Source organism: Oncorhynchus keta, chromosome 6 (genome assembly GCF_023373465.1).
Source record: "Oncorhynchus keta strain PuntledgeMale-10-30-2019 chromosome 6, Oket_V2, whole genome shotgun sequence".
In the NCBI taxonomy this organism is placed as follows: Eukaryota; Metazoa; Chordata; class Actinopteri; order Salmoniformes; family Salmonidae; genus Oncorhynchus; species Oncorhynchus keta.
Window position 1 is genome coordinate 38,869,813 of NC_068426.1, and position 126,777 is coordinate 38,996,589.

General features: G+C 42.9%; 2 protein-coding genes across 4 annotated transcripts; one reads left to right on the forward strand and one right to left on the reverse strand.

Moving 5' to 3' along the window:
- The first annotated feature begins 48,581 nt into the window (after positions 1–48,581).
- On the forward strand, positions 48,582–54,263 carry LOC118385499 (uncharacterized). The gene is made up of 6 exons (XM_035772686.2): positions 48,582–48,818; positions 50,550–50,697; positions 50,877–50,929; positions 51,185–51,282; positions 51,502–51,670; positions 52,001–54,263. Exons 2-6 carry the CDS (start codon positions 50,559–50,561, stop codon positions 53,432–53,434), a joined length of 1,893 nt encoding a protein of 630 aa, XP_035628579.1. The 5' UTR covers positions 48,582–48,818; positions 50,550–50,558; the 3' UTR covers positions 53,435–54,263.
- Positions 54,264–56,229: 1,966 nt separating this feature from the next.
- Positions 56,230–116,132, reverse strand: LOC118385501 (rhotekin-like). 3 transcript variants are annotated; one of them, XM_035772688.2, is made up of 13 exons: positions 115,841–116,132; positions 108,585–108,784; positions 108,442–108,503; positions 104,264–104,317; positions 103,371–103,488; positions 102,883–103,134; positions 102,614–102,708; positions 102,429–102,529; positions 100,747–100,875; positions 95,819–95,987; positions 86,179–86,283; positions 85,094–85,186; positions 56,230–57,494 (listed from the first exon to the last, which is right to left on the reverse strand). In XM_035772688.2, the coding sequence occupies exons 1-12, from the start codon at positions 115,946–115,948 to the stop codon at positions 85,116–85,118; spliced, it is 1,464 nt and encodes a 487-aa protein (XP_035628581.1). In that variant the 5' UTR covers positions 115,949–116,132; the 3' UTR covers positions 56,230–57,494; positions 85,094–85,115. The 3 variants fall into 3 exon arrangements, with proteins under 3 accessions (XP_035628581.1, XP_035628580.1, XP_052377437.1); XM_035772687.2 differs by lacking the exon at positions 56,230–57,494 and adding an exon at positions 76,511–79,439 and having other exon boundaries at positions 115,841–116,131; XM_052521477.1 differs by lacking the exons at positions 56,230–57,494; positions 115,841–116,132 and adding exons at positions 76,511–79,439; positions 113,295–113,423.
- Between the last annotated feature and the right edge of the window lie 10,645 nt (positions 116,133–126,777).

Below are 126,777 nucleotides of genomic sequence, written 5' to 3' on the forward strand. Positions count from 1 at the left end.
GTATGTGTGTGGACCATTTTAAATTCTTAGTGATTTGGAGACCGAGGAACTTGAAGCTCTCGACCTGCTCCACTGCATAGCCGTCGATGTGGATGGTGGTGTGCTCCCCCCACACACACAATCAGCTCCTTGGTCTTACTGACGTTGAGGGAGAGGTTGCTGTTCCGGCCCAACAATCATAGCCGTGGGAAGTACAGGTGCTTAAAAAAAAATAATAATAAAAGTGAATATATAATTTTTTCACAAAAGTAGTGCACTGGGTCTTTAGTAGTCATGTGTTAGCCGTCTGAAGTGCCAGCACAGGCAAAAAGATTTATCCTTATTCCTATATAGTCCTTTTGCTCGTTTGATGACTTTGTGGAAGTCGTAGCAGCACTTATTTTACTTGTTCCTCTCCTCAGCCGTAGCCTCAGGGTTGTCTGCGATAGCCCTGTGGGTGGTAGCCCTATCCTTAAGTTTACCAACCTCTGTGTTAATCTATGAACAAGGCAAAGCTGAAAACAGGTGATCAGTAACAATCATGTAGCAATGTAACTACAGTAACAGTCAAAAGTTTGGACACATACTCATTCAATCATGGAATCATGTAGTAACCAAAACAGTGTTAAACAATTCTAAATATATTTTATATATGAGATTCTTCAAAGTAGCCACTCTTTGCCTTGATGACAGCTTTGCACACTCTTGGCATTCTCTCAACCAGCTTCACCTGAAAATATTTTCCAACAGTCTTGAAGGAGTTCCCACATATACTGAGCACTTGTTTTCTGCTTTTCCTTCACTCTGCTGTCCAAATCATCCCAAACCATCTCAATTGAGTTGAGGTTGGGTGATTGTGGAGCCCAGGTCATCTCATGCAGCATTCTATCATGCTCATTATTGATCAAATAGCCCTTACACAGCCTGGAGGTGGGTTGGGTCATTGTCCTGTTGAAAAACAAATGATAGTCCCACTAAGCACAAACCACATGGGATGGCGTATCACTGCAGAATGCTGTGCCACAGACAGTGTAACCAGCAAAGCACCCACACACAATCACACCTCCTCCATGCTTCACGATGGGAACCACACATGCTGAGATCGTCCGTTCACCTACTCTGCATCTCACAAAGAACCAAATGTGGAACCGGCGTGTGGAACCAAATGCTGAGGCTGGTAACTCTAATGAACTTATACTCTTATCCCTTTTTTTTTCTTTTTTTTCTACTGTGTTATTGACTTGTTGATTGTTTACTCCATGTGTAACTCTGTGTTGTCTGTTCACACTGCTATGCTTTATCTTGGCCAGGTCGCAGTTGCAAATGAGAACTTGTTCTCAACTAGCCTACCTGGTTAAATAAAGGTGAAATTAAAAAAAAAATAAAAAAAAAATCAAAAAGGGTGAGAAGGAGAGTTGTGCTAGTTGTGAGTCATGCCGTTGTGCATGCTAGTTGTGAATCATGCCGTTGTGCATGCTAGTTGTGAATCATGCCGTTGTGCATGCTAGTTGTGAGTCATGCCGTTGTGCATGCTAGTTGTGAGTCATGCCGTTGTGCATGCTAGTTGTGAGTCATGCCGTTGTGCATGCTAGTTGTGAATCATGCCGTTGTGCATGCTAGTTGTGAGTCATGCCGTTGTGCATGCTAGTTGTGAGTCATGCCGTTGTGCATGCTAGTTGTGAGTAATGCCGTTGTGCAACTTTGCCGTTGTACCAACTTTGGGACAAAAGGAATAATTTATTACTGGATACCTAGTCATTTTCCCCTACACACTGTGCAGTTGTATGATTATGAGATCATTATTGTGTGAAATAGTGAACTAGAGCCAATTCGCTTTCGTCCCATCTATTTTGCAGGGCATTGTTTGCATATGATGGCATCACAAACAACCTCAAGCTGTCAGATTCTGGGGGGTAAGCATGAATGACCGAAAACCTATGATCTGCCCTCTTATGGCCACTAGGAAATCAACACAAGTCATATCTCTCGGACTTGACCTGCCGCACATAGGCCTGCATGAGCTCATGCATTTGATTTATTTATATTCTCCTCTTAAAAACCACAGGTACAAACTTAGTGCAGGTACAAATGTGTAAATAAAAAATACCCTCTCCCTCTCTTTCTGCAGCAGGTGATGTGTCTGACCAGGCAGGAAGGTTCCACCCCAGCCGTCCCCTCTGCGGGTTCTGCAGGGTAGGCACAGACGGCACAGGACACTGCATTGTTCTCATTGCCTGAGTGAGCTACGGATGACAATCAAATAATTTCTAGCTCATTACTTAATCAGTCACGCACGCACACACACACACACACACACACACACACACACACACACACACACACACACACACACACACACACACACACACACACACACACACACACACACACACACACACACACACACACACACACGTGAAGTTCAAACGCTCTTCGAGTAAATCCAAGGCTTGGCCTTTATGAGAAAACCTATAAAAAAAGGCAAGCAAGGTAACAAGAATATTTATTGATGATGAGGAAAATACATTTCCCTGTCTGGTCTTTGTAGGTGGGGGACGAGGTGGATGAGTTTCGACAGGGGGAGTGTGCCAGCCATGTTCCTGCCATCAAGACATTCTTCAGGGGTAAAACACAGAACATTAGAGACCCACAACGACACAGTAAAAACTGAGACTGGAGTCGTTCAACAGCTCCATTGGCATTTACTGTAATAAGCTTATTATTATACATTATGTAAATGAAAGGGATCAGTAGCCCAGTTGATATTTACATTTTATTACCATATGAAACATCACTCAATTGACGATAAGAGAATCTTGAAAACACATGACAAACTTTTTTACGTATAACCTTTTGATATGTTGATTTACTCATAATCATATTTATTTGACATTTAAGTCAGAAATGTAATCTCTTTTACTTTGTCTATCTCTCACCCTCTCAAATCGAATCAAATGTTATTGGTCACATACACAAGGTTAGCAGATGTTAATGCGAGTGTAGTGAAATGCTTCTGCTTCTAGTTCCGACGATGCAGTAATATCTAACAAGTAATCAAATAAATTCACAACAACTACCTTATACACACAAATACACACAAATGTAAAGGGATGAATAGAATATGTACATATAAATACATGGATGAGTGATGGTACAGAACGGCATAGGCAAGATTCAGTAGACGGTATAGAATACAGTATATACATATGAGATGAGTAATGTAGGATATGCAAACCTTATTAAAGTGGCGTCATTTAAAGTGACTAGTGATACCTTTATTAAGTCCATTTATTTGAGTTTGTATGTTGGCAGCAGCCTCTCTATGTTAGTGATGGCTGTATAACAGTCTGATGGCCTTGAGATAGAAGCTGTTTTTCAGTCTCTCGGTCCATGCTTTGATGCACCTGTACTGACCTCGCCTTCTGGATGATAGCGGAGTGAACAGGCAGTGGCTTGGGCGGTTGTTGTCCTTGATGATCTTTTTGGCCTTCCTGTGACATCGGGTGCTGAAGGTGTCCTGGAGGGCAGATAGTTTGCAACCGGTGATGCGTTGTGCAGACCGTACTACCCTCTGGAGAGCCCTGCAGTTGAGGGTGGTGCAATTACCGTACCAGGCAGTGATACAGCCCGACAGGATGCTCTCGATTGTTCATCTGTAAAAGTTTGAGTGTTTTAAATGACAAGACAAATTTCTTCAGCCTCCTGAGGTTGAAGAGGTGCTGTTGAGCCTTCTTCACCACGCTGTCTGTGTGGGTGGACCATATCAGTTTGTCTGTGATGTGTATGCAGAGGAACTTAAAACGTTCCATCTTCTCCAATACTGCCCCGTCGTGTGGATGGGGGTGCTCCCTCTGCTGTTTCCTGTAGTCCACGATCATCTCCTTTGTTTGTTTTGTTTACGTTGAGTGAGAGGTTATTTTCCTGACACCACACTCCGAGGGCCCTCACCTCCTCCCTGTAGGCTGTCTCGTCGTTGTTGGTTAGCCTACCACTGTAGTGTCGTCTGCAATGTGGGGCCCCAGTGTTGAGGATCAGCGGGCTGGAGGTGTTGTTTCCTACCTTCACCACCTGGGTGGCAGCCCGTCAGAAAGTCCAGGACCCAGTCGCACAGGGCGGGGTCTCAAGCTTATTTACGAGTTTGGAGGGTAGTGTGATGCGTGATGGCGATTGCATCATCAGTGGACCTATTGGGGCGGTAAGCAAATTGGAGTGGGTCTAGGGTGGCCGGTAAGGTGGAGGTGATATGATCCTTGACTAGTCTCTCAAAGCACTTCATGATGACAGAAGTGAGTGCAATGGGACGATGGTCATTCAGTTCAGTTACCTTAGATTTCTTGGGAACAGGAACAATGGTGGCCATCTTGAAGCATGTGGGGGCAACGGACTGGGATAGGGATTGGTTGAAAATGTCCATAAACACACCAGCCAGCTGGTCTGCGCATGCTCTGAGAACGCGGCTAGGGATGCCATCTGGACGTGCAGCCTTGCGAGGGTTAAAACGTTTAAATGTTTTACTCACGTTGGCCACGGAGAAGGGGAGCCCACAGGCTTTGGTAGCGGGCAGTGTCAGTGGCACTGTATTGTCCTAAAAAAGTTGTTTAATTTGTCTGGAAGCAAGACGTCGATGTCCGCGATGGGGCTGGTTTTCTTTTTGTAATCCGTGATTGACAGTAGACCCTCGTGTTTGAGCCATTGAATTGCGATCCCAGTCCACATGATCGAAGCTATCTTGGAGCGTGGAATCCGATTGGTCAGACCAGCGTTGTATTGACCTGAGCACGGGCGTTTCCTGTTTTAGTTTCTGCCTATAGGCTGGGAGCAACAAAATGGATTCACAAACAGATTTTCCGAAGGCAGAGCATGGGAGGGCTTTGTATGCATTGCGGAAGTTCGAGTAGCAATGATACAGAATTCTGCCAGCTCGTGTCGTGGCATTCGATATGCTGATAGAATTTAGGGAATATTGATCTTAGGTTAGCTTTGTTAAAATCCCCAGCTACAATAAATGCAGCCTCAGGATGTATGGTTTCCAGTTTACATAGAGTCCATTGAAGTTCTTTCAGGGCAGACGAGGGATCTGCTTGGGGGGATATACACGGCTGTGACTATAATCGAAGAGAATTCTCTTGGAAGACAATGCGGTCGGCATTTGATTATAAGGAATTCTAGGTCATGTGAACAAAAGGACTTGAGTTCCTGTATGTTGTTGTGATCACACCATGAGTCGTTAATCATAAGGCATACACCCCGCCCTTCTTCTTACCAGAGATGTTTGTTTCTGTCGGCGCGATGGGCGAAGAAACCGGGTGGCTGTACCAACTCTGACAACGTATCCCGAGTGAGCCATGTTTCCGTGAAACAGAGAATGTTACAATCTCTGATGTCTCTCTGGAAGGCAACTCGTGCCCTAATTTCGTCCATTTTGTTATCTAATGATTGGATATTGGCGAGTAATATGCTAGGAAGCGGTGGATGGTGTGCTCGCCTTCTGAGCCTGACCAGTAGGGCGCTCCGTCTGCCTCTCCTGTGGCGACCACGTTGTTTTGGGTCGGCCTCTGGGATAAGGTCACATGTCCAGGGTGGAGGTCCGAACAAAGGATTTGCTTTGGGAAAGACGTATTCCTGGTCATAATGATGGTAAGTTTTATATGCAATAGTTCTTCCCGGCTGTATGTAATAACACTTGAGATTTTCTGGGGTAACAATGTAATAAATAGTACATAAAAAACAAATAACTGCATAGTTTTCTTAGGACCAGAAGCTTGGCGACCATCTCTGTCGACTCCATCTCAGTCTCTCTCTCTCTCTCTCTTCCTCAGGAGGCCCATGTGTTCCTCAGTGCAGGTTCTTACAGAGGAGGTAACAGAGGAGAGGGTCCTGGCAGTTGTCAGTGAAGCCAACCAGCAGACTGACACACCCAGAAGACCATCTAGAGATGAAGAGATAGAGGAGACTGTGATGAGACTGAGCGGTGGTGCAGTATTTAACTCAACCACTGGAGGGCCACATCGACCACCTAAAATAACGTTACATTCCTCTGACCATGTAAACTCCTTAAAGAAGTAATAACTGGGGCCCTGTCTAAAATTAACCTCTACCTCTGAAAGGATTTGATAAGTATAAGCAATATAAGCCTATCATAGGTTTACTAGCATAAAATTGCAGTATCTATCCTATCCATTCTCAACTAAGGGAGTAGGGTATTTTGTACGGAAGCCCAACTCTGACCATTTTCCTCAATCCATCTCTCACCCACAGATAGAGGAGGAGAGGAGAGAGGAGGAACGCAGAATGGCAGCAGAGGAGAGGAAGCGCAGGGAGAGAGATGGGATACAGCAAGAGAGGAGGGATGCGGAAGAGAGGGAGATGAGGATGAACGAGAAAGAGGACAGGATACAGGAGCAGAGGTCAGTCATGCAATATACACGCACACATTCACAAATGTGTACTAAGTCAGAAATATAAAAATGTTTTAAATTAAATAGCTTCTATTTTTTTGTCAGTGAAAATGAATTAAATGTTTTGACAATTGAATTGTAATTTTAGTTTACTGCTTGAATTGACTGCCTTCAACCCTGTTATAAAAATGTATTTTACAAATTGATATAATCCTTTTCTCTCTCTCTTTATCTCATTCTCTCAGGAAGTTACAAGCCCAGATTGAAACAGAGACTCACAAACAAGAAAGACTAAAATGTGTGTGTGTGAGCTTATCTGCATGTCTTCCATACAGTACACATCTCCACCAGGCACAGGAGCAGCAGCAGAGGGAGTGTGAGCAAGAGACAAGAGGTGGTCTGGCTCGCACTGATTCTGTACAGAGAGTAGCTATAAGTATTGGCTCCCTATTTTGTCATTTCAACTACAAGAAAAAGTATGTGAACCCTTTGGAATGACCTGGATTTCTGCATAAGTCTGATATTCATCTAAGTCACAGCAATAGACAAACACAGTGCGCTTAAACTAATAACACACAAATTGTTGCATTTTTCTTGTCTATATTGAATACATCATTTAAACATTCACAGTGTATTTGCAGATCAGGTTGGGAAAAGTATGTGAACCCCTAGGCTAATGACTCCAAAAGCTAATTGGAGTCAGGAGTCAGCTAACCTGGAGACCAATCAATGAGACGAGATTGGAGATGTTAGTTAGAGCTGCCTAGCCCTATAGAAAACACATACAAAATGTGTGTTTTCTATTCACAAGAAAAATTGCCTGATGTGAACCATGCCTCGACACAAATGAGATCTCAGAAGACTTAAGAATTGTTGACTTGCATAAAGCTGGAAAGGGTTATAAAAGTATCTCTAAAAGCCTTGATGTTCATCAGCCATTGGTATGACAAATTGTCTATAAATTGAGAAAGTTCAGCACTGTTGCTACTCTCCCTAGGACTGGCCGTCCTGCAAAGATGACTAAAAGAGCACAGCGCAGAATGCTCAATGAGGTTAAGAAGAATCCGAGAGTGTCAGCTAAAGACTTAAAGAAATCTCTGGAACATGCTAACATCTCTGTTGGTGAGTCTACGATACGTAAAACACTAAACAAGAAAAGTGTTCATGGGAGGACACCACGGAAGAAGACACTGCTGTCCAAAAAAAACATTGCTGCACGTCTGAAGTTTACAAACGTGCACCTGGATGTTCCACAGTGCTACTGGCAAAATATTCTGTGGACAGATGAAACTACAGTTGAATTGTTCGGAAGGAACACACACAACACTATGTTTGGAGAAAAAAAGGCTCAGCACACCAACATCAAAAACCTCATCCCAACTGTATAGTATGGTGGAGGGAGCATCATGGTTTGGGGCTGCTTTGCTGCCTCAGGGCCTGGACAGCTTGCTGTCATCAACGGAAAAATGAATTCCCAAGTTTATCAAGACATTTTGCAGGAGAATGCTAGGCGATCTGTCCGCCAATTGAAGCTCAACAGAAGTTGGGTGATGCAAGAAGACAGAAGTAAATCAACAACAGAATGGCTTCAACAGAAGAAATACGCCTTCTGGAGTGGCGCAGTCAGAGTCCTGACCTCAAACCCCACCCTGTGCAACTGGGTACTGGACTTCCTGACGGGCCGCCCCCAGGTGGTGAGGGTAGGCAACAACATCTCCACCCCGCTGATCCTCAACACTGGGGCCCCACAAGGGTGCGTTCTACTCCCTGTTCACCCACGACTGCGTGGCCACGCACGCCTCCAACTCAATCATCAAGTTTGCGGACGACACAACAGTGGTAGGCTTGATTACCAACAACGACGAGAAGGCATACAGGGAGGAGGTGAGGGCCCTCGGAGTGTGGTGTCAGGAAAATAACCTCACACTCAACGTCAACAAAACTAAGGAGATGATTGTGGACTTCAGGAAACAGCAAAGGGAACACCCCCCTATTCACATCGATGGAACAGTTAGTGGAGAGGGTAGTAAGTTTTAAGTTCCTCGGCATACACATCACAGACAAACTGAATTGGTCCACTCACACAGACAGCATCGTGAAGAAGGCGCAGCAGCGCCTCTTCAACCTCAGGAGGCTGAAGAAATTTGGCTTGTCACCAAAAGCACTCACAATCTTCTACAGATGCACAATCGAGAGCATCCTGGCGGGCTGTATCACCGCCTGGTACGGCAACTGCTCCGCCCACAACCGTAAGGCTCTCCAGAGACTAGTGAGGTCTGCACAACGCATCACCGGGGGCAAACTACCTGCCCTCCAGGACACCTACACCACCCAATGTTACAGGAAGGCCATAAAGATCATCAAGGACAACAACCACCCGAGCCACTGCCTGTTCACCCCGTTATCATCCAGAAGGCGAGGTCAGTACAGGTGCATCAAAGCTGGGACCGAGAGACTGAAAAACAGCTTCTATCTCAAGGCCATCAGACTGATAAACAGCCACCACTAACATTGAGTGGCTGCTGCCAACACACTGACACTGACTCAACTCCAGCCACTTTAATAATGGGAATTGATAGGAAATTATGTCAAATATATCACTAGCCACTTTAAACAATGCTACCTAATATAATGTTTACATACCCTACATGATTCATCTCATCTGTATACGTATATACTGTACTCTATATCATCTACTGCATCCTTATGTAATACATGTATCACTAGCCACTTTAACTATGCCACTTTGTTTACATACTCATCTCATATCACTTTGTTTACATACTCATCTCATATGTATATACTGCACTCAATACCATCTACTGTATCTTGCCTATGCCACCCTGTACCATCACTCATTCATATATATTTATGTACATATTCTTTATCCCCTTACACTTGTGTCTATAAGGTAGTAGTTTTGGAATTGTTACCTAGATTACTTGTTGGTTATTACTGCATTGTCGGAACTAGAAGTACAAGCATTTCGCTACACTCGCACTAACATCTGCTAACCATGTGTATGTGACAAATACAATTTGATTTGATTTGAGGTGAAAACCGAGGAAAATCCATCCGGAAAATTTCTTTTTGAGGTCACAGGCCATTTCAATGCTAGCCTAATAGATAGGACCCAGATTGCAGTTCCTATGGCTTCCACTAGATGTCAACAGTCTTTAGAAAGGGTTTCAGGCTTGTTTTTTGAAAAACAAAGAAGTAGTTGTAGTTTTTCCAAGGTGTCCCTCATCAGAAATGTAGTCTTGTTGCACGCGTGAATGAGGTGCGCGCTCTTTGTTATTTATCTTCCCTATCGAACATACTGTTCTCCGTCTTAAATTTTATCATTTAGATATTAGAGTACCTGAGGATTAATTAGACCCATCATTTGACTTGTTTGGACGAACTTTACAGCAACATTTTTGGATTTGTTTGTATGCATGTGTCAGATTCTCCCTCTGAGAGGTGGGTGTGGAGTCAGGCGCAGGAGAGCAAGAATATCCAAGAAGGCATTTCATTACTGTCCACCGACAGAACAGGCACAGGACCACAAACGTAGCCACAAGAACACAGGAATGCAGTTTAGTAAACAAAACGGAGGAAACACTCCTCTGCTAAACTAACATGCAAAACGTTCCCGTGAAAAAATACACCAGCTTAACAGTTTAAAAAACGCAACCCAAACCAACGACAGTAAACAAACAATCCCATATAAAACCTGGTGGGTAGGGCGAGATTAAATACCCCACTGGTTAACTAAACCAGACAATGGTGAACACAAGACAAACAAAACCAAACGAAAAAGGGATCGGTGGCAGCTAGTAGGCCGGCGACGACGACCAACGAGCGCCGCCCGAACAGGGTGGAAGTCGTGACAGCATGTTGAACGAGTGGATTACTGAAATCAATGGCGCCAACTAAACTGACTTTTTTGGGATATAAAGAGGTACTTTATCAAACAAAACGACCATTCATTGTGTAGCTGAGATTGCAAACAGAGGAAGATCTTAAAATGTAAGTGATTTATTTTATTGCTATGTGTGATTTTGTGACGCCTGTGCTGGTTTTAAAAAGTATTTTGATGTGGGGAGCTGTCCTCAGATAATCTCATGGTATGCTTTCGCCGTAAAGCCTTTCTGAAATCTGACAACGCGGTTGGATTAACAAGAAGTTAAGCTTTTAAACGATCTATGACACTTGTATTTTCATGAATGTTTAATATTAAGATTTTTGTATTTTGAATTTCGCGCTCTGCAATTTCACCGGATGTTGTCGTAGTGGCATGCTAGCGGGACTCCGATCCCAAAGAGGTTTTTAAGGAAAAAAATAAGAGGTTCATAAGTGCAATTCCTCAAAATGTTCTTAGGAATTTATAGTTCTCTTAGGAACTTCGAAAATAAGAACTTTGTAAACATCTTCTTATGTGGCATTGACATCATTGACGTGCTTGAAACCAATAAATATGCCTATGTGAAAGAGATGACAGCATTTGGCTCACTATAATAAAGTGTTGATATTCCCATTTTATTCAATTTATTTTTTTTCCTTTTGTCTCGAGAATAAAAAAATTTTTTAGTTGGTTCGTTAACCCTTTATACACACACAAAAATAGATGTGTCACACATCAGACAACAATGGATAATCACGGAAAGTGCAATAAAAACTTCAGCGAACAAGAACCTGAAGTGATGGTGAAGGAAATAGAAGCCTGGAAAAGGTTGCTGTTGGAGAGACTCGATAACTGTGGGGTCACTGCAGAGACCAAAAAGAGAGGATGGGCGAGAGTGGCCGAGTCTATCTCTGCCGTTCGGGGATATGGCAATGACGCCGTAAAATAGAAGAGGAACGACATCAAGTCAGCTGCTAAGAAGAAGGGAGCTGAGAGAAGTAGGGAGTTGAACAAGACTCGACCATTCATGTGACTGGAGGAGAAGGTGTTGTCGATGATAGGAGAGACGTGGTAGAGGAACTGCGGTCTGGCATAGACTCGGGCTGCGCAACCCGTAAGTTAGCTATCTAGCTAACGTGTAACAACATTAGCTAATTAGCCAACATAGCTAACAACGTTAACGTTAGCTAAGTTCGCCAAGTTCTTCTTTCCAAATTGACATACTAACTCTAGCTATATAACATTTATAGAATATTGAAATATATTGTTAATTACTAGCTAGCTAGATAATGCACGTTTAATTTGTTTTCTTGCAGTAATTAGATTTCTGGTAGCTAACTGTGTCTGTGGTAGTGGCGCAAGTAAACGTTCATGGTTGCAAAAGTATCCAGTAGTGCATCTAAACTTACACTTGTTTCCTTCTCTCCTCATATCGAGTCTACTGCTCTTGAAAAGTTGTCATGCTGACACGATGTGTTTTACTTTCCAGAAATATCTAGAAGAAAAAGAAACGCACACCTATTAAGACGAGGTGCTGGCTAGCGTAGTAGAAAACTTGAAAATAAAAGAGAGCCGCACACTCTCGGAGCTCAGATGCAAAAATTCAATTACCAACGTTTCGACAGCCAAGCTGTCTTCATCAGGGTATAATCACAAACACTGCGGGGTGACTTGTTTATATAGTGTCAAAAGACACAGGTGTCTGTAATCATGGCCAAGAGTGGCCTAATATCATTGGTTGATAATAAAATATTAAAATGTCATACAAAGAACAGCATACAAACAAATGGACAACATACAATAATAGATGAATTTGACTACACAAGCTTACAAACAACTACAATGGCAAAGTCACAATAATCACAAGAATGGCTTCAGATCAAAGTCTACGTTGAGACCGAAGGGCGCAAGGGTCTTTAAATGAAACTTTCCAGAAATAACACTGGACCTCATCCATATTCCCGAACCTGGATGTGGGAGCCATGGATCGTTATGATCATATGACAGAAGAACAAGCAGAGGTGTTTGTTTGATTTCTCACTTAATATGTTTATTATTATTCTGCAATAGGCAGGCCTACAACACATATCATTCCCACAACAGATTCATTGTATTTTCTCAACAGGTCATCACCGAAGACACGGAGGAGATGCGCCTGTTTCAGATCCTTATTCATCATGACACCCCAATGTACGAGCCAGTGCCACCCCGGGCAAGGAAGCTTGCTGGTGTGGAGGAGATGGTGGCTGTCCAGAGGACGCTCCTGGGGGAGCTCATGTCCCTGCGCAGGGTGCAGGAGCTGAAGGTGGAAGGTGATTAGCCCTGGAGAAGCGAAGAAGTCTTGAAGATTATTATTCTAAATATAAATCTGTTTCGATATCATACAAACCTTTTTTTGTCACGTGAATCTCCTCTTAATTACATCACTTCTTGCTTCAGCATTGCATCTACCAACAGCATTGTGGTCAGCGACAACATCCTGGTCAGGTACAGCTGGTGGAATGTCAGGTATATTGGGATGTGGCATCCTGTATTGTATGCAGTTGTTATGCAAGATACATGCTGAGGTTATGATATTGCATGTTTTTTCTGGGCTGTATAAAATAACTCCCCCAGAGTGGTCAATCTAGATTTAAGGACTCCGATAGATCCCTCGACTAAACTCCTTTTCATCAGAGAATGGTTGTAGTTCTCTTCTGCATCGTTGTTAGTGTTTAGGATTGGTGTCATGAGCCATGTTTTTTTGTCCATAGCCACTATCACCTTAAACCCCAAACATACCAAAGTAGTAAATTGATATCATAATAAGCAACACTATTTTATTATTAATTAAACAGGTATCAGGTAAAGACAATAAAGCATTTCATAAAGGATGTCTCAGCATCCAGTACTTATGCTGCAGTATTTTATGTGTCGGGGGGCTAGGGTCAGTCTGTTATATCTGGAGTATTTCTCCTCTCTTGTCCTGTGTGAATTTAAGTATGCTCACTCTAATTCTCTCTTTCTTTCTTACTCTCTCGGAGGGCCTGAGCCCTAGGACCATGCCTCAGGACTACCTGGCATGATGACTCTTTGTTGTCCCCAGTCCACCTGGCCGTGCTGCTACTCCAGTTTCAACTGTTCTGCCTGCGGCTATGGAACCCTGACCTGTTCACTGTAATTACTATTATTTGACCATGCTGGTCATTTATGAACATTTGAACATCTTGGCCATGTTCTGTTATAATCTCCACCCGGTACAGCCAGAAGAGGACTGGCCACCCCTCATAGCCTGGTTCCGCTCTAGGTTTCTTCCTAGCTTTTGGCCTTTCTAGGGAGATGTTCCTAGCCACCGTGCTGTTTGGGGTGTTAGGCTGGGTTTCTGTATAGCACTTTGATATATCAGCTGATGTAAGAAGGGCTATATAAATAAATTGGATTTCTTTACCTAATAGCTATTATCAGGAATGTGACCTTCCTCAAACTTGATTCCCAGGGCCTAATTTGATACAATGAAAGAGTCATGTATGCTCCCAGGCCATTTGGCAACAACATTTGTAGAGTCTAGTATGACATTGCAGACTACTTGTGCATTAATAGAGTGGCATTTCTGAATGCAAATCTCTCATAAAAGCTAAATCTGGTCAGCATTGCTGTGTGCTGCTGGTTATAACATGGCAATAAAGTAGAGAGAGAAAAGCGGGACCAGTTTAATGTTTTAAGTGGGATGCTGCAGTTTGCACATTGTTATTTGTTTTTCTTTGATATGGTTCAATATTCTATTATTATGTTGTTCAGATTGTATTTGTTTAGAATTGTTACATTTATATGCACTTTGCTTATATAAGGGCATCCTTATGTAAGGGCATCCTTATGTAAGGGCATCCTTATATAAGGGCATCCTTATGTAAGTGTCACGCCCTGGTCGTAGTATTTTGTGTTTATCTTCATTTATTTGGTCAGGCCAGGGTGTGACATGGGTTTTTGTATGTGGTGTGTATGTCGTGGGATTGTAGCTTAGTGGGGTGTTCTCGGTAAGTCTATGGCTGTCTGAAGTGGTTCTCAATCAGAGGCAGGTGTTTATCGTTGTCTCTGATTGGGAACCATATTTAGGCAGCCATATTCTTTGGTTGTGTTGTGGGTGATTGTCCTTAGTGTCCTGATGTCCTTGTTCTGTGTTAGTAGACACAAGTATAGGCTGTTTTCGTTACGTTTATTGTTTTTGTAGTGTTTTGTATTGATTCGTGTTTATGTGTGTTTTTCCATTAAACATGGATCGCAATCTACACGCTGCAGTTTGGTCCGACTCTCCTTCACCACTAGAAAACCATAACAGTAAGGGCATCCTTTTTTACATTTATTTCAATTAGTGGGATGCTGCAGTTAAGCAAATTGTTATTTATTTTTCTTTATGGTGCAATATTCTATTATTCTGTTCAGATTGTATTCATTTTGAATGGTTAGATTTAAATGCACTTTGTTTATGTGCATTAAAAGTTATACTTTAAATGCAAATGTTTAATGATTTGATTTTATTAGGATCTCTTTTAGTCCCCATTTGGACTAATCTTCCAAGAGTACTTAACATTAAAAAATGTATAATGTATAATACAAACACACTTTCACATATAACACACTATTACAAACATACATAATACACTAGCATAATGACCCAATAAATACTCAATCTAAAAGAATATTGATTCTTCATCTACATATAGTCCCACAACATTTCTATATACTATTTAAATTGTTTTTAAATAATGTTTAAACTTATATATTGAAAGGTTTCTAGTTTGCTCAGTTAATTTATTCCATTTCTTTATTGCTCTAAATTGAAATGTTCTTTTGCCCATTTCTTTCCTTGCTGCTTTATTCTGAGGATTCTGCAGCCTCCTAACTTCACTAGATGATGCATTTCCCCAGATCACCGAACAATAGTTCACTTGACTCTCAACCAATGCCTGTGTTATTTGCTGAAGGATTTTCCCTGGTAAATATTTAGCTGTTCTTCTGATTATGCATGCTGTTTTATTTTTTTATTTTTTACATAGATTAGTTATTTGAGACGACCAGGATAAGCAGTTGTCTAGCTGCAAATTCAAATTCAAATGTATTTATTTATATAGCCCTTCGTACATCAGCTGATATCTCAAAATGCTGTACAGAAACCCAGCCTAAAACCCCAAACAGCAAGCAATGCAGGTGTAGAAGCACGGTGGCTAGGAAAAACTCCCTAGAAAGGCCAAAACCTAGGAAGAAACCTAGAGAGGAACCAGGCTATGTGGGGTGGCCAGTCCTCTTCTGGCTGTGCCGGGTGGAGATTATAACAGAACATGGCCAAGATGTTCAAATGTTCATAAATGACCAGCATGGTCAAATAATAGTAAGGCAGAACAGTTGAAACTGGAGCAGCAGCACAGTCAGGTGGACTGGGGACAGCAAGGAGTCATCATGTCAGGTCGTCCTGGGGCACGGTCCTTGGGCTCAGGTCCTCCGAGAGAGAGAGAGAAAGAAAGAGAGAATTAGAGAGAGCATATGTGGGATGGCCAGTCCTCTTCTGGCTGTGCCGGGTGGAGATTATAACAGAACATGGCCAAGATGTTCAAATGTTCATAAATGACCAGCATGGTCAAATAATAGTAAGGCAGAACAGTTGAAACTGGAGCAGCAGCATGGCCAGGTGGACTGGGGACAGCGAGGAGCCATCATGTCAGGTAGTCCTGGGGCATGGTCTTAGGGCTCAGGTCCTCCGAGAGAGAGAAAGAAAGAAGGAGAGAATTAGAGAACGCACACTTAGATTCACACAGGACACCGAATAGGACAGGAGAAGTACTCCAGATATAACAAACTGACCCTAGCCCCCCGACACAAACTACTGCAGCATAAATACTGGAGGCTGAGACGGGAGGGTTCAGGAGACACTGTGGCCCCATCCGAGGACACCCCCGGACAGGGCTGCACTCCCAGTAGTTTGGTTTCTGCCACTTCTTCAATTTGTACTCCTCCCATACTTAATTGTATGTATCCCATGCTGGTTTGGCCTTTTCCTAGTTGAACAGACCAACATAACTTTGGTTTTCTTGGTGTTTAAAGCAAGTTTGTTTTGGCAAACCCATTACCTGATCATCTCCAAATCTCATTGCAAAGCTTGCTGTACCTGTTGAACCGATTGTCTTGCTGCATAAATTGTAGTACCATCTGCAAATATAGTAGCTTGAGTTTCAACCAAGGCATAGGGAATGTCGTTGGTGTATATTAAGTAGAGAAGTGGCCCAAGGCAGCTTCCCTGCGGTATTCCACAGTTTAACACATTAGGGGAAGAAAATCAACCATTGATATAGGTGGACTGTTTCCTGTCAGTTAGATTTGACTGTACCCAATTCAATGCTACCTCCTTAAAACCATAATGCATTAATTTTGTCAAAATAATTTAATGATCCACTAAATCAAATGCTGCACTGAAATCTAAAAATAGTACACCTACAAACCTGCCATTATCCATAGCATTGAGCCACTGGTCAGTCATGTCAACCAATGCAGTGGTAGTGGAATGGTTTTTGCGATAAGCATGCTGATTAGCTGTAATCAGATCATTCTTTTCCATATACTCCCACATTTGTCTACTCACAATACCCTCCAATATCTTTCTGAGTGTAGGGAGTAGACTAATTGGACGACTATTGGCAGGAGTAATGGGTTCTTTGCAGTCTTTCGGAATAGGACACAGTTTCGCATGCTTCCATACATTTGCAAACATCCCCTTTTCCAGTGACCAATTAAATATGTATCTCAGTGGAACTGCAATCTGGGGAGCAGCACAGCGAAGCAAAAAATTGTCCATAAGACAATAACCTGTAGATTTACCATCAGGTAATGACTTCAATAGGTTTAACACCTCCTCCACTGACACCGTTTGTAGACCAAAAGAGCAGATCTTATTGCTCATATGATCATCAATCCATTGGACAATAGCTTGTTTGGAAGAATTTATGTCTACATTGTTGCATAGTAATTTAATTTTCTGTGTAAAAAAATCTGAAAAATGATTGGCCAACTGGTTTTGTTATTATTCTCACGTCAACCTCCACACTAGATGGGCATGATGAGATAGATGTACAAAGTAAGCCCTTAACTGTGTTCCATACCTTTTTACAATCAGTAAAAGCATTGTTGTAAAATAACTTTTTTTCCTTTCGATTCAATTTAACTGCATAATTACGTAATGTTCTATAATTCATTTTGACTTGGCTGCTAAGGCTTTTGTCATATTTCTTTGAGAAAAAGCTTCACCCAGTTCATCATCAATCCATGGAGATGGACGGGCACCAACTGTTCTCTTTCTTATAGGGGCATGATAGTCCATTACCTCAGTGAGCAAAGCAATAAAACATTCTGTAGCGTGATTTAAATCATCCTCTAGATAAATCAGCTCCCAGGGTATAGCAGCTAAATCATTTAGAAATAACTCATGATTAAATGTTTTGAAATTTCTCTTGACCACAATCCTAGGGGGTTTCTTTGGAACCTTGGTGTTCGTGGTTATGGTCACAATATTATGGTCTGTCCAGCCCACTGGCATTGATCTGGCTTTTAAGCATTGCAATGGTATATTACAGAAAATCAGATCAATGCATGTGTCTGAACGGTCACCCGACACGCTGGCGTCCCACCTAGCCAACAGAAAATGCAAATGCGCCACGCCAAATGCTAATAGCACTCGTTAAAACTCAAACTTTCATTAAAACACACATGCAAGGTACTCAATTAAAGCTACACTCGTTGTGAATCCAGCCACCGAGTCAGATTTTTAAAATGCTTTTCGGCGAAAGCATGAGAAGCTGTTATCTGATAGCATGCAACACCCCGAAATACCTCAAGGGGAGGTACATTTACATTTACATTTAAGTCATTTAGCAGACGCTCTTATCCAGAGCGACTTACAAATTGGTGCATACACCTTATGACATCCAGTGGAACAGCCACTTTACAATAGTGCATCTAAATCTTTTTAGGGGGCGTGAGAAGGATTACTTACCCTATCCTAGGTATTCCTTGAAGAGGTGGGGTTTCAGGTGTCTCCGGAAGGTGGTGATTGACTCCGCTGTCCTGGCGTCGTGAGGGAGTTTGTTCCACCATTGGGGGGCCAGAGCAGCGAACAGTTTTGACTGGGCTGAGCGGGAACTGTACTTCCTCAGTGGTAGGGAGGCGAGCAGGCCAGAGGTGGATGAACGCAGTGCCCTTGTTTGGGTGTAGGGCCTGATCAGAGCCTGGAGGTACTGAGGTGCCGTTCCCCTCACAGCTCCGTAGGCAAGCACCATGGTCTTGTAGCGGATGCGAGCTTCAACTGGAAGCCAGTGGAGAGAGCGGAGGAGCGGGGTGACGTGAGAGAACTTGGGAAGGTTGAACACCAGACGGGCTGCGGCGTTCTGGATGAGTTGTAGGGGTTTAATGGCACAGGCAGGGAGCCCAGCCAACAGCGAGTTGCAGTAATCAAGACGGGAGATGACAAGTGCCTGGATTAGGACCTGCGCCGCTTCCTGTGTGAGGCAGGGTCGTACTCTGCGGATGTTGTAGAGCATGAACCTACAGGAACGGGACACCGCCTTGATGTTAGTTGAGAACGACAGGGTGTTGTCCAGGATCACGCCAAGGTTCTTAGCGCTCTGGGAGGAGGACACAATGGAGTTGTCAACCGTGATGGCGAGATCATGGAACGGGCAGTCCTTCCCCGGGAGGAAGAGGAGCTCCGTCTTGCTGAGGTTCAGCTTGAGGTGGTGATCCGTCATCCACACTGATATGTCTGCCAGACATGCAGAGATGCGATTCGCCACCTGGTCATCAGAAGGAGGAAAGGAGAAGATTAATTGTGTGTCGTCTGCATAGCAATGATAGGAGAGACCATGTGAGGTTATGACAGAGCCAAGTGACTTGGTGTATAGCGAGAATAAGAGAGGGCCTAGAACAGAGCCCTGGGGGACACCAGTGGTGAGAGCGCGTGGTGAGGAGACAGATTCTCGCCACGCCACCTGGTAGGAGCGACCTGTCAGGTAGGACGCAATCCAAGCGTGGGCCGCGCCGGAGATGCCCAACTCGGAGAGGGTGGAGAGGAGGATCTGATGGTTCACAGTATCGAAGGCAGCCGATAGGTCTAGAAGGATGAGAGCAGAGGAGAGAGAGTTAGCTTTAGCAGTGCGGAGCGCCTCCGTGATACAGAGAAGAGCAGTCTCAGTTGAATGACTAGTCTTGAAACCTGACTGATTTGGATCAAGAAGGTCATTCTGAGAGAGATAGCGGTAGAGCTGGCCAAGGACGGCACGCTCAAGAGTTTTGGAGAGAAAAGAGAGAAGGGATACTGGTCTGTAGTTGTTGACATCGGAGGGATCGAGTGTAGGTTTTTTCAGAAGGGGTGCAACTCTCGCTCTCTTGAAGACGGAAGGGACGTAGCCAGCGGTCAGGGATGAGTTGATGAGTGAGGTGAGGTAAGGGAGAAGGTCTCCGGAAATGGTCTGGAGAAGAGAGGAGGGGATAGGGTCAAGCGGGCAGGTTGTTGGGCGGCCGGCTGTCACAAGACGTGAGATTTCATCTGGAGAGAGAGGGGAGAAAGAGGTCAGAGCATAGGGTAGGGCAGTGTGAGCAGAACCAGCGGTGTCGTTTGACTTAGCAAACGAGGATCGGATGTCGTCGACCTTCTTTTCAAAATGGTTGACGAAGTCATCTGCAGAGAGGGAGGAGGGGGGAGGATTCAGGAGGAAGGAGAAGGTGGCAAAGAGCTTCCTAGGGTTAGAGGCAGATGCTTGGAATTTAGAATGGTAGAAAGTGGCTTTAGCAGCAGAGACAGAGGAGGAAAATGTAGAGAGGAGGGAGTGAAAGGATGCCAGGTCCGCAGGGAGGCGAGTTTTCCTCCATTTCCGCTCGGCTGCCCGGAGCCCTGTTCTGTGAGCTCGCAATTAGTCGTCGAGCCACGGAGCGGGAGGGGAGGACCGAGCCGGCCTGGAGGATAGGGGACATAGAGAGTCAAAGGATGCAGAAAGGGAGGAGAGGAGGGTTGAGGAGGCAGAATCAGGAGATAGGTTGGAGAAGGTTTGAGCAGAGGGAAGAGATGATAGGATGGAAGAGGAGAGAGTAGCGGGGGAGAAAGCGAAGGTTGGGACGGCGCGATACCATCCAAGTAGGGGCAGTGTGGGAAGTGTTGGATGAGAGCGAGAGGGAAAAGGATACAAGGTAGTGGTCGGAGACTTGGAGGGGAGTTGCAATGAGGTTAGTGGAAGAACAGCATCTAGTAAAGATGAGGTCAAGCGTATTGCCTGCCTTGTGAGTAGGGGGGGAAGGTGAGAGGGTGAGGTCAAAAGAGGAGAGGAGTGGAAAGAAGGAGGCAGAGAGGAATGAGTCAAAGGTAGACGTGGGGAGGTTAAAGTCGCCCAGAACTGTGAGAGGTGAGCCGTCCTCAGTTAAGGAGCTTATCAAGGCATCAAGCTCATTGATGAACTCTCCGAGGGAACCTGGAGGGCGATAAATGATAAGGATGTTAAGCTTGAAAGGGCTGGTAACTGTGACAGCATGGAATTCAAAGGAGGCGATAGACAGATGGGTAAGGGGAGAAAGAGAGAAAGACCACTTGGGAGAGATGAGGATCCCGGTGCCACCACCCCGCTGACCAGAAGCTCTCGGGGTGTGCGAGAACACGTGGGCGGACGAGGAGAGAGCAGTAGGAGTAGCAGTGTTATCTGTGGTGATCCATGTTTCCGTCAGTGCCAAGAAGTCGAGGGACTGGAGGGAGGCATAGGCTGAGATGAACTCTGCCTTGTTGGCCGCAGATCGGCAGTTCCAGAGGCTACCGGAGACCTGGAACTCCACGTGGGTCGTACGCGCTGGGACCACCAGATTAGGGTGGCCGCGGCCACGCGGTGTGGAGCGTTTGTATGGTCTGTGCAGAGAGGAGAGAACAGGGATAGACAGACACATAGTTGACAGGCTACAGAAGAGGCTACGCTAATGCAAGGAGATTGGAATGACAAGTGGACTACACGTCTCGAATGTTCAGAAAGTTAAGCTTACGTAGCAAGAATCTTATTGACTAAAATGATTAAAATGATACAGTACTGCTGAAGTAGGCTAGCTGGCAGTAGCTGCGTTGTTGACACTACACTAATCAAGTCGTTCCGTTGAGTGTAATAGTTTCTACAGTGCTACTATTCGGGGGCTAGCTGGCTAGCTAGCAGTGTTGTTTACGTTACGTTAAAAGAACGACAATAGCTGGCTAGCTAACCTAGAAAATCGCTCTAGACTACACAATTATCTTTGAAACAAAGACGGCTATGTAGCTAGCTATGTAGCTAGCTACGATCAAACAAATCAAACCGTTGTACTGTAATGAAATGAAATGAAAATGTGATACTACCTGTGACTGCGACCGGGTTGTTGAATTCGATTCAGTAGACGTTGGCTAGCTGTTAGCTGTTAGCTGTTGGCTAGCTAGCAGAGTCTCCTACGTTAAGGACGACAAATAGCTGGCTAGCGAACCTCGGTAAATTAAGATAATCACTCCAAGACTACACACTCTAAACTACACAATTATCTTGGAAACAAAGACAGCTATGTAGCTAGCTAACACTAAACTAATCAAGTCGTTCAGTTGAGTGAATAGCACTACAGTGATGCTAATCTGTGGGCGTTTGCTAGCTGCTGGGCGAATAGCAGTGAAGGCTACGTTAGGGCGACGAAATACGATAATTATGCAATTATCTCTGATACAAGGACGGCTATGTAGCTAGCTAAGAAGAAATTGCTAAGATTAGACAAATCAACCGTTGTACTATAATGAAATGTAATGAAAAAGTTATACTAAGAAAAAGTTATACTACCAGCGGAGCGAAGTGCGATGCGACCGCTCGCTCCAACCCGGAAGTAAACAAAAGAATTAGCGTAGCCGGTGCTACACAACGCAGAAATAAAATCTAAAACATTCATTACCTTTGACGAGCTTCTTTGTTGGCACTCCTATATGTCCCATAAACATCACTATTGGGTCTTTTTTTCGATTAAATCGGTCCATCTGTAGCTCAGTTGGTAGAGCATGGCGCTTGTAACGCCAGGGTAGTGGGTTCGATTCCCGGGACCACCCATACGTAGAATGTATGCACACATGACTGTAAGTCGCTTTGGATAAAAGCGTCTGCTAAATGGCATATATTATTATATTATTATATTATTATATATACCCAAAATGTCCATTTATGAAGACTGTGTGATCCAGGAAAAAACACTGTTTCAAAACGCAACGTAATTTTTTTAATTAAAAAAGTTGCCTATAAACTTTGACAAAACACTTCAAACTACTTTTGTAATCCAACTTTTGGTATTAGTAAACATTAATAATCTATCAAATTGATCACGGGGCGATGTGTATTCAATAGCTCCACGTCTTCAAATCTCTTCCAAAACATCCTGTCGTATACCGGATGACATGGGGTGTCTATTCTTCATTTGACCAAGGAACAACCTCCAGGCAATTGCCAAGACTGGCGACATCGTGTGGAAGCTGTCGGACTTGTAAACTGGGAGCCATCTATTTTGCTGTGCCATAGACAATACAGGCAACTGGCGCATTGATTTTTTTTTTCCCTTTTTGGTGATCAATTTTCCTTGGGATTTTTCACGAAACACACGTTCTGTTATCGTCACAGCCGTGATTTAACCACTTTTAGAAACGTCAGAGTGTTTTCTATCCACACATACTAATCATATGCATGTACTATATTCCTGGCATGAGTAGCAGGACATTGAATTGTTGCGCGAGTTTTAACAGAATTTTCGAAAAAGTAGGCCTAATGCTTAAGTTAATTGAAGATCTAGTGGTATCATTAACCATTTGTTTCAAACCACAGTTCTTAGCATATCTCATCAATGTTGTTCTATTCGAATTATTGTGATCCTTCCAATTTATATTAAAATCCCCCAAGATAAATACATCTCTGTTGGTATCTGTGGCCAGGAGCGTAATTATAGCCTCAAGCTCATTACCATAACGCAACGTTAACTATTCATGAAAATTGCAAATGAAATGAAATAAATATATTGGCTCACAAGCTTAGCCTTTTGTTAACAACACTGTCATCTCAGATTTTCAAAAAATGCTTTTCAACCATAGCTACACAAGCATTTGTGAGAGCCCGCTTTGAGGACAATACAGTGCCACTGACACGTGCCACTGACACGGCCTGCAACGAAAACATGCGGACTCTCCTTCACTGCAGCCAAGGTGAGTAAACGGCATCCCCAGCCGCGCCCTCAGAGCATGCGCAGACCAGCTGGCCGGTGTGTTTACGGACATATTCAATCAATCCCTATACCAGTCTGCTGTTCCCACATGCTTCAAGAGGGCCACCATTGTTCCTGTTCCCAAGAAAGCTAAGGTAACTGAGCTAAACGACTACCGCCCCGTAGCGCTCACTTCCGTCATCATGAAGTGCTTTGAGAGACTAGTCAAGGACCATATCACCTCCACCCTACCTGACACCCTAGACCCACTCCAATTTGCTTACCGCCCAAATAGGTCCACAGACGATGCAATCTCAACCACACTGCACACTGCCCTAACCCATCTGGACAAGAGGAATACCTATGTGAGAATGCTGTTCATCGACTACAGCTCAACATTCAACACCATAGTACTCTCCAAGCTCGTCATCAAGCTCGAGACCCTGGGTCTCGACCCCGCCCTGTGCAACTGGGTACTGGACTTCCTGACGGTCCGCCTCCAGGTGGTGAGGGTCGGCAACAACATCTCCACCCCGCTGATCCTCAACACTGGGGCTCCACAAGGGTGCGTTCTGAGCCCTCTCCTGTACTCCCTGTTCACCCACGACTGCGTGGCCACGCACGCCTCCAACTCAATCATCAAGTTTGCGCACGACACAACAGTGGTAGGCTTGATTACCAACAACGATGAGATGGCCTACAGGGAGGAGGTGAGGGCCCTCGGAGTGTGGTGTCAGGAAAATAACCTCACACTCAACGTCAACAAAACCAAGGAGATGATTGTGGACTTCAGGAAACAGCAGAGGGAACACCCCCCTATCCACATCGATGGAACAGTAGTGGAGAGGGTAGTAAGTTTTAAGTTCCTCGGCATACACATCACAGACAAACTGAATTGGTCCACTCACACAGACAGCATCGTGAAGAAGGCGCAGCAGCACCTCTTCAACCTCAGGAGACTGAAGAAATTCGGCTTGTCACCAAAAGCACTCACAAACTTCTACAGATGCACAATCGAGAGCATCCTGACGGGCTGTATCACCGCCTGGTACGGCAACTGCCCCGCCCACAACCGTAAGGCTCTCCAGAGGTTAGTGAGGTCTGCACAACGTATCACCGGGGGCAAACTACCTGCCCTCCAGGACACCTACACCACCCGATGTTACAGGAAGGCCATAAAGATCATCAAGGACAACAACCACCCGAGCCACTGCCTGTTCACCCCGCTATCATCCAGAAGGCGAGGTCAGTACAGGTGCATCAAAGCTGGGACCGAGAGACTGAAAAACAGCTTCTATCTCAAGGCCATCAGACTGTTAAACAGCCACCACTAACATTGAGTGGCTGCTGCCAACACACTGACTCAACTCCAGCCACTTTAATAATGGGAATTGATGTAAAATATATCACTAGCCACTTTAAACAATGCAACCTAATAATGTTTACATACCCTACATTATTCATCTCATATGTATACGTATATACTGTACTCTATCATCTATTGCATCCTTATGTAATACATATATCACTAGCCACTTTAACTATGCCACTTTGTTTACATACTCATCTCATATGTATATACTGTACTCGATACCATCTACTGTATCTTGCCTATGCTGCTCTGTACCATCACTCATTCATATATCTTTATGTACATATTCTTTATCCCCTTACACTGTGTATAAGACAGTAGTTTTGGAATTGTTAGTTAGATTACTTGTTGGTTATTACTGCATTGTCAGAACTGGAAGCACAAGCATTTCGCTACACTCGCATTAACATCTGCTAACCATGTGTATGTGACAAAGAAAATTTGATTTGATTTGAGTATTGATAGCTAGCATAGCATTAAGCCTAGCATTCAGCAGGCAACATTTTCACAAAAACAAGAAAAGCATTCAAATAAAATAATTTACCTTTGAAGAACTTTGGATGTTTTCAATGAGGAGACTCTCAGTTAGATAGCAAATGTTCAGTTTTTCCAAAAATATTATTTGTGAAGGAGAAATCGCTCCGTTTTGTTCATCACGTTTGGCTAAGAAAAAAAAAAGAAAATTCAGTCATTACAACGCGAACTTTTTTCCAAATTAACTCCATAATATCGACAGAAACATGGCAAACGTTGTTTAAAATCAATCCTCAAGGTGTTTTTCACATATCTATTCGATGATAAGTCACTCGTGGCAGTTTGGTTTCTCCTCTGTTCAAAATGGAAACATGCACGCACCTGGAGATTACACAATAGTTTCGACGGAGGACACCGAGCGGACACCTGGTAAATGTAGTCTCTTATGGTAAATTTTCCAATGATATGCCTACAAATACGTCACAATGCTGCAAACACCTTGGGGAAACGACAGAAAGTGTAGGCTCATTCCTTGTGCAATCACAGCCATATAAGGAGACATTGGAACACAGCGCCTCAAATCTGGCTCACTTCCTGTATGAAATTTCATCTTGGTTTCGCCTGTAGCATTAGTTCTGTGGCACTCACAGACAATATATTTGCAGTTTTGGAAACGTCAGAGTTTTCTTTCCAAAGCTGTCAATTATATACATAGTCGAGCATCTTTTCGTGACAAAATATCTTGTTTAAAACGGGAACGTTTTTCATCCAAAAATGAAATACTGCCCCCAGAGGTTCAAGAGGTTAAAATAACCAGGGAGTTACTTAAGAGTCCTGATACAGTTTCCCGTTGATATAAAGTTTATCCATCACCATGGAGACTCGTTGAGTCAGGCAACGCTTTTCCTTCATGATGGGATATAGTTTTTTCTCCTTTCATTGATCTCGGTGGGGAAGTGATCATTCATTCCAAAATCGGTGTTTCTGAGTTCTCTCCCCATGTTCTTCGTCATTTCCTTTTGCTTAAATTTATCAAAACAACAATAATGAAATAGCGCCCCCCTAGCTTCAACTGGTTAAATTGATCAAAACATGCAATAATAGTCCGTGGCCTATTCCCAGAGCCCTTACCTATTCTATGGACTCTGGAGAAAGTGGTCTATTCCCAGAGGTCTTACCTATTCTATGGACTCTGGAGAAAGTGGCCTATTCCCAGAGGCCTTACCTATTCTATGGACTCTGGAGAAATTGGTCTATTTACAGAGGCCTTACCTATTCTATGGACTCTGGAGAAAGTGGTCTATTTCCAGAGCCCTTACCTATTCTATGGACTCTGGAGAAAGTGGTCTATTTCCAGAGGTCTTACCTATTCTATGGACTCTGGAGAAAGTGGCCTATTCCCAGAGGCCTTGCCTATTCTATGGACTCTGGAGAAAGTGGTCTATTTCCAGAGGCCTTACCTATTCTATGGACTCTGGAGAAAGTGGTCTATTTCCAGAGCCCTTACCTATTCTATGGACTCTGGAGAAAGTGGTCTATTTCCAGAGGTCTTACCTATTCTATGGACTCTGGAGAAAGTGGCCTATTCCCAGAGGCCTTGCCTATTCTATGGACTCTGGAGAAAGTGGCCTATTCCCAGAGGCCTTACCTATTCTATGGACTCTGGAGAAATTGGTCTATTTACAGAGGCCTTACCTATTCTATGGACTCTAGAGAAAGTGGTCTATTCCCAGAGGCCTTACCTATTCTATGGACTCTGGAGAAATTGGTCTATTCCCAGAGGCCTTACCTATTCTATGGACTCTAGAGAAAGTGGTCTATTCCCAGAGGCCTTACCTATTCTATGGACTCTGGAGAAAGTGGTCTATTCCCAGAGGCCTTACCTATTCTATGGACTCTAGAGAAAGTGGTCTATTTCCAGAGGCCTTACCTATTCTATGGACTCTAGAGAAAGTGGCCTATTTCCAGAGGCCTTACCTATTCTATGGACTCTAGAGAAAGTGGTCTATTTCCAGAGGCCTTACCTATTCTATGGACTCTAGAGAAAGTGGTCTATTTCCAGAGGTCTTACCTATTCTATGGACTCTGGAGAAAGTGGCCTATTTCCAGAGGCCTTACCTATTCTATGGACTCTGGAGAAATTGGTCTATTTACAGAGGCCTTACCTATTCTATGGACTCTGGAGAAAGTGGTCTATTTACAGAGGCCTTACCTATTCTATGGACTCTGGAGAAAGTGGTCTATTTACAGAGGCCTTACCTATTCTATGGACTCTGGAGAAAGTGGTCTATTTACAGAGGCCTTACCTATTCTATGGACTCTGGAGAAAGTGGTCTATTTACAGAGGCCTTACCTATTCTATGGACTCTGGAGAAAGTGGCATTACACACAACATCAGTGGGCAGTTTTAGTTTAGTTGACATAAAGTCTCGGACTGTGTCCTCACAGCCTCTGCTGTTGTCATTCTCCGGTATCCCTGAGAATATTGTTCCGCATTGATCGACACTGTACATCAAGCAAGGTTTCTTTAAGTTGTTTGTTCTCCCTTTGCACCACCTCCACCTTGCTATGAATAGAGTCTACAGTACCTTTCAGCGCAGTGTTCTCTTTCCTTAGATCATCAATCTGACATTGGCTGAATTTGAGACTAGCACATAATGCATTGATGTCCTCTTGTAATATATCCAAGATATCAAGTTTGCAAGCCTTTCATTAATGGATTTTAACAAGTCAACATCCATATCGGTAAACCTCTCCCTACTCGCCACACGCACCCTCTTACTAGGGGATGGTTTTGTTCCATCGTTGATACCTATTGGCCAACCTGGTTTTGTTTTGTTTTGTAGATTTGGTTGGTTATCCTTGACAATGCTTGAATCCTCCGAAACCAGCGACATGTTTCTTTGAGTTCGTAAGTATCTCGCGTCGTAAATGAATCGTTCAAGCTCTTCAATGGATTCTAAATCATCCAGTGTGTTTACAGAGTTAAGCACACAAACAAACTGTTCAGCTAAATTCTTCGCTCTTCAGCTCGTTCAGTCCTTAGCTTATTGATTAGCTTCCCCGGCTGCAGAGCGGAAATAGCATTCTTTTTCATAACAGCCCAATGCATTTTAAAATACATTGTGGTTAAGGTAGAGTATGATTTCATTTTATAATTTAATTTAGAATTGTTTTAACACCAATCATAGTCAAACTATACAAACTGTTTTACTTGAAAAAATACAAAACATTTTTTTTTTTGAAGAGCCGTTTGGAAGCCAAAAGAGCCGGTTCTTTTTGTTGAGCTGAGCCGAACGAGCCGGCTCACTGAAAAGATCCGGAATTCCCATCACTACGAGGCCTCAGCAACAACAGAAAACCGCGTAGCCCTCTGCACGCACGCCACCCACGGTCCATCTTGATTGGCCCAAACAATCACACACCCTTCACGTGACAGAAACTGTCACAACATTTTTAATGTAACAGTACATACTAATTTAACCAACATAGGCACAACAACAAAAGCTGTAGTAAAACCTAGAGTTTATGAAAATAAAACAAATCTGATTAAATTAATATAAGGTATACAACACATACATCCACATATTATTATTACCACTAAACAAACCGTAGTTCTAAATACATGTTTTAATATGGTATTGCATATGCGTACTTCCTTTTATTCTCCTCATTAACCGTGATTACACGTTGCATTAATTAACATGTGGTTGTCGTCATGTGATCAAGATGATTCGATCACTATATATGATCGAGACTTGTTGCATCTACACATGGTAATAAAATGTGTCTCTCGCTGGCCACTGCATCTATTTTGTGACCGAATTCCAGGTGCCCTCCATTTATATAAATGAATCCAACCTGCCTTGAACCTACCCTTGTCAAATCAAATCATATTTGTCACATGCGCCAAATACAACAGGTACACCTTACAGTGAAATGCTTACTTACAAGCCCTTATTAACCAACAATCCAGTTTTAAGAAAATAAAAAACATTTAAGCAAGAGATAAAAATATAAAACAATTAAAGAGCAGCAGTAAAATAACAATAGCGGTGAAATATACAAGTGGTACCGGTGTCGGGGTAAATGAGGTAATATGTCCATGTAGGTAGAGTTATTAAAGAGACACGCTGTATACATCGATAGAAAACAGCACATTTTTATAGGCAATAGTTTATACTCTCATCATTAGAGCCTACCTTTGTTATCCAGCTATTTAAGACAGGGCGAAATAGGCTCCTGTCCGGATAACCGCGTCCTGTCCACCACCGTTCAAATACATGTTCAGAGAATCTCTCCCGTCCCTAAAAAAGTAATCACACAAATGAGTGGAGTGTCTGGATGTGTGCACAAAATATAATTGATGCATGGTATAAATAAAAACGAGACTTTGGGCCCTTATGCAAACAGTAGAAATAGAAACCGGTTAAAATACAGAGTAGGCTAAGCACATATCCGAATGGCGCAACGCATTAATTCAAACAGGTCTGTACGGGTTGATCTTTACGCATGGATGTTTACATACGATGTCTTCATAATTATGTACATGATTGAAAAGGGAAATCTGTTAAACTCTCTAAAGAAACTGACATATATAGTCCTACAATGGACCACGCATGTAAAGCAAATACTATGTAGGGATAAAGTGTACATCTAAAAGTAGCCTAGTCCATCCTGTTGTAGGCTACACATTATACTGGAGCGCGTCATACATAAAGATAAAGTTGAGCGCCTTTACGCATCAGTTTGGACACCATCTATGACCGTCTGGTACAGCAACTGCACCGCCCTCAACCGCAAGGCTCTCCAGAGGGTAGTGAGATCTGCCCATCGCATTCCCCTGGACAAACTACCCACCCTGCAGGACACCTACACCACCCGATGTCACAGTAAGGCCAAAAAGAATCATCAACGACAACAACCACCTGAGCCACTGCCTGTTCACACCGCTATCACCCAGAAGGCGAGGTCAGTACAGGTGCATCAAAGCAGGGACCGAGAGACTGAAAAACAGCTTCTATCTCAAGGCCATCAGACTGTTAAACAGCCATCACTAGCACATTAGAGGCTGCTGCCTATAGGCATAGACTCGAATACACTGGCCACTTTAAGGAATGGAACACCAGTCACTTTAATAATGTTTACATTTCTGGCATTACTCATCTCATATGTATATACTGTTTTCTATACTATTCTACGGTATCTCATTCACTTAATAATGTTTACATATCTATCATTACTCATCTCATATGTATATACTGTATTCTATACTATTCTACTGTATCTTTCGCTCTGACATCGCTCGTCCATATGTATTTAGTCTGAATTAATTTCTACTTAGATTTGTGTGTATTGGGTGTACAACAAATTACAACGGATGTCATAAGGTGAATGCACCAATTTGTAAGTCGCTCTGGATAAGAGTGTCTGCTAAATGACTTAAATGTAAATGTAAATGTGTAATTTGTTAGATATTATTTGTTAGATATTACTGTCGGAGCTAGAAGCACAAGCATTTCGCTACACCCGCAATAAGAGCTGCTTATCACGTGTATGTGACAAATAACATTTGATTTGATTTAAAGTAGAAAGGAAAGGAGGAACGCAGTGGACGTTGCACGTGCACATACCTCTTATTCAGATCACTCAACAACATCATTCAAAATACAATGATATCGTATTATGCCAAATGTTTTATCTTCACATTCAATCTATCTTGCAGGTTGTCACTAGTTTACAGCTATATAGTGCCTTCGGGAAAAAATATCTACACCCCTTGTCTTTTTCCTGATGTTGTTGTTTTACAGCCTGATTTAGGATTTTTTAATGTTATTATTACAATATCATCCACCCTCTTCAGAGGACACATATATATTTTTAGTTTTCACAGCTTTTCTGCTACATATACATACATTGTACTTTTAAAAACAGCAGTCACATAACAATAATACATTACTAAACATAAACTCTATAATCCCACCCCTCAGCCACTCTCAGCCCATCCCATCTATCACCATAGACCACCCCTCAGCCACTCTCAGCCCATCCCACCTATCACCATAGACCACCCCTCGGCCACTCTCGGCCCATCCCACCTATCACCATAGACCGCCCCTCGCTTGGTTTCCATGTGTCATATATTTGTCAATTGTGCTGTGATGTTTTACATTAATTTTGAACCTTTCTAATCGCATATTATCCACAGATTGTAAACTAAAGATGAAAACCTTTTTTATGAGTATTATTATGTTATTGATTGACAATATAAGGTTAATTTTAAGTGAATGTTGTGATGTTTTAACCATACCTCAACCTGTGACCAGATATATAGCATTATGTTAGTGATAAGGATTTTGTATAATAATTTAAATGGAAAAACTCAGTGTTGAATCAAGTGTTGTTTTTTTGTATCAGTTCATATACCATGTGCCATGGAGAGGTACATCGAAAATCTCTTCCAATTTATTTTGCAACCTGTATGGAGCAGCAGCCAACATTCTTTTCCTCAAATGAAACTGGTATATTTTTCCATTTATGCCAATCCTTTTCAGCCAATTTGTATCTTTAATATACATAACCAGTCAAAAGTTTGCACACATCTTATCATTCCAGGGTTTTTCTGTATTTTTACTATTTTCTACCATGTAGAATAATAGTGAAGACAGCAAATCCATGAAATAACACATACTGTATGGAATCATGTAGTAACCAAACAAGAGTTAAACAACTCATAATATATTTTATATTTGAGATTCTTAATGGGAGCCAGCCTTTGCCTTGATGACAGCTTTGCACACTCTTGGCATTCTCTCAACCAATAATAAAAATACCTTATTTATAAACAAACCACCAAGACTCTTCCTAGAGCTGGTCGCCTGGCCAAACTGAGCAATCAGGGGAGAAGGGTCTTGGTCAAGGAGGTGACCAAGAACCAGATGGTTACTCTGACAGAGCTCCCGAGTTCCTCTGTGGAGATGGGATAACCTTCCAGAAGAACAAGCACTTCACAATTAGGCCTTTATGGTAGAGTGGCCAGACGGAAGCCAATCCTCAGTAAAAGGCACATGACAACCCGCTTGGATAATTGCCAAAAGCCACCTAAAGGACCCAGACCATGGGGATGTTTTTCAGTGGCAGAGACTAGTCAGGATTGAGGGAAAGACAAATGGAGCAAAGTACAGAGAGATCTTTGATGAAAACCTGCCACAGAGCGCTCTGAACTTCAGACTGGGGTGAAGGTTTATCTTCAAACAGGACAACGACCCAAGCACACAGCCAAGACAATGCAGGAGTGGCTTGGGGACAAGTCTCTGAATGTCCTTGAGTGGCCCAGCTAGAGCCCGGACTTGAACATGATCGAACATCTCAGGAGAGACCTAAAAATAGCTGTTCGGCAGCGCTCTCCGTCCAACATGACAGAGCTTGAGAGGGTCTGCAGAGAAGAATGTAGTGTCATTCCCAAGAAGACCCGAGGCTGTAATCGCTGCCAAAGGTGCTTTAACAAAGCAAAACAAAATGGTCTGAATACTTATGTAAATGTGATATTTCCGTTTAAAAAAAAATATATATATAAATGTTCAACCATTTCTGAAAACCTGTTTTTGCTTTGTCATTATGGGGTATTGCGTGTAGATTGATGAGGATGAAAACATTTTTAAAACATTTTAGAATAAGGCTGTAACATAACAACATGTGGAAAAAGTCAAGGGGTATAAATACTTTCTGAATGCACTGTAGGCAGTCTCTCCCTTTACTGAACACAGACAGAGGAATTCCAATGCAAACTCACAATTACTACCAAACAGGTTTTTATGTCTCATTTAAAACCTTACAACTACTTGTATTCGTTTGACAACGTTGATCTAGACATAGATATATTCCTTTGTCTCTCTGTCTTCATCACATTCCACTAAAAACAAACTATTTTATTTGCATATGACGGCAAAATCCTATTGTCCTATCCAGTCACGCTCTGAATGTGTCTTTGTTTGCCATTTGCTGTTCTGTATCCCACCCACACATACACGTGAAAATACACCAATGTACACCAATGTACACCAATGTACACCAATGTACACCAATGTACACCAATGTATTATTGTACCTTCATAGATTACAGATAATGACATAGTTAGAATTACCACGCCATGGAGATCATTTTTGTTGTTGTTGGGTAAAGGTTGAGAGAAAGACCACACCTCACATAGTTATGGCTGATATGAGGTTCTTCGGTAAACCCGTAGACACAGTCCACGTAGACTTAGTATAGTCCAACCGGATTGTCCACCCATACTGTACAGTTCACCCATAAACTGTAAAGGACGGAATGCAGGTAAATTGACAGTTGTGTTGTGACAAGTATTAGTATCTCAGGTGTCTATCAGGTTCTGTTCCGATCCCTGATTTGCTTGTGTCCTCTCTACCTCCAGCTCAGTCTCTACTGTGAGCCTAGTGTACTGTATGTCAAATTCTCCAAACATGTACTGGCAGAAACATTATGACACACTCGTATGATATGGGAATTCTATTTTCTGGTTCAACAAACCGGTAAATGAACACATTCTTTAAACACATTGACTGGAAGATACACTACATGACCAAAAGTATGTGGACACCTGCACGTCAAACATCTCATTGCAAAATCATGGGCATTAATATGAAGTTGGTCCCCCCCTTTGCTGCAATAACAGCCTCCACTCTTCTGGGAAGGCTTTCTACTGGATGTTAGAACATTGCTGCATGGACGTTGGGCAATTAGGCCTGGCTTGCAATCTGCATTTCAATTCATCCCAAAGGTGTTTGATGGGGTTGAGGTCATGGATCTGTGCAGGCCAGTCAAGTTCTTCCACATCGATCTTGACAAACCATTTCTGTAAGGACCTCACTTTGTGCACGGGGGCATTGTTATGCTGAACCAGGAAAGGGCCTTCTCCAAACTGTTGCCACAAAGTTGGAAGAACAGAATTGTCTAGAATGTCATTGTATTCTGAAGCATTACGATTTCCCTTCACTGGAACTAAGGGGCCTAGCCCGAAACATGAAAAACAGCCCCAGACCATTATTCCTCCACCACCAAACTTTAGACTATGCCAGAGTGCCAGAGTCCAATGGCGATGAGCTTTACATCCCTCCAGCCGACGCTTGGCATTGCGCATGGTGATCCTAGGCTTGTGTGCGTGCGGCTGCTCGGCCATGGAAACCCATTTGATGAATCTCCCAGCGAACAGTTATTGTGCTGACGTTGCTTCCAGAGGCAGTTTGGAACTCGGTAGTGAGTGTTGCAACCGAGGCCAGACAATTGTTATGCGCTACGCGCTTCAGCATTCCCTTTCTGTGAGCTTGTGTGGCCTACCACTTCACTGCTGAGCCGTTGTTGCTCCTAGACGTTTCCACTTCACGATAACTTTTTTCAATCTTTACTAATGACATGCCACAGGCTTTGAAAAGCCAGTGTGTCTATGTATGTCAACACTATACACGTCTGCTACTACAGCGAGTGAAATTACTGCAACACTTAACAAAGCGCTGCAGTTAGTTTCAGAATGGGTGGCAAGGAATACATTTATCCTAAATATGTCAAAAACTAAAAGCATTGTATTTGGGACTAATCATTCCCTAAAACCTAAACCTCAACTAAATATTGTAATAAATCATGTGGAAATTGAGCAAGTTGAGGTGACTAAACTGCCTGGAGTAACCCTGGATTGTAAACTGTCATGGTCAAAACATGTTGATACAACAGTAACTAAAATGGGGAGAAGTCTGTCCATAATAAAGCGCTGCTCTGCCTTTTTAACAACACTATCAACAAGGCAGGTCCTATAGGCACTAGTTTTGTTGCACCTGGACCACTGTTCAGTCATGTTGTCAGGTGCCACAAAGAGGGACCTCGGATAATGACCATTGGCTCAGAACAGGGCATCATGGCCGGCCCTTAAATGTACACAGAGAGATAACATTAATAATATGCATGTAAATCTCTCATGGCTTAAAGTGGAGTGGAGGAGAGATTGACTTCATCACTACTTGTGTTGACATGATGAATGCATCAAGATGTCTGTTTAAACTACTAGCACACAGCTCGGACACGCATGCATACCCCACAAGACATGTTACCAAAGGTCTCTTCACAATCCCCAAGTCAAGAACAGACTATAAGAGGTGCTCAGTACTACCCCGAGCCATGATTACATGGAACTCTATTCCACATCAGGTAACTGATGCAAGCAGTAAAATCTGATTTTAAAAAAAAAAACAGATAAAAATACACCTTATGGAACTCTACACACACGTACACATGGATGTTGTGTTGTAGATACAGTATGTAATAGTAGAGTAGTGGCCTGAGGGAACACACTTAGTGTTTTGTGAAAAGTGTTATGAAATGTAATGTAATGTCATGTAATATTTTAAATTGTATATAACTGCCTAAATGTTGCTGGACCCCAGGAAGAGTAATGGCGATCCTCAATGAATACAAATACAAACAGCACTTACAGTTGACTGAGTTGACCAGTTGTGAGCTTGTGTGGCCTACCACTTTGCGGCTGAGCCGTTGTTGCTCCTAGACGTTTCGACTTCACAATAACAGCACTTTAGGACAGACATTTTACGAACTGACTTGTTGGAATGGTGGCATCCTATGAAGGTGCCACATTGAAAGTCACTGAGCTCTTCAGTAAAGCCATTCTACTGGCAATGTTTGTCTATGGAGACTGCATGGCGGTGTGCTCAATTTTATACACCTGCCAGCAATGGGTGCGGCTGAAAATAGCCGAATCCACTAATTTGAAGACATGTCCACATACTTTTGTATATAGAGTGTATGTCGCTCGACTGTGAAGTCTGCAACCTCGAGCCATGCCGTTCCCTTCCCTTCAAATGACTTTGCCCAATCAATTCCATAAAGAGATGTGCAGGTCAGGTGAGTACAGGAGTGATATCTGGTGGGAGAGGAAACCAGAAAGAATGTTTCTCTGTCACATACTCTCTAAAATGTATCCGACCGATTCATCTTACAGTTAGAATATTTGCTATGTTTTACAAGGCGGCATTGTTAGCCTGCCAGGGGTATCATTGCACTGCCTTGCAGGATGCAACACAAAGTGAAATGGAGAGGCACTGCTTGAACTGAGTATGGATGCAGCCAAACTAATTTAAGTGCCAAAAGTAGGCCTGGTGGCATGACTTGTTCGTCGATGAGAAGCCAAGTGAACGTTTAACTGAAGAGTGACTTTCTGTACATGGGTGCAACACAAGCAACACAAGCCCAGCATCATCTCCAGTGCTGTGCTCTTAGCCCAGTTTAGGATAGAATTATGAGATGTCTACCCCCGAGTTTAATCCATTTCAAAGCTGCTTCTGATCGTATAATAATATGTTATTGGTTCTACTACTGGTGGTGGTGCTAGTGTTGGCATCAGCTACAATGTTCTTGGTTCTAGTTTGAGTATTATCTAGTATCTAGTTCGGTGTTCTAGTTGTAGTAGAGTGAATCTGGTGGTTCTAGAGTGTCATTGGCATCAGAATCTTGTTGATTCTAGTTTGATTCTACTTTTCAGAGGTTCTAATTCTAGTAGAATATGGTTATAGTGCCAGTATCATCCTGTAGAGCTGTAGACCACTTGGACAAGGGTGGTGAAGAAGATGGATTCTGACATCTCCATCATTCCAGCTGGGCATATGGCAACCTGGAACCTGGAAGACGTAGCTAAGTAGAGTTAATAGGTAATAGATTTCCACCGTGCACTGTCTAATCTCGTCACCCAATCACTATTAATGTGTATAGTTTTTAACCACACCACATTATAGAGATCATTTACATTTCACACATCAGTCTTGTTATTGTCTTCTGCTAATATGAAGACATACCGTGCATTCGGGAAAGTATTCAGACTTTTTCCACATTGTGTCACGTTGCAACCTTGTTCTAAAATGAATTAAATCATTTCTTCCCTCATCAATCTACACACAATAGCCCATAATGACAAAGCGAAAACAGATGTAAAAAATGTTGAGCAAATGTATAAAAAAACAAAACAGAAATACCTTATTTACACAAATATTCACACACTCTTTGCTATGAGCCTCGAAATTGAGCTCAGGTGCATCCTGTTTCCATTGATCATCCTTGAGCTGTTTCTACAACTTGACTGGAGTCCACCTGTGGTAAATGAAATTGTTTGGGCATGATTTGGACAGAGCATAAACCAAGCCATGAGGTTGAAGAAAGTGTCCGTAGAGCTCCGAGACAGGATTGTGTCGAGGCACAGATCTTGAGAAGGGTACCAAAACATTTCTGCAGCATTGAAGGTCCCCAAGAATAACAGTGGCCTCCATCATTCTTAAATGGAAGAAGTTTGGAACCACCAAGACACTTCCTAGAGCTGGCCTCCGTGCCAAACTGAGCATTCAGGGGAGAGAGATCTTGGTCAAGGAGTTGACCAAGATCCCGATGGTAACTCTCACAGAGTTCTAAAGTTCTTCTGTGGATATGGGAGAATTCTCCAGAAGGACAACCATCTCTGCAGCACCATCAATCAGGCCTTTATGGAAGAGTAACCAGAAGGAAGCCACTGCTCAGTAAGAGGCACATGGCAGCCCGCTTGGAGTTTGCCAAAAGGCACCTAAAGGCTATCAGACGATGAGAAACAAGATTCTCTGGCCTGATGACAACTCTTTGGCCTGAATGCCAAGTGTCACGTCTGGAGGAAACCTGGCACCATCCCTACGGTGAAGCACGGTGGTGGCAGCATCATGCTCTGGGGATATTTTTCAGCAGCAGGGACTGGGAGATTAGTCAGGATCGAGGCAAAGATACAGAGAGATCCTTGAAGTAAACCTGCTCCAGATCGCTCAGGACCTTAGACTGAGGCGAAGGTTCACCTTCCAACGGGACAACGACCCTAAGCACACAGCCAAGACAACACAGGAGTGGCTTCGGGACAAGTCTCTGAATGTCCTTGAGTGGCCCAGCCAGAGCTCAGACTTGAACGAACATCTCTGGAGAGACCTGAAAATAGCTGTTCATCGACGCTCCCCATCCAACCTGAAAGAGCTTGAGAGGATCTGCAGAGAAGAATGGGAGAAAGTCCCCAAATACAGATGTGCCAAGCTTGTAGCGCCATACCCAAGAAGACGTGAGGCTGTAATATCTGCCAAAGGTGTTTCAACAAAGTACTGAGTAAAGGTTCTGAATACATATTGTGGCAGCCCAGGGGAGTCAGAGGTGTACCTCACAATAAAATATGACAGCAGGAGACCGTTTTGCAGTGCTCAAACAAAAGTTGTTCACTAATAAAGGTTAATAAAGGGGGAACGTGGAGGGGAGAAATACAAATGTCAAGCCTCAGGTAATGACGTGGCGGCTCCTCGGACCGCCTGTGTTAATGAACAAAACAGAGAGAGATCGCGATGAGACCAGGGTTTCAATACATGCTCTCAACTTGAGCCGTGTGGTGTGCTGCCCGGGAATGGGTCCTCTTTCTTCGGGCAAAGAAAAGCAAATGAGAGAGACAAGTGAGTCAAACTTTTCCTAGTATCTTCTTCGGCGTCTGATCGAAGTGCTTATCATACTCACTCCAGTTCTTCTGAGGTCTAGGCGTACCCTTTGCCTGTCTGCCCAAGCGCTCGAGTGACTGCACCTCTACTTATACACATTTGGGGTAACAATAAGCAAACAATAAAATGCTCATCCAGAAGTGGCACACCTAGTGAACTCAAGACCACCTTTATTCCACACACAGAGGAACATACATAGCACTCCCTCACCCTCCATTTGGCAAATCTGACCATAATTCTATCCTCCTGATTCCTGATTACAAGCAAAAACTAAAGGAGGAAGTACCAGTGACTCGCTCAATACGAAAGTGGTCAGATGAGGCAGTTGCTACGCTACAGGTCTGTTTTGCTAGCAAAGACTGGAATATGTTCTTGGATTCATCCAATGGCATTGAGGTGGTATGGTATACCAACCAGAATCCATGGATTACAGGCAACATCCACATCAAGTTTAAGGCTAGAGCTGCCACTTTCAAGGATCGGGACACTAATCCAGATGCTTATAAGAAATCCCGCTACGCCCTCAGACTAACCATCAAACAGGCAAAGCGTCATTACAGGATTGAATCCTACTACACCAGCTCTTACGCTCATCGGATGTGGCAGGGCCTGAAAACTATTATGGATTACAAAGGCAAACACAGCTGCGAGCTGCCCAGTGATGCGAGTCTACCAGGCAATCTAAATGCCTTTTATGCTCGCATTGAGGCAAGCAACACTGACGCATGCATGAGAGCACCCGCTGTTCCTGACGACTGCGTGATAGCGCTCTCGGTAGCCGATGTGAGCAAGACCTTTAAACAGGTCAACACTCACAAAGCCGCTGGGCCAGTCGGATTACCAGGACGTGTAAAGTACTCAAAGCATGCACGGACCAACTGTCAAGTGTCTTCACTGACATTTTCAACCTCTCCCTGACCGATTCTGTAATACCTACATGTTTCAAGCAGACCACCATAGTCCCTGTGCCCAAGGAAGCGAAGGTACCCTGCCTAAATGATTACCGCCCCATAGCACTCACATCGGTACCCATGAAGTGTTTTGAAAGGCTGGTCATGTCTCACATCAACAGCATCATCCCGGATACCCTAGACCCATTCTAATTTCGCATACCGCCCCAACAGATCCACAGATGATGCAATCTCAATTGCACTCCACACTGCCCTTTCCCACCTGGATAAAAAGGAACACCTATGTGAGAATGCTGTTCATTGACGACTGCTCAGGGTTCAACACCATAGTGCCCATAAAGCTCATCTCTAAGCTATCGACCCTGGGACTAAACACCTGGATCCTGGACTTCCTGACTGGCCTCCCAAGGGCAAGTCAGTTTGTGCTTAGTCCCTTCCTGTACTCCCTGTTCACCAACAACTGCGTGGCTAAACACGACTCCAACACCATCAATACATTTGCTGACGACACAACAGTGGTAGGCCTGATCACCGACAACGATGAGACAGAGACCTGGAAGTGTAGTACCAGGACAACAACCTCTCCCTCAATGTGAGAAAGACAAAGGAGCTGCTCGTGGACTACAGGAAAAGTCAGGCCGAACAAGCCCCCATTAATTAACATCGACATTGGCTGTAGTGGAGTGGGTCGCCAACGAACAATCACAGTCCAAACACACCAAGACAGTTGTGAGGAGGGCACGACAACACCTTTTCTCCCTCAGGAGACAGATCATCACCGCATCACCGCCTGGTGTAGCAACTGCTCATGTCACCGATGTGAAATGGCGAGCTAGTTAGCGGTGGTGCACGCAAAAGCGTTTCTCTGCAGTGGCTTTTGTGGTGCGAGGGTTTGAGGGTGGCTGTTGTTGATGTGTGCATAGGGTCACGGCCCAAAAGCCACGGCCCTTGCAGGGCTAGGGGAACAACTACTTCAAGGTCTCAGAGCGAGTGACATCACCGATTGAAACGCTATTAGCGCACCACCGCTAACTAGCTAGCCATTTCACATCGGTTGCACTCAAGCCCAGGTAGGGGCGAGGAGAGAGACGGAAGCTATACTGTTACACTCAGCATCTGACCGTAAGGCGCTACAGAGTCATCCAGTCATCCAAGTCATAGACTGTTCTCGCTGATACCACATGGCAAGCGGACCTAAACGCTCCTTAACAGCTTCTACCCCAAGCCATAAGACTGCTGAGCAATTAATGAAATGGCCACCCAGACTATTTACAATGACACCCTCCACTCCATGTGTTTTTTACACCAACCATTGGTTGCAGCACCTGGAAGGGGAAGTATTGGTGTTGAATCACCATCCCTAGTTGGTGCCTGTAGAGCTGTCCATAGTGTTGACTCACTTTGGCCTCTCGAGCCCTCTGGAGCTGACCACGGTCTTGCTCTTTCCTTTGTAGCTCCCTGCTGGCCCCCATGTTGCCAGATTATGTAAATGTGATATTTCATTTTTTTAATTGAAATACATTTGCTTTGTCATTATGTGTAGATTGAGGAGGGAAAAAAACTATTTAATCCATTTTAGAATACGGCTGTAACGTAACAAAATGTGGAAAAAGCCAAGGGGTCTGAATACTTTTTCACTGTAATTTGCTTGCAGAATGGTATGTTATTGTTTTCTTCTGAGCTCTTCTGCAAGTCTGTCCTTCAACAAGTTCAAACTGAAAGTGTTGAAATTTAAAGATGTCTCTTTTTTCAACAAAACATCTGATTGTTTAATCATATTTGTTTAATATTTGTCTCTCGTCTATCAACACCCAACAGTGAAAGCCAAATCCAGACAGTCAACAGAGTTTCGGCTTTCATTCTCTCCGTCAACACTCACACAAATAAATTCCTCTATGAACAGACATTCCTGAGCGATGATACCAGACATGCCATCTGTCTGTCGTCACTCCCAGTCTGGATACTATCATAGTTGGCGAAGAAAATGGAGGAGAAATGCTTGTGTTCAGTCTGATGACAACTGTCTGATGACTTGAGTGGGTTATATATCACTCATACTGTATAAAACTAGCAGAAACAACAAGCTAAATTAAGAACAAAAAGCTTAATTTAGAAATCAGTTTGACATGGAGTTTGAATGCTTAGGTATTAAATAAATACCTGACAATATAGGAACAAGGAAGTATTGGACCAGGAAAGCAAAAATGGGGAAATAGTTTTGTATTTCTTCAAACTGTCACCCAACCCAACTCTCACGCAACATACCAGATGCTGTCTGCAGATTACATGATTACAGTTACCAGAGGCCATTAATTTGAAATTATTTCCAACAGAATAGATGATAGAATATGTAATCTTATCAAATCAAATGAATGCTACCCATGAGAATGTTTAAGATGGATGTGGACAACAGCCAGGTTTAGCATGCAGTGGTGATGTAAGCTGTCAGAAATACAAGAGGACAGGTCAGATACAAATCATTACTGAAAGTCAAAGATATTGCGAGTCAACCACCAGAGGCTTAAAACAATAATAGGATACTCTGACATAGTGAGATAATTGCTACATCTCCTCAGAGTCACTGACAAGGGTGTGACTGAATGTTTTTGTCCTGGTCCAACTGACTTCAGCTAAAAACAGCAGTACGTAATGTGGTATCATCCAGGAATCTTATTGTCTTGATTCTATTCTAACTTAACATTCACTGATCACGTTTAGACCTATATCTGAAGAAAACCACTAATCAATAAGATCTAGACTTTACACCATGAATACTGATATATATGAGGAGTCATTTTCAATTTTGTCATCCCTTATTGCACTTTGTTCTTAAGTTTCTTTCATGGTCTCATCCTATCCGTAGCCCAATAACAGTGCATGTATTACCAATGTTCACAAATTTGATTGTGGTGTGAAATATTATACATTTCCCAATAAAAAATTTATAATAATCCCAATCTGAGCAAAAGCAGAAGTAGCGAACCTTAAAGGTCAAACTGCGTATACTACATTCATTTTAGTAATTTAACAGACACTCTTGTCCGGAGCGAGTTAGAAGAGGAATTATAGGGAAGTGCTTTGCTCAATGTCACGCCCTGACCTTAGAGATCCCTGTTTATTCCCTATATGTTGGTTAGGTCAGGGTGTGAATAGGGTGGGTACTCTAGGTTTTGTAGTTCTATATCTTCTTTTTCTCTGTTGGCCTAGTATGGTTCCCAATCAGAGGCAGCTGTCTATCGTTGTCTCTGATTGGGGATCATACTTAGGCAGCCCTTTTCCCCACCTTCTGTTGTGGGATCTTGTCTTTGTTTGTTGCATGGATTGCACTCCTAAACTGTTCGTTGAGGTGTTTATTGGTGGTACATTTTAATAAAGAAAATTGTCACCAACCTTCACTGATCCATTTTTCATTTTCCATTGGTTTTGTCTCGTCTTCCTTCACACCTGGTTCCAATCCCATCAATTACATGTGTATTTAACCCTCTGTTTCCCCCTCATGTCCTTGTCGGAGATTGTTTTGTTTTTATGTGATGTGCATTTTAGTGTTGGTGTGCGACGGGTTTTGTACCCACTTTGTTATTTTGTACAGTTTGGTTGTTTTGGAGTTTTGTCAGCATTTATTAAACAACTCCGTTTATACCAAGTTTGTTCTCCTGCGCCTGACTTCCCTGTCACCAACACGCACCTCTTACAGAATCGAACCCATGAGTCTTGGTGGTGTTGGCACCACGCTCTTCTGACTGAGATTGCTTGCTCAACTACATGTAGATATTGCACTGCTGCACTCGCTTGGTCTCATAGTTGGAAATGAGGCTGTCAACACCTCTGTACAGCCTTGCAATGTGACACCTCAATCTATGGCAAGAAAAGGTGTCGAAATGGAATCAAACGTATACAATACACAAACAAAAACAATCTTGACACATCTGATCTAACTATAGATTTCCTTCATAGGAATATGTCAATGAGGGTAAACAGCTTTCAGAATGTGATACTTCCTGTATTCCTGGTGTTAATGACTGGGTTGAGAAGCATAAGACAGCAGGTTATAGTATCTCACATTAGGTCAACAGGCAGTCACACAATGAACTTTTATTGCATTGAAATTCAAGAGTTGCCACTCTTGAGGAAGACGTCAGCTTGACATCAGAACCTTTAGTCACCTGTTTGCATCCTGTACAATGGCTTAAAGTGAGCTGCAATAAATCCATCTCTGCTTTTTGTTGTCGTTGAGTGCTTCGACTTTCTGCCTCGAGTCCCTTTGGAAGTTTTTCTTGGTAAATCTCTCGCTCCTGATTTGTCATCGTTGTTGGGCACCCCTCCCTTCCTGTGTTTGCCTTTATTGGTGAAGTCAAGACGTGCGGCATCAAAACAGTTTCATTGAGAGAGATTCTTTAAGGACATTTTTGTTTTCACTGACAATATATTATCTTGGTAAAACGTCACGAATATGAATTCTGTATCGGACTGTAACTATAAACTGTGATTGTGTTAGATGTTGCAATATACGCACTGTGGCCTATGTACCAATATCTTGTCATCACATATGGGCTGGGCTCCTGTGAAACGTATTGGGACCGTAGAACAAATCAATTCCTCAATCATTTGACATATGGTTAGTTTTATGATGGAGGTTTGTGTTTTAACAATCAAAATATAAAGAAACTAAACGACTTTCAGACAACATTATGCAATGGTTTGTTTATTTGTATCCCCATTAGGTTGTGCAGAGGCATCAGCTATTCTTCCTGGGGTCCACAAAACACCGCTAGACAAGGACAGTCACACATTTAAAATACAATTATATACTATACAAACAATTTTAAAAAATCTATAATACAAGCAATACAACAATGTATGCGTGGTAGTGTTTGTGTCCCTCACAGTTCCATGAGATGTGTAATATATTTCTGTTTTTTTGAGTAATTGGACATGGAAGGGAGTTCCATGCGAACATGGCACTGTATAATACTGTGCGTTGCCGTGAATTCGTTTTGGACTTGGACTGTGAAGAGACCCCTGGTGGTATGTCTTGTGGGGTATGGGTGTCTGAGCTGTCAGTTATTTGATTATGCTGACAATCTGGAATTTTCACTACAGTAATGCTTCTCATAACTACAAAAGAAGCAATCTCTCGTTACCCCTCAACCAGGAAAGACTGGCATGCATGTTGTTGCCTCAACCTAATCAAGATTAAGGAGATGATTGTGGACTACAGGAGAAGGAGGACCGAGAACACCCCCTATTCTCATCGACAGGGCTGTAGTGGAGCAGGTTGAGAGCTTCAAGTTCCTTGGTGTCCACATCACAAACAAACTAGAATGGTCCAAACACACCTAGACAGTTGTAAAGAGGGCACGACAAAGCCTATTCCCCCTCAGGAAACTAAAACGATTTGGCATGGGTCCACAGCTCCTCAAAAGTTTCTACAGTTGCAACATCCAGAGCATACTGACTGGTTGTATCACTACCTGGTACAGCAACTGCTCGGCCTCCGACCACGAGGCACTACAAAGGGTAGTGCGTACAGCCCAGTACATCACTGGGGCTAAGCTGCCTGCCATCCAGGACCTCTATACTAGGCGGTGTTAGAGGAAGGCCCTAAAAATTGACAAAGACCCCACCCTCCACCCCAGTCATAGACTGTTCTCTCTCTCGCATGACAAGCGGTACCTGAGAGCCAAGTCTAGGACCAAAAGGCTTCTCAACAGCTTTTACCCCCAAGCCATAAGACTCCTGAACAGATAATCAAATGGCTACCCGGACTTTTTGCATTGTGTGTGTGTCCCAACCCCTGCTGCTGCTACTCTGTTTATCATATATGCATAGTCACTTTAGCTATACATTCATGTACATACTACCTCAATTAGCCTGACTAACCGGTGCCTCACTCCTGTATATAGCCTCACTACTGTTATTATTACGTATCGTCTGAGATTCCAAAGATTGGAAAGCTTCTGCGGTCATCCCCCTCTTCAAAGGGGGAGACACTCTTGACCCAAACTGTTATCGACCTATATCCATCCTGCCCTTCTAAATTTTCAAAGGCCACTTTTTTCTCAATTTCCTGTCCTGAATGACGTGCCCAAAGTAAACTGCCTGTTACTCAGGCCCTGAAGCCAGGATATGCATATAATTATTACCATTGGAAAGAAAACACTTTGATGTTTGTAGAAATGTTTAAAATAATGTAGGAGAGTATAACACAATAGATATGGTAGGAGAAAAATCCAAAGAAACAACCAGAATCTTTTTTGTTGAGAGACCATGCTCTTCCAAGGGCCAGTATAAGGGCATACTCAATTCCACCTCCCATGATGCAATTCCTATGGCTTCCACTGGGTGTCAGCAGTCTATGTTCAAGGTTTCTGGCTTGTAACTTGAATAACGAATGAAAAATTTTGTCCAGGGACACAGTCTTGGAAATCCGTGTTCGTGCAGACCAAGAAGACAAGATGCACCTGCTAAATTCGGTTTCCTATTGAACATACTACTTTCCGTAAGAAATATTATAGTTTGATTACATTTTAGGGAATCTGAGGAGTAAGTAGAAACGTATTTTGACTTGTTGAAACAAAGTTTAGGGGTAGATTTTCTGACTCCTTTCTTTGCATGTTGAACGAGTGGATTACTCAAATCGAGGGCGCCAACTAAAAATACTTTTTGGGATGTAAAGAAGGATTTTATCTAACAAAATGACACTACATGTAAAAGCTGGGACCCTTTGGATGACAAATCAGAGGAAGTGAATATTTAATCGTTATTTGTGAATTGAAACCTGTGCCGGTGGAGAAATATTTTACGCCGTCCTCAAACCATCGCATGACATGCTTTTGCTGTAATAGCTACTGTAAATCGGACCGTGCAGTTGGATTAACAATGATGTAAGGTTTCAATCAATATAAGACACTTGTATGTACCTAAATGTTTAATATCCATAATTTGTATGATTATTTATTTGAATTGCGCGCCCTCCAGTTTCACCGGAAGTTGTCCCGCTGGCTTAAGAAGTTTTAACAAAGAGATTAACAGCCATTTCGAATCCCACTGTACCTTCTCTACTATGCAATCTGGTTTCAAAGCTGGTCATGGGTGCACCTCAGCAACGCTCAAGGTCCTAAACGATATCATAACAACCATCAATAAAAGACAGTACTGTGCAGCCGTCTTCAACCTGGCCAAGGCTTTTCATTTTATCAGTCATCGCATTCTTATCAGCAGACTCAATAGCCTCGGCTTCTCAAATTACTGCCTCGCCTGGTTCACCAACTACTTCTCAGAGTTCAGTGTGTCAAATCGGAGAGGGCCTGTTGTCCAGACCTCTGGCAGTCTCTATGGGGGTGCCACAGGGTTCAATTCTCGGGCTGATTCTTTTTCTCTGTATATTTCAATGATGTTGCTCTTGCTGCTGGTGATTCTCTGCTCCACCTCTACGCAGACGACACCATTCTGTATACACCTGTATACACCTTCTTTGGACCCTGTGCTAACAAACCTCCAAACGAGCTTCAATGCCATAAACTCTTTGAGGCCTCCAACTGCCTTTAAATGCAAGTAATGCTCTTCAACCAATCGCTGCCCGAACCCTCCCGCCTGTATGCTCTCGTTGGCTGGCCCTCACTACATATTCGTCGCCAAACCCACTGACGCCAGGTCATCTGTAAGTCCATGCTAGGTAAAGCCCCGCCTTATCTCAGCTCACTGGTCACCATAGCAACACCCACCCGTAACACGCGCTCCAGCAGGTATATTTCACTGGTCACCCCCAAAGCCAACACTTCCTTTGGCCACCTTTTCTTCCAGTTCTCTGCTGCCAATGACTGGAATAAATGACAAAAATCACTGAAGCTGGAGACTTATCTCCCTCTCTAACTAGAACACATCAGCTGTCAGAGCGGCTTACCGATCACTGCACCTGTACACAGCCCATCTAAGTAGAACACCCAACTACTTCATCCCCATATTGTTACTTATCATCTTGCCCTTTTGCACCCCAGTATCTCTACTTGCACATCATCATCTGCACATTATCACTCCAGTGTTAATGCTACATTTTTATTTCACCTCCATTGCCTATTTATTGCCTTTACCTCCCTACTCTTCTACATTTGCACACACTGTACATAGATTTATTGACTGTACGTTTGTTTATGTGCAACTCTGTTGTTTTTGTCGCACTGCTTTGCTTTATCTTGGCCAGGTCGCAGTTGTAAATGAGAACTTGTTCTCAACTGGTCTACCTGGTTAAATAAAAAATATGTAAAAACAATTATTCACTGTCTTTTTACTGTATTTTATTTCCTTATTTATCTATTGTTCACCTAATGCCTATTTTCTTACTTAAAAATTGCACTGTTGGTTAGGGCCTGTAAGTAAGCATTTCACTGTAAGGTTGTATTCAGAGCACGTGACAAATAAACGTTCATTTGATGCTAGTTCTGGTTTCTACTGGGCAAAGGGCCACATACTTGCCTAAAATCTGTTTACATCTCACCATCTACTAACGTAAGCATCATCAACACAGGAAAAAGGCATTAACAAATAAACAAATAATAATTAATAATTATGCATGACTGAATTGCTGTCATCACCACCAATGGTGAACAAAAGATCTTTCTCTCAGCAATTTTTTTTGTTGTTAAATGTCCTACCTAATTCTGTGGACTATTCTGATGCGAACCCTTTGACATTTTACCATGAACAGGTTGGACTGGTCTGACTTCCAACACATAGCAGGAAGAAGTCTGGGAATTCACCTCCCCAAGAGCGTTGGACCTTGGTGTCATTCAGAAGGCACAGGACAGGTGTGTGTTAGTATGTGTGTGTGACAGGGAGAGGTGACAATACTGTGGAAAACAGGAGTGGAGACTGCATTGAAGCTACCAATCTGCAGATATAAAACACTGATCTTATAGAGCCTGTTGGATGCGCTGCAGCCTGGTGTGGAGGCCTGAGACTGAGACCTAGCCACCTCTATTCTGTCTCTGAAATCACAGGTGAGCACCACTGTTAAATTCTTGAGTGTTACTCTAATACAGCTTGGTTGCTGGTTCTGATATCATCTTGGTTTCTTCCCAATTCCTAAGTCTTCATAGCTGAGAGGAGACACTGATGTGGTCAAATGTTGGAGCTACTGATAATACTCTTGGTACTAACGGTAGCTCCATATTCTTGTGTGATTTAGGGTCATATTTCCATTAAATGTCATACAATCATTTAATACAAAAAGGGGATATGGAATTTAATTTGGAAAAAATGTCCAAAGTGGAAGAAACTATTTTCCCTATTTTAGTTCTGTAATATGTCATTATGTAATAAATGTATATTATTTAATTGGATTCGCAATCCATAGCGCAACCAGCCATTGGTATGCCAACACACATGGAGTGATGGTGTCGCTCTAGATTGCTCTCAAACTGTCTGGTGTCTCAGAAACAAATTGCTGTTTGCCGGTACAGAGTCAATGTGCGCGGGCACCGGTTAGTCGAGGTAATTGAGGTAATATGTACATGTAGGTTGAGTTATTAAACTGACTACGCATAGACAATAACAAACTGTAATGAAATAATAAGACAAGCACAATATTTGTACTTTTAATTCACAGAGGAAGTCGCCAAATGAAGGACCATATAGAAATATACAAGACAGATCTCTCAGAGATTTATAGTAGATTCATCAACGCCTGAAACAGCATATTAAAAAACATGACAGAAACATGAGACACATATTTAAAATATATATTCTATAATATAGTGGATCTTAATGACATGTTGAGCAATAACAAGACCAAGTGTGAGACTGGGCCATATTCCGTCTCTGACTCTTCTCCTATTTCTAAAAGTCTATGATTGGTCTGTTTTCTCCAATAGAAAACAATACACAACAGTTAAGTAAAAGTATAGGAAACAGTGACTGCGTTGATCAAGCCTCTGATCTATGCCGTGAGCACGGTCAGCTCAGTGGCAGTGTTTGCTGATTGTGACAGCCTGGCTGTTGACACTGGTACCACTGTGCCAGGGACAAACATGGTTGAGTGATCAGTCAAACAACGGATTTAACCTTGATCAGTCAAACAACCTTAGTCCTCATCATCAATGAGTTATATTTGGGAACACCGATTGGCAGTCAATCAAGAGACTGTGGGCCCGTTAAAGACCTGTTGAAATGCATACAGTAGTCAAACATGTCGTTTTATTTGTCCGTTCATCAGTCAAACTCATTGTTTGATTTGCAGCCAAGCCACGGTCGAATATGTTTTATGTGCATTGTAGATATGTTGTGCACAGCTGTATCCGGGCATAAGCGACATGAGCGGTCGCTCCCCGACCCAAAGGAACTCAGTCATGGATTCAACTTACTGTTGCGAGTCAGAATATTAGAATTTGGTTGTCCGTCAGCAGTTCGTCTCTTGTTTTGTTAGGCACTAACTATCACTTGAATAGCCATGTCAGCTAACAATTTTTAGATTGATAAGTTAGTCGAGCCAGTTATCTAAACTTGTAAACCCCGTGGCAAAATGTGTGGAACTGCAGAAAACGTGCTTTAGGGGACGCACCTGTGTATGTGGTGATAAATGATTGTAAAATACTGTTTGGCTATTATGACAAATGTTAACTATGAACGTCAATGATGCATGAACAACATGATGCTGTTGTCTTCGTCGGGATATTGTGTAAACGTTGTGGTAATGGTGTGGTTGCGTCGTGTGTGTGTGTGTGTGTTCACAGGCAGACATCATGGCCCAGGCGCAAGAGGAGAGACCCTCAGAACAGGAGAAAGAGATGGGAGAGGAGACCTTCCTCAAAGACCTCTATCAGTACATGAAGAAGAGAGATACACCCATAGAGAGAATACCACACCTGGGCTTCAAACAAAGTGAGTGTACTGCACGCAGAGAAACATAGGCGCACACACACACTGCATGCACTCACACACACACACACACTCACACACACACACACACACACACAGTGCATGCACTCACACACAGCAATTGTTGACATCTCTCAGACAATGTATAGCTGACATTCTGTATATTTGTTCTGTGTTTCTAGTCGATCTGTTCATGATGTACAAGACTGTGAAAAGCATGGGCGGCTACCTCCAGGTAAAATAATGTCAATAATTTCCAACGCGTATTAGGTTTCAGCTTTTCGATTTAAAATAGGTCTGAGCAATTCATGTTGCAAGTCAAACCCCCAGAGTTCACCGAACATCCTGGAATGTTGTACTTGAAAGGAAACATTCCTCATCAACCCTCTCACCAGTTTCAGAACTATTGTAATGGGGCCACATTCCATGTGTGTTTTTGTTACAATGTACACAACGACACCATGTTAAAATGAAGCTGAATTTCTACCAGGTCACGACCCAGCAGCAGTGGAAGCAAGTGTACAACACCCTGGGAGGAAACCCCAGAAGCACCAGTGCAGCCACCTGCACCCGTAGACACTATGAGAAGTATGTCAAAGGAAACGTATCAAACATCTTATATGTATGTGTGCGTAGACGTGTGTGGTTGTGCACGTGGCTGTGTGCTCGTATGTCTTTGACACAGATATTTTTGAATACTACCAGGTAGAGACCCTCAATACAGTATACGTGTGCAAGTCAGTGATGTGTGTGCGTGGCCTGTTTTCATTGGTGCAGTTTGAAACAATTGCCTTTGTGTTGTCGTAGGCTGCTTCTGGCATATGAGTGTCATGTAAGAGGAGAAGACTACATGGAGGTCCTGCCACGGCACCAGCAGAAGCGTTTACATTACAGTAGTCTCAGTGAGGAGGAAGAGTGCCCCAGGACAGCCAAACGTAGCATGGCATATGGCGCTCTCCAGACTTCCCAGCAACAGGTACACTAACAAGCAAACATACACACACCCATAAGCGTGTGTACGCACACACACTGACAAGTGCCCGCACACAGATGAAGACAGACACAAAGGCTGCGTTTACAGATTAAGCCCAATTCAGATTTTTTTGACCCACTAATTGTTCTTTTGACTAATCACATTAGATTTTTTTCAGAGCTGATTTGATTAATCAAAAGACCAATTAGTGGAAAAAAAAGGAATTGGGCTGCCTCTGTAAACACAGCCATACACACTAAGACACATATGCACGCACACACACACACATTTAAATGAATTGACTGACTCATTATTGGTACTTTCTCCTCTCAGAACCCCCATCATTTCCTGACAGACTCCAGAGTGAGGATCATCCCTATGCCTGCACACTACCATCCAAACTATCACCACCCTAGCCACCCCGCTCTGCCCCCCTATGTCCACCCACCTCTGAGCCCCAGCAGCCACCCCAGCAGTTACCTCAGACCCCAACCCCCATATCTCCCCTCCCCTCAAGGGCAGACAGAAAGGGCCAAGCAGCCTCTGGAGCGCTTGCGCCTCCTGGCCAACCGGTACAAGTGCTCCTCAGACTGGAATGAGCCACTCAACCTCAGTTGCAAGAAATCTTGCCTAGAGTCAGGCGGTCAGCCTGCTTCGTCCTTTGCCCCTCCTCCCTCCAACAAATCCCCAAAGTTTTTGAATACGCCCTCGCCGCTTTACTCCACCAAGGAGATGGCTAAAGACGAGGGCTGTGAGACACCGGAGGGGAAGTCACCCCCCGAGAGATCCTACCTCTACCCCTTGGCAACCAGAGATGGCTATGTCATCGACCTCACTTCCTCCTCTGGCGGTTCCTCCCGCAGCCCGACTCCAGCCTCCAGCCCAGGCATGAAGACAGAGTCCCCCGTTTCCTGTCCACTGCAGAGTCGCAAGGTCAGCGCCCCCTCCATGGTCCACGTCCCTAGACCCCTGAAGAGAGAATACCCAGATTGGCCCAGGGGGGAGAGGGGAGAAAGCCCCAAGCACAGTCAGGGGCCTCTCAATCTCAGCTGCGCTCTGCCCAACCCCCCCAGAGAGACAGGGGGAAGGATGGAGATCCAAATCCCGCTGGCGCTTCTCCAAGACTGGATAAAAGGAGGCCTGCTGTGTGGGCCTGCTGGTTCACGGCCTGGGGCTCCATCCCTGCAGGGTCCAACACCACCAGAGCCAAGGGAAAGGACACAGACCAGAACCGACATCTCCCTCACCATGGCGAACCATGCTGACCAGGTCTTCCACAGCCCTCACAGAGACCAGGATAGGAGCTCTGGGTACCTGAGGGAGAGGAGTCTGGAGAGGTACAGGAACCTGCCTAGCCCCACCACCACCTGCCCTACTTCCAGTCACCGCCACCCCATGGCGCCATACCAGATCTCCAGCTACAAGGCTCAGCTATTAGGGAGCACCCTACGTCACCCGGCCAGCAGGGACTTGTACCCCTGGGAGAAACAGGAGAACACCAGGGGGCCCTACCACCCAAGTCCCATGCAACTCCATGATCTACGGGACAGAGCCCAGCCAATCCCCTTGAAGATCCACCCCAGCAGTCAGTCTCTGGAACGGGATGATGTAGGCCCCACATCCCTAGCCTGTAGTACAGACACATCCCAGGGAATGGTGGAAAACTCTAGGAAGGCTTTGATGGTGGACCCCTCATCTTCCTCTCTAGTACCACTGACAACTGAGGAGTTCATGAAGTTAAAGAGGCTCATCTCAAGCTCCTCGTGAACAGAATGCAACAAGCCAACACTCCCGCTAATTTACAGAAAACAAGATGCACTCTGGGTAAAAGATGTAACATGTCAATGTTGACATTGGACGCTTGGAAAAGCATTACTGTACATACAATATTGCATAGAGAAATGCCCTGACACAACAAATATACATGTATATAGAGTACTGTTTCAGTTATGACACACAGTTCAAAGGGCATTGTAGCACTTTTGAAATACTACAGAATATGAATTGTCTTTTAATATTCTGTGTTTTTATCCTTTGAAGCTTGCTAACAATTTATTATGCACTGGAGTGAAGTTATTATCCAAAATGAATTATTTTTGTGACTTCATCTCTGGGATTTGTTTTGAACATGAAGTAGCATTGAAATAAATAGTTTTTGAAGTTTAATAACAGTCACGAAACTACAGGTTTACCACGTAGACAGCAAAGGTACAATTTGTGGGTGTTGAAAATTGTGAGCCATACTGTTTTTAGAAGGAACAATTACAGTATATACAAATAAAATATAAAAGAAAAGTTTTATTATGAAAATGTGAATGTTTTTATATACACTGAGTGTACAAAACAAAGTACTTGACCAGGTGAATTCAGGTGAAAGCTATGGTCCCTTTTTGATGTCACTTGTTAAATCAGTGTAGATGAAGAGGAGACAGTTAAAGGAATTTTAAGCCTTGAGACATGGATTGTGTGCCATTCAGAGGGTGAATGGGCATGACTATATATATATTTGTAAAACAATTTTTTCCTATTCTTATTTTACGACAAGTAATGTTGGCAAATATTTCACACAATAAAAATTCTGATCCTTTTTTCCTTATTTTCTTCGAATCTTGTCACTTCTAATCTTGTCAAACCCCTAACCAAGGTGGAACTTTGAAACAGTCACAACAGCGAGAATGTGTTATTTGTGGCTGTAACATGAGATGCCAGGCAGTGTCAGTGTGAAACCACACGCTAACTACAGTATATTCCTCAGAAACATGTCTGTACAGCAGCACCTGTTTGTTGACTTTGGACCGGAGCTTGTTTTGCCAGATGCGTAATTCCACAGGGTTTATTTGACATGAAATGTATAATTGCGTGTTTAACAGGACATAGCCTAAACACAGGTTCCCCTGAATGAAAAGGGAGAGAATAAATCATTATATTCCTAAGAATAAACACTAAAAACACGTCACCTGACACATAACTGCACCAATTTAAAAGGTTTTGCCGAGTTACAGTTAAGGAAATGAGTCAATTGAAATAAATTCATTACGCCCTAGACTATGAATGTCACATGACTGGGCAGGGGCGCAGCCATGGGTCCACCCACCTGGCAGCCAGGCCCAGACAATCAGAATTAGTTTTTCCCAACAAGAGCTTTAGAGACAGAAATTACCCTCAGAAAAAATATTTTTGTACAGATGTAACATTTGAGATCTTTTATTTCAGCTCATGAAACATGGTACCGACACTTTACATGTTGCGTTTATATTTTTGTTCAATATATTAACCCTCATACTACAAACATATTTTACATACACGGATTACCAACTGGGGTCATTATGACTCTGATAAGAAACTATTGGGAAAAGCAACAATAATGTAAATAATGTTATCTGAAATAGAAAAATAACCAAAACAGACTTATTTTATAGTTAAATTAGAATGATTTAGCATATATTGTTCAATAAAAAATATGCATTTTCCCTTAAATGTGCAGCCCACATTAGTACTAAAGCTGATTTACCATCAGGATTGTATATACAGTAGTATCAGTTTGTTCAGAATCTTGAAGTAAATATTAATGTTTTCATATTTGTGGTAAAAACAGCTGTAATTTAAAGGGGCTGTACACCAAAATGTGAAACATACTGCACTTCATTTAATTTAATAAAAACATGGCTTAGTTCTCCTTACTTTACATACCCCACAGCCAGCATTAGCATCACTGCTAGTGAATCAATGGGATTGGTATATGGAGCCTATGGAAGGATGTTTCAAAAAGCAAAGTCGCTTCAAATTAAATGTAATAGCAACATAAATACCATAACAAGTTGAAAACATATACAGCACCACGTTCAGAGGTGGTTTCTGTGTTACAGTTGTTACACGACGGACAGACTTATGACCGCTTTTGACTGCAAATAAGAACATTTGGAAAATTATGTCACGAACCGGCTCAAAGTGCATAACAACAAGGAAACAATGTGGAGATGAGGAATAACAAAATCTATTTATTTAACTAAATACACTGCTCAAAAAAAATAAAGGGAACACTTAAACACAATGTAACTCCAAGTCAATCACACTTCTGTGAAATCAAACTGTCCACTTAGGAAGCAACACTGATTGACAATACATTTCACATGCTGTTGTGCAAATGGATTAGACAACAGGTGGAAATTATAGGCAATTAGCAAGACACCCCCAATAAAGGAGTGGTTCTGCAGGTGGTGACCACAGACCACTTCTCAGTTCCTATGCTTCCTGGCTGATGCTTTGGTCACTTTTGAATGCTTGCGGTGCTTTCACTCTAGTGGTAGCATGAGACGGAGTCTACAACCCACACAAGTGGCTCAGGTAGTGCAGCTCATCCAGGATGGAACATCAATGCGAGCTGTGGCAAGAAGGTTTGCCGTGTCTGTCAACGTAGTGTCCAGAGCATGGAGGCGCTACCAGGAGACAGGCCAGTACATCAGGAGACGTGGAGGAGGCCGTAGGAGGGCAACAACCCAGCAGCAGGACCGCTACCTCCGCCTTTGTGCAAGGAGGAGCACTGCCAGAGCCCTGCAAAATGACCTCCAGCAGGCCACAAATGTGCATGTGTCATGCTCAAACGGTCAGAAACAGACTCCATGAGGGTGGTATGGGGGCCCAACTTCCACAGGTGGGGGTTGTGCTTACAGCCCAACACCGTGCAGGACGTTTGGCATTTGCCAGAGAACACCACGATTGGCAAATTCGCCACTGGCGCCCTGTGCTCTTCACAGATGAAAGCCGATTCACACTGAGCACATGTGACAGACGTGACAGAGTCTGGAGACGCCGTGGAGAACGTTCTGCTGCCTGCAACATCCTCCAGCATGACCGGTTTGGCGGTGGGTCAGTCATGGTGTGGGGTGGCATTTCTTTGGGGGGCCGCATAGCCCTCCATGTGCTCGCCAGAGGTAGCCTGACTGCCATTAGGTACCGAGATGAGATCCTCAGACCCCTTGTGAGACCATATGCTGGTGCGGTTGGCCCTGGGTTCCTCTTAATGCAAGACAATGCTAGACCTCATGTGGCTGGAGTGTGTCAGCAGTTCCTGCAAGAGGAAGGCATTGATGCTATGGACTGGCCCGCCCGTTCCCCAGACCTGAATCCAATTGAGCACATCTGGGACATCATGTCTCGCTCCATCCACCAACGCCACGTTGCACCACAGATTGTCCAGGAGTTGGCAGATGCTTTAGTCCAGGTCTGGGAGGAGATCCCTCAGGAGACCATCCGCCACCTCATCAGGAGCATACCCAGGCGTTGTAGGGAGGTCATACAGGCACGTGGAGGCCACACACACTACTGAGCCTCATTTTGACTTGTTTTAAGGACATTACATCAAAGTTGGATCAGCCTGTAGTGTGGTTTTCCACTTTAATTTTGAGTGTGACTCCAAATCCAGACCTACATGGGTTGATACATTTGATTTCCATTGATAATTTGTATCATTTTGTTGTCAGCAAATTCAACTATGTAAAGAAAAAAGTATTTAATAAGAATTTTTCATTCAGATCTAGGATGTGTTATTTTAGTGTTCCCTTTATTTTTTTGAGCAGTGTATAATTAACAATGGTGTGTGTAGTCAGTAACCAGTTATGTAAGTGAGTGGTTGCGTGCATAAATGTGATAAATGAGGGGTGTTGAAATGTGCAAACGCAAACAACCAAAAACAGCCCCAACCAAATTCTGTGTCTGCATGGAGAGAGTCTCTTCAATGAATGGAAAAGATGTGCATTTATTCTGGGACACACCCGAGCCCAGGTGTCCCATTTCGCTGACGACCTTCCTGGTTCCGCCCACCAACATCCTATTAAGGAAAACAAGAGCAAAGAGAAAGAATTCGGCAGACAGGGTGGAAGGGTCATCATAATGTCATGACTTTAGAAGTTTCTGATAAGCTAATTGACATCATGTGAGTCAAGTTGAGATGTACCTGTGGATGTATTTCAAGGCATACATTCAAACTCAGTGCCTCTTTGCTTGACATCATGGGAAAATAAAAAGAAATCAGCCAAGACCTCAGAAAAAATATTGTAGACCTCCACAAGTCTGGTTCATCCTTGGGAGCAATTTCCAAATGCCTGAAAGTACCATGTTCATCTGTACAAACAGTAAGCAAGTATAAACACCATGGGACCATGCAGCCGTCATAACGCTCAGAGAGGAGACGCGTTCTGTCTCTTAGAGATGAATGTACTTTGGTGCGAAAAGTGCAAATCAATCCCAGAACAACAGCAAGGACCTTGTGAAGATGCTGGAGGAAACAGGTACAAAAGTACCACAGTAAAACGAGTCCTATATCCACTATTATTAGTCCACTATTATTATTATTATATATTATATATTATTATTATTATTATATTACTATATCGACACAACCTGCAAGGCCACTCAGCAAGGAAGAAGCCACTGTTCCAAAACCGCCATAAAAAAAAGCCAGACTACGGTTTGCAACTGCACATGGGGACAAAGATTGTACTTTTTGGAGAAATGTCCTCTGGTCAGATGAAACAAAAATAGAACTGTTTGGCTATAATGACCATTGTTATGTTTGGAGGAAAAAGGGGGAGGCTTGCAAGCCAAAGAACACTAACCTAACCGTGAAGCCCGGGAGTGGCAGCATCATGATGTGGGGGTGCTTTGCTGCAGCAGGGACTGGTGCACTTCACAAAATAGATGGCATCATGAGAAGGAAACGTACGTGGATATATTGAAGCAACATGTCAAGACATCAGTCAGGAAGTTAAAGCTTGGTTGCAAATGGGTCTTCCAAATGGACAATGACCCCAAGCATACGTCCAAAGTTGTGGCAAAATGGCTTAAGCCCTGACCTCAATCCTATGGAAAATTAGTAGGCAGTGCGTGAGCAAGGAGGCCTACAAACCTGACTCTGTTACACCAGCTCTGTCAGGAGGAATGGGCCAAAATTCACGCAACTTATTCTGGGAAGCTTGTGGATTGCTACCCAAAATGTTTGACCCAAGTTAAACAATTTAAAGGCAATGCTACCAAATACTAATTGAGTATATGTAAACTTCTGACCCACTGGGAATGTGATGAAAGAAATAAAAGCTGAAATAAATCATTCTCGCTACTATTATTCTGACATTTCACATTCTTAAAATAAAGTGGTGATCCTAAGACTGACCTAAGACAGATAATTTTTAATAGGATTAAATGTCAGGAATTGTGAAAAACTGAGTTTAAATGTATTTGGCTGAGGTGTATGTAAACTTCTGACTTCAACTGTATTTATATACACTTATTTTTAAAGTAAAGCTCATTTGTCTATTAAAATAACATCAAATTGATCAGAAATACAGTGTAGACAAGGTTGTAAATGACTATTGTAGCTGGAAACAGCTGATTTTAAATTGAATATCTACATTGGTGTACAGAGGCCCATTATCAGCAACCATCACTCTTGTGTTCCAATGGACAAAAATGCAGCGTGGTATGTGTTCATGATGATTTTTTAATGAAAGAAAGCACTGAACACTGAATGTAAACTATACAAAACAATAAACGAATGTGAAGCTATAATGAGAACTGTGTTGACACAAGCAACTAACATAGACAATCACCCACAAACAAACAGTGAAACCCAGGCTACCTATGTATGATTCTCAATCAGAGACAACTAATGACACCTGCCTCTGATTGAGAACCATACTAGGCAGAAACATAGAAATCCCAAAATTATAGAAAAACAAACATAGACTGCCCACCCCAACTCACGCCCTGACCATACTAAATAACGACAAAACAAAGGAAATAAAGGTCAGAACGTGACACAATTGCTGCAAATAGAGGATTATTTGACAAAAGCCAAGTTTGAAGGACACAATTATTATTTAAATAAAAAATTGTCAACGTCTTGACTATATTTCCTATTCATTTTAAAACTAATTTAATGTATGTTTTCCTGGAAAACAAGGACATTTCTAAGTGACCCCAAACGTTTGAACAGTAGTGAGTATATACATAAAATATATAAAAAAGTACAATATTGGACGAGTACATGGGGATCTATCTCGTCAAAAGCACTGATAAAGGTCCCCCTCATCCCTCTGGTGGACAACGTATTGTTATGTCTGCAGGGAAACCGAAATTAAAATAAACTAACTTTCTATCAAATTACTATTAGCAGAATGTGTTTTTGGCTGGAGTCCAAATAACCCCAAAGTACTTTTTTTTTTTTTAAGTTCATATTGATACAGAAACACTAAACAATGATTTTGATTTGTTAAGAACAAGTTCATTGACAGAGTCATGAACAATTTGAAGAATTTAATAAACCACCTTTGGGCTATGATCAGAAATGTGTCTCTGGGGTCCAAAATGTCCACAGTCAGTAGAAACCATCAGGCTTGTAAATAATCCAACTTTCTGCTGTTTGTTGTGTTTTGTCTGACATAGCATCTTTTGTTTACCACAGGGTCATCGTCCATGGTGAGAGGAATGCAATGGGTGGTTTCCTTGCCCTGCTAAGAGATCGCGATTAGATGTTCTTTCCTGGTTAGATAGCCACTGTGACATCAGCATTTATGATTGACCAATGAAATGATGTGACTAACACGATATAGTCCTTGTCGCACACAAAGTTTGGAACCGGTTCAGGGAAAACAACTGAAAACCGGAAAATAACTCAATTATTTGAGGAACAGAATCCAGAACCAGAACCAACACCATAGTACCCTCCAAGCTCATCACTAAGCTCGGGGGCCTGGGTCTGAACCCCACCCTGTGCAACTGGATCCTGGACTACCTGACGGGCCGCCCCTAGGTGATGAAGGTAGGAAACAACACTTCCACTTTGCTGATCCTCAACACTGGGGCCCCACAAGGGTGAGTACTCAGCCCCCTCCTGCACGCCTTCAACTCAATCATTACGTTTGCAGAAAACATAACAGTAGTAGGCCTGATTACCAACAATGACAATACAGCCTACAGGGAGAAGGTGAGGGCCCTGGGAGTGTGTTGCCAGGAAAATAACCTCTCACTCAAAGTCAATAAAATAAAGGAGCTGATTGTGGACTTCAGGAAACAGCAGACGGCGCGCCCAGTTTGTCAATTTGTCATGCATAACTAGCTAGCTACCAAAAATAGCCACTGCGGAGCTACTGCTAATCAATTAGAAAGCTAAACAAACCCCATGTTACGTTATAGGGACACATGCTAAATTGGCTAGCTAGCTAGACACTATGAAATAATAGCTAAATAGCTAGCTAGCTATTGGATTATAGATTTCAAGATTAGATTAATAATACCATTTACAGAACCAGTCAAAAGTTTGGACACAACTCACTACAGGGTTATTCTTACATTTGTATTATTGTTTACATTATGGAATAATAGTGAAGACATCAAAACTATGAAATAACACATATGGAATCATGTAGTAACCAAAAAAGTGTTAAACAAATCTAAATATATTTTATATTTGAGATACTTCAAGTAGCCACCCGTTGTATTGATGACAACTTGGCATTCTCTCAACCCGCTTCATGAGGTAGTCACCTGGAATGCATTTCAATTAACAGGTGTGCTTTGTTAAAAGTTAATTTGTTTGCGTTTGAGCCAATCAGTTGTGTTGTGACGAGGTAGGGGTGGTATACAGAAGATAGTCCTATTTGGTAAAAGACCGAGTCCATATTATGGCAAGAACAGCTCAAATAGGCAAAGAGAAATGACAGTCCATCATTACTTTAAGACATGAAGGTTAGTCAATCCGGAAAATATCAAGAACTTTTAAAGTTTCTTCAAGTGCAGTCGCAAAAACCATCAAGCACTATGATGAAACTGCCTCTAATGAGGACCACCAATGGAAAGGAAGATCCAGAGTTACCTCTGCTGCAGAGGATAAATGCATTAGTTACCTGCACCTCAGATTGAAGCCCAAATAAATGCTTCACAGAGTTCAAGTAACACATCTCAACATCAACTGTTCAGAGAAGGTAGCGTGAATCAGGCCTTCATGGTCAAATTGCTGCAAATAAACAATTACTAAAGGAAATCAATGGGAAGAATAGACATGCTTGGGCCAAGAAACACAAGCAGTGGACATTAGACCGGTGGAAATCTGTCCTTTGGTCTGATAAGTCCAAATTTGAGATTTCTGGTTCCAACTGCTGCGTCTTTCTGAAATGCAGAGTAGGTGAACGGAGGATCTCCACATGTGTGGTTCCCACCGCAAAGCAGGGAGGAGGAGGTGTGATGGTGACACGGTCTATGCTGGTGACACTGTCTGTGATTTATTCCGAATTCAAGGCACACAGCATTCTGCAGCGATACACCATCCCATCTGGTTTGCGCTTAGTGGGACTATCATTTGTTTTTCAAGGAAAGTGATGGAGTGCTCTATCAGATGAACTGGCCTCCACAATCACCTGACCTCAACCCACCTGAGATGGTTTTGGATGAGTTGGACCGCAGTGTGAAGCTAAAGCCACCAACAAGTGCTCAGCATGTAGGGAAACTTCTTCAAGACTGTTGGAAAAGCATTCTTCATTAAGCTGGTTGAGAGAATGTCAAGAGTGTGAAAAGCTGTCATCAAGGCAAAGGGTGGCTACTTTGAAAAATGATTGCATATGTGTTATGATTCCATATGTGTTATTTCATAGTTTTATAATGTAAAACATTTTAAAAATAAAGTTTTGACCAGTACCGTACATCTAGCCAGCTGGTAATTATGAAGCTAAATCTACGTAGTTATTTTGCATCTGCATTACCGCTACAGAGGGTAGTGCGTATGGCCCAGTACCTCACTGGGGCCAAGCTTTTTTCTTTTCTTTATTTGACTTTTATTTAACCAGGTAGGACAGTTGAGAACAGGTTCTCATTTACAACTGAGACCTGGCCAAGATAAAGCAAAGCAGTGCGACACAAACGACAACACAGAGTTACACATGGAATAAACAAACATAGTGTGGGTGCAAATGAGGTAAGATAAGGGAGGTAAGGCAATAAATAGGCCATAGTGGTGAAATAATTACAATTTAGCAATTAAACACTGGAGTGATAAATGTGCAGAAGATAAAAGTGCATCCTGCCATCCAGAACCTATAAACTCGGCGGTGTTAGAGGAAAGTCAAAAAAATGGTCAAAGACTCTCGTCACCCAAGTCATAGACTGTTCTCTCTGCTACCGCACGGCAAGCCGTGACAGAGCGCCAAGTCTAGGACCAAAAGGCTCCTTAAAACAGCTTCTACCCCAAAGCCATAAGACTGCTGAACAATTAATCAAATGGCCACCGGACTATTTACATTGAAACCCCTCCCCCTTAATTTTTTTTTACACTGGAATTTGTCTTTCAGCATAAACCTTCTCTCCGCAACCAGTACAAGATGATTGAGCAGGGTTGCCAGGTTAAGCAAAAATTTCTAGACCAATGACCTGTCAAAACCAGCCCACAATGCCAGAAAACCTAGCCCCATTTTATTGGGGCTCTCAGCAAGAGAACAGTTTTCCACATTTTGTTATGTTACAGCCTTATTCAAGCATGGATTCAATTGTATGTTTTCCTCATCAATCTACACACCATAACTCTTAATGACAAAGCAAAAACGGGTTTATTGTATGTTACCGTTTACTCTGTACTTTGTTGAAGCACCTTTGGCAGCGATTACAGCCTCAGGTCTTCTTGGGTATGACGCGACAAGCTTGGCACACCTGTATTTGAGGAGTTTCTCCCATTCATCTCTGCAGATCCTCTCAAGCACTGTCAGGTTAGATGAGGAGCGTTGCTGCACAGCTATCTTCAGGTCTCTCCAGAGATGTTAGATTGGGTTCAAGTGCAGGCTCTGGCTGGGCCACTCAAGAACATTCAGGGACTTGTCCTGAAGCCACTCCTGCATTGTCTTGGTTGTGTGCTTAGGGACGTTGTCCTGTTGGAAGGTGAACCTTTAACCCAGTCTGAGGTCCTGAGTGCTCTGGAGCAGGTTTTCATCAAGGATCTCTCTGTACTTTGCTCCGTTCATCTTTGTTTCAATCCTGACTAGTCTTGCAGTCCCTGCCGCTGAAAAACATCACCACAGCATGATGCTGCCACCACCATACTTCACCGTAGGAATTGTGCCAGGTTTCCTCCAGATGTGACACTTGCCATTCAGGCCAAAGAGGTCAATCTTGGTTTCATCAGACCAGAGAATCTTGTTTCTCATGGTCAGAGTGTTTACGTGCCTTTTGGCAAATCATAGCGGGCTGTCATGTGCATGTTACTGAGAAGTGGATTCTGTCTTGCCACTCTACCATAAAGGTTTAATTGGTGGAGTGCTGCAGAGATGGTTGTCCTTCTGGAAGTTTCTCCCATCTACACAGAATAATTCTGGAGCACTGTCAGAGTGACCATCGGGCTCTTGGTCACCTCACCGTTCAGCTCTAGGAAGAGTCTTAGTGGTTCCAAACTTCTTCCATTTAAGAATGATGGAGGCCACTGTGTTCTTGGGGACCTTCAATGCTGCAGAAATGTTTTGGTACCCTTCCCCAGATCTAACAGAAGCACCTAAGGGAGTTCCATAACTTCCATTTCAAATTTCCACTCTTGCAGCGCTCGAGACCCAAGAACTGAGCATGTGTGAAACCCTTTGCTTGATACAGGTTTTAAAACTGCATTGTTGATTTAGGGCTTGTAAGTGAGCATGTGATAAATCAAATTTCAATTGAAACCACCTCTGAGCGAATTTATCTAAAGCGTTCTAGTGTGCCTAAAGTTGTTTTCCAGTGCTTTGTCGCCATTATATCAGTTCTAGCATGTTAATATATTTGAAGGAAACATAGTTGGAAATAGGTGTCTCCATAATGACAATCTAAATAGCCTACCTACAACTGGTAAAAAGTTGTCAGATGTACGTGCAATGCTGCTGTCTCCATGACACAGCTGCTCTCTTATCCAGTGCTCTCAACACACACAGCACCCATCTGGCCGGCCCACCCACCCACTCACTCACTCACTCACTCACTCACTCACTCACTCACTCACTCACTCACTCACTCACTCACTCACTCACTCACTCAAACACGCTGTTCACTGTCTAGAAATAAACAGCACCAAGACAAGGTGAAATAGAATTTAGAACATTTTCACCCGCAACATTATTTTCAAAGTAGCCTTATTAGTTGAACAATAATAGACATGGCAACCCTGTGATCAAGGGTGAAAAAGCAACATTTCAGATATTTTGTTTTTGTACTTTGAGCTTATTTCTTGGACTTGGGGATCAATGAATGTTATTGCTGGTCTGCAAGGTTTTAATGTCTTGTCTATTTTTGTCTGCTTTCCTCCTCTACAGCTTTTATTGTCTGGAGCCTGTTGTTGTGGTCAATGAGCTTTCACTCAGATGGAACCAGGGTTCAGGTGCTGTGATGTGAAACCATCCCGCAGACTGGACACAACCCAGAAAAAAATATTTTTGAGAAGATCAGGACTTTTGCAATGAAAAGGCCATGGACATTGCATGTCCTGCTCTAAAGGGCTGGACATAAATATGCTCTCAGGCTAGATCCCTTTGTTTACAGTGGCTTGCGAAAGTATTCACCTCCTTTGGCATTTTTCCTATTTTGTTGCCTTACTATCATTTGATTTACCAAACATGCCTACCACTTTGAAGATGTAAACATTTTTTAATTGTGAAACATACAAGAAATGTAAAAGAATAATAATAACTTGAGCATGCATTACTATTCACCCCCCCCTCAAAGTCAATACTTTGTAGAGTCACCTTTTGCAGCAATTACAGCTGCAAGTCTCTTGGGGTATGTCTCTATAAGCTTGGCACATCTAGCCACTGAGAATTTTTCCCATTCAAGGCAAAACGTCTCCAGCTCCTTCAAGTTGGATGGGTTCCGTGGTGTACAGTAATCTTTAAGTCATACCACAGATTCTCAATTGGATTGAGGTCTGGCCATTCCAAGACATTTAAATGTTTCCCCTTAAACCACTCGAGTGTTGCTTTAGCAGTATGCTTAGGGTCATTGTCCTGCTGGAAGGTAAACCTCCGTCCCAGTCTCAAATCTCAGGAAGACTGAAACAGGTTTCCCTCAAGAATTTCTCTGTATTTAGCAGCATCCATCATTCCTTCAATTCTGACCTGTTTCCCATCCCCACAGCATGATTTTACCACCACCATGCTTCACTGTGGGGATGTAGTTCTCAGGGTGATGAGAGGTGTTGGAATTGCGGCAGACATAGCATTTTCCATGATGGCCAAAAAGCTTGATTTTAGTCTCATCTGACCAGAGTACCTTCTTCCATATGTTTGGGGATTCTCCCACATGCATTTTGGCAAACCCCAAACATGTTTGCTTATTTTTTTCTATAATCAACGGCTTTTTTCTGGCCACTCTTCCGTAAAGCCCAGCTCTGTGGAGTACGACTTAAAGTGGTCCTATGGACAGATACTCCCATCTCCGTTGCGGAGCTTTGCAGCTCCTTCAGGGTTATCTTTGGTCTCTTTGTTGCCTCTCTGATTAATGCCCTCCTTGCCTGGTCCGTGAGTGTTGGTGGGCAGCCCTCTCTTGGAAGGTATGTTCTGGTGCCATATTCTTTCAGTTTTTTATAATGGATTTAATGGTGCTTCGTGAGGATGTTCAAAAGTTTCAGATATTTTTTTATAACTCAACCCTGATCTGTACTTCAGCACAACTCTGTCCCTGACCTGTCCCTGTCCTTCGTCTTCATGGGGCCACTTGCTTGGTGGTGCCGTTTGCTCAGTGGTGTTGCAGACTCTGGGGCCTTTCAGAACAGGCGTATATATACTGAGATAATGTGACAGATCATGTGACACATAGATTGCACACAGGTGGACTTCATTTAACTCATTTTGTGACTTCTGAAGGTAATTGGTTGCACCAGATCTTATTTTGGGATTCAGAGCATAGGCATAGAGCATAGGCATAGTGAATACATGCACCACTTTTCCGTTTTTAATTTTTTGAAACAAGTTATATTTTTAATTTCCCTTTGACTATTTTGTGTATGTCCATTACATGCAATCCAAATAAAAATCTATTTAAATTACAGGTTGTAATGCAACAAAATAGGACAAACGCCAAGGGGGATGAATACTTTTTCAAGGCACTGTATATCATAACATGACCGGAACCAAAGTTACTCAAAAGAACTTATGATATAGGCCTAAATATTATTTTTACTTTGTGATTTAGAAAAAAAAATCACATGGTCAGATGTGTTCAGATGTGAATTCTTTAAGTGATAGGCATTAGACTGTTTAAGCCCATTAATCATCGTTTTACACCAACAACAGTACTGTAACTGTGAAAGGTTATCTTTATTATACAACAATAGGCAATTTCATATTTTTCATGGTTTGCCTAATGAGGTAACTTTGTGAGATAATGTTCAGAGAATCCATTGTGGCAATTTGGTGAAAGCATTCCTTTTCTAACTATATTTCTCAAGGATACATGTAGAGCAATTGTGAAAATCACAGCAAATGTTTGAATGCCTTTTTCTCTTAAATTGAATTATATATTTATCAACTTATAAAGCCACATTACTTCCCCATTTTTTTTCTCTCCAACTACAGTGCTTGCAGAAGTGCTATTTCGAAGCTCTGATTCTGTACTTTTATACAACGTAAAACATCTAGGAACATAAGACTGAAAAGAGACAGTGGGTCACATACATCACAACACACAGTACACTGAGTGTACAAACTATTAGAAACATCTTCCTAATATTGAGTTGCACTCTCTTTTCCCCTCAGAACAGCCTTAATTCATCAGGGCATGGATTCTACAAGGTGTCGAAACCATTCCACAGGGATGCTGGCCCATGTTGACTCCAATGCTTCCCACAGTTGTGTCAAGTTGGCTGAATGTCCATTGGGTGGTGGACCATTCTTGATACACACGGGAAACTGTTGAGCATGAAAAACACAGCAGCATTACAGTTCTTGACACACTCAAATCGGTGCGCCTGGCACCTACCTCCATACCCCGTTCAAAGGCACTCAAATCTTTTGTCTTGCCCATTCACCCTCTGAATGGCACACATACACAATCCATCGTGCTACTAGGTGACCTAAACTGGGACATGCTTAACACCCCGGCCATCCTACAAACTAAGCTTGATGCCCTCAATCTCACACAAATTATCAATGAACCTACCAGGTACAACCCCAAATCAGTAAACATGGGCACCCTCATAGATGTCATCCTAACTAATTCACCCTCCAAATACACCTTTGCTGTTTTCAATCAAGATCTCAGCGATCACTGCCTCATTGCCTTGCCTCCGTAATGGGTCTGCGACCAAACGACCTCACCTCATCACTGTCAAACGCTCCCTGAAACACTTCTTCGAGCAGGCCTTTCTACTCGTCCTGGCCGGGGTATCCTGGAATGACATTGACCTCATCCCGTCAGTAGATGATGCCTGGCTATTCTTTAAAAGTGCCTTCCTCACCATCTTAAATAAGCATGCCCCTCTCAAAAAAAATTGAACTAGGAATAGATATAGCACTTGGTTCACGCCAGACCTGTCTGCCCTTGACCAGCACAAAAACATCCTGCGGCGTTCTGCATTAGCATCGAATAGCCCCCGTGATATGCAACTTTTCAGGGAAGTTAGGAACAAATATACACAGGCAGTTAGAAAAGCTAAGGCAAGCTTTTTCAAACAGAAATTTGCATCCTGTAGTACTAACTCAAAAAAGTGCTGCGACACTGTAAAGTCCATGGAGAATAAGAACACCTCTTCCCAGCTGCCCACTGCTCTGAGGCTAGGAAACATTGTCACCACCGATAAATCCACTATAATTGAGAATTTCAAATAAGCATTTCTCTACGGCTGGCCATGCTTTCCACATGGCTACCCCTACCCCGGTCAACTGCCCGGCACCCTCCACAGCAACCCGCCAAAGTTCCCACCATTTCTCCTTTACCCAAATCTAGATAGCCGACTTTCTGAAAGAGCTGCAAAATCTGGACCCCTACAAATCAGCCAGACTAGACAATCTGGACCCTCTCTTTCTAAAATTATCTGCCGAAATTGATGCAACCCCTATTACGAGCCTGTTCAACCTCTCTTTCGTATCGTCTGAGATTCCCAAAAATTGGAAAGCTGCCGCGGTCATCCCCCTTACCAAAGGGGGTGACACTCTAGACCCAAAATGCTACAGACCTATATCTATCCTACGCTGTCTTTCTAAGGTCTTCGAAAGCCAAGTTAACAAACAGATTACTGACCATTTCGAATCACACCATACCTTGTCCGCTATGCAATCTGGTTTCAGAACTGGTCATGGGTGCACCTCAGCCACGCTCAAGGTTCTAAATGACATCATAACCGCCATCGATAAGAGACATTACTATGCAGCCGTATTCATCGACCTGGCCAAGGCTTTCGACTCTGACAATCACAACATTCTTATTGGCAGACTCAACAGCCTTGGTTTCTCAAATGATTGCCTCGCCTGGTTTACCAACTACTTCTCTGATAGAGTTCAGTGTGTCAAATCGGAGGGCCTGTTGTCTGGAACTCTGACAGTCTCTATGGGTGTGCCACAGGGTTCAATTCTCGGGCCGACTCTCTTTTCTGTATACATCAATGATGTTGCTCTTGCTGCTGGTGATTCTCTGATCCACCTATACGCAGACGACACCATTCTGTATACTTCTGTCCCCTCCTTGGACACTGTGTTAACCAACCTCCACACGAGCTTCAATGCCATACAACTCTCCTTCCGTGGCCTCCAACTGCTCTTAAACCCAAGTAAAACTAAATGCATGCTTTTCAATCGATCGCTGCCCGCACCTGCTCGCCTGTCCAGCATCACTACTCTGGACGGCTCTCACTGAATACGTGGACAACTACAAATACCTGGGTGTCTGGTTAGACTGTAAACTCTCCTTCCAGACTCACATTAAGCATCTCCAATCCAAAATTAAATCTAGAATCGGCTTCCTATATCGCAACAAACCATCCTCCACTCATGCTGCCAAACATACCCTCGTAAAACTGACCATCCTACCGATCCTCGACTTTGGTGATGTCATCTATAAAATAGCCTCCAACACTACTCAACAAACTGGATGCAGTTTGTTGAAAGCACCATACACTACCTACCATTGCGACCTGTACGCTCTCGTTGGTTGGCCCTCGCTTCATACTCGTCGCCAAACCCACTGGCTACAGGTTATCTACAAGTCTCTGCTAGGTAAAGCCCCGCCTTATCTCAGCTCACTAGTCACCATAGCAGCACTCACTCGTAGCACGCGCTCCAGCAGGTATATCTCACTGGTCACCCCCAAAGCCAATTCCTCCTTTGGCCGTCTTTCCTTCCAGTTCTCTGCTGCCCATGACTGGAACGAATTGCAAAAATCTCTGAAGCTGGAGACTCACATCTCCCTCACTAACTTTAAGCACCAGCTATCAGAGCAGTTTACAGATCACTGCACCTGTACTTAGCCTATCTGTAAACAGCCCATCTATCTACCTACCTCATCCCCATCCTGGTATTTATTTATTTATTTTGCTCCTTTGCACCCCAGTATCTCTACCTGCACATTCATCTTCTGTCGATCTACCATTCCAGTGTTTAATTGCTAAATTGTTATTACTTCGCCACCATGGCCTATTTATTTCCTTAACTTACCTCATTTGCACTCACTGTATATAGACTTTTTGTTTTCTTTTGTTCTACTGTATTATTGACTGTAAGTTTTGTTTATTCCATGTGTAACTCTGTGTTGTTGTATGTGTCGAATTGCTACGCTGTATCTGGGCCAGGTCGCAGTTGCAAATGAGAACTTGTTCTCAACTAGCCTACCTGGTTAAATAAAGGTGAAATAAAAAATAAAATAAATAAATAAAATAAATGTCTCAAGGCTTAAAAATCCTTCTTTAACCTGTCTCCTCCCGCTACCTCCGCCTTTGTGCAAGGAGGAGCAGGAGGAGCACTGCCAGAGCCCTGCAAAATGACCTCCAGCAGGCCACAAATGTGCATGTGTCTGCTCAAACGGTCAGAAACAGACTCCATGAGGGTGGTATGAGGGCCCGACGTCCACGGGTGGGGGTTGTGCTTACAGCCCAACACCGTGCAGGACGTTTGACATTTGCCAGAGAACACCAAGATTGGCAAATTCGCCACTGGCGCCCTGTGCTCTTCACAGATGAAAGCAGGGTCACAGAGCACATGTGACAGACGTGACAGAGTCTGGAGATGCCGTGGAGAACGTTCTGCTGCCTGCAACATCCTCCAGCATGACCGGTTTGGCGGTGGGTCAGTCATGTTGTGGGGTGGCATTTCTTTGGGGGGCCGCACAGCCCTCCATGTGCTCGCCAGAGGTAGCCTGACTGCCATTAAGTACCGAGATGAGATCCTCAGACCCCTTGTGAGACCATATGCTGGTGCGGTTGGCCCTGGGTTCCTCCTAATGCAAGACAATGCTAGACCTCATGTGGCTGGAGTGTGTCAGCAGTTCCTGCAAGAGGAAGGCATTGGTGCTATGGACTGGCCCGCCTGTTCCCCAGACCTGAATCCAATTGAGCACATCTGGGACATCATGTCTCACTCCATCCACCAACGCCACGTTGCACCACAGACTGTCCAGGAGTTGGCGGATGCTTTAGTCCAGGTCTGGGAGGAGATCCCTCAGGAGACCATCCGCCACCTCATCAGGAGCATACCCAGGCATTGTAGGGAGTTCATACAGGCACGTGGAGGCCACACACAATACTGAGCCTCATTTTGACTTGTTTTAAGGACATTACATCAAAGTTGGATCAGCCTGTAGTGTGGGTATCCACTTTAATTTGGAGTGTGACTCCAAATCCAGACTTCCATGGGTTGATAAATTTGATTTCCATTGATACTTTTTGTGTGATTTTGTTGTCGGCACATTCAACTATGTAAAGAAAAAAGTATTTAATAAGAATATTTAATTAATTCAGATCTAGGATGTGTTATTTTAGTGTTCCCTTTATTTTTTTGAGCAGTGTATATATATTTATACACAAATTGACAGATGACGGAAGCCTGGAGGTTTTTTTTTCTAAGTGTGAAGATATTTCAACAAGTGAGTGCGATAACTGGCTACCCTGATAACACGAGCTTGATTCCCAAGTTTCTAAACCATCTTTGGTATAGTGTCGCCACAATATTTGAATTGAGGAAGTGGGATCATAATCATTAGATTTCAGCGATCCGCAGAAGAAGACGTCCAGAATTAACCCCCATCCATCAGTTAACAGCGCACTTGCACATGATATGCATTTTTAGGCTATGAATGATTAAGTGAACTTGTCATTTCGTTTAGCTCAGTTGTATGCTGCTTTCCGATGTATTTGCATTGAAGGTAAGCATTAAATAGGCGCAATATTTGTTTTATGATGCATTTGGCAATGTTCAATTCATTCCCACTGTTGGATTCTAGCTTGAAATATACTTATTCATGTTACCATACAATAAGTTATTGTTTACAAGTACACATATTCTGTTCCAGTTTCCTAAAAAGAGGCGAAGGGCGATAGCTAGTCTCTGATAAGCCAGGCCAGCTGCGGCACTAGTGACGAGCGAGTAATGAGTCTCGAGGTCAAGTCAACAGATGAAGTGAGAAGAAACCTCTGGAAGGGGGGCCAGAGGGGCCCACCACAACTACTCTCCTACTACTCTCGATACTTCGTGTCGCCAGTTGTACAGTGTTTCCTCTGACACATTGGTGCGGCTTGGCAGGGTCGTGTTTCGGAGGATGCATAGCTCTCGACCGTCGCCTCTCTCTAGTCTGTATGGCAGTTGCAGCGATGGGACAAGAACAACCAATTGGATATCATGAAATTGGGGAGAAAAAGGGGTACAAAAAAACAACATTACAACTTAACATGTGTAAATACTTCTATGAACATAAGACTCAACAACTGAGACATAAACTGAACAAGTTCCACAGACATGTGACTAACAGAAATTTAATAATGTGTCCCTGAACAAAGGGGGAGTCAAAATCAAAAGTAGTCAGTATCTGGTGTGGCCACCAGCTGCATTAAGTACTGCAGTGCATCTCCTCTTCATGGACTGCATCAGATTAGCCCGTTCTTGCTGTGAGATGTTACCCCACTCTTCCACCAAGGCACCTGCAAGTTCCCGGACATATCTGGGGGGAATGACCCTAGCCCTCATGCTCCGATCCAACAGGTCCCAGATGTGCTCAATGGGATTGAAATCCAGGCTCTTCGCTGGCCATGGCAGAACACTGACATTCCTCTTGCAGAAAATCACTCACAGAACGAGCAATATGGCTGGTGGCATTGTCATGCTGGAGAGTCATGTCAGGATGAGCCTGCAGGAAGGGTACCACATGAGGGAGGATGTCGTCTTCCCTGTAATGCACAGTGTTGAGATTGCCTGCAATGACAACAAGCTCAGTCCGTTGATGCTGTGACACACTGCCCCAGACCATGACGGACTCGCCATCTCCAAATCGATCAAGCTCCAGAGTATAGGCCTTGGTGTAACGTTCATTCATTCGACGAAACCGCGACTCGTCTGTGAAGAGTTTTTGCCAGTCCTGTCTGGTCCAGCGATGGTGGGTTTGTGCCCATAGGCAACGTTGTTGCCGGTGATGTCTGGTGAGGACCTGCCTTACATCAGGCCTACAAGCCCTCAGTCCAGCCTCTCTCAGCCTATTGCGGACAGTCTGAGCACTGATGGAGGGATTGTGCGTTCCTGGTGTGAATCGGGGAGTTGCTGTTGCCATCCTGATCCTATGCAGGTGTTGTTACACGTGGTCTGCCACTGTGAGGACGATCAGCTGTCCGTCCTGTCTCCCTGTAGCGCTGTCTTAGGCGTCTCACAGTACGGACATTGCAATTTATTGCCCTAGCCACATCTGCAGTCCTCATGCCTCCTTGCAGCATGCCTAAGGCACATTGACGCAGATGAGCAGGGACCCTGGGCATCTTTCCTTTGGTGATTTTCAGAGTCAGTAGAAAGGCCTCTTTAGTGTCCTACATTTTCATAACTGTGACCTTAATTGTCTACCGTCTGTAAGCTGCTAGTGTCTTAACGACAGTTCCACAGTTTCCAAGGTGCATGTTCATTAATTGTGTATGGTTCACTGAACAAGCATGGGAAACAGTGTTTAAACCCTTTACAATGAAGATTTGTGAAGTTATTTGGATTTAGGAAATATCTTTGAAACACAGGGTTCTAAAAAAAGGACGTTCCTTTCTTTGCTGAGTTTATTAATGGCCAATGCAAGCTACAGTTGAAGTTGGAAGTTTACATACACCTTAGCCAAATACATATAAACTCAGTTTTTCACAATTCCTGCCATTTAATCTTAGTAAAAAATCCCCGTTTTAGCTCAGTTAAGATCACCACTTTGTTTTAAGAATGTGAAATGTCAGAAAAGTATTCAGAATGATTTATTTCAGCTATTATTTCTTTCATCACATACCCAGAGGGTCAGAAGTTTACATACAAAGAATTAGTATTTGGTAGCATTGCATTTCAATTATTTAACTTGGATCAAACATTTTGAGTAGGAATCCACAAGATTCCCAAAAAACATTTTGGCCCATTCCTCCTGACAGAGCTGGTGTAACTGAGTCACGTTTGTAGGCCTCCTTGCTCGCACACGCTTTTTCAGTTCTGCCCACAAATTTGCTATAGGATTGAGGCCAGGGCTTTATTTTGGCCCCCCAACACCTTGACTTTGTTGTCCTTAAGACAATTTGTCACAACTTTAGAAGTATGCGTGGGGTCATTGACCATTTGGAAGACCTATTTGCGACCAAGCTTTAACTTCCTGACTGATGTCTATAGATATTGCTTCAATATATCCATATCATTTTCCTTCTCATGATGCCATCTATTTTGTGAAGTGCACTAGCCCCTCCTGCAGCAAATCACCCCACAACATGATGATGCCACCCCCTTTGCTTCACGTTAGAGATGGTGTTCTTTGGGTTGCAAGCCTCCCCCTTTTTCCTCCAAACATAACAATGGTCTTTATGGCCATTTTTGTTTCATCAGACCAGAGGACATTTCTCCAAAAAGTACAATCTGGCTTTTTTTATTGCGGTTTTGGAGCTGTGTGTAAGGGTTGCGGAACTGGTGGCAGTGAACTCACACACAGGAGAGCAGAGATCGATAATAGCCGGAGTAGTTTAGTTACAAAACCCACGGCAATACAAAAATAACCTACATGGGTACAAAACCCAACACGCACCAGTGACATAGCTTACAAACACTTACAAACAATTCCACACAAGGACATGGGGGGGAACAGAGGGTTAAATACACGACAATTAATGATGGAAATGGAAACCAAGTGTGTAAGAACACAAGGCAAAACATAACCTTTCAGGTTGTGTCGATAAAGGACTCGTTTTACTGTGGATATAGATACTTTTGTACCCGTTTCCTCCAGCATCTTCACAAGGTCCTTTTGCTGTTGTTCTGGGATTGATTTGCACTTTTCGTTCATCTCTAGGAGACAGAACGCATCTCCTTCCTGAGCGGTATGACGGCTGCATGGTCCCATGGTGTTTATACTTGCGTACTATTGTTTGTACGGATGAACGTGGTACCTTCAGGCGTTTGTAAATTGCCCCCAAGGATGAACCAGACTTGTGGAGGTCTACAATATCTTTTCTGAGGTCTTGGCTGATTTCTTTTGATTTTCCCATGTTGTCAAGCAAAGAGGCGCTGAGTTTGAAGGTAAGGCCTTGAAATGCATCCACACGTACATCTCCAATTGACTCAAAAGAAGTCCATTAGCTTACCAGAAGCTTCTAAAGCCATGACATCATTTTCTGGAATTTTCCAAGCTGTTTCAAGGCACAGTCAACTTAGTGTATGTAAACTTCTGACCCACTGGAATTGTGATTCAGTGAATTATAAGTGAAATAATCTGTATGTAAACAATTGTTGGAAAAATGACTTGTGTCATGCACAAAGTAGATGTCCTAAACAACTTGCAAAAACTAGTTAACAAGAAATTTGTGGAGTGGTTGAAAAATGAGTTTTAATGACTCCAACCTAAGTGTATGTAAAGTTCCGACTTCAACTGTGCATGTGTAGTTGTGCATGCACATACAAACAAGTGAGTAGCCTTATTACTGGAAGGAAGTTCTAGGCACATAACATCATCATTGCCAGTAAGTCTTACTGAGCAATACCACCAAACAGCATCACAGATCTACACACAGTCCTCTGACTGCAAGAAGACAGACCGGTTTATAGTCATTCCCATGTCTATCCATATTAATCATGCGGTCATATTAAGGTACACCAGTTTCAGATACCAAACATTGTGAAAATTCCAGCCCATGTCACCCAGCTCCTCCACCCACTCCACTGGCTTCCAGTCGAAGCTCGCATCCACTGCAAGACCATGGTACTTGCCTACGGAGCAGCAAGAGGAACTGCCCCTCCCTACCTTCTGGCTTTGCTCACACACTACACCCCAAGCCGAGCACTCTGTTCTGTCACCTGGTTTCTTGGCACCTGCTCCGCCCAGTCCAAGCTCTTCGCTGCCCTTGCACCCCAATGGTGGAACCATCTTCCCCCTTAATCTAGGACAGTAGAGTCCCCACCCAGCTTAAGAACACATCTGAAACCTTAACTATTCAAAGAGTATTTATTTTAAATAATCCCCCCCCCCCCAGGACTTTGCAGTTTTAGCAGGAATGACTGGTTAACCTGCCTCCTAGAAAAAAGAAAAAAAAGTGCCTCCTAGAACACGTATGCCAATCGTATGAACACACTCCCAAACAACTGACATACACGCAATGTTAGACTATAGACATTCTTGAAAGCCGGAACGAAAACCCCATTTCCCCATAATATTAACAAAATGTGAAATATTTGCATTTTATTTGATATTTTTATTGACCAAAGTATCAGCTCCCACATCATGTAAAGGAGCAACAAGTTAATTTAAAAAAAAGCTTTACATTAAAATGCACTTAACTGGAATTGTCAACTCTGTAAGATTCGATAAAAGGGATTTTGATGTATTGTCCAACAAGTGTTTATACAGGCCTTGATTGTTTAATTGGAACACAAAGTTCAAATAAGTAAAGCAAATCTCAAAATGTATTTGTTTAAAAAAAAACAAATCACTATATAATGCTCCAGCGCTAATTTCGTAACCACTATGATACCACTAACAACAGGTACAGTGCTTTCGGAAAGTACTCAGACCCCTTCAATTGTTCCACATTTTCTTATGTTTACAGCCTTCTTCTAAAATGGACAAAAATAAATAAATAATACACAATACCCCATAATGACAAAGCAAAAACAGGTTTTTAGAAATGTTTGCATATATTCAGACCCTTTACTCAATACTTTGTTGAAGCACCTTTGGCAGCGATTACAGCCTTAATTCTTCTTGGGTATGACATTTTACAAGCTTGGCACACCTGTATTTGGAGAGTTTCTCCCATTCTTCTCTGCAGATCCTCTCAAGCTGTCAGGTTGCATTGGGAGTGTCTCTCCAGAGATGTTCGATTGGGTTCAAGTCCGGGCTCTGGCCGGACCACTCAAGGACATTCAAAGACTTGTCCCAAAGCCACTCTTGCATTGTCTTGGCTGTGTGCTTAGGGTCATTGTCCTGTTGGAAAGTGAATCTTAGTCCCAGTCTGAGGTCCTGAGCAGGTTTTCATCAAGGATCTGTGTACTTTACTCCATTCATCTTTCCCTCAATCCTGACAAAACATCCCCACAACACAATGCTGCCATTACCATGTTTCACCGTAGTGATGGTATTGGCCAGGTGATGAGTGGTGCCTGGTTTCCTCCAGACGTGACACTTGGCATTCAGGCCAAAGAGTTCAATCTTGTTTCTCATGTTCAGAGTCCCCCCGATTCCTCAATTTGGCCGGACGGCCAGCTCTAGCAGATCTCTTGTTGGCTCCAAACGTCTTACAATTAAGAATGATACAGGGCAATGTGTTCTTGGGGACCTTCAATGCGGCAGACATGTTTTGGTACCACCCCCCAGATCTGACGCAATCATGTCTCTGAGCTGTACGGAAAAAGTGAAGGGGTCTGAATACTTTCCGATTGAGCAAAGAGTATCCCTAGGTCTAGCACAGTAAATACTTTAATGATCCAATGCAGCTTTTTTATCCTCAGTATCAAATCATTTCCCGGTAACAATTAAATACATTAGTGATTTGTTTTCAATTCAAATGGTCAAAAATAAACAAATGTATTTTCTCCGGCAATAATTTTGCCAGGACTGTCTGGGTGTTTTGAGTGAGTAGGAGAAAATTGAATATCTGGCAGGACTGTCTGGGAGTGGTTTGAGTGAGTAGGAGAAAATGGAATATCTGCCAGGACTGTCTGGGAGTGTTTTGAGTGAGTAGGAGAAAATTGAATATCTGCCAGGACTGTCTGGGAGTGTTTTGAGTGAGTAGGAGAAAATGGAATATCTGCCAGGACTGTCTGGGAGTGTTTTGAGTGAGTAGGAGAAAATGGAATATCTGCCGTTATTGGCAAAGGGGTTTGGAACTCTTTCTTATTAGTCCATTAACGTTACCAGGCAGGCCAAAACTCCATCCCACCAAAACAGGTTGAAATTTCAGTCAGCTCTTACACTAAAATGGCATTATCATTTTCACAATACCACAGTATTATTCCAACCTCACAGTTATGAATTACAGTACCAGTCAAGTTTGGACACACTTACTCATTCCAGGGTTTTATTTTATTTTTTATTATTTTCTACATTGTAGAATAAGAGTGAAGACATCAAAACCATGAAACAACACATATGGAATCATATGGACATATGGAATGTCGTAACCAAAAAAAGTGTAAAACATTTCTAAATATATTTTATATTTGAGATTCTTCAAAGTAGTCACCCTTTGCCTTGACGACAGCGTTGCACACTCTTGTACAAACTTTTGACTGGTACTGTATATATAAAGCACATGAAAGTCACGTTTTGACTGCACTGGTCCTTAATTAGTTCATGCATGAACTGCAGAACAGTGAATATTGACAACAATTTGGGTAGCCATCAATGACAGTGTTGACGTGCCACTGAAGGAGATGACAGTTCATGACAACAATCATGACCGGAAGACATACAAATAAAGGTTTTTAGGTTTTTATTGCCATCCTCAAGTTTGAGTTACATGCTCCGAATTGCAATCATATTGATTATCTTGTCCTGAATTTTTGTGTCCGAAACAAAACGGTCTCATTTAAATAGGAAGAGAGAAGGCTAAAGAATAAAAGTAAAGACTAAGTACCAAAATCATACCAACATATTTTTAACCTTTAAAATCAATTAATTAATTAAAAGCCGATTGGGTTTGGACAAAAAAAAAAAAAAAGTTTGTTTTTTTTGTCGGTATGGTAGGACAAGTAAAGAGATGCGCCAAATGTCCTATAAAACATTGAGGCTGGACTAGAAAAGGTCAAAGCTGCATTACCAGAATAACTCAAGAGTGTGGAATGCTACAATTAGCAAAAGTGTGTGATTGCAGCCCCCAATTTGTGGCGTTCCTGTATGTGTTCCTGGAGAGGAGTGGCTCTTGTGGTTGTTTCGTGCTATTACAGGACAGGGATAGGTACAGTACAGAGACACTGTGTCATGGGGGAGGTGGGTGTCACTGCACGTCACTCTCAAGAGCAGGAGTACAATTGGGTGGTGGTGGGGGGGGGGTGCTGGAGTTTGGTAATAGTTGGATCCTGTCTTGGGTGATGCAGTTGCATGATGTTGGTCCCCTTGACTGGGACAACTTGGCAAATCATGGAGGGTCCTTCAACTATACCGGTACCACAGGAATTAATATATATAGATAGAGAGACAAAGAGAAAGACATCTGTTATACCAACAAAATGTTCAAAATCCTATTATTCTACTCCATTTAATGTGTAACAGTACAGTTATACCATCGAGAAGAACTATTGGCTGGCCAACTGATTCATCTAGCTGCACGTGCCAAGGGGGACCTGTGAAGGATCTTCACAGAGAGTCAGGGCTGGTGCCAGAACAAATCAGTTGCACGGGAATTTGACGTCGATAGGGGTGACAATTTATTTTCACAGGTCCGCCTGCGTGTGCACATTGCCATACTTTTTTGGGCCAGACAGAATCAGATACATGGGCGCTGTTTTGTTCGCTCAGATGCTTTATCAGAGATTGATCTGTCTTTCCGTCGGTGCGCATCTTGTCCAAATAAAATATTTTATTTGGACAGGCAGGAGGTACGGTAGGACGGGCCATTACCCCCAAGTCCCACCCATAACGCCAGCCCTGTGGAGAGTACAGGTTCATGCTTTATCACAGTAGCAGGTGCAGCTCTGAGGGTGGCTGCACGCCAATATTCAATTACATGTAAGAAAAAATAACACAAACAGAAGGCTAAACATCTATGTCTGAGTAGACTAGTAAAGCTGCATAGTTCTAGACAGTTTTGTAACTCCCCTTTCTGGTAAACATAGTTATACATTGCTGAGGTGTACTTCACTTTTGAGGACACAAGCTCAAACACATAGTACAAATATGATGAAAACATATATATATTTTATTAAACATACAGTCCCTTCAGAAAGTATTCCTACCCCTTGACGTGTTCCACATTTTGTTGTGTTACAGCCTGAATTCAAAATGGATCAAATCGATTTTTTTCTCACCCAAATGTAATAAAAATGAAATACAGAAATATCTCATTTCCATAAGTATTCACACCCCTGAGTCAATACTTTGTAGAAGCACCTTTGGCAGCGATTACATCTGTGAGTCTTTCTGGGTAAGTCTCAAAGAGCTTTACTACACCTGGATTGTGCAACATTTGCACATTATTATTCTCAAAATGCTTCAAGCTCTGTCAAATTGGTTGTTGATCATTGCTAGAAAACCATTTTTATGTCTTTCCAAAGAAGTAGATTTAAGTGAAAACTAACTCGGCCATTCAGGAACATTCAATGTCATTTTGGTAAGCAACTCTAGGTTAGATTTAGCATTGCGTTTTAGCATTCCTATCCAAAGTGTAATTAATAACTTCACCATACTCAAAGGGATATTTAATGTATGCTTTTTAAAATGTTTTACCCATCTACCAATAGGTGCCCTTCTTTGTGAGACATTGGAAAACCTCCCTTGTCTTTGTGGTTGAATCCGTTTCTGAAATGTAGTGCTCGCCTGAGGGACCTTACAGATAATTGTATGTTTGGGGGCAGAGATGAGGTAGTCATTAAAAAATAATGTTAAAGACTATTATTGAACGCAGAGCGAGTCCATGCAACTTATTATGTGACTTGTTAAGCACATTTTTACTCCTGAACTTATTTAGGCTTGCCATAACAAAGGGGTTGAATACTTATTGACTGAAGGCATTTCAGCTTTTCAGTTTGAATTAATTTGTCAAATAAAATCTAAAAACATAATTCCACTTTGACATTATGGGGTTTTGTGTGTGGGCCAGTGACAAAAACATCTACATTTGTCACACCCTGGTCGAAGTATTTTGTGTTTTTCTTCATGTATTTGGTCAGGCCAGGGTGTGACATGGGTTTTTGTATGTGGTGTGTAGATAGTGGGATTGTAACTTAGTGGGGTGTTCTAGGAGAGTCTATGGCTGTCTGAAGTGGTTCTCAATCAGAGGCAGGTGTTTATCGTTGTCTCTGATTGGGAACCATATTTAGGCAGCCACATTCTTTGGTTGTATTGTGGGTGATTGTCCTGAGTGTCTTAAGGTCCTTGTGCAGTGTTAGTTGACACAAGTATAGGCTGTTTTCGGTTTTCGTTTCGTTTATTGTTTTGTAGTGTTTGTGTTTATTCGTGTTTACGTTGTGTGATTAAACATGGATCGCAATATACACGCTGCAGTTTGGTCCGACTCTCCTTCACCACATGAAAACCGTGAAAACATTTGATCAATTTTAAATTCAGGCTGAAACACAACAAAATGTGGAAAAAGTCAAGGGGTGTGAATACTTTCTGAAGGCACTTGTATATGATTTTTTCCCCCTATTCAACGAAAGCGGGGCAATAGGGCTTTAAATTACTGAAATTCTTTCTAAGTATAGTAACAATCAAATGGTAAACAGCTTTCTATTAGATGTCACCTGTCTTATAACTGTTAAATAAATATCATATTTAGTGATAGTACAAACTTAGCTCCCATTTCATATAACCTCCTCTGAGTGATGCAGAACGAAAATTTGAATGTCTGCTGACTCGTTAAAAATTAAACTCAATTCCACAAAATGATTTAGTATTTCTTCATGTTGAGAGCTCTAAATCCGGCTGAGAATATCACAATCTCAAAAATCCCCCAACTCCAAAAACACTCCATACACCCACAAGCACGCCCTCACCCAACTCCCCACCTCGCCAAACGGCTTCATGGGAACGTTGCGCAACACAACTGCTACCACACACAGTGGAGTACTTGTGTAAGATTTCAGATTAGCAGCATTCTTTTGACTCCCCCAGTTACAGTGATTACTGATGTTGAGAAACAGCCAACATGCCAAGCAATCTGCCAGATAGGCAGAGTAGATCTCAGGGGTAATGTGCGGGACAAGGTAGTACATAAATAATCAGATGACAGACAAGTAAAACAAAGCTTAGAACTATAGTTAATGTGATTCGATCAAGATTAAGGAATTAAGAAGTGTATTGAATACAATATTTGTACATGTTAACTTTAATCCATCATAACAAGAAAGGCACCATATGACACTGCTGAACTCCATGATGCAATATAAAGAAAGCACAGCCTACACACAGGCATCCATTGTCGGGTACAACAATGGACTCGTATGCACTACATCAACTCCTGTACAAGACGTCAATGCAACAGACGCTATAAACTATGACATAATTAAGACTTGGTAATAGAGGTCGACCGATTATGATTTATTTATTTTTTACGCCGATACCGATTATTGGAGGACCCCCCCCCCCCAAAAAAAGCCGATATCGATTAATTCTGCGGATTTTTTCAAATGTATTTGTAATAATGACAATTACAACAATACTGAATGAACACTTATTTTAACTTAATATAATACATCAATAAAATCAATTAAGTCTCAAATAAATAATGAAGCATGTTCAATTTGGTTTAAATAATGCAAAAACAAAGTGTTGGAGAAGAAAGTAAAAGTGCAATATGTGCCATGTAAGAAAGCTAATGTTTCAGTTCCTTGCTCAGAACATGAGAAAATATGAAAGCTGGTGGTTCCTTTTAACATGAGTCTTCAATATTCCCAGGTAAGAAGTTTTAGGTTGTAGTTATTATAGGACTATTTCTCTATTTCTCCCTCTCCTCGCTCCTCCCTGGGCTCGAACCAGGAACACAACGACAACAGCCACCCTCGAAGCAGCGTTTTACCCATGCAGAGCAAGGGGAATAACTACTCCAAGTCTCAGAATGAGTGACGTTTGAAACGCTATTAGCGCACACCCCGCTAACTAGCTAGCCATTTCACATCGGTTACACCAGCCTAATCTCAGGAGTTGATAGGCTTGAAGTCATAAACAGCGCAATGCTTGACGCACAACAAAGAGCTGCTGGCAAAGCGCACGAAAGTGCTGTTTGAATGAATGCTTACGAGCCTGCTGCTGCCTACCACCGCTCAGTCAGACTGCTCTATCAAATCATAGACTTAATTATAACATAATAACACACAGAAATACAAGCCGTAGGTCATTAATATGGTCGAATCCGGAAACTATCATCTCGAAAACAATACATTTATTCTTTCAGTGAAATACGTAACCGTTCCGTATTTTATCTAAGGCGTGGGCATCCATTAGTCTAAATATTCCTGTTACATTACATAACCTTCAATGTTATGTCATAATTATGTAAAATTCTGGAAAATTATGCGGCCCAACCTGTTGCATATACACTGACTCTGCGTGCAATGAACGCAAGAGAAGTGACACAGTTTCACCTGGTTAATATTGCCTGCTAACCTGGATTTCTTTCAGCTAAATAAGTCGGTTTAAAAATATATACTTCTGTGTATTGATTTTAGGAAAGGCATTGATGTTTATGGTTAGGTACACATTGGAGCAACGATGCGCACCGCATCGATTATATGCAACGCAGGACACGCTAGATAAACTAGTAATATCATCAACCATGTGTAGTTAACTAGTGATTATGATTGATTGATTGTTTTTTATAAGATACGTTTAATGCTCGCTAGCAACTTACCTTGGCTTCTACTGCATTCGCATAACAGGCAGGCTCCTGGTGGAGTGCAATGAGAGGCAGGTGGTTTGAGCGTTGGACTAGTTAACTGTAAGGTTGCAAGATTGAATCCCCCTAGCTGACAAGGTGAAAATCTGCCCCTGAACGAGGAAGTTAACCCACTAGGCCGTCATTGAAAATAAGAATGTGTTCTTAACTGACTTGCCTAGTTAAATAAAGATTAAATAAATGTGTAAATTTTAAATTTTAAAAATCTGCCAAATTGGTGTCCAAAAATACTGATTTCCTATTGTTATGAAAACTTGAAACCGGCCCTAATTAATCGGCCATTCCGATTAATCGGTCGACCTCTACTTGGTAACCATTTTGACCCAACCCTGGCTTTTCTCTATAAACATCCATCAGCTATTCATCAGTGAGATATTTGGAGAGTTTGGCACATTGACTTGGATTATACCCTGGCTTAATTAGTGTTTACTGAGTGAGTCGAACACTCTGCCAACAGAACAGTTGACATTTAATGTTGTACATCGTCTCCCAGGGACAGTGTGTCTGGGGTTTGTTGACCGTAGAGCTATTTGTTATGGCTCCTGTCAGATGACTGTAGGAACCCACAGCTGCTACTGACCTGACTCAATGCGGGTGAAAAGTGTACGCCAGTTTACGGGCCAATGTTCTACACTAACTGATTCAGCTGATCACCAATACTTTGATTAGCAGAATCAGGGGTATTACCTGAAATAAAAGCTCCCCAGGACTAGCAGGGAAGAACACAAGCCTACAGTAGAACTCAAACTGAACTATGAACCTGCCCAGTGCAGTAGCTGTCTCACAAAGCGGTAGTCATATTCTAGAGATTAGTGTCAATCTGCTAGGCTGACAGATCAGACAGTTGAAGAAACATTTATGATCATATCAATATGATTTGGGAGTGTCAATGGAGTGTTCTAATGAGGCCTGGCTTTGGCAGGTTCCCGTACCTTACATATTCCACATGGTCCCAACTATAATCACCCCATTAGTCCTTTGTGGTTTGATTCTAGTAAGTCTGTGGTTGCCATGCCAAGACTGGTTGGCATGGCAGGTGAAAATTGTGTATTGTTCCCGGGACATCATTTACACTTCCACTGTGACTCATGTTGTGAAGTTGAAGTGCCGGTTTCCTGTGTGTGTGTGTGTGTGTGTGTGTGTGTGTGTGTGTGTGTGTGTGTGTGTGTGTGGGGCTGTTACAGTTGGTGGTACTCTACCTGTGGTTACAGTAAGAGGAGATCAGGCCCACACTTCAGCAGACACAGAATTATCCTGGATTACCACACTCTCACCTGGGGAAGATGGAGTGACTGGGGAAACGGAGGAGGGGAAGGAAGGAGGAGGAGGAAGGGGATGATGAGTAGAGTGGGAGTGTGTGATGAGGTACAGTAGAGTTGTATAAAAAAAGGGCAATATGATAGATGGATTATTGTGAAAGAAAGGAGAGAAGGAGTAAAATAGCCCCAAATGTATTATCACTTTCTTCTGGTTCGACTCATGCGTGCGGAAGGACGGCATGCGGAAGGAACAAAGAAATTCTGATCCATTTTCCCCTCGACCATTTCCTTGCAATAACTCCTCTTTCCTGCATTCTTCCCGACCCATCATCTTTCACATCTGGTTCCTCTCCTCGTTTTTTTCTTCTCTCTCTCTCCGTCAATCTCTATTTCCGTCTCGCTCTCAAATTCCTGAATAGTGCCTTGATCCATCTGAGTCATTGTGGTATACATAACAGGTGTTGGCGATAATGCCACCATTGTGCTTCTATGTATGCTGTGTGTGTGTGTGTGTGTGTGTGTGTGTGTGTGTGTGTGTGTGTGTGTGTGTGTGTGTGTGTGTGTGTGTGTGTGTGTGTGTGTGTGTGTCAGAGCAGGTTTCGTTCAGTCCATCTTCCTTAAAGGGTAGAGAGAGGAGGCATATAGAGCCTTTCACCTGCTTTTTATGATTATTTTATCCCATGCTTTATCTTGAAGCCCGAAATGTGTGGTAATGGCGATCAACGGTATATTCACTTGTTTAGAGCGTGTGGGGAAAGTTAGTAAATAGATATTTTGTGACTCATCTAAACTAAGAGGTCGCACTGCTGCGCTGTTGTAGAGGGACTGCTTACAATATTGATGACAACAATATAATCCTTTGAGAGCAATCTTATTTCCCGACAGTTGCGAAAGCATCCAATTTGTCTAATAATTTAGAGAGAATTCTAGCAGGTCTGCAAACTAATATTAGAATCATTCAAACTGTGTAAGTGTAGGTGAGTGTATAGACCTATGTGATGGTGGTGTGTGTTTTGAATAGTTACCTATTTCGTGGTAAAGCGAGCCCTGCTTCGCTGTGACCAAATGGGATTTCCTAGGAGAGGGTACCTCGATCTTCATCAGGTCATTACAACACTGTTTCCACTGACCTGTAGAGTGAAAAGTCGACATGTCTTCGTAAAAATAGATTTATTGAAATGTTACTATTATTATGTTCAGCTTCTTGGTGAAATGACTTAAATGTAAATGTAAATGTAACCCTAACCCACGTCAATTTAAATATAGTTCATTTGCGTGGTCTTTACCCCACACAATCCATCACTTTGTCCAAGAAGGTAGAAAAGAGTGAGTAGTATGGCAAGATTATTTAATTTCAGTATAATGCCAAATCAAGCCACATTCTCCAGCCAGGTCTAATTAATATGCATCGGCATGGCCTTGTGCATGCATTGCCCCTGTATTCCAGAAGTCAGGACTCTCTCAGCATGTTAAAAAAAAGATACATTCGCTGTTTGTAAGGAGATCGCATAACTGGGCGTGTAGAACATGACATGACTATATTTAAGTATTTATGCTACTATAGCCAAGGCCGACAACAAATATTACCATTCATCCATCTCTTATTCAAGCATGCTCAAAATTAAATAGACCGGTAGACTATTTTAAATATTTGACAACAATACAAGGCTCCAGCATGGTGTTGCTGTGTGATAGAAGCACAACATAATTTCCTATTTAATTTCACAGCCTATACCAAGGCAGGAGACAGATCACAATCATCGATTCATAAAGAACATATTGAACAGTTCTTCTGGCATAGAAATGTAGGTTGTAATACTTACTTTAAAATAGCTTGAATTAGCAAGCAATCTTACAGAATGCGCGGCCAGTGTTGGGCACTCGCTATAAGCAGCATGTTTATTTTTTTATTTTACCTTTTATTTAACTAGGCAAGTCAGTTAAGAACAAATTCTTATTCTCAATGAAAGCCTAGGAACGACGGTGGGTTAGCTGCCTTGTTCAGGGGCAGAATGACATATTTTTACCTTGTCAGATTGGGAATATGATCTTGTAACATTTCGGTTACTAGTCCAACACTCTAACCACTAGCCTGCCGCACAGGGCTGGGCGATATGGCCAAAATCTCATATCCCGATTTAGGTAATTTCATATCCCGATAACGATACATATCACGATACAGCACATTTTCTGTAAATTCAATGAATAAATAGTTTACATTTTGAATTAAACTCAACAAATAAAAAGGTACTTACTCATATTTGATTATTTCTCCTTTTTACTTTGAACCTCTGTGCAAATGTTAAAATAAGCATGTAACAAAATATAAAATAAAGTATCAAATCTAAAAAGGTAAATAGAAAACACTTCAACTATAGTTGCAAACAATATAAATATAGGCCTAAAATAAATAAATGTTTCTTTTTGGGGGCTTGCCTGTTTTGCATGTTATTTTGGCATTAATACACGTCACATATTAATTTGCATATGGTACCTAGGATCAAGTGTTAGCACCAACTCACGAAACCCACGAAACCCCTGTTTCTCCACCGTGTAAATTGGGGCCATGTCTTTGCAGATGTAAGTTGTAACGGCAGTTGTTATCTCTTCCATCTTTGTGATTCTTCGCCATATAGTGTGCCGCGCGGGCAAAAGCCTCTTGCAAACGTCCGAGTCTGTTTTGAGCACTCGACTGTACTTTTTTGAGTCTCATCCGTAGACTCTCTACGTACTGTTTCACATGATTCTTGCGTAGGTGGTAAAAAGAGGTTATTGGTGTTTGAGCCTGTTGGTCGGGACCGTACGCGTCATAGTTTGCAGAGGACGATTTTCTGGTCCGCGTCAAACTTTTCATATCCAAACCACGTCCACTACCGAAGTAGCCCCTCTTTTAGGTACGAGCTCTGTGTATCCGTGCTCTGTGTCACGTTCACTCTCCATGTTTGCTTGTGTTGCAAATTCTCTTCCACACGGCAATACCTTGACTTTGTTGTCCTAAAGCCATTTTGCCACAATTTAGAAAGTATGCTTGGGGTCATAGTCCATTTGGAAGACTCATTTGCAACCAAGCTTTAACTTCCTGACTGATGTCTAGAGATGTTGCTTCAATATATACACAATTTCCCCTCCTCACGATGCCATCTATTTTGTGAAGTGCACCAGTCCCTACTGCAACAACGCACCCCCACAACATGATGCTGCCACCCCCATGCTTCACGGTTGGGATGGTGTTCTTTGGCTTGCAAGCCTCTCCCTTTTTCCCTCAAACATAACGATGGTCATTATGGCCAAACCGTTCTATTTTTGTTTCATCAGACCAGAGGACATTTCTCCAAAAAGTACGACCTTTGTCCCCTTGTGCAGTTGCAAACCGTAGTCTGGCTTCTTTATGGCGGTTTGGAGCTGTGGCTTCTTCCTTGCTGAGCGGCCTTTCAGGTTATGTCGATATAGGATTCATTTTACTGTGGATATAGATACTTTTGTACCTGTTTCCTCCAGCATCTTCACAAGGTCCTTTGATGTTGTTCTGGGATTGATTTAAACTTTCGCACCAAAGTACATTAATCTCTAGGAGACAGAACGCCTCTCCTTCCTGAGCGGTATGACGGCTGCGTTTATACTTGCGTACTATTGTTTATACAGATGAACGTGGTACCTTCAGGCGTTTGGAAATTGCTCCCAAGGATGAGCCAGACTTGTGGAGGTCTACAATATTTTTTCTGAGGTCTTGGCTGATTTATTTTGATTTTCCCATTATGTCAAGCAAAGAGGCACTGCGTTTGAAGGTAAGCCTTGAAATACATCCACAGTTAGCCTACCAGAAGCTTCTAAAGCCATTACATCATTTTCTGGACTTTTCCAAACTGACTAAAGTCACAGTCAACTTAGTGTATGTAGTAAACTTCTGACCCACTGGAATTGTGATACAGTGAATTATAAGTGAAATAATCTGTCTATAAGTAATCTGTCTATAAACAATTGTTGGAAAAATTATTTGTCATGCAAAGTAATGTCCTAACCGACTTCCCAAAACTATAGTTTGTTAACAAGAAATTTGTGGAGTGGTTGAAAAAGTTTTAATGACTCCATTTACTCCAATTACTGCCTCGAGTCTTCTTGGGCTTCAAGCTTGGCACACCTATACATGGGGAATTTCTCCCATTCTCGTCTGCAGATCCTCTCAAGCTCTGTCTGGTTGATTGGGGAGCATCGCTGCATAGGGTTGTTGTCGGACTGGGATGAAGGTTCACCTACCAACACGAGGTCCTGAGCGCTCTGGAGCATGTTTTCATCAAGGATCTCTCTGTACTTTGCTCCGTTCATCTTTCCCTCGATCCTGACTAGTCTCCCAGTCCCTGCTGCAAAAAAAACATCCCCACAGCATGCTGCTGCCACCACCACCATGCTTCACTGTAGGGATGGTGCCAGGTTTCCTCCAGATATGAAGCTTGGCATTCAGGCCAAAAAGTTCAATCTTGGTTATATCAGACCAGACAGACAATCTTGTTTCTCATGGTCTGAGAGTTCTCTAAGTGCCTTTTGAGGATTGGCTTCCGTCTGGCCACTCTACCATAAAGGCCTAATTGTGAAGTGCTTGTTCTTCTGGAAGGTTATCCCATCTCCACAGAGGAACTCCGGAGCTCTGTCAGAGTAACCATCGGGTTCTTGGTCACCTCCCTTACCAAGGCCCTTCTCCCCCAATTGCTCAGTTTGGCTGTGCGGACAGCTCTAGGAAGAGTTGGTGGTTCCAAACTTCTTCCATTGAAGAATGATGGAGGCTACTGTGTCCTTGGGGATCTTTAATGCTGCAGAAATGTTTTGGTACTCTTCCACAGATCTGTGACATGACACAGTCCTATCTCGGAACTCTACAGACAATTCCTTCGACCTAATGACTTTGAGTTTTTGCTCTGACATGCACTGTCAGTTGTGGGAACTTATATAGACAGATGTGTGCCTTTCCAAATCATGTCCAATCAATTGAATGTACAATAGGTGGGCTCCAATCAAGTTGTAGAAACAGGATCAAGGATGATCAATGGAAACAGGATGTACAGGAGCTCAATTTCGAGTCTCATAGCAAAGGGTCTGAATGCTTATATAAATAAGGTATCTTTTTTTGTCATTATGGGGTATAGTTTGTAGATTGAGGGCAAAAAAATATGTAATACATTTTAGAATAAGGCTGTAATGTAACAAAATGTGGAAAACAGGAAGGGGTCTGAATACTTTCCGAATGCACTTTACCTAAATAGAAACTCATTTTACTGTACATATTAGTAAAGACCAGATTAAATTGAGAATAGTCTGATGTGTGAAAATATGATCACCTGATGAGAACAGCGTGTGTAGCCTGAGGAACGGAACAGAGCGCAAGCTTTTTTGTTTGATCATCAATAGTCTATAAATCGGATCATTTGGCCCATCTCTTTTTTTATTTTTTATATATATATATTATTTTCTACAGAAATAGGACAGTGACAGTAGCAGACGAGCATAAAAATAAGCTACATATTATACATTACGTGTTAAACATTATATACAGTGGGGCAAAAAAGTATTTAGTCAGCCACCAATTGTGCAAGTTCTCCCAATTAAAAAGATGAGAGAGGCCTGTAATTTTCATCATAGGTACACTTCAACTACGACAGACAAAATGAGAAAATCACATTGTAGGATTTTTAATGAATTTATTTGCAAATTATGGTGGAAAATAAGCATTTGGTCACCTACAAACAAGCAAGATTTCTGGCTCTCACAGACCTGTAACTTCTTCTTTAAGAGGCTCCTCTGTCCTCCACTTGTTACCTGTATGAATGGCACCTGTTTGAACTTGTTATCAGTATAAAAGACACCTGTCCACAATCTCAAACAGTCACACTCCAAACTCCACTATGGCCAAGACCAAAGAGCTGTCAAAGGACACCAGAAACTAAATTGTAGACCTGCACCAGGCTGGGAAGACTGAATCTGCAATAGGTAAGCAGCTTGGTTTGAAGAAATCAACTCGTTTTTTTCCTGATTTTGTCTGTCATAGTTGAAGTGTACCTATGATAAAAATTACAGGCCTCTCTCGTCTTTTTAAGTGGGAGAACTTGCACAATTGGTGGCTGACTAAATACTTTTTTGCCCCACTTTAGTCAATAAAAGGTTGCCAAATTCTGTAAAATGTCTTTAACTTATTCCTCAAGCAGTACATGATTTTCTCCAGTGGGACACAACTATTAACTTCCGAACTGGCAGGGGGGAATCCGATTTCCATTTCAAGGCAATACATTTCTTTGCAATCACTAGCAATATTTCTGTTAGCTTTATAGTATGGCTTTGCCTAAGATTGGTGTTAGTAAAGTTACCCAGTAGACAGACCTCCGGGTCTAAAGGGAATGCAACCCCGTGAATTGAGGATATGGTATTGCATACCCCCTGCCAGAAACCGTGTAGTTTTGAACACTGCCAAGTGGAATGGAGGAATGTTCCTTCATCTGAGCCACATCTAAAACATAGGGAGGAGATATCAGGGTTGAACTTGTGCAGTCTAGATGGGGTGATATAGAGCTGATGGAGGAAATTAGTCCGTATCTGGAGTTCAGTGTGGATGTAACACCATCCCTGTATAGGTCACTCCATAGATCCTCATCAAGAACAATACCCAGATCTTTTCCCCCATCTAAGTCAGGGTTTATCTAGCCCAGGCAGTGTTAGTCCTGACATAAGAGCATCGTACACACGGGAAATGGTCTTGAACAGTGCGTGGCAGAGATGTTCAATAGGTGACATCTTAGGTAGGTTCCATTGTCCCTTGATTCACCCTAATAAAGTTGTCGTTGTAGGTTGCTAACGAAGTCCCTGTTAGACAAGTGGTATTTCTGTTTCAGCTGATCAAAAGCCATAACTCCCTCCGCGTAACAAGGTTCCAAAAGAGTTATCCCCTTATCAGACCATGGTCTAAAGTTACTATTCTGGAAAAACATAGCAATCAATCTATTGTTCCATAAAGGGGTTTTAGGGGAAAGGAATCCCCCTCGTCTGAACAGCTCATACAGTTTGCACCATGCCAGGACAGAATGTATGATTAAAGGGTTGTCTGTGATGGTTTTTAATCGATTTTCTGTCCCATTTGTAAAACAATTCTGCCCCAGTGTCATCATTTACCTCAATCTTTTCAATGTTCAACCATGAGGGAGAGGGACCATTGTCAAACCTCTGAGCCAGAAACCCAGACAGTGCAGCCCAGTAGTACATCCTAAAATTGTGGAGGTTTAAGCCGCTTTGACCATAATCAAGGGTCAGTTTATCCAGGCCAACCCTAGGGGTTTTGCCGTGCCAGATAAACCGTTTGGTCAGCTTGTCGAGAGAGGAAAACAATGCTGTGGGAACAGGGATAAGGAGAGATTGAAACAAATATAGAAATCTGGGCAGGACATTCATTTTAATTACCTTTATTCTACCCAGTAGAGTGAGAGGCAAGTCCAAGGTCACCCTCCACCTTTTGCAACAAGCTGGCCAGATTGAGTTTATAGAGGTTCTTCATCCACCATTATGCCAAAATATGTGAAGCCCATAAGCGACCATGTTAAGGGAATGTTTATCTATAATGACTAATTATGTATACTAATTATTATATATATTTCAATCAGGATGTACTAATCAGAATACTTTTATGTTACTGTATATGTACTAATCAGAATTCTAAATGTTACTGTATATGTATGAATTTTCTTATCTGATCCCAGTACTGAAAATAATGTGTGTGAATGTGTTCAAGAGTTTAGAACAATGACTGATTAATTTGTACCAAGGAATAGATAGACTGGCTAGAATGCTTATCTACACGAGAAAAACTTGAGTCGTAAATTATATTAAATTGGTAGGGAGACGGATGTGGGAAGGCTTGAGATACAGCCTTTGTACTGGAACGGAGATGGCGCGGGGTGGTGTTGGGACTAATGACGTCATTTTCAGTTTATAACCTGTGGTAATCTGTATTGCGGGAGTACTCTCTTGAATAAAGGCTGTTACTTGACTTTTAAGACCGGGCTCTGTCCATTCCTATAAAATAAGAGTCTTACAAATTCTTATGAATTGACAGAGTGTTTAATTTTAATTGGGAATTAAAACAGAGGAATTAAATTCCTTCAATAGACCATCTAAAAGGAAACTTGTGCTTGATGGTATGTTGGTCAAAGACAGACAACGGATCACAGACAACAATGAAACAGCCTATAGGGAGGAGGTCAGTGACCTGGCAGTGTGCCAGAAGAACAACATTTCCATCAAAATCAACAAGACAAAAGGCGCTGATCGTGGACTACAGGAACGGAGGGCAGAGCACGCACCCACACACATCGACAGGGCTGCAGTGGAGCAGGTCGAGAGTTTTAAGTTCCTAGGTGTCCAAATCACTGAGGAATTGCTAGGGTTCACACATACCAACACAGTCGTGAAGAAGGCATGACAACGCCTCTACCCCCTCAGGAGTCTGAACAGATTTGGCATGGGGCCTCAGATACTCAAAAGGTTCTAAAGCTGCACCATTTAGAGCATCTTGACTTGCTGCATCCCCGCTTGGTATGGCAACTGCCACCCGACCGCCAGGCGCTACAGAGGGTAGTTCGTACGGCCCTGTACATCATACTAGGCAGTGTCAGCCCTAAAAATGGTCAAAGACCGATGCAACAGGTCTGGAACCAACAGGACCCTGAACCACTTGTATCCCAAAGCCCTAAGACTGCTAAATAGTTAGGTAAATAGTTAGGTAAATAGTTAGGTAAATAGTTAGGTAAATAGTTAGGTAAATAGTTAGGTAAATACCTACCCGGACTACCTGGATTGACCCTATTTGCAGTAACTCTTGACTCATCACATACGCTGCTGCTGCTACTGTTAATTATCTATCCCGTTGCCTAGTCACTTCATCACAGCCTACAGTACGTACATACAATGTCAACCTCAATTACCTTGTAGCTCTGCACATCCACTCGGTACTAGCACCTCTTGTATATAGCCACGTTATTATTACTCATTGTGTATTTTTTGCTAGTTATTATTTTTCAATTATACTGCCTCTTTTTTTTTATGTCTCTGCATTTTTGGGATGTGCCCGTAAGCATTTCACTGTTAGTCTACACCTGTTTACAAAGTGTGTGACAAATAAAATTGGATTTTGGATTTTCCACAATCTTAATAATATAATAAACAATAAATAAATAATAAACAACATTCTTGTGCATGAAACATCCAAACACTTACAAAGCAAGATAAGCGACACATATTCGACATTGCTATCCATAACAGACCATCCTAAAATTAAATACACCGTAAGTACATACAAGGGAACATAAATTCAATTACACGCTAAGAGCACTTACAGAAGTGACAAGCAAGGCCAAGTCATTTTCGGATTTACATCCGAGGTGGATTTAACCTTTCAATCTGTATTTGATCGATGGGCCCTAATACTGTATGCTCTGATAAAATACCTAAAGGTGTGTTTACTAGGTGTAGGTGTGTACTGTTTTCTAGGACTTACAGACATGGCTAGCATGTTGCCATTTATTGTCATGAGTCTTGCCCTGGAGGCAGCACTGCAGAGTGGTTACTAGCTGGCACAGACCCAAAGGAATCAAATCTGAATTTAAACCTAACTTCACTGCTTAACCTTAATGCTTAACCCTTAACCTTAACGGAAGACCCAAAAGCTACATTTTTTGTTTTCATATTTATTTTTAGATATAGACTATTTTAACTTCGCAGCTGACACCGCTCAGTTCTGCCTCCAGGGCAAGACTTGTGAAAATAAACATCCACCTGCAGACGGCTACAGGCCATCTGGCCACAATTTTAGAAAATTGTGTGTAGGATAGGCATGGAATTTAGGTTAATTACCCAACCTCACCCTCTCAGCAGAACAGTGTGTGTGTTGTGTTTGGTGACTCATCTTTATAATTTGACTGAGGCTCAACAAGCATTTCTCAATCGTTACAAATACACACACACAGTTCACACAAAGGGACAAATCACAACGACAGGTTTTCTATTCTCACAGTGTCGTCCACACAGACATTCTTCTAGAATCGGAGGAAGTGAAAGAAAAGAAAAGCTTGGTGCAGTGTCTGGGATTGTATATTGTGTTAAATATGTGAGTGAGTAACTGGATTTTGTGTATTACAAGGAGGGGGATCCTGAGATAATTCTGTTGCTTGAGGTTGAGGGAAATCATTGGGAATTAATCGCTCGGTGTACAGTAGTTTGTTAACAAGAAATGTGTGTAGTGGTTGAAAAACTAGTTTTAATGACTCCAACCTAAGTGTATGTAAACTTCTGACTTCAAATGTGTATGTATATGTGTATATAATATAATATAATGACCCTCTTATGAAGACAAGAATGATAAAACCTAACATTACATTTCAACAGTAATGATCATCATGTAACTGGAAATGTCACTTCTATCTGTCCCTATCGGATTAAAGAAGGGCTAGTAGTGTATAATGGGTCAAAACAAAAACCTGCACAGCCTGTGAGTATGCAGGACCAGGGATTGTGTCCACTAGTATACAGCAAATCGATAAGTATTTCAATTGAATCAAATAAATAACCAAATAGAATGTAATCAAACTTCATCAAATCCAATCAAATCTTACTAAATGTATCAGTATGACTCACTCATGTCATAGAAGTGCTGCCAAAAGGCCTCCATCCAGCGCTGTGTGTCCTGGGGTGTGTGTGTGACCAGAGTGTGTGTGACAGCTTCGTCACCTCGGGCGTGTGTGCTGATGGATATACTCTGGGTATGGTGCAGAGGCCCTCTCTCGGACACATGGATGTTGGTCTCCTGAGAAGAGGAGAAACACACACACAATCCACACTGAAATCTTAACAGAAGCATGTGCAAATCAAATATTATTTATCACATGTGTGAAATGCTTACTTTACAAGCCCTTAACTCTATTTCTTGAGCTGCATTGTTGGGTAAGTAAATATTTACTAAATAAAGTTTTTTTTTTTTTTTAAATACATCAAAAGTAACACAATAAAGAGTCTATATACGGGAGGAACCGGTGCCAAGTCAATGTGCGGGGGTACAGGTTAGTCAAGGTCATTTATAGGTTGGGTCATTTTCACAGCTTTCTATTTTCTCACAACCGGTCAAACCGATGTCAGTTGGACATTTTGCACAGGCATGTTGTTGTTGTTGTTGTTGTTGTTGTTGTTGCATTTGATCCCTGTTCCCTAAATGTCTTTGTTTCGTGAAAAAAAGCAAATATGACATTTAAACCTTTACCAATGTCATCTAACCTATCTAGACAAGAGGAATACCGATGTAAGAATGCTGTTCATCGACTACAGCTTAGCATTTACCACCTTAGCACCCTCCAAACTCGTCATTAAGCTTGAAACCCTGGGTCTCGATCCCGCCTTGTGCAACTGGGTCCTTGACTTTGACGGGCCGCCCCCAGGTGGTGAGGGTAGGAAACAACATCTCCACCCCACTGATTCTCAACACTGGGGCCCCACAAGGGTGCGTTCTCAGCCCTCTCCTGTACTCCCTGTTCAACCATTACTGCGTGGCCATGCACGCCTCCAACTCAATCATCAAGTTTGCAGACGACACTACAGTGGTAGGCTTGATTACCAACAACGACGAGACGGCCTACAAGGAGGTGGTCAGGGCCCTTGGAGTGTGGTGTCAGGAAAACAACCTCACACTCAACGTCAACAAAACAAAGGAGATGATCGTGGACTTCAGGAAACAGAAGTGCGAGCACCCCCTATCCACAGGACAGTAGTGGAGAAGGTGAAAAGTTAAGTTCCTCGGCATACACATCACGGACAAACTGAAATGTTCCATCCACACAGACAGCGTGGTGAAGAAGGCGCAACAGTGCTTCTTCAACCTCAAGAAGCTGAAGAAATGTGGCTTTTACAGATGCACAATCTAGAGCATCCTGTTGGGCTGTATGCTTGGTACGGCAACTGCTCCGCCCCAAACCATAAGACTCTTCAGAGGGGAGTGAGGTCTGCACAACGCATCACCGGGGCCAAATTACCTGCCCTCCAGGACACCTACACCACCTGATGTCACAGGAAGGCCATAAAGATCATCAAGGACAACAACCACCCGAGCTACTGCCTGTTCAGCCCGCTATCATCCAGAAGGCGAGGTCAGTACAGGTGCATCAAAGCTGGGACAGAGAGACTGAAACACAGCTTATATCTCAAGGTCATCAGACTGTTAAACAGCCACCACTAACATTGAGTGGCTGCTGCCAACATACTGACTCAAATCTCTAGCCACTTTAATAATAAAAAAATGGATGTAATAAATGTATCACTAGTCACTTTAAACAATGCCACTTAATAAAATGTTTACATACCCTACATTACTCATCTCATATGTGTATACTGTACTCTATACCATCTACTGCATCTTGCCGTTCGGCCATCGCTCATCCATATATTTATATGTACATATTCTTAATTATTCCTTTACACTTGTGTGTATAAGGTAGTTGTTGTGAAATTGTTAGATATTACTGCATGGTCGGAACTAGAAACACAAGCATTTCGCTACACTCACATTAACATCTGCTAATGTGTGTGTGAGACCATTCCAATTTGATTGAAGGATTCATTCTATCAATTTTTGCCATTCTGGTGAGTAAGGTTTTATTTAGTCTTCAAGGGCAACATATAGGCCAATGACAGAAGAGAAGCTGCGTGCATCTAATTATAGACAAGTTGACCAAAAAAAACTGCATAACCAAATAAAAAAATAAATCCTTCCGCGTGTCTGACTGTCGCCTACAGCCCATTTTCTATATTAGCGGGTAAGGGCCTTAGATTTTCACTTTCTTACATATCAGGCGGTTGTGGGTTATTAGCAAACACAGGCAGGTGCAGGTGAACAAACAGCTGACCCGCGCACCACTATAGCCGCTGTCATGTGCATGTACTGTAGCTGCTGTCAGGCTGATTAGCAACCACATTGCATGAAATAGTTAGCGTCATTGTGAGAGAATGAACATGAAGGGGTTAAACAGCAGGCAAAACAGAATTCCGTTCCTGTAATGCTCAAAGCAAGATCTGACTTTAAACTTGCTTGTTTACCCAACCGTGGGGTAGACTGTGTTTGTTCCCACACCCAGGACTCTGACTCTCTATTGGTTACACAGTCTTTTGGCCTCCCATCCCATTCTAACCAACTCTCGCCAGCTTTGTATTCATGTTACCTGATGAAATTGCTATACAATATTATATTTTTCTCATCTGATGCACATTCAGATGTCCTAAATCAGCACTGCAGAGCTCTCCCTGTCCTCTGCCGTGTCCTGATTATATTACTGCTGATTATATCTGGAAATGTGCATGTACACCCTGGCCCTTCTACCGTTGCTAGCCCCATTACCGATTTGTGCTCTGATATCTGCTTCACTGATTTCTGCTCTTGTAAAAGCCTGGGTTTTCTGCACGTTAACACGAGAAGCTTATTACCTAAAATGTATCAATTGAAAGTGTGGGTTCACAGCTCCAATCCAGATGTGTTGGTCGTTACTGAGACGTGGTTAAGAAAGAGTGTTTGAAACACTGATGTTATCCTTTCTAGTTATAACCTTTTTCTGCAAGACAAATCTTCCAACGGTAGGGGAGTAGCAATCTTTACCAAGGAACACCTTCAGTGCTCAGTTGTCTCCATCAAGTCTGTCCCCAAACAATTTGATTAGCTGATTTTACACATTAAACTTCCATCTAACTCTTTGTTAACTTTTGCTGGGTGTTGTCGGCCACAATCAGCACCAGCCTGAACCCTAAATGCCCTAAGCGCTCTCCTGGCCCCTTCCACTTTGCACAAAGCGAGGTCCATACAAAAATGGTTTGTCGAGATCAGTGTGGTAGAACTTGACTGGCCTGCACGGAGCCCTGACTTCAAACCCACCTTTGGGATGAATTGGAACCCCAACTGCAAGCCAGGCCTAATCGTCCAACATCAGTGCCTGACCTCGTGGCTGAATGGAATCAAATCCCAGCAGCAATGTTCCAACATCTACTGGAAAGCCTTCCCAGAAGAGTGGAAGCTGTTATATCAGCAAAGGGTGGACCAACTCCATATTAATGTCCATGATTTTGGAATGAGATGTTTTTTATGTATGCGTAGTCACTTTAACCCTACCTACATGTACACATACCTCAAGTATCTTGACTAACCCATACCCCTGAACATTGACTCGGTACCAACAGGAAAAGGCCTTCCCAAACTGTTGCCACAAAGTTGAAAGAACAGAATCATCTAGAATATCATTGTATGCTGTAGCATTAATGTCCCTTCACTGGAACTAAGGGGCCTAGCCCGAACCATGAATAACAGCCCCAGACCATTATTCTTTCTCCACCAAACTTTACAGTTGGCACTATGCAGTCGGGCAGATAGCATTCTTCTGGTATCCGCCAAACCCAGATTTGTCCGTTGGACTGCCAGATGACAAAGCATGATTCATCACTCCAGAGAACGCGTTTCCACTGCTCCCTAGTCCAATGACGGTGAGCTTTACACAATCCAAACGCTTGGTATTGCGCATGGTGATCCTAGGCTTGTGTGCGTCTGCTTGCCCATTGGGAAACCCATTTCATGAAGCTCCCGACGAACAGTTATTGCACTGCCGTTTTTTCCAGAGGAAGTGTGGAACTCGGAAATGAGTGTTGTAACCGGGGGCAGGTGATTTTTACAGGTTACGTTGCGTTTAAGAACACAGCGGTCCAGTTCTGTGCGCTTGTGTGGCTGAGCCGTTGTTGCGCCAAGGCGTTTCCACTTCACAATAACAGGACTTACAGTTGACTGGGGCAGCTCTAGCAGGACAGAAATCTGATGATCTGACTTGTTGGAAAAGTGTCATCCTATGACGGTCCCATGTTGAAAGTCACTGAGCTCTTCAGTGTGGCCATTCTACTGCCAATGTACGTCTATGGAGATGTCATGGCTGTGTGCTCAAATTATACACCTGTCAACAACGGCTCGGTCTGAAATAGCTAAATCCACTAATCTGAAGGTCTCCACATACTATGTGTGTGTGGCGTCCATATGCATGTGTGTGTGTGTATGGTTAGAGTCCAGTGAGTGTACATCGAGCCTGTGCAAGGGGGGCAATTTCAAATAGTCCAGTGGCCATTTGATTAACTGTTCAGCAGTCTTATGGCTTGAGGGTAGAAGCTGTTAAGGAGCCTTTTAGTCCTAGACTTGGTGCTCCGGTACCGCTTGCCGTGCGGTAGCAGAGAAAACAGTCTATGACTTGGGTGGCTGGAGTCTTTGACCATTTTTAGGGACTTCCTCTTACACCACCTGGAATAGAGGTCCTGGATGGCAGGAAGCTCAGCCCCAGTGATGTACTAGACTGTATGCAGAGTGGTGTTGTGCTGTTATAGCTTGCTACAAGGGGTGTAAACCTCTAATAAAAACAGTATTGTTCTTTTGTGGATGCTAAATGGGATTATAGTTCAGTATTCATGCAAATTTGCATCTGTCTCTGCATTTTGGCCGTGTGTATGGATGACAGTGTGAATATGCTGACATGTCTTGTGTGTTTACAAGAGTAACGAACCTTGTTGATGGCGATGGTGAATAACGGCTCCTCTTGGGCAACCATGCTCTCTTGACTGTGGTAACAGATAAGACTTGTCCCTTTGAGGACACCGTAGATGTCAGTCCAGCACTCAGGCTCCTTCTCAAGCTGATCATGAGAATGGTAGGAATTAATATAACGATGCTTTTGACTAAACTAGAGTGCATTCGGAAAGTATTCAGACCCTTTGACTTTTTCACATTTTGTTACGTTACAGCATTATTCTAAAATGTATTTTTGCAAATGTCTAAAAATAAATAAAAAAACAGATACCTTATTTACATAAGAATTCAGACCCTTTGCTATGAGACTAGATATTGAGCTCAGTTGCATCCTGTTTCCATTGCTCATCCTTGAGATGTTTCTACAACTTGATTGGCGTCCATCTGTGGTAAATTCAATTGATTGGACATGATTTGGAAAGGCACACACCTGTCTATATAAGGTCCCACAGTTCACAGTGCATGTCAGAGCAAAAACCAAGCCATGAGGTCGAAGGAATTGTCGGTAGAGCTCCAAGACAGGATTGTGTGGAGGCACAAATCTGGGTGAGGGTACCAAAACATTTCTGCAGCACTGAAGTTCCCCATCACTCTTAAATGGAAGAAGTCTGGAACCACCAAAACTCTTCCTAGAGTCTCTGTGGAGATGGGAGAACCTTCCAGTAGAACAACCATCTGTGCAGCACTCCACCAATCAGGCCTTTATGGTAGAGTTGCCAGATGGAAGCCACTCCTAAGTAAAAGGTACATGACAGCCCACTTGGAGTTTGCCAAAAGGCACCTAAAGGACTCAGACCATGAGAACCCCCAAAAAATGCTCTGGTCCGATGAAACCAAGATTGAACTCTTTGGCTTGAAAGCGTCACGTCTAGAGGGAACCAGGCACCATCCCTACAGCGAAGCCTGATGGTGGCAGCATCATGCTGTGGGGATGCTTTTCAGTGGCAGGGACTGGAAGACTAGTCAGGATCGAGGGAAAGATGAATGGAGCAATTTACATTGAGATCCTTGATGATCTCAAACTGGGGTGTAGGTTCACCATCCAACAGGAAAACGACACTAAGCACAAAGCCAAGACAATGCAGGAGTGGCTTCGGGACAAGTCTCTGAATGTCCTTGAGTGGCCCAGCCAGAGTTTGGACTTGAACCCAATCGAAGATCTCTGGAGAACTGAAAATATCTGTGCAGCGGCGCTCCCCATCCAACCTGACAGAGCTTGAGAGGATCTGCAGAGAAGAATGGGAGAAACTCCCCAAATACAGGTGTGCCAAGCTTTTAGCGTCATACCCAAGAAGACTAGAGGCTGTTATCACTGCCAAAGATGCTTCAACAAAGTACTGAGTAAAGAGTCTGAATACTTATGTAAATGTAATATTTAAGTTTTTATATGCATTTACCAAAAAAATCTAAACAAATATTTATATTTTGGCATTACGGCGTATTCTGCATAGATTGATGAGAGAAAAAAATGATTGAATCCATTTTAGAAATAAGGTAAAGTAAACAAAAAGTGGAAAAAAGTCAAGGTGACTGAATACTTTCCGAAGGCACCGTCATTACGACTCTAATGATCATACTAAAACTCAGAATGATTAAACAAATGATGCGAATGATGATGGTTGGTGTGATACTAAGGGCGATGACAAAGAGTGAACTCACCTTGATCCTGCCGCTGATAACCTGCTGGGTCATACAGAGAGGCTGGGCGGCCAGACGGCAACACACACTGCCATAGAGAGGCAGCCAGAATGCACTGTCCTCTGGAACAATGTTGGTTGATGAGTTTGTTGCTTTTGCTATTCAAGGACAGTAAACAGCCAAAAGAGAGAGGAGTCGCCACTCACCTGTGGCTGATATGGACAGGTCGTGTGTTCTGAAGCTGTCCTGAACATGTGCTATTGTCAGTGTGGTGTGGGCCAGAAGGTGAAACTTTGGCCCCCTGCAAACAGAAACCACACACAATCAACAGTTAGTCGGAATGTACTGCATGTGAGTATGCATATTTGACGACTTGTGTGGCCAGTTTGAGTTGACATTATGTGCATCGCCGTTGCATTTGATTCCAGTTGTGTGTGTGTGTCATGCGTGTGCAAGCTGTTACATCAACACTCACTCTGTACAGAGAGCAGGCAGCAGAGGTGGTGGAGACCCTCCTCCTCCATCACATCCCTCTACGTTGGGTATGGTACCACAGGCTGCAGACTCTAGAGCTGCCCTGATCCTCCTCCCAGAGGTGCAGCCGAGGGAGCTGCTGAGGCGGTTATGTCTCCTGGGTCCTAGTGCCCCTGGGCCCGGTGAGAAGTCCTCCACCACACAGGTACTGTATAGCTCCACACGGAGCTCAAAGCACGGGCTCGCCTCCTTACTGGATCATATACAAGAACCAACACACGCACACAGGTGAATATAGCAACAAATATCAACAAAGAAACATGGACAAAATGAAATACAGAATTACACACAAACATAATTAAACTGAAGAGGACAGAAGCTCTCTATACGTTCCTAAGCAAATATTAAAACCACAGACAAAATGCTACATCACCTGCACTAATAGTGTCATATAAATGAAGGAGACAAAATGAGAGCAACTCCACTTGCAATATGATGGTGTCCTCGAAGCAGATGTCAGTCAAAGTCCTGTCCGCCATCACCAGGTCTGTGTCATAGATCTCTCTGCCACACTGGAGCAGACAGAACACAGCACAGTGATGCAGCTCTGAAAGAGAGCGAGAGAGAGAGAGAAGAGCAAGATGGAATAGAATAGAGTGGGAGATGGAGAGGATGGAGTTTTAGAGAAAAGAAGATGGGCAGAAAGAGAACAGGACAGAGATGGCGGAAAAATAGAGAGAACGTAGTAGGTTAAATAAGAGTCCAATAACTACACCTTCACAGGATTAACCGGTGTGACCTCTAAATCTGACCTGATTTCAGATGAAGCTCTGAGAGGAGCCACGATAATACAAGTGTTTTTAGAAACAAACAGGAGGCGGTTAATTGACTGTGCTTACCCCACATGCACGAGTCATAATCTGCATGGATTAGCCACGTAACTGGTTTAGACAAGATTATAGATTGAGACCTTAGAATTACTTCATCAATGGAATGTATGTACTCAGGCCAGTCTGGTAGTGGTGGGAGAGATATGGCTCAAAATAAACTCTGATGAACTGATGACGTACCGGCCGCGTGCACTTAAATAAAAACAAATAGCCAATAGAGACTCCACTCTCTCAATATGCGCCACCTGCATCCTATTCTGACCAAAGGGTTTCCAGTGGCTGTTCCATTCAATTCAAACATTATTGTTAGGAGCTGGATGCTATCAAGTGCTCTTACTGTCCAATGTTGTTACTGGATGCGAGATGTTCAGGGCCGATGTTCAGGAGCGCCGATTTAATCCCCCAAAATTGGTGCGTTTCCAGGCATTGCCACATGATGCGTCGTCATGACACGGTTAGTGACAGCGCCATTTAAGGTTATGTGGGACTCACCTCCTTTGCTCTTGAAGTACTCTGAGTCTTTCCACATGAGTGGGATACGCAGGTCTGGAGTGGAAGAGGAAGAGCAGAATGTCAGCGAGAGAGAGAGAGAGAGAGAATGAGACATTTCTGTAAAATATAGTACTCCGACCCGTATCTGTTGGTCAAATCAAAATCAAATCACATTTTATTGTCACATACACATGGTTAGCAGATGTTATTGCGAGAGTAGCGAAGCTTATGCTTCTACTGTAGATCTGACAATGCAGCAGTATCTAACAATTCCACAACAAACCCTAATACACATAATCTAGTAAAGGAATGGGATGAGAATATATAAGTATAAAATATATGGATGAGCAGTGACAGAGCGGCTAAGATGCAGTAGATAGTAAAGAATAGATAGTGAAGGATACAGTATACAGTATGTACATAGGAGATGAGTAATGTGAGATATGTAAACACTTAAAGAGGCATTATTAAAGTGACTAGTGTTCCATTTATTAAAGAGGCCAATGATATCAAATCAGAAGGTTGGCAGCCGTCTCTCTGTGCTAGTGATGGCTGTTTAACAATCTGATGAGAAACAGTTTTTCAATCTCTCTGTCCCAGCTTTGATGCACCTGTACTGACCTCACCTTCTGGATGGAAGCACAGGGGTGGCAGTATCATGTTTTGGGGGTGTTTTGCTGCAGGAGGGACTGGTGCATTTCACAGAATAGATGGCATCATGAGGGACAAAAATTATGTGGATATATTAAAGCTATATCTATAGACATCAGTCAGGAAGTTAAAGCTTGGTCGCAAATAGGTCTTCCAAATGGTCAATGACCCCAAGCATACTTCCAAAGTTGTGGCAAAATGGCTTAAGGACAACAAAATTCAGATTTTGGGGTGGCCATCACAAAGCCCTGACCTCAATCCTATAGAACATGTGTGGGCAGAACTGAAAAAGCGTGTGCGAGCAAGGAGGCCTACAAACCTGACTCAGTTACACCAGCTCTGTCAGGAGGAATGGGCCAAAATTCACCCAACTTATTGTGGGAAGCTCGTGGAAGGCTACCCGAAACGTTTGTCCCAAGTTAAACAATTTAAAGGCAATGCTACCAAATACTAATTGAGTGTATGTAAACTTCTGACCCACTGGGAATGTGATGAAAGAAATAAAAGCTGAAATAAATCACTCTACTATTATTCTGACATTACACATTCTTAAAATAAAGTGGTGGTCCTAACTGACCTAAGACAGAGAATTTCTACAAGGATTAAATGTCAGGAATTGTGGAAAAACTGAATTTAAATGTATTTGGCTGAGGTATATGTAAACTTCCGACTTCAACTGTACGTCTCAGGTTTGAGCCGTTGAATTGCGACTCAACTTTGTCTCTATAGTGACGCCTTGCTTGTTTGATTGCCTTACGGAGGGAATAACTACACTGTATTCGGCCATGTTTCCAGTCGCTTAGCCATGATTACATGCCGTGGTACGTCAGTTCGGCACAAATGCTGCCATCAAGACACGGTTTCTGGCAAGGGAACGTTTTAATAGTCACAGTGGGTACAACATCTCCTATACACTTCCTTATAAACTCGCTCACCGAGTCAGTGTATATGTCAATGTTATTGTCTGAGGCTACCTGGAACATATCCCAGTCCACGTGATCGAAGCAATCTTGAAGCGTGGAATACGATTGGCCAGACCAGCATTGGATAGACCTAAGCACGGGCGATTCCTATTTTAGTTTCCTGTCTATTCAAATCAAATCAAATGTATTTGTCACATACACATGGTTAGCAGATGTTAATGCGAGTGTAGCGAAATGCTTGTGCTTCTAGGTCCGACAATGCAGTAATAACCAACGAGTAATCTAACCTAACAATTCCAAAACTACTACCTTATACACACAATTGTAAAGGGATAAAGAATATGTACATGAAGATATGAATGAGTGATGGTACAGAACGGCATAGGCAAGATGCAGTAGATGTATCGAGTACAATATATACATATGAGATGAGTAATGTAGGGTATGTAAACAAAGTGGCATAGTTTAAAGTGGCTAGTGATACATGTATTACATGAAGATGCATTAGATGATAGAGTACAGTATATACATATGAGATGAATAATGTAGGGTATGTAAACATTATATTAAGTAGCATTGTTTAAAGTGGCTAGTGATATATTTTACATCAATTCCCATTATTAAAAGTGGCTGGAGTTGAGTCAGTGTGTTGGCAGCAGCCACTCAATGTTAGTGGTGGCTGTTTAACAGTCTGATGGCCTTGAGATAGAAGCTGTTTTTCAGTCTCTCGGTCCCAGCTTTGATGCACCTGTACTGACCTCGCCTTCTGGATGATAGCGGGGTGAACAGGCAGTGGCTCAGGTGGTTGTTGTCCTTGATGATCTTTATGGCCTTCCTGTGACATCGGGTGGTGTAGGTGTCCTGGAGGGCAGGTAGTTTTCCCCCGGTGATGCGTTGTGCAGACCTCACTACCCTCTGGAGAGCCTTACGGTTGTGGGTGGAGCAGTTGCCGTACCAGGCGGTGATACAGGATGCTCTCGATTGTGCATCTGTAGAAGTTTGTGAGTGCTTTTGGTGACAAGCCGAATTTCTTCAGCCTCCTGAGGTTGAAGAGGCGCTGCTGCGCCTTCTTCACAATGCTGTCTGTGTGGGTGGACCAATTCAGTTTGTCTGTGATGTGTACGCCGAGGAACTTAAAACTTACTACCCTCTCCACTACTGTCCCATCGATGTGGATAGGGGGGTGCTCCCTCTGCTGTTTCCTGAATTCCACAATCATCTCCTTTGTTTTGTTTACATTGAGTGTGAGGTTATTTTCCTAACACCACACTCCGAGGGCCCTCACCTCCTCCCTGTAGGCAGTCTCGTCGTTGTTGGTAATCAAGCCTACCTACTGTAGTGTCGTCCGCAAACTTGATGATTGAGTTTGAGGCGTGCATGGCCACGCAGTCGTGGGTGAACAGGGAGTACAGGAGAGGGCTCAGAACGCACCCTTGTGTCCCCAGTGTTGAGGATCAGCGGGGTGGAGATGTTGTTACCTACCCTCACCACCTGGGGGCGGCCCGTCAGGAAGTCCAGTACCCAGTTGCACAGGGCGGGGTCTAGACCCAGGGTCTCGGGCTTGATGACAAGTTTGGAGGTTGCTATGGTGTTAAATGCTGAGCTGTAGTCGATGAACAGCATTCTCACATAGGTATTCCTCTTGTCCAGATGGGTTAGGGCAGTGTGGTTGAGATTGCATCATCTGTGGACCTAACAGATGAAGTCATGGTCAGCTTTGCCAAAAGGAGGGCGGGGAGGGCCTTGTATGCATTGCGGAAGTTAGAGTAGCAGTGGTCACGAGTTACTCGCTCGTGTGCTGCAATCGATATGCTGATAGCCTTGTTCTCAGATTAGCTTTGTTAAAATCCCCAGCTACAATAAATGCAGCCTCAGGATATGTGGTTTCCAGTTTGCATAAAGTCCAGTGAAGTTCCTTGATGGCCGTATTGGTATCCGCTTGCGGGGGGACAAGGCTGTGACAATAACCGAGAAGAAGAGTTATCTTGGGAGATAATACGGTCAGCATTTGATTGTGAGGAATTCTATGTCAGGTGAAGAAAAGGATGTGAGTTCTTGTATGTTGTTACAATTACTCCCACACTTCTTCTTCTTACCAGAGAGATGTTTGTTCCTGTTGGCGCAATGCACTGAAAATCCCGTTGGCTGTACGGACTCTGAGAGCATGTCCCCAGCTAGCCACGTCTCCGTGAAACAGAGTATGTTACAATCCCAGATATCTCTTTGGAAAGCAACTCTTGCCCCGATTCCGTCGACTTTGTTAACTAGGGACTGGACATTAGCGAATAACATACTCGGAAGCCGTGGGTGGTGTACGCGCATCCGAAGCCCCACTAGAAGACCGCTCCAGTACCCTCTCCTCCGACGGCTTTATTTTGGGTCGGCCTCTGGAATTAGTTAAGATGCCCTGGGAGGTACAGACAAAGGATCCGCTTCGGGAAAGTCATATTCCTGGTCGTAGTGTTGGTTGTGCTGGTAAGTTGACATCTCTGATATCCAATAGTTCTTCCCGGCTGTATGTAATAACACTTAAAGGTTTTCTGGGCTGCCATCTATCGGCGCCATCTTACAATGGTGTCTGTGTGCGCATGTGTACACGCTCACCTGAGATGGCCACATGACCCATGCAGGGCATCCTCTCATCCAGTGACCCACCAATACAGGACCTGCAGCAGAGAAGTGGTTTTATTTATTTACTAAATTGTTCTGACAGCAAACTGCCCCCACCCACCCGCTCTCTCTCCTACCTGTGGCCTAATCTCTGCAGGACCTGGGCCTCCCTCATCCTCTGCAGCTGGCTGAGCAGGGCCAGGATGCGGGTGTTGCAGGTGAGCAGGCTCTTGGAGGCCTCCAGGGCCTGGTCTCTCTGGGAGCACGCGGCCAGCAGCTTACTGGCCCCCTCACGCATCCGCACCTCGCGGTCTATCTGACGCTGCACCTCACCATCCTGAGTGGTTGAGTGACAGAGGAGAGCAAGAGCAATAGGGAGAGAAAGATGACAGAAAAGATAGGAGAGGCTCTACTTTACTCATCAGTTTGCACATTCAACAATGTCATATCTAACAACAGCTCCCAACACTACCCGACTCAACAGAAGTCAGAGGTCTTGGACCAGGCCGAGTCAGAAGGATGAGGGCAGTAACGATATATTCTGTCCTGTTTACCAGAAACCCTAGACAAACAAGCAGCTTGGGCTTTCCACTTCAAAACAGCACAAGAAAGAGGATTGACACCCACCATCTCAGTTTGTTCTGAAATTGTGTCTGTAGTTAGAAACAGATAAAATGAGCATTCCTGCAACATTTTGATGTAATATAATCTGATCTCTTGAGAAGTTAAGATAATTGATTGGGCCCAAATTGTCCATTTAAAATGTATAGGATTCATATAGTATTCAATAAATATAGTACCTAACATCCAATGTGGTCCAAACTTTTTCCTTACAATCAGTAAGATATGAGGAATCCCCCAAATTTAAAATCCTCCCACAGACCCCCCCACACCCACCCCAACGACAAGTATACATTATTAGTTCTCTGTGTATGACAAGTAGTATGGAGCTGCAGCTCAGAGTATAGTTTCTTCTAATTATGCAATATATTCTCAGCGAATTAGGTGATGGTTCTTTTCCAACTGTTCAGAGAAATTTGTCTGAAGTTGTTAGATTTGATGTCCCATCAGACATCCTGACATTACCAGGTTCTGACCACTAGGTGATGCCATTCCTGCTATTAAGTCAAATGTGTGAAAAATGTCATAGGAGTGATCTTGTCCCAGCTTGCTGCATCAGTGCCATCCTGCAGCCCACTAAGAGCTGGATTGTAATATCATTTTCAGCAGTTTCCCCCTTAAACATTTAGCAGAATTTGTTGTCAGGAAAATGTTTGGTCCAACTAGGAGGTTTGATACTATACTTATGAGCTGTGACCCCCACTCCCTGAGATGCAAAAAAAAACAAAATGCAAAAACAGATGCAAAAAACAAATGTTCAATACACACTTGTACTTGTGTGAAATAGGAGAAATAGGCACCCTCCAAATAATAATCATCATTATTATTACACTGAAAAACAATATAAACACAACACGTAAAGTGTTGCTCCCATGTTACATGAAATAAAAGATCCCAGAAATGCACCAAAAGCTTATTTCTCTTACGTTTTGTGCTATTCATTTATATCCCCGACAGTGAGCATTTTTCCTTTTTCCAAGATAATCCATCCACCTGACAGGTGTGGCACATCAAGAAGCTTATTAAACAGCATGATCGTTACACAGGTGCACCTTGTGCTGGGGACAATAAAAGGCCAATTTAAAAAAAATGTGCCGTTTTGTCACACAACACAATGCTACAGATGTCTCAAGTTGAGGATGCGTGCAATTGGAATGCTGATTGCAGGAATGTCCACTCTGATAGACCCGGTCAAAATAGCATCTTGGGTTAAACAGACTGTGATGTGTGATTACACATACATTTTTGGACTTTTAATTTAATTAAACACGGAGTGTACAAAACATTAGAAACACCTGCCCTTTCCATGACAGACTGGCCAGGTGAATCCAGTTGAAAGCTATGATCCCTTATTTGACTGGGCTATGGTAGTAGGTGCCAGGAACACTGGTATGAGTGTGTCAAGAACTCCAACGCTGCTGGGTTTCTCACGCTCAACAGTTTGCTGTGTGTATCAAGAATGCTCCACCACCCAAAGGCCATTCAGCCAACTTGACACAACTGTGTGAAGCACTGGAGTCAACATGGGGCAGCATCTCTGTGGAACTAAATATTAATGTTTGGTACAAACAGTGTACATAAACCTCGTAGCCATTGTTTCTTGAAGAACATTACTTAGAAAATGCCTTATGAGCCCCTTTCCTCAGCGGTTTACCAAAACAGTGGCGCGGTGCTGGCTTTGTTGTTGTTTGGCACTTAAGACTCAAGTCAAGAAGAACGCTGTCTGTTCGGTCATGATGTCGTCTCTGAGCTCTCCTCACAGTCTTCTAACCTGTCCACTCAGATAATAAACACCACGTCCAAAAAAAAAACACTTCAGTGTCAGACAATGAGGAGGAACACCAGAGGACAGTCAGACATCCGAAAGAGACACACCCACCCACTTAAAATTCCTATCCTACCCTACCACTCAGTGGCCTTGTGATTTGAGTAACCGCCCTGAGATTGAATGGTTGGGAGTTCGATCCCTGGCCGAGTCATACCATAGACTGTAAAAATGGGACCCGGTGCGTCACTGTTTGCACTCCGCATTAAGGGGATAGAGTCGAGGTAAGGCCCTTCTATAGACTAGCTTCCTGTCCAGGGGGTGTAGTTGTTCATCAAGCTGCCTCACGCTACAGAAATAGGAGACACAATCCTGGGGCCTCATTTTCTTTTTAAAAAGCTGAGTACATTCGCCGTTGGAGATCACATAACTGGGCGTGTACTCCTTATACGTTTCATCATATAAATCAATTAAATTGCAGGACTCCTTTTCTGACATGACTTACAGTATTTCTGCTACTATAACCTAGACCGATAACAAATATTACCATTCATCCATCCACTATTTTAAATATTTGACAACAATACAACACTACAGCATGGTGTTGCTGTGTGATAGAAGCACAACATCATAGCCTATTTCATTTCATAGCCTATACCAAGGCAGGAGATCGATCACAAGCATCTAATGATAAATCAAATCTCGCCACAGAGATACCGTGGCGAGATCCTGAGGCCCATTGTCATGCCATTCATCCACTGCCATCATCTCATGTTTCAGCACGATAATGCACAGCCCCATGTCGCAAGGATCTGGAAACAATTCCAAATAGATTAGGGCCTAACCTATTTAAATTGACTGATTTCCTTTTATGAACTGTAACTCAGTAAAATCTCTGAAATTGTTGCATCGTGCATCTAGATTTTTGTTCAGTGTATTATATTTACTGAATATTATACGAATCCTATAAATAAATAAAAATGGCCAATTTGAGTGCAATCAATTAGTTGAATTATATTTCAACAAAATAATGTTGCAGGAATGCTAATCTTATACATTTTAACCACCAAAACCATTTCAGAAGAATCTGAGATGGTGGGTGTCATGGCTTACTGAAATGACATGGAACAACCCAGCTAACGTATCAGGGTTTGGTGTGTGTGTGTGTGTGTGTGTGTGTGTGTGTGTGTGTGTGTGTGTGTGTGTGTGTATGCGCCCACTGGCATTGGTACCTGGCAGGATAATTAATCAGATCAGACTGCTAAGACAATACGTTGTGGGGAAAAATGTGGTGACATTATCTATCCTGTGACTTATGCTGTATTGTTTTAGGTTTTGTGGCAACATTGGTTTAACTCTATATCACTATACACATTCAAACCAGGTTAAGATTGGAGGATTGGAAGAGATCAATGATCATGCTTTGTGCTGCTGCTACTACATCATTTAATTATAGTATTTTGACCATTATACTCAATAGAATGTTGTGTTTCTATAAGCATGGATAGATCCCATTTTTACATTATTTTTTAAAACTACACAAGTTAGTTATGAACAAATTCTTATTTTACAATCATGACCTACCCCGGCCAAACCCTAACCAGCACGACGCTGGGCCAATTGTGCACCGCCCTATGGGACTCACAATAACAGCTGGTTGCGATACATCCCGGGATCGAACCAGGGTTGGTAGTGACACCTCTAGCACTTAGATGCAGTGCCTTAGACCGCTGCGCCACTCGGGAGCCCCATTAACCTTTAGTTCAGTGTACTTAACTCCGAACAACCAAATCCCCATGTGACAGTCATTTTTATTTAACTAGGCAAGTCAGTTATGAACAAATTCTTATTTACAATGACGGCCTACACTGGCCAAACCCGGACGTCACTGGGCCAATTGTGCGCCGCCCTATAGTACTCCCAATCACAGCCGGTTGCGATACATCCCGGGATCGAACCAGGGTTGGTAGTGACACCTCTAGCACGGAGATGCAGTGCCTTAGACCGCTGCTCCACTCGGGAGCCAAAAAGGTTTAAAAAAATAAATAATTGTCCAAGCATGTCCAAATGAACTGTGTTATGTCTGATGTCTCTTCCCTCGAACATCTACCAGTTACCTACCAGGATATAGCACACCTAACATGAGGTCCCTGATTACCATATCTGTGCAGAAACATAAGAATTCCTATCCAGGCCCAACTTCAAACAGATGTCTACACAGCCCAAATTCCGACTAGAGTCCATATTCCTTCCAATACATCATCAATCAATTCTTCACTAGCCATCTTGTACACACATAAATACATGATCCTAAATACGTGATCATGGGCGCTCCTGAGAAAGATTTTCTGAGTATATTCACACATGTACACCATATATTACAAGCATCCCTACGCAACGACCAAGCTATAGTAAAAAGGTCTGGTACTGCCTCTGTACCAACACTGTTCTGTACACTCACCTGGTTATTTTCAAAGATGTTCATGTTCCTCGGTCCTTCAAAGAGCTCCATCATCTACTTTGTGAATGACTCCACCAGTTTTACAATACAGAATATACAGTCCAGTCTAGTTTGAGTTATTAAAGCTACAGTCAGCCAGAGAGACGAGAGAAGGTCCAGTCACCGGGGAGTGGAGGCAGGGATTTTACATGGATTAGTATGCCTTGTTATTTCATGTCCCAGACTAGTCCCACCTCTGGGGAGACTAACCTAATACCTGGATGTCCTTTACCTGACAGCATGTAATATACAGGCCATAGTCATATGTTATATAAACAGATATCTTACCACCATCTTCAGCTCTGACCTATCGTTAGCATGCCGTTTTCATCATGGTTCAAAGTATTACACTATTTGCATGTACTGCACTGTAATATGACTGAGTAGATTTTAGGCAACAGTGCCCTCTCCTGGACTGTTCTGTACTACATCCAATGGCCAATCTATTCGTAGTTCATAGAGCACATAGTTACAGACCTCAGGCATTGACAATGCAGTGAGACAGCATTGTCAAATCCATTCAACTCCAGAGGGGGAGGGTTGGAGCCAATAATGTATAAAATGATTTGGACTGCCTAGTGGGTTACTGGCCAGTAAAAACACAATGAAATGCTGTCCAATCTGATATTGGAACCTGCCACAGTATTATCAAGGCTCTCTACACTGCAGCACTATGCAGAGATGTTAATAGGTGGTAAAGCTAGCTCACTTTGGCCTACTGATCTACGGTCAGTCAACTGCAGAGGAGGTGGATTATTTTAGCCCTTGATCATGACTCCATTACATTACACATAAGCGTCATAGGACGAAGGTGTCTTCTGTACGGGGGAGTTTTAATAATAATAATAATAATAATATATGCCATTTAGCAGACGCTTTTATCCAAAGCGACTTACAGTCATGTGTGCATACATTCTACGTATGGGTGGTCCCGGGAATCGAACCCACTACCCTGGCGTTACAAGCGCCATGCTCTACCAACTGAGCTACAGAAGGACCACATTGTTAAGAGCCGCAACGTTCGGTCTGAACATTAACACGCGTCGCGTGTGGTACGGTTTTGGATGCATAAGGACCATAATCTTTAATATCAGCAAGAAATAATAAATTTAAAAAACTAAAGGTTAAATTGATACACACGTTAATAGGTGTTACAGCATTTGTTTATGGAAGACAGAGTGGACTACCTGTGCTAATTAGCTAGCTTAAAGCTGATGTAGTTTTAAGCTACATTTGAACCCAACCAATGTTTTTAACCTAGACCCATGTCTACACAGGAGGACACCGGATGGTTTCCCCAATGGCAGCATCATATACTGCAGGCTAAAACCCCAAGCTGCTCTCAGACAGAACAGTCATTGTGTGAGACTGACCGCATAGTTAGAGAGGTAACAGAAGTTATGGATCAATCATTCACTGTTACTAATGGAGCTGTCTGGTCTTCAGGCACTTGAGCAATGATATGAGTCACAGTCTGCTCTCCTCCCACTCCCTGGCGTTAGGTCAGGTGTGTGGGTGTTTGTGTGTTGGGATTTCAGCTCTTCATCTCCCATATTCTCTCTATATCTCCTTCTCCCCTCCGTCTATTCTTCAATTCACCTGAAGATGCCCCTTGGTCTAAGTCTTGGTTGGCGACTTTATTATGTAATCAGTTGATTCTGTGAGTCTGAAAAAAAACATTCCATGTTTTTTATGCAGCTGATAAAAGTGTTAAATGAGTCTGATAAGAAATCTGGCTGTGCCAAGTATAGAGTAGTAGAGGGCAAAGATCTGGGGGGGGGTGACATACCGTCGGAATAAAAGCGTCTCATTTCCCATGGGGGGGGAATGGAGAGCGAGAGAAGTTACTGTTACTGAAGACAAACAATACCATTTCCCATGGGGGGGGAGGAATGGAGAGCGAGAGAAGTTACTGTTACTGAAGACAAACAATATCATTTCCCATGGGAGGGAGGAATGGAGAGCGAGAGAAGTTACTGAAGACAAACAATATCATTTCAAGGCCAGGAAGCAATATGTACATTCCAACTAGATTACTCAGGTATGAGTCATTTCACAAGTTCTGAGAACCATTTAGGGTTTTTGTCATTTCCAGTATGTGATGTCATTGTATCAATCACCAAAAGCCACAATAAGTTTTTTTCTCAGGGGAAAAAGAAGTCGAAGCAATATTGTTAAAGGGGCAATCTGCTTTTGCTATGTACATTTTTTTTTGCAGGACTTATAAATGATATACACTCATTGACTCTTGAAGAAAATAACTTCTAAATTACTCAAGAGCTTAGTTCAACTGACCTAGCCTATTAGAACTATAACTTTGATATATTGGATGGTCAGTCCTTTCATCAATAGCTCTGTCTATGAATTTAAGACTAACATTTCTCCAGGCTTATCCTTTCGTTTAAAAAAAATCTAAACAGGGGTCCTTTGTTATTGTATTGGTATAACGCATTTAACACAGGGCGGGATGATCACTTTGTGGAGCGAAACGTTAGCTCTCCACTCACCTGCGCCGTGTCCGTAAGAGTGTTGAAATGCCCCTTTCGTCGTATTTCCAGATCCAATGCTGACCCCCTTGCTACCGTGGTTCTCGACACCTGATTTCGGCAAAACATTCTAATAACCTACCATGTAAGTCAAAAGGATTCTTGAAAAGCTATGACAAGTGGTAGCCTGAAAATGAGAAGAACCGCACTATGACTACTGTTTTATAGTAGAAGCTATCGAGAAATGAATAAGTTATAGTAAGGTCCGTGGGTCATCGCCGTGTTGGTAACGTTATTACTATCCAAAGAGCCAGGGGTGCAGTTGGGTTGGGGGCGTGGAGGAGAATAATTCTTCTTCGTTATCAGGGCGTTCGCACATTTGTTTGTGCATGCCGCCACCTATTGGTCAAGTTACACTTTGTGAAATGATAATGAACCACCAACCAATCCTACACCTATAATAGCACTATTTAAAAATATATATAATAATTAGAAATAAAATACAATTTAAAAAAAACCACCCCATTCCACTACTTTGACCCTAACTGATCCTACACTAGGCCAACGGCCTGGGACAATGGGACACTTTTGTTTAACACACCTTGTTACTCTGCAGGAAAAAAAACCTCTACACCCAAGTACTTCTCTGCAGCTGCCACCACCACATCTATACTCTGTGATTTACGTTCCATTGCTGTGGTACAGTTGATAACCATGACAATGAATGCTAAGAAGCCAACATTACTGAAGCATACATTTTTATCACTCTGTATTGGCCTAGGACTACTACTCACCCTTGACCCATCCTCCTCTACTCTCTTCATTGCCTCAGCATACGACACCTTCTGTTCTACTCTGACCCTGGCAACCGGTACCCTGCTGGGTATTTCACGATCAACAGTTTCCCCATGTGTATCAAGAATGTAAGATGGCGCCGGAGAAGAAAGCAGACGTTTTACGTGCCCCTAACCAATTGTGTTTTCTTTGTTCAATTATTTGCCTTGTTTGTAACTTATTTTTTAAACTTATTTTGTATATAATGTTGCCGCTTACCGTCTCTTATGACCGAAAATAACTTCTGGACATCAGGACTGATTACTCTCCACAGACAGGTAGAATCCTTTAACGAGTCTGATGAGGCCGACGCAACAATATATTACTTTATCGGGAACAGACCCAGATCCTTGTGATTTGCGTGAAGAGGAAGTGGAGACGAAGGGTCCGGAGGGCGAATGTGAAGACGATCTAATAAACCCCTACTTCCTTCCATTCTGCTAGCAAACCTGCAATCTTTGGACAATAAAATAGAGTACCTACGCGGAAGATTAAACTACAAACAAGACATTCAAAACTGTAATATCTTATGCTTCACGGAGACGTGGCTGAACGACGACACTATCAACATACAGCTGGCTGGTTATACGCTGCATCGGCAGGATAGAACAGTGGTGTCTGGTAAAACAAGGGGTGGTGGACTATGTATTTTTGTAAATAACAGCTGGTGAACAATATCTAAGGAAGTCATGACAAACTGTAGACCACACTACCTACCTAGAGACTTTTTATCTGCATTCTTCCTAGCTGGCACTAAGACAGCATTGAATGAGCTGTATTCCGCCATAAGCAAACAACAAAACGTTCACCCAGAGGTGGCGCTCCTATTAGCCGGGAACTTTAATGCAGGGAAACTTAAATCCGTTTTACCAAATTTCTATCCTCAACAGAGGGGCCCCTCAGGGGTGCAAGCTCAGTCCCCTCCTGTACTCCCCGTTCACTCATGACTGCACGACCAGGCATGACTCCAACACCATAAATAAGTTTGCCGATGACACAACAGTGGTTGGCCTGGTCACAGACAACGACGAGACAGCCTATAGGGAGGAGGTCAGAGACCTGGCCGTGTGGTGCTAGGACAACAACCTCACCCTCAACGTGATCAAGACAAAGGAGATGATTGTGGACTACAGTAAAAAGAGGACCCAGCACTCTCCCATTCTCATCGACGGGGCTGCAGTGGAGCAGGTTGAGAGCTTCAAGTTCCTTGGTGTCCACATCACCAACAAACTAACATGGTTCAAGCACACCATGACAGTCGTGAAGAGGGCACAACAAAACCTACTCCCCCTCAGGAGACTGAAAAGATTTGGCATGAGACCTCAGATCCTCAAAAGGTTATACAGCTGCAACATCGAGAGCATCCTGACTGGTTACATCACTGCCTGGTATGGCAACTGCTCGGCCTCTCACCGCAAGGCACTACAGAGGATAATGCGAACGACCCAGTACATCACTAGGGCCAAGCATCCTGCCATCCAGGACCTCTATACCAGGTGGTGTCAGAGGAAGGCCCTAAAAATGGTCAAAGACTCCAGCCAACCTAGTCATAGACTGTTCTCCCTGCTACCGCACGGCAAGCGGTATCGGAGCAGCAAGTCAATGTCCAAGAGGCTTCCAAACAGCTTCTACCCCAGTAGTCATAAGACTACTGAACACCTAATCAAATGCCCCCCCCCCACACACACACACCACCCCACTTCTTTTACACCGCTGCTACATTCTGTTGTTATCATCTATGCATACTCACTTTAATAACTCTACCTACATGTACATATTACCTCAACTAACCGGTGCCCCCGCACATTGACTCTCACATTGACTCTCAGTTGCGGCATGTTCAGGCCAATCCGTTAAGGTGGGTTTCGGAGCTCTACGTGATTTTCTGAACTCACACACACACACACACACACACACACACACACACACACACACACACACACACACACACACACACACACACACACACACACACACACACACACACACACACACACACACACACACACACACAGTCAATGGGGACTGACACAGTTTGAGGCTTACAGACACACAGAGCCTACAATAGTCACTTGCGTTTGAACTATCAAAGAACCGTCAGACCTACAGCTCTGAAGCTTAGAGCTTAAGTCGATAGTGCACGGTGAGTTATGTGGCTCTGTTGGACAAAGTGGGTTTGGTGTCAGTATCTATAAGTTTGGTGTCAGTATGATATCTTATTGACTGATGGCTGACTTCATGGCAGTATAATATATTGGCATTGTACATTTCATATTGCAAATGGACAGTGTACATTTCCAATGTATTTAATGAGGGATATACCATCACCAAATGGACAGGCTGAAATCAACACCACGAGCAATGGAGAGGAACCACTATCACTGCTCGGCCATCCCGAGTTCAACGAGCCAGTCAATTGGGTATTTCTGCAGTATATTAGAGCCTGTTCAATCCGTGTTGGTAAATGCCCGTTGGAATACATTGCAAATGGACAGTGTACATTTCCAATGTATTTAATGAGGGATTTACCATTACCAGATGGACATGCTGAAATCCAACAAGCGATGGAGAGGAACTACTATCACTGCTCGACCATCCTGAGTTCAATGAGCCAGTCAATTGGGCATTTCTGCAGTATTTTAGACCATATCCAATTCGTGATGGTAAATGCCCTTTGTAAGACATTGCAAATAGACAGCCGTGCACCTGGTAATCTGAACGGTTTACCAGGAGCGTATTTTTTTATTATGGCTCTAAATGTCTTCAGGGAGGTGCTAGGGGTCCATGGCCAGGCAGGGAGCACCTTCCACCCGGGTCCTGCCAATGGGGGTCGCCCCTGGTAATTTTGGACAGTCCCGCTTCTCTCTCATCGCACCAACGAGTGATGGAGATTAACCACTATCACTGCTTGTTCGTTCAACGAGCCAGTCAGTTGGGCATTTCTACAGTATATTTGACCATGTCCAATTCGAGATGGTAAATGCCCATTTTAAGACATTGCAAATGGACAGTTTACATTTGTCCATTTCCAACGTATTTAATTAGGGATTTCCCATCACCAAATGGACAGGCTGAAATCAAAACCAATGAGAAAGTCTTACTTCCTATCATCAAACATGACAAATAGACCTTTTAGGTTTTAGGTTGATTCATAATGATATATCATTTGGTCAGTATAAATGCCATTTGGACTTTTCTTATGCCATTTGTGTAACTGATCTCGTCCTCCTCTTCTGAGGAGGAGTAGCAGCGAGAAGGATCAGAGGACCAATTTGCAGTGTGGTAAGTGTTCATGATGTAATATTTAATTAATCAAACTGAACACTGAAATACAAAAAAAACAATAAAGTGAACGACCGAAAACTGAAACAGTCCTATCTGGCGACATTCACAAAGACAGAAAATAAAAACCCACCAAACAAAGGTGGAAAAAGGCTCCCTAAGTATGATTCTCAATCAGAGACAACTAACGACATCTTCCTCTGATTGAGAACCATACTAGGCCGAACACAGAAACCAACATAGAAAAACCAACATAGACTGCCCACCCCAATTCACGCCCTGACCATACTAAAACAAAGACAAAACAAAGGAACTAAGGTCAGAACGTGACAATTTAAACATGGTTCACTGACTTTTGGGGTTGGAAGCCAACTTCCTATGATCACATATGGCAAATGGACATAACATCCTGATTTGGTACTTTCAATACTTATATATGCCATTTGGACATTTCTTATGCCATTTGGACATGGTTCACTGACTTTTGGGTTCGGAAGCCAACTTCCTATGATCATATATGGCAAATGGACCTTATGGACCTGATGGACCTTAGGTTTTAAAAAATCTATTTTTATTTTTAGATTTTCAAAATGTCACCCTTGGGACCTGACTTTATGACCATTTGCCATATGAAAATCTATGGTGGAGCGTGCTCGCCATCTTTGGGATTTCCGCTTGCAATATGGTTTTGATGAACTGCCGTCCATTTGAGTGGTGTTTGCGATTGTGTATATGGTTCTCCCAATGCCAATAAGTTGCCATTCATTTTTGTCCATTTCATGGGGGTCTTCCCTTACCCTTAACCCATCATCCTCTACTCTCTTCACTGCCTCAGCATACAACGCCTTCTGTTCTGGCAACCTCAACCTGTCTCTCTCGCACCAGGCACTTCTGATTCTCAGCAACATGTGCACCCCCACAATTGACACACACAGTTTTGCCCTCCTGCAGACCCACATCTCTAAATCTCCCTCCTACACACTGCTGCAACATGACCATAAGCTTGGCATCTTAAACACAGTAGTGGGTTTGGCACAAAAGCTCTGACATATCCTACCATTACTTTGTCAGGTAAAGACTGCTTCAAAACTCAAAAAGGACAGACAGTGTCTTCTCAGTTTCACCATACTCGCACATCGGGCATCACAGACACAGGGAATCTTCCATTTCAGATGCTCCATGTTAACGCCGTCCTCAATGCCGTCCTGCTCCGGAGAGCACAGGTCTTGTCCCTAGGCACGTGACATGAGCGCCCTCTTTTTCTGGACAGAAGAAACACAGAAAATCATCACAAGTCCACTTCGAGCTACCTTCACCGATTATCTCTGGGGTGTAAGTAGATGAAGTAGATGAAAATTATATACCTTTAGTTTTTGATAGTACCTGGAGTGGTACTTCATCCATACTATTGTTCTTTGATGAAGCGTCTTTCCCTTCTCACATAGAGTTAGACTTTGTGAGTTACCCTGTAAGAGCTTTTGTACCCAAGCACCTCCAGTGTCATAAATGCAAAAGATTTGGTCATGTGTCAAGTGTATGCATACAGGAAGAGTATCATATGCCAGCTGAGGTAAAATGCTGTAAATGTGGTGGTGAATATGCACCCCAAATTCCTGAAGCAACCTGTTAGGGTGAAGGAGACAGAGTTAGCAAGAATAAGGGCTGTTCAACGTGTGTCCTATCAGGAGCCCGGAGTCGGTTGGAAGAGTTGAAGGGGCAAGTGGCATTGAAAAAACAATGGTAGTAGAGCCACCAGTGAATATTTCTCGTCAAGTAAGGGATCCTGACATATTGCATATGAAAAAGTGGAATTTGTATAATTTACTGCAGCGGTCATAAACTGTACAGCACAAGCGGAGAAGAAATCAGAGAAAATCAGCATCATTGTGAGTGTGGCTGAAAGCTTTTTGGGTCTCCTTGATTTCACAGCTGAGGCCTTGCAAGGAATCCTGTTAACAACTTTTCCGCCCTCACAGGTCTCTAAGCCTGTGTAGGAATGAGATCTGGATAGGACTATTACTGAAGGAGTGGGATGGGTTTTGATTTGTCTCTTTTTTAAAAAAATTTCTGCAATGGACTTAAAGCTGCAATATGTAACTTCTTGGGGAACCCGACAAAATTCACATAGAAATGTGAATTCTAACTCATTGGCTCGGGTGGTTGATGTCCTTGATGATCTGGCCTTCCTATGACATCAGGTGCTGTAGGTGTCATGGAGGGCAGGTAGTTTGCCCCCAGTGATGTGTTGTGCAGACCGCACAAACCTCTGGAGAGTCTTGCGGTTGAGGGCGGTGCAGTTGCCGTACCAGGCTGTGATACAGCTCGACAGGATGGTTTCGATTGTGCATCTGTAAAAGTTTGTCAGGGTTTTGGGTGACAAGCCAAATTTCTTCAGCCTCCTGAGGTTGAAGAACACTGTCTATGTGTCTATGTGAGGAACTTAAAACTTTCCACCTTCTCCACTGCTGTCCCTTCAATGTGGATAGGGGGATGGTCCCTCTGCTGTTTCCTGAAGTCCACGATCATCTCATTTGTTTTGTTGACGTTGATTGAGAGGTTGTTTTCCTGACACCACACTCCGAGTGCCCTCACCTCCTCCCTGTAGGCTGGCTTGTCATTTTGGTAATCAAGCCCACTACTGTTGTGTAGTTTGCAAACTTGATGATTGAGTTGGAGGCGTGCATGGCCACGCAGTCGTGGGTGAGCAGGGAGTACAGGAGGGGGCTGAGAAAGCACCCTTGTGGGGCCCCAGTGTTGAGGGTCAGCGAAGTGGAGATGTTTTTTCCTACCTTCCCCACCTCGGGGCGACCAGTCAGAAAGTCCAGGAACCAATTGTACAGGGCGGGGTTGAGACCCAGGGCCTCTAGCTTAATGATGAGTTTGGAGGGTACTATGATGTTGAATGCTGAGCTGTAGTCAATGAACAGCATTCTTACATAGGTATTCCTTTTGTCCAGATGGGATAGGGTGGTGTGCAGTGTGATGGCGATTGCGTTGTCTGTGGACCTGTTGGGAGGGTATGCAAACTGAAGTGGATCTAGGGTGGCAGGTAATGTGGAGGTGATATGATCCTTGACTAGTCTCTCAAAGCACTTCATGATGACAGAAGTGAGTGCTACGGGGCGGGGCGGTAGTCATTTAGTTCAGTTATCTTTGCCTTCTTGGGGACAGGAACAATGGTAGCCATCTTGAAGCATGTGGGGACATCAGACTGGGATAGGGAGCGATTGAATATGTCCGTAAACACACAAAAGTATTTGGTTTTAAATATATCAAAAGTAAATGTAATCGCTAAATATTCTTAAGTATCAAAAGTAAAAGTACAAAAAAAGCACACTTCAACAGTCAGACATCATTTACAAACAAAGCATTTGTGTTTAGTGAGTCTGCCAGATCAGATGCAGTTGGGATGACAAGGGATATTCTCTTGATAAGTGCGTGATTTAGAAAATGTTCCTGTCCTGCTAGGCTTTGAAAATGTAACGAGTGCTTTTGGGTGTCAGGGAAAATGTAAGGAGTAAAAAGTACATTATTTTCCTTAGGAATGTAGTGGAATAAATGTTAAAGTTGTCAAAAATATAAATAATAAAGTACATATACCCCCAAAAAACTACTTAAGTAGTACTTTAAAGTATTTTTTATTAAGTACTTTACACCATTGGGCAAAATTGATCTGCTTGACACGCCCGATATTCATTCTGTAAAATTCATGCACTTTGGTTGGAGTGAGCCAATGGCAGTGTTCCCTTCCCTTATGTCCTCAGAGCCACCACTTTGTGATATACAACAAGGTGTACTCCAAGCTTTATGTGTCATTTTAAAACGCCGGAGGGAGATAGAAAGCTATAACAGAATCGTGATGAGTCTCAAAGTGGACGATTCTCTCTGCGACTTTGCCTATATCTAGTAAAGTTAGCTGATGGCGATATCCGTTTGACATTCTTTTCTAAACATTCTTTTTACAAACACCAGAAAGTACAAATCACTTGTGAGGCAAATAATGTGTGGACTAAGAATCCGTATTTTGGATATCTGCTAAAAAAGTAGGCTTCTTCTATAGGTGCTTTGTGAGAGAACCCCCTTTTCTATTGTGTAATTGTGAGATCACGTTAGCTTACAACATAATGCCAAATGTCCTGGGACAAGTTTCCCGTCGTCAGTCATTATTATCTGATTATGCCCAAGAGCTACACTATCCACATAAATTGGGCAGTGTGACACATCAGCATGGCCAGAAATTCACCCCTTCTGTCCTGGCCCGACAGTAGTCTGTGTCATTATAAGTCCTTTGTCAGTGTCAAGGAATACTGCCAGTCTTGACCTGAATATCAGACGTAAGTTCTGTGAAATCACCACTAGGTGGAATCATGGTGCAGGTTTTGACTGTCACATCTCCCTCACTGCAAACCCAATACTTTGTAAAAACACTACATGACCAAAAGTATGTGGACTCCTGCTCATCGAACATCTCATTTCAAAATCATGGGCCTTCATTTGGAGTTGGTCCCCCCCTTTGCTGCTATAACAGCCTCCACTCTTCTGGGAAGGATTTCCACTAGATGTTGTAACATTGCTGCTGGGACTTGCTTCCATTCAGCCACAAGAGCGTTAGTGAGGTCGGGCACTGATGTTGGACGATTAGGCCTGGCTCACAGTCGGTGTTCCAATTCATCCCAAAGATGTTTGATGGGGTTGAGGTTAGGGCTCTGTGCAGGCCACTCATGTTCTTCCACATCGATCTCGCCAAACCATTCCCATTCTGTGAGCTTGTGTGGCCTACCACTTCACGGCTGAGACGTTGTTGCTCCTAGACTTTTCCACTTCACAATAACAGCACTTACAGTTGACTGTGGCAGCTCTAGCAGGGCAGAAATCTGACTTGTTGGAAACTAATTTGAAGGGGTGTCCACATACTTTTGTATATATATTGTTTTTAATATATTAATATAATCATATCAATGATGTGACTGGGATCGAGGGCATAGGTCTCGAAGGGGTCAACACTGAATAAAAATATAAACGCAACATGCAACAATTTCAAAGATTTTACTTAGTTACAGTTAATGTGAGGAATCTATGGATTTCACATGACTGGGAATACAGATATGCATTTCTTGGTCACAAGGTATTTTTGTGCATTCAAATTGCCAATAGATAAAATGCAAATTGGGTAGTTTATGCCTGCCCATACCATAACCCGCCACCACCATGGTGCACTCTGTTCACAACGTTGACATCAGCCATCCAGTCGCCCACATGATGCCATACACATGGTATGCGGTTGTGAGGCCGGTTGAACGTACTGCCAAATTCTGTTGTGGTAGAGAAATGAACATTCAATTATCTGGCAACAGCTCTGGTTGACATTCCTGCAGTCAGCATGCCAATTGCATGTGTAACAGTATAATTTTAAACCGTCCCCTCACCCATACCCGGGCGCGAACCAGGGACCTTCTGCACACATCAACAACAGTCACCTACGAAGCATCGTTACCCATCGGTCCACAAAAGCCACGGCCCTTTCAGAGCAAGGGGAACTACTACTTCAAGGTCTCAGAGCAAGTGACGTAACAGATTGAAACGCTATTTAGCGCACACCGCTAACTAAGCTAGCCGTTTCACATCCGTTACACATGCTCCCTCAAAACTTAGTTTTGTTTTTTGTATGTTTTTTGCAATTCTACTCATTTTGCCATGGGGCAGAGAGACATTTTTGCAGTTTTAAAGCTGATTTCCTGCAATTTTATCCATTTTTATATGGGATGGAGATATTTTTTGTGCAGTTTTAAAGCATATTTTCTACAAATCTACATATTTTGCCAGTCAGGGCCCGTGGGCACATGCCCTGTGTGCCCGGTCAGTATTCAGCCATGATTACCTCAAGTTTAGATTGTTAGCTGTCATGGCTAATTGAGTAACTGTAAGTGACTGACAAACAAGAGAAAAACTGGTAATGCACAACCACTATAGACCCTGGTTCGATTCCAGGCTGTATCACCACCGGCCGTGATAGGGAGCCCCATAGGGCGGCGCACAACTGGCCCAGTGTCGTCGTGGTAGGCCACCATTGTAAATAAGAAGTTGTTCTTAACTGACTTGCCTAGTTGAATAAAGATTAAATATTTTTAAAATGTGCCTGGAGCCGGCCCTGTATCCCCTTCATAATCGTCTTTGGTCCGCAAGTCATACGCTGTCTGTTTGGTCTTATAGGACACTTTCTGATCAGGATCATAGGAATAGTTCAAGGAAATAGGTCTAGCAACTACTCCGAAGGAGAAAGGGTGAGAGCATAATATAATATGCCATTTAGCAGACGCTTTTATCCAAAGCGACTTACAGACATGTGTGCATACATTCTACGTATGGGTGGTCCCGGGAATCGAACCCACTACCCTGGCGTTACAAGCGCCATGCTCTACCAACTGAGCTACAGAAGGACCAATGAAGTGAGGTGAGCATGAAGTGAGTTGTGACATTTCCCATCCTTCATGCCTTTGTGTGACTGACAGCAGCCGCCTTCCTTTGTTATACTGTATTGTCAATGGCATGGTGCATGGCCTAAAGATTGTGGCCAGTAGTCGTGATGATAATGGCAGCAACAGAGTGAAGTGCGAGAGTAGCGAGTAGCCAGCCCATAGAGCAATCACCTCCGGCTCACAGTCTGCAGCTTTCATTTTCCTCCGTTGCCTTGTAGAAATGGCTGATTCCGAATCTGTTATCAGTTGCTCTGTGTCTGCTTGCATACTTTTTCTCCTTTGCACCCCAGTATCTCTACTTGCACATCTATTACTCCAGTGGTTAATTGCTAAACTGTAATTATTTCGCCACTATGGCTTGTTCAT

Excerpts from the sequence above, each read along its gene's own strand:
- LOC118385499 (XM_035772686.2), top strand. The coding sequence starts at position 50,559 with ATGGCCCAGGCGCAAGAGGAGAGACCCTCAGAACAGGAGAAAGAGATG. Across the intron at positions 51,283-51,501 it reads ACCCGTAGACACTATGAGAA|GCTGCTTCTGGCATATGAGT; the intron begins GTATGTCAAAGG and ends GTGTTGTCGTAG. Across the intron at positions 51,671-52,000 it reads TCCAGACTTCCCAGCAACAG|AACCCCCATCATTTCCTGAC; the intron begins GTACACTAACAA and ends TTCTCCTCTCAG.
- LOC118385501 (XM_035772688.2), bottom strand. The coding sequence starts at position 115,948 with ATGTTTTGCCGAAATCAGGTGTCGAGAACCACGGTAGCAAGGGGGTCA. Across the intron at positions 108,785-115,840 it reads CTCTTACGGACACGGCGCAG|GATGGTGAGGTGCAGCGTCA; the intron begins GTGAGTGGAGAG and ends TCAACCACTCAG. Across the intron at positions 85,187-86,178 it reads CTCGCTTTACCACGAAATAG|TCACTCCATCTTCCCCAGGT; the intron begins GTAACTATTCAA and ends CCGTTTCCCCAG.